At 42.2% G+C, this 144,179-nt stretch overlaps 1 protein-coding gene and 2 long non-coding RNA genes across 4 annotated transcripts; 2 read left to right on the forward strand and 1 right to left on the reverse strand.

Annotated features, from left to right (window-relative positions):
- The first annotated feature begins 1,042 nt into the window (after positions 1 to 1,042).
- On the forward strand, positions 1,043 to 19,370 carry LOC124099650 (uncharacterized). Its single transcript, XR_006854037.2, has 3 exons — positions 1,043 to 1,136; positions 3,370 to 3,443; positions 17,737 to 19,370. It is a non-coding gene; the product is annotated as an uncharacterized LOC124099650 (long non-coding RNA).
- Positions 19,371 to 26,296: 6,926 nt separating this feature from the next.
- On the reverse strand, positions 26,297 to 34,560 carry LOC124099651 (uncharacterized). The gene is made up of 3 exons (XR_006854038.2): positions 34,298 to 34,560; positions 33,932 to 34,116; positions 26,297 to 32,151 (listed from the first exon to the last, which is right to left on the reverse strand). It is a non-coding gene; the product is annotated as an uncharacterized LOC124099651 (long non-coding RNA).
- A 293-nt stretch (positions 34,561 to 34,853) lies between these two features.
- On the forward strand, positions 34,854 to 77,161 carry Ehf (ETS homologous factor). 2 transcript variants are annotated; one of them, XM_046455934.2, is made up of 9 exons: positions 34,854 to 35,031; positions 55,917 to 56,016; positions 60,223 to 60,468; positions 62,639 to 62,701; positions 65,028 to 65,096; positions 65,217 to 65,285; positions 70,960 to 71,019; positions 72,467 to 72,662; positions 72,766 to 77,161. In XM_046455934.2, the coding sequence occupies exons 2-9, from the start codon at positions 55,920 to 55,922 to the stop codon at positions 72,863 to 72,865; spliced, it is 900 nt and encodes a 299-aa protein (XP_046311890.1). In that variant the 5' UTR covers positions 34,854 to 35,031; positions 55,917 to 55,919; the 3' UTR covers positions 72,866 to 77,161. The 2 variants fall into 2 exon arrangements, with proteins under 2 accessions (XP_046311890.1, XP_046311884.1); XM_046455928.2 differs by lacking the exon at positions 34,854 to 35,031 and adding an exon at positions 44,036 to 44,625.
- The last annotated feature ends 67,018 nt before the right edge of the window (positions 77,162 to 144,179 follow it).

The raw sequence follows: 144,179 nt of genomic DNA on the forward strand, positions 1-144,179 counted from the left end.
AGGCATGACCATGGGTTGTTCACCCATCTGGCTTCCCCTTGGGCTGTGAGTTCTTCACCAACAGGGATGGCATTTTAAGTTCTCTCTCCCTAGCAGCCACTCTTGTCCCTTTGGTGCTCATTAAATAGTTCTGGAGGCTGTGGGAGTCCAAGATCAAGGCACCAGCATGATCTGCTCTTGGTTTACAGATGGCTACCTTCTTGCTGTGTCCTGAGGCATGGGGTTGGGGAGAAAGAGACAGTGCTTCTCTCTCTCTCTCTCTCTCTCTCTCTCTCTTATTATAAAAGAGATTTATATTCATCACAGAACATTTGGGAAAAAAAGTGATAAATTAAGAAAATAAATTCATTCTGGAATCGAATCATCTAAAGATAACTACTATTAAAATGTACGTATGCCCTGTGCTGTTTCCTTTCTAAACAAAATATTTTTCCTTATAAAACTTGACAATATAAAATTCAACTGTCTTTTTCTTTGTAATGATTTTTGTTCTTATCTAGAATTTTTTCTGAGTCATAAAGAATTCCCTGTATTTTCTTCTAAAATCTTTGTACATTTTGGCCCTGGGTGGTTAATAATTCACCTAGAATTGATTTTGGTGTGACATGCAGTAGGTATAAGTCCTATTCTATTTTTGAATGGAGATCCTGGAGTAACCAAACTATCTCTTCCCTACTACACTGCAGTTTCATTCTTTGTGGAAAACTCAAGTCCACAAATGGGTGGATCTCTTTCTGGTTAATCCTGTGTTCCACTGGTCTATCTGTATGTTGGACAGAAATGGACAGGCTATGCTTTCTTTTGGGTAACAGACAGCTTCAATATTTCAAGGATGAATAAATCAGAGTTATTTCTTTTTCGCACTAAGGTCACTGGGGATGTAGGAGATGCATCAAGACAACTGTCCTTCCCAAGGCGAGGTATCTGCCCCATGGGATGTTCTCCATCTGGAGAAGAGAGATTGGGAAATGGTCCATGAGGTTCTTATTGACTCACCCTGAAAACATCACCCATCATCCCCTTCCTCTTACAGCTCATTGGCCAGGACCAGAGTGCTCCACCCACCTGCAAAGGGATGTGATGTGTTGCCTGCCATGCGCCAGGAGGGGAGGTTACTCAGATATTGGAAAATACTGGTAATGTCTACCTCTATTTATCTCTCCCTGAATAAAAATGACAGTCTTAATTATAGCAGGTTAATAGGGAGACTCCACACCTGGAAGAACAAGTCCTTCAACTCTATGCTTCTTCTTTAAGAAGGTCTTGGCTGGTCTTGAACCTTGGGAATTTAAATTTTAGAAATCATTCAAGTCCTTTAAAATTTCTGTTGGGACTGCCATAACTCCATCTAAGGAGAATTGACATTTAAAATAGTGAGTTTCCCAATCCATTAATTTAAATCTATTAATAAAAAAAGAAAAAAAATCCAAAATGTATTCAATTACAACATACCATATGGTTGGTATGTTGTAATTTAATACATTTTTCTATATCGACTTTATATACAGCAACCTTGTGAAACTCTGCTAAATCCTACAAATCATCTGTAGCTTCCCATGTAGGTAATCACATAATCCACAACAATTCTATTTCTTCCTTTTTTCATCCTTGTGTCTTTATTTCTCTTTCTTGCCTTTACCCTTATGGGACAGGTAGATAGTGCTGAACAGGTGTGAACATTTTCACAGGGAACATTTTCAAGGTTTCACTTTAATATATTGGCCATCACAGATTTTATTGCAGATAACCTTCACCAGATTATTTATGTGCCTAGTTTTTAAGAATAAATAGATGTAGAATTTTAGCAAATGCTTTTTCCTGCATATGTTGAGATGGTACCTGATGTTCATAGACTTCCAATGGGGTTATGTCCTGGTAAATCCATTATAAGTTGAAAATAATGAGTCAAGAATGCATTAATGGATTGGGGATATAGCTCACTTGGTAGAATGCTTGCCTCACATGCACAAGGCCCTGGGTTCTGTCCTCAGCACCACACACACACACACACACACACAACACACATACATACACACACATCATAGCTTAGCGGCACAGAGTAACACACCATGTAGGTGGTTTCCGCTTGTGGTCCCAGGGCTGCCTGGGGCTGTGGCTCACTGCTGCTCTCCAGCATCTTGAGAGAGTATCATACTGCATATTACTACCCCAAGGAAAGATCAAAATGCAAAATTTTAAGTACAGTTTCCACTAAATGTGTATCACATTTACACCATTCTAAAGTAAAAAAAAAAAAAATCCTAAGTCAAAGCATTCATGTGATTTTGTTCCTTTGGTAAAATGGTGAATGGCACTGATATTTTTTGAAGTGGGGTATCGGGAATGAAACTTAGGGGCACTCGACCACTGAGCCACATCCCCAGTCCTATTTTGTATTTCATTTAGAGACAGGGTCTCACTGAGTTGCTTAGTGCCTCACTTTTGTTGAGGCTGGCTGTGAACTCGAGATCCTCCTGCCTCAGCCTCCCGAGCTGCTGGGATTACAGGCGTGTGCCATTGTGCGTGTTGGCACTGGTTTTTTGATGATGAAGCAGCCTTTATACCAGAATTTAAACTAACAGCCTGGAAACAGCCCAATTTGGACATGATGGGCTTGTCTTTTTATATATTGCTCATAATGTATTGACTCATAAGTATTTTGTTTACTCTTTTTGAACTTATATTCACCAGCAAAATTAGCCTGTGGTTTTCTTTCTTATGCTGTTCTTACTAGGCTTTGGTATTACTCTAGCTTCACAAAATAAAATGGGTAGTGTGCTCTCTTATTGTGTTTTCTGAAAGAGTTTGTGTAAGGTTAACATTAAATCTTGAACCATTAAAGAAAATTTGCTTGAAGCCAACAAACCTCCACATTTTAACAAGTTTATTTTTAACTAAAAATCCATCATTTTAATAGTTATAGGATTATTCAGATTTTCTATTTCTTCTTTTGTTAATTTTGGTTAGTAGGAGTTTGCCTATTTCATCTAATTTTGAAATTTGTTGACAGTTTCTTTGAACATTCTCTCCTACCTTGCTCACATCGGTGACACTAATGATATTCTTCTTTCATTACTAGCATTATCTGCACTTTCATCACTTTTTGTCTTGATCTGTCTTAGCAGAAGTTTATCAACTTTATCAGTCATTTCACGGAACCCAATTTTGACCAATTAAATCCTGTCCATTCTATTTTTTCTCTTTCTTAATAGTTTTTGCTTTTTTTTTGCTTGTTTCCTTCCCTAACTCTGGAATATTCTTTTGTTGTTCTTTTTCCTTCTCTTAGGACTCCTAAAACAAGTGAGTTTGCTCAATGCACATTTCATCTTTATATTTTCTGTCCTGTTGCCTCTCTCTGTTTTTCCCCAGGGAAGTCTCTTCTGACGGAGCAAAGTTGGCGAATTCTCCTCCACCTATGTTGGCTTCACTGTCCAAACCATCTGGTGAGTTTTTCATTTTTGTTGTTGGGGTTTAAAATGAAAGGATGCTAGAATTTCTGTTTGTTTCCTTTCTCAAGTGTCTGATGATTTTGTTTCAGCTCATTGCCGAAATCCTGTAAGTCAAGTGCATCCCTGAGCACAGTAGTGTCCCGTCTCTGTGTGAACATTATCCCTTTCATTCATCTTCCCAAGTTGCTGGGAGCAGGAGTGGCTACGAGAGGCAAAGATTCTCCCTTTCAGGCTCCTATAAAACTTACCCACGTTTCTTTTATGACATCAGTTATTTTCTTATCTCATTATTTAGATACTTTCCTCCTCGACAAGTCTAATGGTTTAGGGTTTATCAATGATAAATTCTCTGGCTCGGCCCTCTTTCTGTCTGTCATAGTACCCTTCAGAGTTCTGACTATGATATGGAAACATTATGAATAAGTGAATATCTATCTTCCTTCCCACCTTTCACTTATGTCTTTTGCCTCTTGATTTCTTCCCTAGCCGCCATTACTGCTGCCTCTGCATGGCTCCCTGTGTTCAAGGCACCAAGGTTTCCTTCCTGTTCCCAAATAAAGAAGGATAATGACCTCAAGGTCACTGCACTTGCTTTTCCTTCTGCCTGGAACATTCCTCCCCCAGTTATCCATCTGTTTTAATCTCTCATCTCGTCCACATCTTGTCTTCGGTGTGACTTCTACATAGAGATCTTCTCTAGCCACCTTTCCCATGACAGTGCTATTCCCTGTCCCCTCTGCCATTCTTTCACCTCACTCTGCCTTATTGTTCCTGTTCATCACTACATAACAATATACTATAAATGCCTTTGTTTGCTTATTATATGCATCTATCACTAGTTCATAAGTTCTTGGAGGGCAGGGACTTATTTTTTTGGTTTGCGGGGGTTTTTTGTTTGTTTTGTTGTTGTTGTTTTATTTAATTGATTTTATTTTTTAAATGCATGACAGCAGAATGCATTATTCTGTTTGTATATAAAGTATGTTCACACCAATTCATGTCTTCATACATGTACTTTGGATAATGATGTCCATCACATTCCACCATCATTGCTAACCCCCTGCCCCTTCCCTTCCCCTCCCAACCCTCTGTCCTATCTAGAGTTCATTTATTCCTCCCATGCTCTCAGACTCCTTATATCAGAGAAGACATTCGGCATTTGTTTTTTTGGGGATTTTCTAACTTCACTTAGCATTATCTTCTACAATGCCATCCATTTACCTGCAAATGCCATGATTTTATTCTCTTTTATTATTATGATCTCTGGTACCTTGAAGTGTGGATGGTTTGCAAATGGTGGACATTTAATGAGTGGATGGATTTTGGATGAATGTAGATGAATATTGGATGGATGGGTGGCTGGATGGAAGGATAGATGGATACTGAGCGGATGGATAGACAGGAGATTGATAGTATATGATGTATGAAAGAAGAAGTGTTAAGCTAGGTCCTGAGATAACTAAACTGTCCTGAGATCATTGATTTATATAAAATTAATTTCTCTCCATCCCTTTACAATTTAAAAAGCTATTATCATCTTTATTTTATTGATGAATGAGCTTTGGCTCAGAGAGATTATGTTAACATTCTCAAGGAGACACAGCTACTGAATGACTGATTTCGATTTAAACATAAGTCTGTGCTATGTTAAGCTGCCAGGTCAGCATCACATACCTGACAAATGCCTACTAAGACATGCATATAAAACTAAAACAGGCAGGCAGGGGGCCAAAAACTATTGGGAAGGGTAAGGAGAGAACACTGAACCCATGGGGTAGCATCCAGCACTCTCTTACGGGTTGCCGTCCTCTTTTGATCCCTCAAAGGATCAGTTTGATATGAGAATCCCCGAGCCTGCTCCTGCCTTAGTCAGCCTCTCTGGTTGTGGTTTGAAACAGCAGTGTCAGCAGAAAAATGATGACCAGATATATCGAGCAAAGTATCAGAGGGAAAAAAATAAAAAGCCGCTCAGGTGATGCAAGATCATTCAGATGTCAAGCGCTGTGATCACACACATGTTCGTTCATGCTATTAATTTTTTTTAACATTTCTGATAAGCCCAACAGATGGGCTGCTGCCCTCGGGACCTCTCTAGATGAATTGATGTAGGCTCAGACTTTCCAAAGCCAAGTTTCTGAGCCAAGTGCAGGGGAGGAAGAGCTTCCAAGAACCCTGGGAGAGAGAGAGAGAAGGACAATCAAAGGACTCCTGGAAGCTGCAGGTACCAGGATCCCATCCTGGAGGTTTGGAAGAGGGAATTAGAACAGCATTCACCTGGACCCTTTGCTGCTTCACTAAAGCTCCATTTAAGAGAAAGCAGGAAGGAAATGCTGAGCTCTCTGGAGAACAGAATGAGGATGCCCTACACAGAGCTAGTCTTGTGTACAATTGTCTCCAAGGTCATCTGGAGATGGAAATGGGCTTCATTATGGATTGGGTGATGGGACAGACAAGAGCCTGATTTCAGAGTCAAGCAGAACTTGACTGGAATTTGGGTCAGAGTGGAGTAACCTAGAGATAGTTATTTAATCTGAGTCTTTGACTTTGCCTCTGTAAAATGGGAATTATACTAACTATATCACAGCATTGCTTTAAAGAGTACAGTAATCATGTACTGTCAGTACCTCGGACTAGGCCCAGCACCTACTACGTGGTTCCCCGTACTGGGTTTGGAAGCTGGTCAGAAATCAGCTCCCTAGTCACCTTAGGATCTTTCCTTTTTGTGGGCACAGACAATGTTTTTCTGTTTCATGGAACAGTGGACCTCAAAATTTGTTTTCATAACAATCATCTGGGTTGCTAATTAAAATCACACCATCCAAATTTCCATTTCCCAGATCTTCTATTTCAGTAAATGATATTAGCGTCCAGAAATCCGTGTTTTTACCAGAATACCCACTACTGTGGACTGACGGTAGGTGTCCTCCCTCCTCAAATTCATATGTTACAATGCTAATGCCCAATGTGATGGTATTAGGAGCCTTTGGTTGGTAATCAGGTCATGAGACCCAATATCTTGTGCATGGGGAGTGCCTTTATACAAAGTCCCCTTACCCCTTTCACCCTGGGAAGACACATGCGAAGATGGCCATCTGTGAATGAGGAAGCTGGCTTTCTCCAGACACAGATTCTGCTGGTGCCTGCTAGTCTCTAGAACAGAAAGAAATTTCTGTTGTTTGTAAGCTTGGTTTAATAGCAGTCCAAATGGACTAAGGCACCTTCCCCAAGTCCTCTCAGGTAATTCTGACTTGAGCAATGCTGTCCTAGGATTTAAGAATACCAACAAAGCCTGGTTGACTCAAATGCAAAGTATTCTTTTAAAGACCAGAATAGAAATGAATACTCCCTCAAACTCTTTTGGGTGTGCCATTTGCATAGTTATAGCACCTTTTCATCAGGTGCAAATGAGACCCAAATGAATCTTTCCTGTGACCCAGGAAGAATGTCTTCTGGTGGTAAGGACTGAAGGCAGAGAGAAGAGTCTGAACAGCATAGGGAAATTAACACCGCCACAAGACACCTGGCTCCTGGCTCCTGCCCAGTAGCCAGCTGTGTGGCACTGGTATGTCACTTTAGCATCTATAGATCTGTTCCCTAGTCTGTAAAATGAGAGTGGTACTCCGTGGGCCCAGGGCAGAGAAGGAGCAGAGAATACCCAGCTTCTCACTCCTCCATCCGGTCTCCAGCTGGCACCGCCATTGGCTGAACCCAGGAGAGTGTTTCTCCTCTATGGAGCACAGTCCCCTCATGTGCAAGACAAGGATCAGAGGCTGGCGTAGTTTTCCCTTCGATTTCTCACTTCTTGGATTCTGTCCCTGCGGGGGTGTGCTGCCCAGTAAGTGAGCATCGCTTTTCAAGCCCACCTCTCTCTACAGCAGCCTCTGTATTAACCAGAACTCTCTCTGAACTGGCACTTGCAGCTCCTAAAATGCCTATGTGGCCTCTTCATACTCCCAAAACATTTTCACCAAAGAAGCATAACATTATGCTTAGAGACCATGTCCTAATGGCATGTAGATCATGGAGTTTTGAAGTCTTGAATAACACGTGCATGGTAGATATAATAGTTATGAAACTTGGGAAAGGTGATGACTATTTTTCTGGTGTTTAACTGAGTAAGGGTTAGGTAAAGGTTGGCTAAATTCCCTATAAATACTTACTTCCCTGGACAAGGAAACATAATATTGACTAAAGTTTCCGATAAAAAAACTTGGTTCAATGCCATTTCTTTTCTCATGAATCTTGGTCATTGTGAAGGCAGTGACCCAGATCTTTACAACCTTAACCTTTGGGACTTTTTTTTTTTAATTTTAAACTTTTGAATTGAGTCATTAAGTGCTTCTGAGGTATAGGATGGAGAAGGGTAGCCCTGTTAGTTCCGAAGCAAATTTCATTAACAAAGATTTGTGAGTGGAACTGCGTCCAGGCGGATCAGAAGAGTGTGTTCTGGGCTTCTTTCTCCTCAGATCCATTCTCTCCCCTTTCTCCTCTCCTGGCACTCATTTATCTCTCATCTGCTCTTTTTCCTTTCCATCTGATGCCTGAGGCTGCAGGACTTTCTCTGGCTCCCGTGTCCCACCAATCCAGGTAACTCAGGGTTCTCCACCTAGTGAGTGATGAGTAACCAGGGACCACATGAGATCTACCTAGTTTTGTAATCCAACTTGTCATCTAAGGTCAGAATGAGCCATCAGAGATGGTGTGACTCAAAGACCACAGGCACGGGCCTCCCACATTCTCATAAAAAGGTCCCATTCCTCAGATGCCTTCTCTGATTTAAGACTCAGGACTCTCTGAGGGTGGGGCCGGGAATTCTGCTTTCTAACTGTCTTCCCTGGTGATTCTCACACATGTTCACACACACACACACACACACACTCATGGGGATTTATTGAATGAAAAGTGAATGATAGAATGAATGAAGCCACCAGTGAAGATGCTGTCACAGTGTATTTCTCTCTGCTCCTGTTTAGGTTGCTTCCAGTTATTTATTTTAAAAACAATGATGCGATGGTGTGCACTGCCACCTTGTGATGTGATAGTTTCCCAGGGCTCATGTCTTGTCACGGATTTGCTGGTCATGGGCATTACGTCTTCCTCTTTCTTAACATTAACAACTCACTCTCCGACATGTTTGCATCAATTCACGCTCCTAAGCTAGCAGTGGGTAAGGATTCCCTCTTCAACGTGTGTCTTTGCTAATGTTTGTTACCATCAGGCCTTTTCATTTGGCCAGTTTAAATGACCTGGTAGTTTGTGTATTAGTTTGTGCTTCTCTGATTATGGGTGAGGTTGAACATCATTTTTATATATTTATGTATTTATTTAAGTACTGAGGATTGAACCCAAGGGTGCTTAACCACCAGCCCTTCTTAATATTTTATTTAGGGTCTCACTGAGTAGCTAAGTGCCTTGCTAAGTCACTGAGGCCGGCTTTAAACTCTTGATCTTCCTGCCTCAGCCTCCTGAGCCGCAGGGATTACAGGAATGTACTACCACCTGCCTGGCTGTTTTTATGTGTTTAATGATGCTTAGTCTTTTTTTTTTTTAGATTTCTTTTTTAGTTGTAGTTGGACACAATACCTTTATTCAATTTATTTTTCCATGTGGTGCTGAGGACTGAACCTGGTGCCTCATGTATACTAGGCAAGCACTCTACCACTGAACCACAACCCCAGCCCCACGATGCTTATTCTTATTGATTTTTCTCTTGTGCTTTTTCCTCTAGCAGTGAATTTGCATCATAAGAATATATTTCTTTCAACCTGGGACTTAAACCAATTAAGCTATTTTTATTTGAATGAAAGAAAATTGTGCAAATGTGTGCTTTCTGAATTTTGCTGGCATAAAAGTGGTTGCTCAGTCCTAGAAGACACAGTGGTATTTTGCAAACTGAAATGCAGATGGATGATCCTTAGAAAGATCCTGCTGTACCCCTGGAGATGCAAGGCCACACCTGCAAGTCAGGGGAACGCACCTGAAAGTCAGGGGAGCCCACCCAGCCCACTGTCTCTTCTCTTCTGGGTTCTGAGGCCGGATCTACCTGTTTTTTCTGAGTTTCTATGTGCTTTTCTATCTCTGGCTCTTCTTGGTGCTTACTTCATGACGGAGAGTCTTTGCCTCTCGTTCAGTCATGAGGTCTCCTGGGAGTTACTGGTAGTTACCCTTGGAAGCCACAAACATGGGGAAGTTACAAAGAGATGGCAAGTCCTTAGCCAATGGTATCATCAGAGACAAAGAAACACAACAAAGGAACTAGACACGCGTTGCCCAGGTCTCCCGGGGTCCCTTTCACTGGGGCTTTGGTCACACTTGTGAAAGTAATCAGTTCCCATCCCCCACCCTGCCCTCTGTGGATTCCCAGGTCTTGAATTTATCGTTCTTCTCTGTTATAAGGGAGCCTGTCCTCTGGCTCAAACCAGACACAAGAGTGGGAGTTATCAGCCCTCACAGGGAGACCAGGCTGGGATGTTTTCTGGCAGAGCCTTCTGGCTTGGTTTTTCCTATTCCTGTCTTGCGGTGACCACAAGGGGAGTATAGTTTCTAAATGCAGTCCTCCCTTTCCACTGTGACCTGTCCACCATCCTCCTAATGACTTGCTTTTCCTCAGGACCAGCCAAGAGCAGTGATGCTGTGGACAGAATAGAAAAGAGAGGCAGAGAAGACAGGTCTTCGGGGCCGAGCTCTGGGCAGCTCCATAGGAGAGGTGGAAGTGCAGGAGGGGGCAGCTGAGAGTCCTCAGGTCTTTGTGGAACAGTCTCTGGGTGGACTGTGATATAGCTGAGAAAGGCCTCCCTGTGGCCGAGGATCTTTTCTGCAGATCTCCTCCCTCCCCCACCACTGGGACTTTTTGCCCTGAAAAGCCATGGCTAACTGAGCTAAGTTTGTGTGGTTGGTCTTCTAATTCAGTCACTCAGCAAATATTTATTGAGTTCCTCTTATTGGCCAGATTCTGCACTGGATGGCATGAATGGGACCGGGGCGGTAGGTAGAAATAATACAGAGGAAACTTGTCTTCATTCCTGCTGTCATGTAGCAGGACATTAAGTGAGAAAGATGGACAAGCAAACTTGGATCCCTGCAGACGTAAATGTCCGGAACAGGATATGCTATGGGGGGATGAGGAGGGCAGGGAAAGTCAGCCTTGGATGCTCTAAGACAGGACAGCAGGCTGGATGGTCAGAGGCAACAGGGGCCAGAGGAAGCCTAGAGTATAGGGGTGGAGGGTTCATGATCAAATATTTTCCCTCTATTGAAAGTTTATCTAGAGCTGAGAAATAAAGTAGGAAAATGATCAAATATGGTACAAAGTGCTGGATAAAATGTTCTTCCTGTTTCTCTTTTCCTTTCTTCTTTCTCTTAAAAATTTTTCTTCTTTTTGCTTCCTACATGCTTTTCTGTGTCTAACTGGATTCCACCCCACCTCTCTTAGAGCAGGAGTTGAGCCAATGTGTTCTGTAAAGGTGTCAATATTTTCGGCTTCGCAGGCCAAAGTGTCCCTCCTACTGAATCCTGCTGTGGTACATGAGCAGCCACAGAGAATACATAAAACTTCGTTGGCTTTGCTCTGATATAACTTCAGCTGTGGGTACTGAAATCTGAATTTCATATAATTTTCACATTTGCTAATATTATTCCTGTTTTGATTTTCTTTCCAATCTCTTAAACATGTTTAAACAACAAAACAAGAACAAAAATAAAACAACACACACACACACACACATACACAAAACATTCTTAGATCACTGGTTGTACAAAAGCAGACAGCAATTGGATTTTTGTCCAAAGGCTGTGGTTTGCTGGTCCCCAAGTTACAGCAATAGTTTTTAAATTTTGAGGTTGGCAACCAAGACTCTGAGAATGCACGGAAAGCTGCACATTCATTCACTCATCCTACAGATGTTTTTGAGGTTTCCTTGCGCTCCAGGTGTTCTGGCTTGCTGCTGGAGCTACCTGAACAACACCAAGTCCTGCCCTCAGGGAGCTTGCATTCTATACACTAAATAAAGAGCCAGCAAAGTGAGTCACATTATGATGGGGTGCTGTGGGGAGGTGGGACTGGGAAGCTGGTGAGGTGGATTCAGCCTGAAAAGTCAGGGCAGGCCTCAGGGACAGTGACCCCTGGGACTAGATCCTGGAATGTGAATAGAGGGCAGGGGCAAGCTGGAGGTGTGCAGAGGGAATAGCAAGGGTGAAGGCCTCCTTCCTGAGCACCAGGACCCAGGACTGGACCCAAGGAGAAGGTGACGGAGGCAGGCAGGGTCTCCTGCATCCTGATAAAGGTTTGTCCCCCATTAAAAGCAATGAAACAAGCAGGAAGTGAGTAAAGAGGTCTGAGTCACTTTGGCTGAGTATAGAAACCCGTCTCCAGAAAAATGCATGTAGATACATGCCCCCAAACATTTTTCTTATGGTTGGTATTTTTTTACCTGTTCTTTTTATTTATACATGATAGTAGAATGTATTTTGGCAGATTATATATATGTAGAGTGTGACTTATTCTATTTAGGATCCTATTCTTGTGGTTGTACTTGACGTGGAGTTACCTTGGTCATATATACAAATACAAGGCCAAGAAAGTTATGACCGATTAATTCTATTGTCTTTCCTATTCTCCTCCCTCTCCCTTCCCTTCGTTTCCCTTTGTCTAATCCAATGGTTTTCTATTATTCCCCTTCCTGACCTTCCTTGTTTTGGGTTAGTGTCCACAAATCAGAGAGAACATTTGGCCTTTGGTGTTTGGGGATTGGCTTATTTCACTTAGCATGATTGTCTCTAGTTCCATCCATTTACTAGCAAATACCATCATTTCATTCTTCTTTATGGCTGAGTAATATTCTATTGTGTATATACACCATGTTTTCTTTATCCATTCATCTGTTGAAGAGCACCTAGGTTGGTTCCATAGCTTAGCTATTGTTAGTTGAGCTGCTATAAACACGGATGTGGCTGCGTCACATGTTTGTGGTGGGACTGTAAATTGGTGCAACCACTCTGGAAAGCAGTATGGAGATTCCTTAGAAACTTGGAATGAAACCACCATTTGACCCAGTTATCCCACTCCTCGATTTATACCCCAAGGATTTAAAAACAGCTTATTGGTTGGTAGTTTTAAGGATTCCTGGGTTTCCCTGAAAGTCCCTCACTGGAAGACCAAACTTCCTTGAGTTACAGAAAGTAAAAGACAGAAGAGCCCACACTGAGAGGAAATGGTCTTTGTGTCCCCTGGACAGTTCTGGATGATGCTTGCTTGGTTAGTCAGCTGCTTCCTCTGCAGAATGGCCCAGCTAGGCGGGGCTTGTAGGAGGGGTGGGAAGTGATTCCTTCAGACTTAGGAGCCTCTGTAAATGGAGCTCTAATCTGATGGAAGCCGCTCAGGGTCAGGTCTGTGCAGAAAGCTCTTGGGAGTGGGGTATCTCTCCCAGGTCCCTGTAGTTATTCCCATCCCCCCAAAACAGACATAGGAACCAGCTCCTGCACACATGGGTCCTTGGTGCCGATCCCAGCAACCTCTGTCAATCAGCACAGTGCCAAACCTCTCAGCCTTATATCAGATGGTGCTTGTGACCAGGGGCTGTGCCTCAGGTGTCCCCTCTCTTGTGGTGAGAACTGGACCCTGACTCAGGTTCTCCTGCTCCAACCCAGTGGCCACCTGGGGAGCTCGGGGGAGGCTGGGAAACTTTCAAAGAGCAGTTAATCACTAACTTGCTGCAGATAAGAGAATGAAACAATTGAGAAAATGCCCAACCCAGAGCTTAGTGCTTCCCTGCCCGCACATGCCAGGACCTGGCCCGCCCAGGGAAGCCTGGGATCACACTGAGATTGTTCGCTAGAGAGAGCGACCTGCAGTCTCTGGGGGGCTGATGGCCGCCGCTGTCCTTTTACCTCTCTGGCCATTTCTTTCAACTGAGTCTCGACTCCCAGGATGAACAGGGGCAGTTGCTTAGGCTGCTGAGACAGTTGCCCCTCATCTGTAAAAGTCAGGTACTGGAATCCAGCTTTTTCTATTTACTACTGCAGCTCTGTGTGGGACACAGAGAGCCCAGATAAATCAGACAGGGGGCCTGCCCGCACTGGGTTACAGTGGGAAGAAGCAGAGACAGACAGAAGGCCTACAGGATAAGATGGTGGAGGAGTAGACAGGCTGAGATCAAAGGAGAAGGGTTCAGTCCTACCTGGGCAGGTCAGGAAAGGGGCACCCAGCAGGTCATAATCACAGGGCTGCCAGGGTCAGGCTTTAGCCTAGGAGGTGCCTGTAAGTTATCTCCAATCCCACAACCCCCCTGCCTGGGAGGTATTAACCCCACTTTACCAGGAAAGAATCTGGTGGCTTGTTCAAGGCTACCCAGGTCCTAGTGCTGAAATCCAGCCCAGGTCTTTCTGACCTTAAAACCACCCAGCTTCCCTTCCCCTCTCCCATGGCTGCAGTTCTCAGTGGAGGGTGTTCCCTTCAGCCAAGACTTGGATTCTGGAGAAAACAAAAGTACTTGCCTTCCATTCAAGCTGCTGACAGCCATTCATGCCTGGGTATGAATGATGGTCAGTGGCAGAGAAAACGGAAAAAAAAAATAATCCACATGAGGCACCTGGTTCCCATTTTTTCTGAAGACCTCGACACCCTGATAACCCCAAAGGACTTGTAATTTATGACTTCTGAGAACTCCCCTTAAGTGCGCCTACCTTCTTTCTGATGGTATCTGCAGGACTTGGCAGAGTTACCTCCTGTCTCTTCAGGATCTTGGAGATAAAAACTGCCTCCTGAAAGCTCTGAGAAGCTTTTAGGAAAAATTGACAAAAAGATTGCCAGCTGGAATTCTGCCTCTGCTCTGCTCATGGTGGCAGGCAGCTGCAGCGTGGGGCACCCTGGGCTCTGTTGGCCATCCTGTTGGCATTTTTTGGGGGGAGGGGGTACGGGCTGTTCAAGGATGGTTTGAACCAAGACTAGCTAGATTCTAGAGAAGAATGGCACGTACCTCCTGGGCAGAGGTCCAGGACAGGGCAAGAAGGCTGCCTTACCATTTAGATAAGGAAGCCTCTCTTTCTGCCTCTAATAACAGTCAAATTTCAAATTCACATGTGCAAGTGAAACCAGGCAAAGTGCTCCATAGATCTTAACTCACTAATCCTGCACAGCAAGTTTAAGCAAAATGCTCAAGCCCACATGGCAAGAGAGGAGAGTTGGACTTTGAATCCACACATGTTGGCCCCGGGGTGCTGTACACGGTTCAGATGACGGTCTGGGACCAGGTATGGACCACTGGAAGCCTGCAAGCGATGCGGAATTCCCAGCCTGCCCCAAACTCCCTGAATCAGCATTTTTATTTTATCACGATCCTTTGGCGATGGATGGCCGTCACAGTTTGAGAAGCACTGCCACCTCCCCCCTCCCATTGCATGACACTGCTCAACTGGGGGGGGGGTAGTGCATTTTGTGCCCAAGCTATTGTGTTCATTCAATCAGCCAAATATCCCCAAGCTCCAGACATTGTGCTGGGCAGGTGACAGAGGCAAAGACAACTGTCTTCATGAGACTTCTGGCTGTGCCCTCCAGGAAGGCAGTGTGGGGAATGGGGCAAGGTGGTGCCAGCCAGGATGCTTGGATCCAAATCCTAGTGCCACCACCCTCTGGCTGTGAGAAGGAAGCTGAGTCATTGCATCTTCCTGGGTCTCGGGTTCCTCACCTGTGAAACAAAGCAGGTGATCCAGCACACAATGTGTTCCTTGAGCACGGTGGGCACCCAACAGGCATTCAAGGGGATCTGATGAAATAGAGGACCACTTAATAAGTGACCTGATCATCTTCCACAAGAAGCCCCCCCCTCCATTTCCAAGAGGAAAAAGGAAGCATGCTGGGGTGGGGGAGACAGAGGAGAATCTCTTCTGAAGGAGTGGGGCTTTCCCAGACCTCTTAATTATGGCACTGTTTTCCTCTGTCTGCTCAGTTTATTTTTCTTGGTAAACATCTGCCTTACATCTGTGGGTCACTCAGCAATTTGGCCATGCCTCCAGAAAGGGTTAAAATCAGAAAAGGATGGAGTGGGTGGTGGGAATGATCTAGAATCTTGGCCTCCAACCCTAGGACCTCATGTGATAAAGGGAAAGAGGGTAAATAAGATCTGGACATCGAGGATGGTTTTGTCTCCTCCTCCTTCTCGCTTTCCTCCTTCCTCTTCTCTTATCTCCAAACTACTTTGACCTCTCTGGTGACCAAGATCAATCCAATTGTACATCCATCATGATGAGTATGTTCTTTGTTCTTGCTCCAAGCGGGTCCCTGCCCTATGTGCTTTTGTTCCGTGTTATCACTGAATCTTTCAAACAATCTGATGGGGTGTAGTCACCATTGTTACCCCCACTTTACAGCTGAGACACTGAGGCTCAGAGCGGTGAGGCGCCTGAAGCCATTCAACCACTTCCTTGTGATGGAACCAGGATATGAATCCAGGTTTGTTCAATTCCATAGCCAATGTACTAAGCCACTGCACTCACCGCCTTGATGACCGTGGACTGTCACTTGGCCAAGGAGTAAGTCTATTGAGAAAGCAACTCCAACCAAGACCATAACAATAAGGCTAACATCTTGCTCCCTGCCGCAGTCTGGCTGGACACAAATCAAGAGCCACTGAAGCAGGAACAAACTTTATTTCCGAACTCCCGCAAACGATACGCATGCGGCCTTCTCCCGGGACACACCACACCAACCGGAAATCCCTCCTCCGGAACTTCCCCAACCAATGCGAATCCTCCAGGAATCCCGAGAGAACTCCAAAGTAGCCCGAGAACTCCAAAGCAGCAGGCCCAGGCGGACAGCAGGGGTCTAATATACAATTGAATACACAGCTTAACATAACCATCATCATCTCAATGGCTTGCTGTCGTCACCTCTCAACCACTCGTTCTGGCAAAAATGCCATGCGTCATCCGACTGGGCTGTGGCCCTCAACAGCTCCCCAAGGGGGACAAAACACAGCTTTCCTGGCCCACCTTTAAGTGACTATGACTCTGTCATAGTCAGCAAGCCGTTTTGGTATTTTGTTAAAGCCCCCAGGTGACTGGAGCTGAGTCTGCAGGGGACCCATCACCTTGGAGAGAACTGGGCTCCATGGGACTGGTCATTTCCTCTTTCCCAGTAGAAGGCCACTAGCTCCTGAGAATGAAGAGTCATTAACTTTGAGGGAGCTTCCTGTGAGTGATCTTTGCCCTCTGTGAAAGTGTGGAGATCAAGATAAGGGAGAAAAAGTGTGGGCAGCAGGAGGTTGGGCTCCACTTAGCTCTGAGGCTTCCCTCCTGGAGCAGGTACATTGAACCCTGAGTCCAGGGGTGGCAGGGGGAGGGAGGGTGACAGGTGTGGGATTAATTAAAGCATTAAGCAGTGAACCTTTGGGTCATCCTGCTGTGGTTCCTTAAAGCCCAAACTTTAGTTTGTCTGGTCTTCAGAGTTGCTCTTGGTGACTCCTAGCCTCACCACCCTGCTAAGCATTTCGGGTTTTGCTATGTGTACTATCTGTTCTATTAGCCTCACAAGTCTTTTTTTTTTTAAATCAAATATTAAAGTTCTAATGTTCTATAGCACAGTCGGGTGATGACAGTTCATGAGAATTCATTACACATGTCAAAATGAACCAGAAGAGAGGAGTCTGAAGGTCCCCAACACCAAGAAATGATAAATATTTCTTTTTTTTCACAAAAAATTAGGAATACTAATCACCCCGATTTGATCATTACACCTTGGACACATGTATTAAACTATCTACTCCATAAATATGCACGATTATTTTATGTCAATAAAAAAAAAGAATTTGCATGCATTTACAAAGTGACCATATCACTATCTCCAAAGGGAACTGAGGCTCACTGGCCCTACATGGACATGGACTGTTAACGAACAGGATAAAGCCCGAAAATGGAATTAATCTTCCATTGATCCAGCAGCTTGAGCTTTGGTGGAAAGGAGTTGTCAGAACGGTTGAGCCCTCCTTTGAGGTCTCTGAAGGACTGAAAAGTCATTGAAAATGGTACACATTTCTCACTCTATGACTCAATACTGTTTAACTTCAGGTCCACGGATATTCACTCACAGATACTAATAAATTCCACAGCAACAGATTGTAAGCTCCAGGGTGGCAAGGCATTTTTTTCTGTATTTTTGTAAAGATATGATGGCTCACTGCTATATTCCCAGACCCTGGATGGGTGCCTGTAAGGGAGCAGGTGCCTACGTGTATGTGGGAGATGTGGATCATGGGGCATATGGGTCTGACTATCCTATCTCTTATTTTCTTTGCAGACTGAGAAGCTAAATTTAAAACAGGAGGAGTGTCCAACTGCCCATCAAATGTCTTGGTCACTGCATTGGAACTCAGCCACTCAACTTAGGTCTAAGAATTCTACAGCCTGTTCTAGCCTCGGCTTCTTCTCCATCCTTGGATGTACAGGCTACCATGCTGTTGGAGGATCAGAAGAAATCATGGATGGGCAAGCACCCTAAATGCCCTGTGCACTTAGAAAAAGGTTGAATTGATTGTACACAGCACAGGAAATGCCTGATTTTGTTCCCATGACATTGTGCATGCTTCAGCTGCTCTGAGAGTTCCTCCAAAGCCTGACCCTAGAACATTTTCTTTGCCTACTTTTAAAAGCACACCTGCTTGCCGCTCTTATCATGGAGGGATCACTCTGACATTGTTGAGAACAGATTTTGTGTTCCACTTCTGTTGGGAAGGCAGACCCAGGAGGCTCTGTTTATTTTTAGCAGAACCATTATTAAACTGCTACTAATATTAACATCAATACTACTCCTACTAATAATACGAGGAAACACCCACTTTTGTGTGATTGAGCCAGGTTGCCCGGAGGCAGAGGAATGGATTCATTGACCTTTTGAGTCTGATCTCAGCCCTTTGGTTCTATTACCACCTTGTAAACCTGAGGGTGTTTTGTATTTACCCCTAAGGAGTTGTGGTTAGAATCTGCTAAAAATATCTCACGATGCACCTCCCAATGGTCATCGCCCTTTATAACATACCTGTTGTTCAAGACTTAAAGTTTCCTGGGTGGTGACAGAGAAGAACTGGCTGGAGGAAGGCTTTGGAATTTAAGTGACACTTGCCAAGCTGGTGAGGCTAAGTGCCATTCCAAAGTCTGATTCCTGCCGTCTGCCGTGGGGTTACTTCCATACCGTGCCATTCCCCATTCATTAAACACATAGTTACAGATTCCTAGAACGAGCCAGCCAAGGTGCTAATCTAGCCAGGAAGAGAGACAAGCAAACACCCACAATGCAATGTGGCAAGTGCTAGGGGGCGGAGAATCAAGAAGAGGGAAGGCGACGATTCAGCTGGGGACTGATTGGTGTCAAGAGATCCTATCAGGAAAGGCTCCCTGAAGGAAGCAGTGTTTGGGTTGAGATGAGAAGGATGAGTATCAGATAGACAGGGGGAGAAGGATTAATTGTGCTCTGGGTATGGACAGCATATGCAATGGTTTGGTGGCAGGCAGGGACAATGACCTGCCCATTTGGGTTACTGTGATATTATGAAATAAATAGCTTCATCCAGTTTCCTGGCATACAATTCTTAAAGTCCTTGGTATCTCCAAAGGGATGAATGTCTACAAGGACACTAATGGGTTGACTGATGGCTGGCCACTTCTAGTAGCCTTTAGGATGCAGGCTGGTCCATGGGAAAACCAACCATACACTCAAAGGATTTGCCCATACCTCTGAGGCGAGGAGGGAATTGGAAGTTGACCTGGTCACCAGTGGCTGATGATTTAATCAGTCATGCTTAAGTAATGAAGCCTCCATAAAACCCCCAAAAGGACAGAGTCCTGGGGATTCCAGGAAGGTGAACAAGAACTCACTCACATACCTGGAGAGTAGTGTATCCCAACTCCATGAAGATGCTTAAAACCCTTCCACAACTTTTCCTGTATAGCTCTTCATCTGGCTGTTCATTTTTATCCTTTTAAATATCTTTTCTAATAAACTCGTAAACCTAAGTAAGCTCTTTTTTTCTCTATGAGTTCTGTAAGCTACTCTAGCAAATTAGTCAAACCTCAAGGAGGGATTTAGGGATCCCAGGTGGTCAGTGTCAGGATTCACTAGAGGACACCCAGCTGGTATGTCCACTATAACATTGTTGACTTGGTGTGTGGTGAAACCCATGCCTTTGGCCACAGAAGGATTCCATGTTGTCAGTGTATAGTAGGAGAAACTGAATTTGTTTCATCTACACAGACACTAAAAGGAGGCATTATGTGGAAAGCCAGGTGAGAAATACCTGGAGAGGAGGCTGGGGAAATAAGCAGATGCCAGACCACAAAGGTTCTCCTGAATTGTGTTTTAGAGGCTGGGCTCCATTCCATAGGGCATGGGAGTCATTAGTAATCAGAGGAATATTTTGAAGTCCTCTGAGATCTCCTCTCTTCTACCTGTGGCTAAGGGGACAGCTCCATGAGACACTCTTGGGCAGAAATTCATGTGCCATACTTAGGACAGGATTGGGGTTTAGGCTTAGCTCACATACAGCTTACAGCAAGATGGTGACAAATAACTCATTTCTAAACAACATAGCTGACATGAGAAGGTGACACGTTAGAGTCTTGCTTCTCTGCTTTGCTGATGGCCTACAGATTTAATTAAAGAACAGGATGCCAAGCCTCTGGTGCCTTCCCAACCCTTCCTATTCTCTCTTCTCTACCACGCCCTTGACCTCCCCTTATCTCTCCACTCTTCTTCCTTCCACCTTCAGCATTGGTAGCTATGCCCAAGAATTCTGGTTTACATTTGTGCCAGAGAGAGATATAGGATTTTGGTCATGGAAGAAAATATTGCAAGTATCAGCTGAGGCAAGGGCTGAAAAGTTTCCTGGTACCGGAGATGGACCCCCTGGGCGTCCAGTCCTGGCTCCACCAGGCACCAGCCAAATGACATGGGACAGGACCCCCTTTTCTCTGAGTCTTTCTCTCTGAGCCTCTGCTTCCTCAACTCTAAATGGGGAAGTCTCATGGGGATGATATGAGATTTTTATGAGGTTTTATTTGTGAAATTGCTTTTTGAGCTGCAATTTTAGGTCCAATACATGTTTGTTTTGGATTTTGCATTGTTTTTCTGAAGAAATCTACCACCAAGTTAGCGAGGAAAGAAATTGAGAGAACTATTGTGTTGGGATTTTTTTTTTGTCATGTGAATATTCATGTCATAAAATCAAAACAAAGAATGCAAACTCTGTCCCCCGCCCCCCCCCCCCAATGCTAGATCCCACCTGCTAGGAGCAAATATTAATTGTTTGTTGCATATGCTTCTAGACAGGCATGAAATATGTGTATTTTTTAAGGAAATATATCCATAAGCTGTTCTTTTTAGTTTATTTTTCTTTCCATGGACATCTTTTAATATCATGGCATGTAAACCTGTCTTCTTGATATTACTTCATGGTATAGATGGACCATGATTTACTTAAGCCTTCTCCTATTGACAAACACTGAATTTATTTTCAACTTCTTTTCACATATTTTGTGACCTTTTTGTGCATATACCTATGGGAGAAATTTCTAGAAATGGAGTTGCTAAGTCAAAGGAGCTGAACATTTTATACTGTGATAGTTAAAACCAAATTGCTCTCCAAAAGATTGTGCAAAAATACCCTTTCACAAGCAAAGTGCCTGCCTCCCCGTCCTGACCCAACCATGGGGATTACCAGTTCTGTTGTGGTTTTTGAAACCACAGAGTCTTTCTCCTCCTTTGACTGGCTATTTGGACGCTGACCAACCCCACCTCACTGCTCCTCTGCCTGACCAGCCTGGTCCTCCATGACACCAGTATGGGCATCTGAGAAATGGTTTCCCAATCAATGGTTGGAAGCAGGCCACAGGGTGTTTGGAAAGCTGGCTTTAAAGATTAAATAGAACATCCACATTTCCAAAGGTAATGTTCAGAAGCAATGGGGTAATGTACTTTAAGCGCCCAGCATTGTATCTGATACAGGAAGTGATCATTATTGATTCTCTTATTATGAAAGGTTCTGACACTCAGATCTTGGTTTGGGTTGAAGGGATGGCAGGTATGAGGAGGCTGAGGTGGGAGTTTTAAGAAGTCTTTGTCATTGTTGAGCTGTAGCCAGATTCAAGTTCTGGTCACATGACTAGGTGTTAGGGGCCTTTGGTGTGGCATAATGCAAAATACCTGGTAACCAAATAGCAATTCCATGGAAAAAGCCCGTGACCTGGTGTTGTGAGCAGGTGAGGGAGTGGACACTGGGAAGGGGGACGGCCAGAGGGCAGAAGGTGAGAAGGGGCCTCTGCAGCCTCTGAAATCTAAACCAATGGGCCACTGGAAAGTTCTGAGGCCCAATTACTGACAACACAGGCCCCACCCGTGACATGTCTGGGATACTCCAAGAGTTAGGAACCTGAGACTGGGCTTGGTCCCCAGCCCAACTGGCTCCATTTTAAAACCATCGTTACAAGGTCTGGGTGTCAAGCCAAAAGGACCATGGGGAGAAGGTGGTGAACGGAAACTGCGTGGCCATGTGCTGGGGAAAGAGGAGGCAGAACTCAGGATCAAGAGATAAAATAAACGACCAAGTAGCCTTGGTCATTCACATGCATTATCTAATTTTGTCCCCTTAAGAACCCCTTAAGAGTGAGTGCTGCGAGGATCTGCACTTTAAAGAGGAGGAAGCTTCTGCTATAGTGAAATCAAGTCACTTGGCCAGTGTCATCCAGCCACAGGGGCCTAACCAAAACACAAATGTAGGCCCAACTGACTCCAAACCAAAATGGTGCATATGGCTTCTAGTTCAGCATGGAGGTTCAATGTGGAGGTTGAGGAAGGCATCATCCACTGCTGCGTAGGGGGGCGGTAGGTTTTCATTTTATATGTTGCTGGAAAATGAGTTATTTCTACCCTGTTGCAGGATGACATGAAGAACGAGGACTTCCACTGTGTCACTGACATTGTACAGCTGTGTATATTTGACAGGTCTCTCACACTCCCCATCCTATGTCCTCTCCCCACTTTTTTGAGAATATTGGGCTAGAGGGGGCCATGGAGGGAAAGGCAAGGAGCTTATGCAGTGTGGTAGGAGCAACGGGGGAGGCTTTTTGTTTTTAAGATCTAGTTGGGTCCCCAGTGCCTTGGTGGAGACTCTAGACCTCCTCGAAGTCTTTGAGGTTCTGATTTATTACCTTATAAACTAGACTGCCCTTGGCCTTAGTGTTGCTGCTCCAGCCTGTAATTATCTTTGCCACAAGTGGAGGCCTGGCTTTGTTCTGCAGTTAGATGCTCCTTTCTCGGTCCCTTTGGGTTCCTGAGTCACTCTCAAGCTCCCGTGTGCTCATCCAAACTGGTGAGTCATTTGCCATCATGTTGGAGGGCGATGCAGTTCCATTGGGAAGGAGGAGGTGCTGCCATGGAGAGGGTGCTCCCCAGAAGGGCCCCCCCACCTTCTTTGTAAAGAACAGTGGATAAGAATTGGGCTGCAGAGGATGCTGTGGCAGCAGACCAGTGAGCTGGGCTCACCCACTCACTCATGCTGTCTGATAGGTTCATAGTGCAGGTTCCAAGAGAGTGCACATGGATAAAGAGCAAGGATCTTGGCTCAGTCTTTGCTCTGCCACTTGACCGGAGGGATGACCTTGACCCAATCTTTAACTTCTCTGAACTTGGATTTTCTCAAATGGGATAAAAATAGTAACTGCATCACAGGACTTTTAAGAGGACTTGATAAAAGATGCAGGTGTAGTGCTCAGCAAACCATAAGCACTGAGAGTGAGGTGGTGGTGGTGGTGGTGGTGATGATGATGGGACCAAATTATACCCATTTTACAGATGGGAGAACTGAGCCTTAAGTTGTCCAGAGTGACATAGATGGTAAGTAGTAGACTTGGGAAGAGAACCCCAGTCTGTTTCCAAGTCAGAAACCCTTTCCTTTATCATACAGGAATGAGTCTGTATGTGGGTTTGTTGTGGACTGAGACACCATCTCAAACTACAATGGTAGGTTGTCCCAGAGGGGGTTCTACGTTTTTCTCCTCAGTCTGAAGCTGGAGAGCAAGATTAAGGAGCCTGTAAATATTTACTCAGCATTCCGGGAAACCCATCAGGGTTGCAGGCTAAGCCATCTCCCAGCAAGCAAGGGCTTGCCTGTTAATTCTCTTTCTTTCCAAGACTGATCAAATTGCTCAGTACATAGTAAAATGCCAATGTCCTTTTTCTTGGAGGGGAGAAAAGCTCTCAGCCCCTGCTGGGGAGAGGCTATTGCTTATGCACTGTTAGGTGGTAGCTAGGGGCAGAGGCTCTGAGGTCAAGCAGAACTGGTGTTCATCTGTCCTTCCCAGCAGTGTGACCTTGGGCAAGTTACTTAATTTCCCAGCCCCAGTTTCCTCATCCTTCAAAGAGGGGATTGTGGTGTTACATTATGGGGACTTTAGTTTCTGGCATAGAGTGAGCCCCTATTAGAAAAAAATGACAGAGTGGGATAGATTGAGGATTTGGTTTACAAGTACTTTGCAAGAAGGTCTCTTGGTGTCTGCTATTCAGAGACCCCTGGTGAGACCATGCCTTTTGTGGGTGATACTACTGTGCGTAGGCACCAAGACCCCAGCTCCTTGGCACATCAGCCTCTAAAGAAAGAGGTGCCTGCCTGGCCAGCGTTAACCAGTTCATAGGTTCTTTGATGCAGCCACAATATTCCCTTTTTACACTGCTCTCAGCCCATCTCCAGAGGTGCTAATCATTGCAGCCATTGACTTCACACTGGTGATCCCCTAAACATACATCATTCCTTATTCTTAGCAGCATTCCTGGGGGGAATCTCCATTTACAGATATCTCCACTTATAGATAATAGGGGCTCAGAGATATGGGGGAACTGCCCAAGGACATAGAGCCGTTGGAGCATGTCTGTGTGATATTTTTTTCTGGTTTGCATGAAAGCATAGCATTTCCTCGGATGTGGGGCATTTAGTGTTAAGACGGGAAAGGTCTTGTATGATTTGGCGTGGGAAGCTGAGACTTGGCAGTAGTTCTGGAAAAGGAATGGAGGTGGAAAAGAGAAGAGGAGATACAGAGAGGGGAATGGCAGGGTGAGATGGCTCTGAACTGTTATTGCAAAGACATCTGGGGCTTCTCCCAATCCTACCGGTGCTCCTGGGTATCCTCTTTTCTACAGGTACTAAGTGCTCAGTACCTTCTGTGGGTTTGATTCCTATGGGAATTAGAGTTGTCTGTGCCTGGAGGTGCCTCACCCTGAAATTTGAAGAGAGCTTTCATGGATCTCAAAGCAGCCACTGGGAATCATGAACTTGACCTCTGGCCCCTTCCTTCCATGTACCAACAGCATGACCTCTGGAAAGTCACCAAACCGATGACCTCATGTCAACCATCTTGTCTGCATTACCCGTCTCAGGGATATTGTGGGAGAACTAATGAGATGCTATAGAGGAAACAGTTTCTCAAGTACTAGAAACACACAAGGTCTGTGGGGGATGCTACTGTGTCTAGGGACCAGGGCCCCAGCTCTAGGATTTCAACCTCTGCCATGTGATTCAATTCAACAAGTCGGGTTGAATGCCCTGCTACTGGCTAGAGTTTTGTCAGACCTTTTGGGGATATGACCATGAAGAGGACTCTGTCTGCACAGATTAGCCACACTGGCTAGAAAAAGCTGCCCCACTTGGGCTGTCACCTCACGTCTTTGGAATCTATGTTCCAGGATGGCAGAAACTTTTCCTTATCTCCTGCCCAGCAGAGTTCCAGGTCCGTGGTAGAAGTTTCACAAACATTCATTAAATGTCAGATATTGAATGATTCCAAGTACAAACATAGGCCCTGGGAAATTTAAACTTGAAGGCAGTTGGGGAAAGCTGAATGGAAATGGCACCAGAAAATGGGTGGTGCCCATCTTTGTCCTGTCCATGTGGTGGGACTACAGGAAGCAGGGAAGCACAGCTTGCTTGTGTGGGAGTGGCTTGGGGCCACTGTGCCTGGGATGTGCCCTGTGAGCAGTATTAGAGACCAAGGGATGTAGGACTGGAAACCGGAGGCCACCAGGTGGTGGAGAGGGTGCATATGGCTCCCTTAGGCAGTTTGGACTGTCGGTCTCTAAACCATTTCCACCAAATTTCAGTCACTCTCATTTCCTTGTCACCATTTTTGCCATGTCTCTGCACTCATCAAATATTTACCTAATAATTTCCCTTAAGTTGACTTTTACTTTGCTGAATTTGTTTTCATATCAAAACCAAATAACTAAAATAACTGTTAAAATAAACATCATCATTTGCACTTAAGATCATCTTGCCTCTTACCTGAGGCAGGTGTCTTTCCCTCTGAGAAACATGGCTCCAGGGAACGGGGAACTAGCAGAAGTGTGTGTGTGTGTGTGTGTGTGTGTGTGTGTGAGATACCAGGGATTGAACCAGGTGTGCTTTACCACTGAGCTACATTTCCAGGCCATTTTTTTTTTTTTTTTTTTTTGAGACAAGGTCTTGCTAAGCTGTAGAGGTTGAACTTGAACTTGCAACTCTCCTGCCTTACCCTCCCAGATTGCTGGGATTACAGGTGTGTGCCACTGTGCCCAACTGACTAAGATTTTTTTTTTCATTAAGGAAATATTCTAGTTGCTTTTTTTTTCTGTTGTTGTTAATTTTTTTTTTATTTTAGAAGAAATGTAACATACATAAAATATCACTTTAAGTCTATTATTAGTAGACTTTATGTAGATTCTCATTGTTATGTAACCTTTAAAAAGATTGCACAAATTCACATTATAGTTGAACATAATGATGGGATTTCTTGTTACATATGTGTACATGCACACGATGTAACAATATAATTTGGCCAATGTCACTCCCAAACACTTCTGTCCACCTCCCCTCCCCTGTATCCATATTCCCTCTCTCTGTGCACTTGATTCTTCTAGGTACTCTTAAATGAAATTATACCACATTTGTTCTTATTTCACTTAGGATAACTTCAAGGTTTAACATTTTGTGGCATATGTCACAATTTCTCTTTTTTAAAGGGAAGAACGATATATATAATATATAATGTATTAAGGAGTTTTTAAATATATATTTTGGATATTAGCCCTTTATCAGTTGAACGGTTTGCAAATACCTTTTCCCAAACTATAATATATATCTCCCACATTTTGTTTATCAATTCACCTATCTATGGATACTTGAGTTGGTTCTGCCTTTTGGCTATTGTGAATAATCTGCTATGATTCTGGATGTACAAATATCTATTTGAGTCCCTTATTTCACAGATTTTGGGTATATACTCAGAAGTAGAACCTGTATCACGTGGCAATTCCACTTTTATGTTTTGAGGAATTGCTCTACTGTTTTCCATAGCCTCTCCATTTTACAATCTCAGCAGCAGTACACAGGTTTCCCATTTCTCCACATATTCTGCTACATCCTCACCAACACTTGTTATTTTCTGGTTTTTTAAATTATTATTTTATTTTTATATACACAAACAAACCCACCTGATGAGCATGGAGGGATATCTTATTATGTCTTAATTTAACTTTATTTTTAAATGAGAAATAATAGTTCTATATGCTTGTAGGGAAAGTATGGTGTTTTAATATTCTCACGCTATGTGGGATGATTAAGTCATTAATATATACATGACTTCACATACTTATATGTCATGGAAACATTTAAACTCTATCATTTCAGCAATTTTGAAATACACAATTCATTATTATTGGTTGTAGTTAATTACTACATGCAATCTCTCACTACCAATGTAATTCTCCTAACTGAAATTTTGTACACTTTGACTAACATTTTCCCCATTGCCCCAACTTTTTCAAAAATTCACAAGCCTGAGAAAATACAGAATGGGGTATGAGTGTATAAAATTTGGGTACAATTGTGTCTAACATGTTAAGACATTTTACCAAGGTGAGTTTTGGGGGGCATTTGAAAATTTCTCTCTGATCATCCAGATAAACCACACGGCAATTTCTCTGTCTCTCCTCTTTCCTTCTCCTTCTTACTTTATCCTCTTTCCCAGCACCTCTGCCCTCTGCCCAGTGTTTGCTGCCAACAACTCTAAGGCAGGGAGAGAGATCGTAGAGGAATGAGTGGGTCTCCTCCAAGTGGGCTGTGTGGTGACCCCTTGGGGTCTTGGTGCTTGGTATTAACGTCTCTACTTGGCAAGGTGCTGTGGCTTTCTAGGCTCGTCTTACCTGGTTGTTCAAAGAATGTTACCCCCAGCCAAGGCTCAAGTTCACAGAGCACTGGCCCGATCCCTAATAAGAAGCATATTTTCCCAGCTGTGCATTCAGTCCTCAAGTTAAGGTGACCTGCCAAGCTGGGGAAAAAAATGGATTAGCAAAAACCAGGTATTTGTCAAGCGCTCTGCTCCCCTACTCACAATTGTGAGATCCCAGATTGGACTCCCTGAGATTTTCTGCCCTGGTGGTCCTGGCAACTCCCGGAGAACCACGGACTGATGAATTTGAGGACTGTAAACCTGGAGTCGACTTGGAAGTGTTTTGGTGTTGACGGAGAGAGTCCACAGCAAGCGAGACATGGCTTTCTTTCACACTCACCCGGTCATGGTGACTTCTGCCCCTGGCCCTTCTTATTCCATTCTTCCCCAGAGCTCAAAGGCCTCCATCACAAGGAAGTGAGCAGAGGGTGGCTGGTCCCATGCACAGCAGGACTCTCCTCCCAAGAGAAGTTTTCAGATGTACTGATGATGCAGATTTGGGTTCAGTGTACGGGAGACTTCCTGTTTTCAGTTTTACTGTACACCCACCTACACAATATTTTTTGGTTCTCAGAATTTCAGAGCGATTAACCTCCAACCTTAAATCAGGACTCTCATAAAACTTTCCTGGGGCATTGTCATAAAAGAAACTGAGTCTCAAAATAGGACAATGTGATAGACTGTCCTTGTCCAGAAAGAGAGACTGACTAATTTCAAACCCTGAACTGACATGTGGTTGCTCAGAATAGGAGTGGGGAGAAAAATCAGAGATATGCTGTCCTAGAAGTAGGGAGATTTCACTTAGATATTCCCCAAATACGAAATTGTTCAGAAATAATTCCAAAGGCTTTCTTTCATAACATTCCACCGATGTGCAGGTGCATATGTTTTGAATGGACTGAATAGATAACTTATTTATGCAAATGAGTTTTTGCATAGTTCCAGTGGATGTGCCTGTCACCTCTCTGATATCACTTTCAGGAGGTTTCTAGATGCTTTCTTTCTCTCCAAGGGCATGGGTGGGTCCAGAATACCTAATTTCTATCTGGAAGGCATTTAGGGACAGCAGTCTGGTCGGTAACTCTGAGACATTCTAAATTGCTTATGAAGAATGAGAATGGAGAAAGTGATAGTGACCCCCAGCCCCAATTAGGCTTCACCTCGGCTCTCAACACCCATATTTCATGCTCTCCTCAATACTGCGGTTCTCTGCTCTGTTCCTGTATTTCTGGATCCAGATGTCTAAGGACTTCTCATGGGGTATTTAGCCTGCCCAGTGTCACTAAGCTTGTCGAGTGGCAGAGTGACCTTTATTTCAAAAGAGCCACATGACTTCCCAGACGTGAACAAGTCACAGCTTTTCCAGTGGGTTTCCCCTCAATTTTTATTCTGAACATTTAGCTTTTAAAATATTTGGTATTGACGGGAAGGTGCTGAAGACTGGCCTCTGAATAGCTAGACCTATTCGTGTATCTCATACTCACTTCAACCTTTCATTTTCACTCTTCTCAGGGATACTCTCATTTCCAGTGGTCTTCTAGAACTGATCTTGACTTTTCATGTCTAGAGAAGATATTTAAAATCCAGATCTCAGCAGACTGCTAAGCTTCACTTCTCTGGAGAGGGCTGTGGTTAAGAGATCTTGTTTTGGAGTGACATGGATGGGTCTGAGCTCCAGCTACTTGCTTCACTGAGTGGCTTTGCCAAGTTACCTTATCAAGTTTATGAGGCTCGGCTTCCTCATCTGCAAAGTAAGAATGGTAACAGTACCTTTCTGATGGAGTTTTGTGAGGATTAAATGAGGTAATGAAATCAGATTCTAGTCTAGTCACTGGAACATGATTAAAACCTAATAAATGTGAATATTCATGATTCTTTTCCTCCCCCCACCCCATACCCCATGCTTCTCCGGCTTCATCTCCACTTTTCCTTAGGATCATGGAGAGTTAACTATCTGATCCTCCATTCGTAGCTTCCTCTCTTGCTAAGGGGAACTTTTGGAATTTAAATTCCATACTTATTGGGGGGAACAGCAAGCATTTTCCAAGAGTTCACCAAGTGCCAGGCACCTTCTTAAGCTTTATGATTTCTCATTATCTTCCCAAGCAGCTCATCAAGAACCTTAATATTCCCACAAACAGATGGGGAAACGCACACCTGAAGTTGAACTAGGTATGTCCTAGTTTGCCAGACTCCAGAAACTATGTCTTTGTCACCACACCAATCTGCTTCTGAGAAATCTCCGTCACTTGAGTTTTTAAGGCTGAGGGGATAGGTGCTCAGACCCTGGTCTTCTGACACCACTGGTTCTACTAGGTATTTATTCACCTGGTAGGAAATTCTGTACATTTTTTACTTGGGTCTGAGATTTTGGTCCATCTTGGTCACTGAGTGAAAGAGACAGGTACTGAGAATTTTACCCAAGGTAGACTCCACTAAAATGTCCTCTTGGACAACAGGAACAAAATTTTCCTGTTTGTCATCCATGGAACAATGAAGGTGTCCACAAAATAAAAGTGGACGATGATAAATACAAAGCAGATGATCTCCTCTGCTGTCACCCACCCTTGGAGGTACTTGCTGATTTGGTAGATGTGAAGAGATATTCAGGAGACTGGATTTGTAAAGGGGACTCTGGTGGTCCATTGGCTTCAAGCAAGCACATAGTAGGGAGGGCTATGTAGCAGAGACAGAATGGATTCCTGTGAGCCCAGCAAAGGGGAGCCAAGCTGCCAGGGCATTAGCTGCCCTACATTAGCAGCAATTCTTTAATATGTTTCATCTTTTGGGGTTCCATAATAGTGGAAAAGGAATTCTTATGGCAAAATTTAATACACACACACACACACACCTGTAAATTGTACAACATTATGACCACAGTAAATAGCAATGCATTGTGACCTGAAAATTGCTAAGTGAGTAGTACCATTACCCAAAAAAATGGTGTCTGAGGTAATGCATTCATTAATTGGTTTGTTTTAGCCATTTTGCAATGTATACAGATATCAAAACAATATGTATTCCATATTATGGTATGATGTGTACCCTAAGTGTGTTTGTCAACAAAAAAGACTAATAACAAAGGGAGAAAACCCAACTGCTATAATTATAAGAAAGTCTTACCTAACCTACACAAAAATAAGACTCTGGCCACCAGAAGATGGTCTGGAAGTGGCCAACTGTCACCACTCTCTTAGACTGAGAATTGAGGTTTCTTGGCGATGGAAATACAATGGGGAAACTCCAAGTAGTTTGATCAAGAATCAAGGTGCTTATCCCAGAAGTAAAGTTGCCTTAAGTCAGAGAACCGTGGAAAGCTATTTATGAGGCAAGATAGGGGCAGAAAGATTAATAAGATACAGGTGAGGCAGAAGGAACGGCACAGACACAAGTCACCTTCTGCAAGAATGGAGTCGTCCTAAGAATAATTAAAAGATAAAGGGGGAGTTCAGGAATTTCATCTTCAGTGCTTAGGTAAGATTGGCAACATATTTAGATGCCTGAGGGTGTGTGTGTGTGTGTGTGTGTGTGTGTGTGATGTGCACAATCTGTCATTCTTTCCATCAACAGGGTTGTCCCCCGTCTCAGCAGTTAGAGTGTACATGCCATTGGCAGAGGGTTTTACTCAGCATGTGGGACTCAGATGTGACAACAAGCCTTGCTCAGAGTGTTCCACACAAATCTACTGGGACAGCTGTCAGCATGAGACCTTCCAAAGAGAGGGGAGGCGCTGCCTTCAGAGCCCAGGGAGCTTCTCCACAGAGGACAGGAATATCCCCTGGAAACTAATCTCATCCTAAATCAAAAGATTTTGCAAATATGGCCTTTAGAGGGGCTTAAGGTCTGAGGCAAGATGATATTTATTAACCTCAGTTCCTTATTTTACTATCTCCAGGTAATAAATGATATTCTACTCTATTTGACTCTTACCCCTGTAAGTTTCACAGGACCAGAGAGAGTTTCCTGTTCCTGTCAGGACTTTGTTAAGATTTCTGTGTGGGTCTCACATTTTGGAGATAGCTCTGAGTCTTTAGAAGGGGATGACAGACAGAAACACACACACACACACACACACGTTTTCAAAAACAAATATAGGGCCTCTAGTTAAAAGATGCTGGGTAAAGTAAGTGAGCATCCTCTTTCTTGCAAAGCAAGCTTGTACCTCTGTTGACCTTGTAACCACAACCTGCGTTGGCGTGAAGACTCAAGGCTCCTTAGGGCTTGCTTGATACATGTGGCTTAGAGAGATTCTTTGTATTGGCCTCGGTTTAGCAATGAAAGTCCCTGGGGTTCCTTAGTTCTGTAATGAAGATCTAATACCCAGTCTGACTGAACTCAGGGTCTCCAGGCCACTGCAACACTTTGGTTTGTTTTGCTTTGTCCTCTTTTCTCCGGGGAATCAGCATCAGGAATTGACTCTAAAGCTCTGTGCCTTGGCACAGACCTGAGACAGCAACCAGGGCTTCACCTACAGAGAAGACCAGGAAGATTTTAATGCTAAGTACTTGGGTCTCCAGACCTTTGCCTCTAGAGTTGGTTTTAGTTCCTAGTATTATCTGGATCTTGATTTGATCTCATTATTCTACTATCCCATGTCTTTATCAGAGAATTTTGGTAGCATAAAACAAATGATGGAACTCTCCAGTGATGATGAATGAGACTCTTGCCTGATTTCTCCCTGAGAACTTACAATGTGTCTGTATGAAGTATCTACTGTGTTTGATGTTTTCATGGTCTCAGTTTTGAACTTCGTATTCACGAGGGACTTACTTGATACATGTGAGACTTTTGCAGTAAGAATCCTCATCATCAATTCCAGTTTACAGTATTCTCAGCTAAAAACCAGGACATCTATCCCATCATGTCTGTCTGTCTGTCTGTCTATCTATCTGTCTAATTTGATGGCAGTGCTTCTTCTTCAAGTTGATCTTAGGGTAAAAGAATTCATACTCCAAAAGAGTTTCTTTAAATATATAAAATGCCTAAAAATCTGATTTTTTTTTCCGGGAAGGGGGAGGTACTGTTTTTCTTCTTGGAGGTTCAACCAAGTCCCGAGTAAATAAAAGAATCAATGCGTACTAAGTACCCACTAAGTACCAGACACATTGTTAGGTACTTCATATACACAAAAATTTACAAATACAGTGGCTTATGTGTATTTGATGATATCTCTCTGCCCCCTTCCCCATGATCTCCACCATCCAAATGAGTTTTCTCAGGAGTGCCTTAACGGAGTAGTCTTCCCATCTGGAATGATCAGAATGAGAGTGGATAAAGGAATGGGACATAACCGGACATCTTTAGCTGGGAATTAAAGGGCCTATAATTAAAGGTGGTTGGGATTGGGCCAGAGAGTCGCATCCTGTAGGAGTTCCATTTGAAGTTCACGACCTCAGGACCTCACACCACCTACCCACTACTCACCGCTGCTGGGCTGGCTCCCTTCAACCTCAGGTGAAAGTGTAAAGAAGGCCAAGTTTGCCTTCCTAGAGTCCTGCTGGCATTAATGCCCCCCCCCCCATCTCCCCGCTATCACTTGCCCTGTAGAGGGCGGAGCTCCTTCAAGCTGCTCCTGATTCATCTCTCAAGCAAAATTCCAGCAGGCTGTTCCCTCAGGGCTCTGCTCTCAGATCTGGAGCTGATAAACTAATTAGAGCTAATGTGATAATGGGCAATAATGACATTTACTGTTTTTATCAGGTGCAGGGCATACATCTGCCGGTTAACAGGGCCCTTGGCAAGGGCACTAGATGAACAGGAGGGAAGGATGGGAGGGTTTGGTGTGGGTTAAGAGGCAGAGGGGCTTTACTGGGCTGCCCAAAAGCACACCACCCAAACCTTCAAGACCTGCTTTAAGATCTGAGTTCCAACTCCCCCCAAGCCCCTGCCCCCGCCCCGCCCTGCTACTTATAAAACCCTCTGCATTCATGATGCACAAATAAATAAAACAAGCCCTCCTGCCTTAATAATACAATCACCGCTTGCTTTTTGTTCTCTTTCCAGTCAGCCTTTGGTCATAGGCAGAACTTTCATTTTTACATAGGAACTATTTGGTTTTGATCATAAAATCATTTTCTCATTGTCAAAACTCAATTCCCCTCTCTTCTCCCTCATAGGGGAGTCCCGGCAGCTCAAGAAAGCTGCTTGGATCCTTGGCTCATGCCCAGCCAGGCAGTGTCCAGGAAGACCCAAGAGAGAAAGTTAATGGTTAGGAGATGGTATTTTTCCTTGCCAGGGGATTTTCTCACCTGTACCAGGAGGAACATCCGTGAGCCAGGGAAGGAGCAGGCAACCCCTGATATGCCCTGGGCCCCAGGGCAGGGTTGCATGGGTAGTTGAAATCCACGGTCCTCCCCAACATTTTACCTCTTCTTGCCCAGACTGCATTGATTAATTTCCAATTTCAGTATCTTGGCCTTTACTTCTGGAGTACCTATGGGGAGTGTTAATAACAGTAGTCAGGGTCATGTGAGGTGTCCAGAGGAAGTGAGGAGCCAGATAATCCAGCAAATCAGCCCTTGCATTGTTGAGAGTTGACTGCTGGATCTGAACATTTCACAGGGGTTCCTCCTCCTCAGGAGCCTGCCTTTCCAGACGTCTTCTAAGGCTCTTACCTGGCTTTTCAAAGTCCATTGGAATTGCCAAGAGTCACTGTCAACGAGGCAGTTTGTGATGCTTGAAGGGAGACCTGGCTGGGAGCTCCTTTAGAACCTGGTACCTGTACAGCCAAGGTAAAGATCTTGATTCCAAAGCAGGGTAGACCAACTACAGATTAGAAAATGAGACAGATGCTAAAGGGGGCCCCCCGTGCCCCTTTCCCATCATCCCTGCCAGATTCTGACTTCTGCTCCCTTTGCCCTTATATGGTCTCCCTCCCTGAGGGTGTCTTTGGGGAGCACAGTACTTTTCACCTGAAACTACTTCTGAGCTGAAAAGAACAGTCACCACCAAATCAATTCCTCATCCATTAACAGGTTGTCTCTGTACTTGAGACACAGGCATAACCTGGTTAGACCTGTTTTGTTTGAACACTAACCTGTGAGTTGGCCAAATGCAAATGAGCCAATGTTTGTAATCCTTTATTTTATTTTTTTAAAGGGCTGGGTAGCCAATCACAAGAGGGGGAAGTGACTTAGGGAATTCCCGGTTGGTGGCTTATTGCTTAACATCCTACAAAATGATTTTAAATTATTGTCATATGCATTTATCTTCACTCTGATGAGGGCTCCGGCGTGATAACACCTGTGGTGGCCCATCCCCGTAGGAGCTGGAGAGATAGCTGCCTGCTGCCTCCCCTCCATTAGCCAGAGCTATTGGATTTCCCACCCAGAATCTTTAGGTAAATGAGGTAAGTCTTAATTTTTAAGCCTTCTTTTGAATCTGGAATTCAAACACCTGCGTGGAAAGAGAAGCCTGCCCGGATTCAGACAGAAGAAAATAAAGCAGGCGCTGCCGGCAGCTGGCAGGGGGTGAAGCTTGCTTTCCAGGGCATACCTCACTGGGTCTTGGTAGGATTTTATTTTCAGAGGAAGCTGGGCGACTTTGGATGTTATCTGTGAATTTCCTGCATTGTCTGGACTTCCAATCACCATGAATTTAAAAGCCCCCTGGCTTCCCTCTATCAGTGTGGCAAAGCCATGTCCCTGGGTCAGATTGTTCTGAAACCAACAGGCACAAAAAGATAGGTGGCTCTGATACAGCTCAGCAGAGAGCTGGTCGGTGAGGTAGCTATTGGGGTTCAGAGCACATGGTCTCCCTTTCTAGAGATGTCTTCTGCTGGTAATTTTTCTGACTCATGAACTATAAGGGAAGGTCGATTCCTCTGTAGTATCTCCCACTGTTGGACATGGCAAGGAAATTCACATCCACACTGGAAATATTGGTCAGGCAGCCAAGGTAGGCAGGGTCCTGAGGAGAGCTGAGCATTTAAAAATGACTCCATCCAGAAAAAAAATTTTAAAAAAAGGAAAATCAATTTAGGCAGAAGGCTTTACCATATCTCAAGGGGACAAACTAACCCTTTGTTCACTCCATAATGGGATCCTGAGACCAGACAGGCAGATGTGACTCAGCAGTGACAAACCCCTTGGGAACAGGGACTCTTTTGATTTTGTTTGGACAAGAAGGGTTGGCTTCAGCATGGACAGAACTGGGAACAGTAGGGAATTCATCTTGTGGGTCCATAACAGTACCCGGGCGGCAAAGTCACAGTTTTCAACAACCTTCTTTGTCAACTCTGCTTACTCCAAGTACTACTGTGTTTCTGAGGCCAAGTGCAAGGTCCCCTGAGCCCAGGTTCACAGGTGTCTCCGCTGATGTCTGCACTGACCTCAGTGGCAGGGGGAAGCCAGCGAGGGTTCAGATCTGAGAGCTTTCTGGTGGAAGGTCTAGGGCAGACTTTGATTTGTAGGTGTGGGTGTGAAGATGTGTCAGATAGTGACTTTCAATGTGCAAAAGGGAAGTTGGGGCTCACGGATGGCTGTGTGCTACCTCCACTGAGGTCAAGGGGAGAGTCAACTTCTAACAGGAGAGATGAAGGCATGTTATTGGGAAGAATTTCATGGTTAAGAGATGCTATCAGAACAGGAGATTTAGACGATGACTATAATAACTGCATTTGGAGCTTGAAGAAGGTCCTTCTTGACCTCTTTTTGTGACCTGAAATTCTGGGGCTGTGGTATAACTTTTCAATGCCACCTTCTTATAATATGGAGTGGGGTAGGACCCTGTAGTTTCCCCGTCAAAGGCTAATGGTATTTCAAAACCGTGGTGGAACACAAAAATGAGAGTCATTTTGAAATATAACCACACTTAAAAAATAATAAATATCCTATACACGATCCTTCTTAATTCCAAAATATTTTACAGAGTCATTTTAAGAAAGCAACCTCGAGGGAAAGAAACGGCTGTGCTTGGAGTTCTGTTGGGTTACCTTGAGATGGTGCTTGGTTAGGACGTTCATAAGGGAGATTGTGGGCAATCGGTGTGTTTGGGCAATCGGTGTGTTTGATCCGGGTCTCATTTATTTGAAAGCTCTCAATTTTATTTATTACTTTGTAGTAAACATTTACTATTGGTTAAATTCACATAAACTTTTTTTTTAGCTTTATTTATTTATTTCATTTCTTAACACATTACTGTATTGTCATTTCCAAATGGAAGTACTCTGGGCTTTCCCCCATCTCTGACAAGCCCTTCACTCACATGATTCCATGTTTGCAGGCATCGGAAAGTGCCCCCATTCATCAGCCAACTTTCCCTTGATCCTCTTTCAATATCTTTTTGACTCCTTAAGGGTCTGAGACTAGATGGAAATTGAAAGGTTAAACGGTGTTCACCACTGTACTCGCTAATGCCAGTTGGAAACTGGAAGGAGCTCATATTGAGGTCTCAGGTCAGAATGTGAGTGCTTTGGGTCAAAGTTCATTTCCAAGGAAGTGGAATTTAGCTTTCTGGAATCTAACAAAGTTTTATTTCCTTCTTATCTCCTCCACCTCTCCCTGAATTTGGGAACTTGCACTTGAGCACTGGATTGTGTTCATTAGACTCTGGCTTTTCCCAAAGCCCAGGGTAAGAGCCCTGTTTCATGTTGCAGTAGCAAGCACTGTCATTGAGGCTTGTACAGATCATTGAAGAGTTCCTGGATCTTCCCCCCAGAGTCCCCCCAGGTTCTTTCAAACAGATGTGATTTCGAACCACCTCTGGGAGAGGGGTGGAGTGGAAACCAAGAATCTGCTCACACCCTCGGGAAGCGATGCCACGGGTTTGAGGAAGCAGATATAAATTCAGTGACACCATTTTGCTGCCAGTTCAGCCAATTTCCCTGGTTCAGATTGCTCCCTGGTAGAGCTGAAGCGACAACCTTTTCTGTTGTGGGTGAGGCCCCGGTTGGGAGGCATCGGCTTGGTGTTTGGAGACCACACGTTCTCACCCTGCCTGTGTTACTGGGTAACTGAGCTAGTCGCGGTGGCTGTCAGCTCCGTAAACCGATTTTGTGGTGGGGATCAGCCTCCGAAGACAGAGGCAGGGGGCAGCCACATCTTGCCCAGGTTCTCTTAAATTTGTTTCTGAGTAACTGAAGGGAGAGGGTGGATAATTGGATTTATTTAACATTTTCATGTCTTTATTTTAATAAAATGAATTTTAAATAATATGAGTTGTTCTAAGAAGTGGGCAGTTGGGCTTTTATTAATCATTGTTAAGTTTCTTTAAATCAGATGGGGTTTTAAAGTGACAGATTGTTGAGCTGTGCGGGGACTCAGCGGTATGTATGGAGGGGGGGGGTTGGAATGCTCCTCACAGCACCTCGTCTTAGGATGGGACAGACTTTCCAGCCAAAGGGCATTGAGGCAAGGAAGCCAGGATGCTCAGGAGAAGACATTTCCATGGATCTTTTGGAGTTATCTGATAAAAACTTTGCTGGATTAGGGAAGGGTAAAAGATTTTTCTTTAAGAATCTTCCTTGAGAAAGGTCAGACTCCATTCCTGGAGCCCAGTGCGAGGAGAGCAGAAGGTGGGCAGTCAGGAGACCTGGCAAAGCTGTGTGGTCCACGGCAACACACTTCACCTCTCTGGGCTTTTAGTTTCCTCTTCTACACAAACCTGATCATCCTTAAGATGTATTTCAACCCTCTGATTCTGTGTTGTGACCAGGTGGGGGATCAGGCAGTGCTGCCTGGGCAGGGGTTGTTCAGTAGGATTGGCCTGGGTCTGAAAGCTGAGAAAGGGCAGGAGATGCCCTCCTAGGACAAGACAGGAAGGAAGATAAGCAGGTGCCCTAGTTGGCTTCCTTAGGGTCTTCTGAATCTTGGCTAAGGCACACAGCTGGCCGAGGTACTAAGACCAGACACTTGGAGCCTTTATTTGGGGTGTCAGTTCACACCCACATAAGATCCGGTCTTTCCCAGTTTGGTTCATGTGTCCAAAGCTGGTGAGAGTGTGCAAGGGGATGGAGCAGACGGCTGGTGACCACGGGGCAGAGCCAATGGACGTGATCGTTTTATGCCATCTTCCATAAAACACCAAGGCGTTCTCCTGAGAAGGGAGCACACAGGCCCCAGGGCCATCGGCTCTGTTTATGTGGGTCCTCATGAGCTCATGGGGTGGATTGCCTGCGAATTCCTGGGTAAATGAGACAGATGTGGATTAACTTCTATAGGAACACACCATGGGCAATCATAAGGACAATAAGACTGGCCCAGTCACTGGGAAGCCCCCTCCCCGGAGCCCCTGGTGATCCCAGAGGGCCTCAGCTCTGTATCGGGAGCAACAGGGCTTGCCACAGAGTCAAGCAGGGTGTCCAATTTAAAGAGGATCATAGGGTATTAATTGGCCTTGTTTTAAAAGAGACATCCTGTAAAACATTCCTTTGAACATGATTTCACTAGCACCTAACCATATTTTCTTTTCCATTTGCTGTCTGGGTCTGAGCCCCTTATTCTGGTTCATTGGATTCACAGTCTCTCTCCTCCAGCTTCCCCCTACAACCTGGCCCTCAGAACCTTCCTCACTTACTTTCTCAGAAGCATCTTAATTGTTGGTAAGGGCACTTGAATATCTGTTTAGGATATGACCAGTATGGGTGCATTCAAGACACGCTTTGTGATGAAACAAAGTCTAAAAATAAAAAGTACCTGTTATCATATTTGGTTGTTAGACTAATAGACCACCTCATTAACCACACTATTTTAACTTAAATGCTTATTTTTACTTTTGCATGACCTTGTCTAGATGTATACTGTCTTTGATGTTGTAATTGTGGTGAAGTTAAAATATCACATCTAAACTGGTGCATACCTATAATCCCAGCTACTTGAGAAATGGAGAAAGAAGAATCAAGTTCAAGGTCAGCCTTGACAACTTCGTGAGGCACTGTCTCAAAATAAAAAGAAAAAAAAAGAGTTGGGAATGTAACTCAGAGGTGGGGTACTTACCGAGTATATACAAGACTCTTGTTCAATCCCTATACAGAAAAAAAATATAAATTATATTCACCTTACTCTACATTATATTCACCTTACGTCTTCCTTACTCAACATCATAGACACAATAAGTGATCTTGGGGGCTGAGCCCTTAATGGCCCAACTGTGGATTTGATAAATTTCTGTCACTCCATTAGTTCTTTCTAGGTGTAATGCAAACTTCCTCCCAAACTTGTTTGAGCCTTTCTTGGAATAGGAGGTTCTTTCACTTTTTTGTATATGACAACAGAACTTGAAGAAAATGACCATCTTGTAGAGATTCTTCCAGGATCCCTCTTAGGAGCCTTAAATAACAATTCTCAGTAGAGCTGATGGCATGTTCTAGGGTATGAGGTGACCAGAGTGTGAAGGCCAAGAGCTATTTTCAGTTCTGTTTTTGTGGTGACTCCTGACAAAACTTGGGTCATCTTTTCAGGGTCTGAAAAGTTCAGCCTCTGTCTCAGCTTTGTCCACGTAGAAAGTCAGAGGGCACCCAGTCTCTGTTCTGCCATCTTGACTCCACTGGCCAGAGGCTGTAAGTTGCAGAACACCTGTGAAGAGCAGGCATGGTCTGCTGTGTGTCTGGAGGGGTGGGACGCTATGCCTCCTTGTAGCTTGAGAGCAGCTGAGAGGTGGTATCAAGAGCACCAGATTTAGAGTCAGAACCCCTGCGTTCAAATTTGACTCTGCCACTGGGTATTTGAGTGACTTTGGTTGACTTATGTAAGCATCTAAATTTCTTCATCTGGAAAATGGAGTTAACCGATTTCACAGGGCTATTGAAAGAATTCAATCAAACAAAGAATGTGAAAGTACCTGGAAAAATGCTTGTGAGTAAATAATTTCAGAATGGAAGTCAAGGAGAAATATTCAGTTTAAGCACTTGCAGTGAATCTCTTTGGGTAAGAGTAGATAAATTAAATTTAAATTCTGGGAATTTTTTTTTCTCCTGTATGATCAACTTTGGTTTTGTATTGTGATCTTGGGAAAGAAATGCTGTTGGTTATTACTTTTTTTTCTTCACCAGGGACAGCGAGCAGCAGGGAAATGTGATGATCATGGTAATGGGAACCCTTCAAGTCGAGTCTTGTTTTAAGCTGGTTGCAGACCACAACCCGTGGTGGTCCTGGGACCATGCAGAATGTTCCTAGCCCCATGTCTGCTCCAGGCAGCTCACATGACTAAGTGCAACTTTGTGTAACATTGTCCACCACTAAAATTCTTGTTTCCTCTCCAGACATCCACTAACCACGGCTGTAGAAAGCATTAACCTTGAGCATTTTGCCTGGATAGTGTAAGGTCTGCTTCTTAGTAAATTGTTCAAATGTTCTGACCATAGGGAAGTGGTTTCAAGCGACTGAGTTGAACAAGTAGTCCTTGCTGTTAGTAATATAGCCAGAGTTCCTAACCTGGCATCCAAGAGTTTCTCAGTGTCCATGGAGAGAATTCAGGACACCTATGAATTTGGATGTGAAAAACTAGATTACTAATTGCAATAACCTCTAATTAAAATTTGCTATTTTCTCTCAGTATAAATTTAGGCAAAATTCCACATTAGTATTAGTTGCAATTAGTTACCAAGAGAAATTACAAGCATTTTTCTGTTGCATTATACTTATAGCAGATTTATTAAAATATTGACGTTTGACATCTCATAGGTTATTAGATATATTCTTTTTTTTATTAATTCTTTGTATTTATCTATGACAGTGGAATGCATTACAATTCTTCTTACACATATGGAGTACAATTTTTCATATCTCTGGTTGTATACAAAGCATATTCACATCAATTTGTGTCTTCATACAAAAGAAGCCTATGCTACTATATTACATTTGTCTTAAAAAGTATTTGATAATTGAGGTAATTGAGAAAGGGCCTATAGATTGTAAGATGAGTTCATAGTACAAATAAAAGTCTTGGAAACCCTAATTTACAGCATTCTCTTGCATGGGGCTAATGAAGTAACTACTGAAGAGCATTAGCTGATCTTCTCTGTCATATGGGGAAATGTGTTCTTCCTGCTTCTGGGAAGTCTTGGGGTTGTGGAGGAACCTTGGCACAGAGAAGATGATAATAATAGTAGGAATGATTAGAAGAGCTAATATTGCTTGGCGCCTGCTGCCGGCCAGGTGGTTACTAGCATGTTCAGTGTCATATTTTGTTTTACTCCTCTCCCCCCTTCTGAGAAGGCAGGTCACGGAGCAGTCAGAGATAGAAGAGATGTCTCCAGCCACAGTGGTGATAGAGCCTTGGTACAGCAAAGGCTAGAGTCGGAGAGGGGTGCTTGACTTGCACAGCTAGGTAGACTCGGCTGTTATTGTCTTGGAAGTCCTAACAAGTTTCTAACATGGGGCTCTGCATTGTATTTCTGCTCTGAGTCCTGCATATGTAGCTGTTTGAATATGTGACAGTTGTGGGATTGTTTGATTGTTGACAGTTCCCGATGCTGGGAGTCTGCGAAGCTGCTGTGAAAAGCCCCCTGCACGTTCCTTCCTTGCCCATCTAACCAACCACCGGTGGAAAGCTGAGGCCCTTTGAGGAGGGAGAATTGGCTTTTGAATTGGTGAATTTTGCAGTTTTGTTTGAACTCCAAAGGTGTCTTCTGTAACAGCCAGGGGCCAAATCATAGGCTGGAGGGGATCTGATTCTTTGAATTACATTTCTGATTAGTGAGTTGCTGACCTTCCTGATGAGTGTTCATTTTTTATTATCCAGAGAGCTTGCTGTGTAGACCAGTAGGTTCAGAGAAGTTGCTTCTGTCTGTTCCCGAAGGAAAAACGAGAGTCGGGGTGCCTCGTCTCTCGTTCTTATGGAAAGGCACTAAAACAGAGACTGGCTTTCTTGCCTACTGACATTAATGATTATCTGAACAAGGAGAAGACCTTATTTTTGCTAAGAGGAGTCACTCTTAATTTGTGGGAAAATCCAGATGTTATTTGCTTCTTAAGCTGCAAAGAGGATAATGGAATAAGCCTTACATCGTCCCATCCATTTTTTTACAGCTAAATTTTCACAAACTGTTCCAAGGTCTGAAACAGGGCCTTGGGCATAGCACAGTGAGGGTGGAAGAGGGGGAGAACTTTGCTTGATTCCTTTCAGTGACAAAATGCAGGCTCCCTGAGTGACACTTTGTAGTCTCTCTCTGGTCTGTGTGGTGTTCCCAGCACAAGCCGATCTGCCCTCAGGACCTGTGTGCCATGCTTAGTTATCAAGTGCCTTCTAAAAGAGTCATAATCTCCCTAATTTTCAGCAGATTTTTTTTTTCCTCCTGCTGTTACTACTGCTCTTTTTTCATGACTAAAGTCTGAGGTGGCTGCCTGAAGCCACCTCATCCCTTGAGTCCACCTGGGGCTTTCACCAGAGGTTGGACTGAGGTTTTCTGATTTTTTTTCGATTTTGGTGCTGGGGATTGAACTTGTGCCTGCTATGCACATGCTCTAGTACCAAGCTGCATCCCAGGACCCCCAGACTGAAATTTTGATGGATGAGTTCAAAGGCTATGTTCAAATGTCCTTTGGTAGCATCTGGACTAATGTGCACTCAACAAAAACTTTTGTATTAGGGCACCAGGATGAACAGCATACCTTCTACTCACATGGAGGGAAAAAGTTATGAAAGCCCCCCTTAAAGGATCTTGACTGTCAAAAGTACAGGGTTCCAAGACACAACTTCTCCTCTTTAGCAATGGAAGGATCTATTTTCAAAGCTATAAAGAAGGATATTGCTTTTCCCACCTGTCCCCCAAACACTGAAAATATATCCAGTCCAAAATCAGGGGAGGGAAGGAACCTAGTGGTGGGAGGTGGGGAGAGACAGGGAAGCGCCGGGGAATGATCTTGGCCAAATTATATTGGTATATTTTGTGTTGTGTGCATGTACGAATGTGTATCAACAAATCCTATCAGTATGGATGACTATAAGACACCCATTTAAAAGTGTGGGCAAAAAAATACATCCAGTCCATTTACCAGATCTGTGTCTTGGGTGAGTTGTTTAACTTCTCTGTGCCTCCTCATCTGTAAAATGGGGACATTCGTGCATGATGTTTAGGGTTCTCCTGAGGATTGAGTGAGGTAATTCACGTAAAGCCTAGCTCAGTTCGTAGCAAAGGGTAAACAGCAAACAGGAACCACCTCCCTGTCATAGTTTTGTTGTTGTCTTGTAATTATACAGTTTGTGGGATTCCAGATCTGTGGCTGTGGATCTTCCCTTGACTTGAACAACCCAGTCTTTTCCTGGGAGGAAATTTGACTCTCAAAATGGTCAAATCAGTTGCCTTGTTCCATCCCACCCCTCCCTGGCTCTGATCCCCACCCCTGGCCTCTCTCCACCCTTCCCGCATTCCTGCACAGTTGGTCTTATTTATTTTTCAGTCAACTAAGGGTGTTGTTAAATCTTTTCTCTTTTTGTTGCCTGATTTGGTTCCAGGCACTCCACTCCCTGCCCTGCTCCTGACAAGAATGCTTGGGAGAGTTCAGCCAGCCATATCCCTCCCTTGTTGGATCACCCTGTTCTTAATGCTGCTGGAGAAGCTGCCTTCGGCGCCCTTTCCCCACGGCCGTGACACTCCCATTAATAAGCTAGTGGTCTGGTGGTAATGAAGGCCCCATGGCTGAGAGAAGTGAGTGGAAAGTGGTTTTCTGGGGGAACGTCGGAGATTGTTTCTGACTGCTGTCTTCTCCAGTTTAAAAAAAGAGATGTTCAGAAGCTTCCTCTGACTTTGCTTGTTGATGGCTGGGCGATGATGCCATTGCTCAATTGGTGTTGTTCACGATCTCCATTTGAGTGATTGGTTTGGCTCTTTGTGGCCCTTTTGGACCTTCGCTCATCATGTGATACTGACAAACTCATGAGAAATAGGAACACCACGATGCTTGGATTAGGACAGAAATCACCCCTCAAACTTCTCAGGCCGTTCCTCCTGGGACCTCAGATCCCCTGGTAGAACATGAGTGAGTCTATACAGCCTGCTTTTGAGGTAGGTGTGGGTACCTTTCTTCCTGAGATGAGAAAGCTATGTTCCAGGGACTGGTGGTTTTCAATGTATGCTCTTTGCCCAGGGTTGGACACAGGACATGTGTGAGAGAGGTTAGACTGACACCAAAGGAGGGGGGGGGTGGTACTGCTGAGTCTCCGCTTTGGGAGGTAACCGTGGACCACACCTACTCCCTAAAGCATATTGACTTTCGGAAGTCAACCATTTGGAAGAGCGTGGTTTGGGTTTCGATCACATCCCAGCAACCCCTTCTCTGCCCTTGTTAATCTGATCCGTGATCTGAGGCTGGGCTGGTTGGAGGCTGGCCATATCACTCTGCAGACCTTGGACACCCCTCAGTGCCCTCCTGGAACCAGCCAATGGAAAAGTACAAGGTCTTCTGACTTCTTGACCCTGCCAGCTCCTGCGGGCCTGTTTGATACCTCCTTTCATTCTGAGTGGGAGGATAGCATCCAAACTGAAAGCGCAGGTTTTTCTTTGGTTTTTTTAATAGGAAAAACAAATTGGCATGAATGCTCAGTAAAACCAGCTCAGGCTGTTTGGGCAGATGCCTTTCTTTGCTTTTTTTCTGTTTATTTTCCAACAAATCAATGCTTAACTGTGTTGTTATCAGAGCAGAGCAACAGGTGCAAAAAAATAACCCTGCTGCCAACTCAAATGAAAAGGTAGGGCTTCTACCCTCTGGGAGGTATTCAGAAGATAACAGAAGCCCCTGCCAGCAACCGAATTAACAGCTCTGTTGACGGTGGGTTTTGTGTTAACAACCTGCTCCTAACCCCCAGACACATAAACACACCATTGTCCTGGGACAAGACATCCAGCCACCCAGACAACCAACTGCTTTATGCTGCTCTGAGTGGAGATTGGTTTTGGCTGAGGTTGTTTTGTGAAACTCGCAAGTATCATGTGGTCTGCCAACTCCGCGTCTTAGCAAGGGCATTCTGTGAAGGCAAGGCCATGGGGTGGCTGCAGAGGAGAGGACCAGTCCTGCTTTTTAAACCTATCAAAATTCTTTGCAAGGTTGGTTAGGTCCACATGCCAGAGTGGGTGGCCCTGAGCTCTCTGCTCTGGCTGCATTTGTCCTCAGTTGGAGGTGGGGATGAGCTTGCACGGCTTTGGAAAGAGCTGCTATTGTTTTGGAAGTGTGTCCTTGCTAAAGGTCCATCAGGACGGGGCTGTGTCTGTGTTCTGTACACTATAGTCTCTCTAGCATCTAGCGTGATGCTGAGCATCTAGTAGACAGTTTATATATAGATGTGTGTATGTATATATATGTATACATATATATATGGATATTTATACACACACACACACACATATATATACACATATGTGTGTGTGTAAACTGGAGAGAAAAAATAAATATTTGTAATAGACAGACAGCATTTCTTAGGCATACTTTATGTCCTCTAAAGGCTGAGATGTCAATTTTCTTGGGTATGAGGCCCCTCATCCAAGTGGTTGAATAATTTTTTTAAAAGGAATAAGCTAATTTAATCAAACAAAACAAATTTATATTCATTAAATAATCTTTTGAAGGACTAAGGTGGGGGTTGGATGGGGCTGGGGTTAAGCCAACCAACCAGCCATGGGATTCTCTAGATGGAGGAATCATCATAGAAATCCTTTATGAACACTGTTCTGGGCCAGGTTGTGTATTCCGCCTTGAGAGGTGCATATCTGTGAGTAATCAAACATTTCTGAATTTAACAGTTTGGGGGTACTGACCATTAGGAACTTTTTATTCTAAACGGACAAATAATACCATGATAGGTTCTCCACAGGTGGATGGGGGCTGGAATTCTCCTAATTGAATCTTTTGTCTCTGACTATATAAGGATTTTCTTGTGTTGATGGACATTTCCTTCAACTAACTCCCGGAGTTAGTTATCTTGAGATGGGAAATTGAGGGGAAGCAAGTGAACAAACCTACGGGTCCCAAATTGTCAACTCGGACGGAGACTGCTCAAGAATTTTTTTAAGGCAGGTTCTTGGAAATGTGGACTCTGATTCTTAGGTCTGGGGTGGAACCCTAGAAAGCTTCAAGCTTAGCCCTTCCTTAGGTGGTGATGGTTCAGTGGCCTGTGGACCTAACCAAGAAATAGGTATGTGGCCTCTTTAGCCAAGTAGAAAGAAAACATCACACAAATCATCCACGATGCTTCCATCTCCACATCTGTGCCTTAATCAAGACCCACAAAGACCCACAGGTGTAATAAGAAAGGAAGCCTGTGGTTTTGCTATGTCGTCTTTATATTATGGTCACTTGCTTTTAGAATAGTATAGCTCCTGCTTCAACTGCTGCTGCCCTGGTCTTAGTATAGGAAAATAGGCCACACCCACGCCAGGTAAGAAAGCAGGATTGAAATCTTTCTCATGTCTCCCAACCCTGTGTCTGTGTCAAACTTTTAAAATTCCAATCTAACTCGAGTGCAAGAGAGATTTCTTTACCCTCCTTGGCATCCATAGATCTTCAGGGGCCAATGGTGATCTTTAGAGGCGTTGGGACCCACAGAATACATGCAAACTGAAAGTGGACGTGCCTTCTTGGTAGAAGGACAGGGCCATCGCTTCTTTTGAGGTCTCACAAGGCTCTGTGACCTTTTCAGATTCAAAGCTTGTCCTATTCTCAGTTGTCCTATCTGAACAGGATTGATAAGCAGATGATTGAAAGCAATCTTGTCTTTTGATCAATTTGGTGCCTGCCGCTGTCAGAAGGTTTCGTTTTGTCTGGTTCTGGCACCAAGAAGGATAAAGATCAGCGTATTATGCATGTTTCCGAATGGCTCACAGTTAATAAGGTGTACCTATAATGGATCCAGACCCGTCAACCCAGAATTGCATTATTGATCCTGAAAATGCTCAAAACCCCAAGAATCATATGTCCAATGTTGCCCCTGGGAACATGAAATGTCTTTCAAAACACATTATGAAGGTAGAAAATGACCTGTGATGCAATCCCAAAGGAACAAATGCATTCCCCAAGCTTGATTCATATTTTGATTCATTTGTAAAAGCACAATTATTGCCGGTGTTATATTCAGTTACATTTCCCACGTTCAAGAATTTTCTCTTCTCTTACTTGGGAGAGTCCTTTGAAATGACAGTCATATTGAAACAGGAAGTTAGTAAGCTGTTGCAACACCCTTAGGACAAATGCTGTGAATTCACCTGCCAGGAACTTTGATAAAGGACTGAGAATGGTGTGGATGTCACCATTATAGCAAAAGTAATTATTTAAAAGGCCTAATTGCTCTTCTGGCTTGAGGAGGAAAAACGTCCCATAGCAGCTAGTTCTGTGGCAGTTTGGAGACAAGGAAGAAGGCATGTGGTGGTCTCTGCTCAGTCCCCTGGCGGGGGAGGAGGGATGCAGACACCAACTCTACTCAGTTCTATCTGTGACACTGGTTCCCAGTGCACTTCACTCTTGCAGTAGGAGAAGACTGTGCTCTTTGGCCTGAGGTCTAATCCAGGTACAGCCCAAATAGCTATGGACCAGTTTATTTCTCAAATATAAAATTAAAATAACTTCATGGAATCATAGGGGGAGCATGTGCATGGTATATATATGTATGTGTTTATATGTATCGTGTGTGTGTGTGTGTGTATTTGGATATAAGCTTGATAAAGATGTGACTAACAGTTCAGAGAGATGCTGTGACCACAGATAAAATGGGAGTGGTGATCAGGATGAGTTGAAGACAGTTTTTTTCCTCTCCACTGGAAAAATCACACTCTTCTCAGCAGAGTAGGTAAGTCCCCAGGGTTTGTTGCTGGATAGTCTAAGTTTGAATTCTCTGCTAGCTCCAGTTCTTGCTAAGCTGTGTGATCTTTTTAAATTTTTTTTCATTGTTAATGGACCTTTACTTTATTTATATGCAGGGCTGAGGATCAAACACAGTGCCTCACACATTGCTAGTCAAGCACTCTATCACTAAGTCACAACCCCACCCCTAAACAGTGTGATCTTGATTAAGTTACCTAAACTCTCTGATCCTCAGAAAGGCCATCTGTTAAATGACATAACATCTCACAAAGTTATTGCGAGCATTGCATGAGATAATGTGTTTTAAAATCATTGGCACAGAACTGATACATTGTAAGTGTTCAATAAGCCTTATTATTATTTTGACGCTATTCAATTAAGCCTTATTATTTTCAGAGTCTCAGTAGTTCCACCACCGAGCAAAAGAAATCCCTTCTTTCAGCTGAGTGGACCCAAGGTCGGGGCTGCATTGCTTTCTGCTGGGAGGCTCTCTGTATATTTCAGAAGAGAGGGCAGCGAGCAGTTGTTGGTCTGGTTATGAGTCCCGATGCCTGGCAAAGCCACCTAGGTTTGAGATCCAAGGCTCCAACCCCTGTCAGAGTCTCAGGAGTGTCTCCTTTGCATTGCTTTTCTATCACTATTAACTCAAATCACAGACTCTACTCTGTGGAGCAACTGAGCATTCCTTATGAGAACGGCCCCTGTAGGAAAGAGTCGTCTTGGTCACACTGCTGGGCTCGCGTTGCAGAGGGACCGCTCTGCCTAGCTTTCCCTGTACCTGCACACCAGCCATAGTGTGTGGGAATGCAAAGCCTGTGGTTACCTGGAGCCCGGGGATGCATGCTCTCCCACGGCTCTTGGGAGCCTCAGGCATGGTGGGTCTGGTGAGAGGAAGGGGAGTAGGAGGGATAGCTTCATTCCCTTTGGCAAGAACTGTGCCCAGAGGGGAATATCCTGGATTCTGTGAGCAGGGCCCAGGACCTGCTGTTCATAGTTTGATCATAATGGTGCATCCACAGCACTACCCCCAGAATGGGAGATGGAAGGGCAGGAGAGCTGGTCCTTGTTTGACTGTGCCAGGCAGCTGGGATTGCAGAATGCTGTGCAGATGAGGGAAGTTTGAAGTTTGGCTTGAAATGAACTTGGCCTTCAGTCTTCTCCTTGGAGGCTCAAAGACATAATAACAGCAGCAATGATTAATATTACTATAAACACCAGCTAGCATTTATCAAGTACTTACTATGTTCAAGTGTCAAATGTTTTTCCAAGCACCTTACAGCTATCATTTCATTTTTGTTTCTCAGCAACCCCATTTCAAATCATAATCATTTTGTAAATGATTTTGTAACTTCTAAAGAAGTTAAATAACTTGTCCAAACTTGCCCTAATTAGCAAATTGGCAAAGCCAGGGTTTGAACTGTGGCTGCCCGACCCCAGAACCCAGAATTCCTCAGCCATTACACTCTCCTGCCTCTGAAGAGTCTACTCCTACTCCAAAAGTGTCCCCAAAGCCAAGCTTTGAAACTCTGGGGCATATCTTAACCTAAGAGCGAACATTGATTCAGCACTTGCCACACAAGAGGTAAGGTGCTGAGTGCTTTATAAACATTCCATTCACTTCCATGTTGTTCCGTTTTTGGTCCTATGGGGAAACTGAGGCTGTAGGCAGGATACAGCTTCTCCAAGGTTGGTGCAGCCGTTGAGGTGCAGCACCACATTTTCAACCCTTGCTTTCAGCCTCATGGCTGCTTAGAGTTGTCCTTGAGGCAAACAGCAATGGGGAGGCTGAGTTGGAGCCTCCTGACACCCTCCATATGTCCTGGAGGCTCAGATCTCTGTGGTGCTGTCTCTGTCTCTATGCTTTATCCTCTCCTGTGGGCAAATTTGCCACTGACCAGCAGCAAAACTTGAGATGCTTTGAAACTTTAGGACCAAGCCAAGTGCTTCGTTCATCACCCTCCTCCCCACTCTGGCCCAGCTGATGTGTGCCGGTGGCCCAGCTGATGTATGCCAGTGGCCTGGCTGATGTGTGCCGGTGGCCTGGCTGATGCTCCTCTGGGAGGGAAGCAAGTCTTTGATGAAAGCCTGAAGAGCAGTGGGCTCGCGGGGGGGGGGCTGCGGTTGTCTCTGTGGTGACTGGCACAGGAGTGGTCCAAGTCCTTAGGGCACTGGGGAGCTGATGGGCACTCGAAACCATGGATTCAAAAAGTGAGGGGTGAGGGGTATCTTTCCCACCAGACTCAGGCTGTGGCTACTCAGTGTGACACGTTTTCTTGCACAAAAGTCAGTCTTGGATTGGTCAAGACCTGGTGGCCCGTATTTTGAAGGGGAGCTTGTGGCTCATCATTTGGGTGGGGGAGTCACTGCATATGGTTGGATAGGTCCTGGCTGGAAGCCTGACACCAAGTGCTTGTCTGTGACTTTCTCTGTCGGGTAGCATGTCTGGCTTCTCCTCTTCAAACAGAGTGCAGACTTCTGTCCCCTGTACTGTCACTCTGTGAACTTCTGCACAAATGGATAAAGTTTTGGGCAAATATGAAAGTCTGGACCATGCATGATTATGTCTACCTATGATGTGGGTAGAGGGGAAAGAATAATGAAAAGAATCCCTGGATAATCCTCATTCGATTCGGCTCTTTGGTTTTGAATAAAATTTAGTTTATTTATGTGCGATCATTAATACCCAACTAATAATTTATACTCTATTTCTAGAATACATACTACCTGGGGATCGACAGAGGTCGATACCCAGTATATTTTCTGAAACCTCCACTGGTTAGGCAATCGCTCTCCGTGCACCAGGCACCAGGCTGTGTGCGGACTCTAAGGCCTTGTTTAATCCTCAGCAAGTCTCCGTGGCAGGGACTAATGCCTTCTGTTTCCAGGAGAGGAAATAGCAGCTTAGGAAGGCTACGAGTCAGCCCAAGGCGGCCACATCATAAGAGCAAAGCCCAAGGTGTCTGCCTCCATTGACTTGGGTTTTAATCCCTGTTCTCAACCTGGGGTGGTTTTTCTCCAGGGGACATCTGGGGAGAGAGGTGCTACTGGCATGTAGTGGGTATGGGCTGTGGATGCTGCTGAGCACCCCATGATGCACCCACCTCCAGAGCAAAAGACTTCCCATCCCCAACTGCCCTCCCATGTTTACTGAGCCTCCCATGTTACAACAGCCAAGATATGAGACCAACGGAGCTATCCATTGATGGATGAATGGATGAGGAAAATGTGGTTTATATCCATGATGGAAGGCTATTCAGCCAGAAAAAAAGAATGAAAAGTCCTGTCGTTTGTGGCAATGTGGATGGAACTGGAGGATATTGTTTTAAGTGAGATAAGCCAGGCAAATACTCCATGTTCTCAGTCAGTTGTGGAAGCTAAAGATGTAGAGCAGGATGGTGGTCACGGGAGGCTGGGAAGGTAGGGAGATGAGGGACTCGAGAAGAGAAACACCCACATGCAGTTAGCTAGGAGGAACTTGCCCTAGTGTTTTGAAGCACAGGGGGGTAAAATGGAAATACTAATTATCCTGATTTGATCATTACACATTGTGTACATGTATTAAATTATTATATTATATGTACCCCACACACAGGTACGAATGTTCTGTGTTAATTAAAAAAATTTTTTAAAGAATAATTGAGTCTCCAATTTTACTCGTGGAGACATTGAGAAACTCGGCTTTTAACCACTTCCTGGCATGGGTGAGGGTCCCCCCAGTCCCCGGCTTCCCCCTTCTGATTGAGGATGGAGAGAAATGGGTCCTTCCCCAGCTCCCTGGTGATATGCAGGAGCACTTGTTCTTCCTTAGGCTCTGAATTAAGGACCCAGTCCTAAAAGAAGGAGGATATGTTAAAGGAGCACTGTGAGAAAAGGGACTTTTATTGGGGACCAGGCTCTGGACTTTAAACCCACTCTATTATTTATCCTTCGAAACAACCCTTAGCCTTAAAGGAAATCAGCGTTACCACCCCTCATCTTCCTCTCTTTAAATCTGTGAGGAAACTGAGGCTCAGAAAGGTTAACATGCTTGGGTCACATGGCTGCAAGATGGCACCTGGATGGGTCTCTTGGATTCCAGGCCCCACTGTACATACTTGATCCATCTGTTAGGGAAATAAGGAAAGCTATGCTGATGGTAAAGTGGGGACCTGAAAATAGAGCATTAAATAACCCTCCTGCTTTTTAATGAAGAGGGTTGCCTTTTATATCCCATAAGGTTCTCACTGCACACCATAGAAAGTCTGGAGTGGTATATAGGGTGAGGGGGTGTTGGGGATAATGGGACTTTTTTTTTTTACAGTTCTCAAGGAACATTTATTGTCCATGATCTCATTTGATCTCCTCAACCGTCCTGGGAGGCTGTTGGAGGACACATGTCCTCATTTTATACCTGGAAAAACTGGCCCTTGGAGGGGGGTAAGACTGGGCCAGGGTCCTCAGTGGAACCAGCCCACCCTGAGGGCGCTCCCTGCAGTTCCTTGCTCGGTTGCAGATGCTGACCTTCTTTGCTCACAAGCCTGGGGGAGCTCAAGTGAACCCTGACTCACTAAGGGTTAAGCCACATAAACTCTTTTATGAGTGGTAACCATTTAAAGTGCCCTGTAAAACAGGGCCCCTCACCACGCTGCTGCTTTCCCTTGGAAAGTGGGGCTGGCATGGAGCAGGGTCTGTGCCCACAGGTCAGGTCAGCCTTGGGGGTGGGGGTGGCAACAGGGCGGCTCTGACCCTATAGTTCTGAAGGCTTTTCTGTGAGGTAGGTGTAGTTCTGGATGCTTCCAGAAGCTTATGGTGAGAAATGCCACCTACTCTGAAGACAGGAGCCTGTGGGCATCAGGCTAGAAGCTGAGAACTGACTTGAGACACTTAGTAATTCTTTTTTTTTTTTTTTCTAATTACCTGACAAGTTCTCTACATAACCAGCTTGTGTGCTTGTCTGGTTACATTTTGAATATGTTCTCACTTTTTTTCAAGCAGGAAAAGTGAGGATCAGAAGGTTTTGGGCTAGACAGATTGGAACACAGGGTCATCTGTAGTTAGCAGGGACCTGGATTCTAAGCCTGCATCTCCTGACTCTGTAGCTGTTGCCGGGGTGCTTTGCCCCCTATACAGCCTGCCTTCTGCTGGTTAGGAAGCAGTGAATATACCCTGAGCTGGCTGAGGACGTGGCTCACAGATGACCTGGGCAGGTCTTGCTCCTGCTGAAATGGCCACTTGGAAACGGCCCTGCAGGTGAATCCTCATGAAAGAATTTCAGGGAAGTCTCCCCCCACCTGGAAGGCCAGTGGATCCCTGCAAATGGGCGGGGCTGGGAGCTCTGGCTCTTTCAGGGTTAAACAGTAACCTTTCCGCTGCTTGTGGTTGAGCAAATGCTGCCAAGGAGTAAGCCCAGCCTTGAGCAAACAACAGCCAGGGCCCTGTGCCCTTCCCTCCCTCCCCCCAGCCACCCCTTCTGGGGACTTGAAGGTTTTCTTTTGCCTTGAAGTCCCCAGACTGATTTTTTCACCTTTAGGGCAATTGGTCTAGAAAGTGGGGTGAGAAAATGCCCAGTTATTGTAAAAAATAAAAAAGAAAAAAAAAAAAAGAAAAAGAAAGAGGAAGGTTTGGCCTGAGTTGGTTTTCCTTCTCTGAAGGTGAGCATCAAAGAGTTTTCTAGAAAGAACTTAAGAATTGGTATAGTCATCTTATTGAAATTTCCAGATGGGGAAACAGGCCCAGCGTTGTTTCTGGTTCAGGTTATCCAGAGAGGTAGTGACTCTCCGCATCATAACACCTGTCCTACTTAATAGTGGCCTACTTCTGTGCCAAGTGCTTGAGGTACAGAAACTCATTTGTTCTCCAACCAATGTCCAGGTTAGATAGAATCATCTGCACTTTACCTATGAGGAAACTGGGGTTCAGGGAAGTTAGGAAATTTGTGTGAAGTAGTGCTAATATGAGCTAGTAGGAGGGAGAGGTGGAATCAACTCCACATATCCTGGGTTGACTCAAAACTCTTCTCAGACATAGAAGCCAGCTCCCCTGTCGTCTTCCCACCCCGTGGTCCCTTTGAATTACAATACCCATCATTCCTGGCTTATCTTTCTGTCTCCACCTTCCACTTAGGCTGGATTCAAGCCTAATTATTTATCAAGTAACAAAGATGATGATGCTAATAATCCTCACAAGTGTTTGCGTGCAGCCTAGTTCAACCCTTAATCAATGCTCTGTCCCTGGTGCCTAGGACAGTGAGTGCCCAGCTCTTCACTGATTTGATAAATATTTGTTGAATCAATGAATACATGAACACATCTTTCTGCTTTGTCCAGGCCCCTTTTCTACCCTCCCCCCCACCCCCGAAGGCCCTACATCAAAGCAGAGGAGTGAAGTTCAATTGGGGCCTGGGGATGGCAAGGCTAGAATGACCCTGGGTCCACAACTCCAATCTGAGGATGCAAAGTTTCCCCCAAACCATCAGAAACATTTCCATGATGTGAAGTAATCAACTCCTGTCCCCACCTCAACGTTTTCTAAAGAGCAAGTGACTTTTACAGCCTCTGGGAGTGCTCAATAACTTTCTGGAAACAGCCTGCTCTTCCTTTGAATTATTGCACACACCCTGGGGCTTTGGTCTGTGATGGGGAGGGTGCCCAACTTTGGGGCAGGGATGTCACAAATGCAGGACAATTGAAGGCAATATTTTTAAAGTATAAAATTCTTACATGGTTTAAAGGCCCATGGAGGAAAACTCTTTTCCTGGGTCCTTTAACTGAGAAAATGAGTCCATGGGCTTAGGAAGTCACCCTGAGGTCGGCTTGAAAGCCTATTGAATTCTCCAGATCTCTAACAGGAGAAGAGCAAGTCAGAACTTCTACCAGAGAGAAGGGAAAAAAAATAATGTTCTTTACCAGAAATGGGCTGTACCTATTAGATAAACCAAATGATTTCCGATATTATCTCAAAGGCAAAATATTTAAGGATCTCTACTAAAATATGACGGAGGCCCTTGGACCTCAGCAGGTATCTGTACTAAGGCAATGAACATTTCTGGGTCTCCAGGTGCAGGCTGCTTAGGTGTGTGGGGACCTGCGAATGTCCGGTTGCAGACAGAGTTCCTGCATAGGTGCTGGGTCTGAAATTTCACCGATTGAAATTCAGCTTTAAATAAAATCTCTTAAGGCTCTTTTGGAGCATTTTCACTCTTAAAAAAAAAAAAACAAAAAACCTTGGATGCTGTCCAGACTTGCCCTGGGAGCAGGTATTGCTTTTCCTCCTGTTTCATTCCTGATCAGAGATTATTCATTTATGAATGGGTGGCTGTAAAAACTTGCCTCATGCATATGAAAATTGAACCTGGAAATTTTTAATTGCCATGAGTTTTGCTTTTACGGAAAGGGCTGTGGCAGTGGGTGGGAGGACACATTCTTTCCTTTTTTTTCTTTTTCTTCCTAAATTAACTCTCTGATCTGCACCCTCCAATGACATTTGTCCAAGAGTCACTGTCTGAATGGGCTCTCTGCTCCCCTTACAGATCATGATTCTGGAAGGAAGTGGTGTAATGAATCTCAACCCCAGCAATAGCCTCCTCCACCAGCAGCCGGCCTGGACAGACAGCTACCCCACGTGCAATGGTAAGGGGCCATGTGGGTTTGGGGGTCACTGCTCAAGGGCATTCTCCTTTTGCTTGAATCCCCCAACCTGATATTTGAAAACTGCAGATTTCCTTCAGCAGAGGCCATGGGGAACAGAAGGAATGGAGAAAACCCTTTCTGTGTGTGATGTATTGGGGATGGAATCCAGGCCCTTCTGCATGCTAAGCTTGCACTCTCCCATCCCCAGCCCTGAGAAAACTCTTAATACTGCAGTTCTCTGTAGGTTCTCAGAGCTCCAGAGAAAAGCGCATTTGAGATATTCCACTGTCTCCTCCCAGAATGCAGGGTTCCAGGTTGGCAGCCTGGCAGTGATGGTGCTAGAAGAACTGCCCAAAGGGAAGACTCCTTGTTGAAGTTCAACAGTGTTTGGTTGGGATAGCAAGATAGGAAGGGGGAAGTGTGTGTGTGTGTAGTGGGAGAAGCATGGAGGTCAGGGATGAGGGGATTATAGCGGTTTGTCTTTTAGTTCACCTTCCAGTCGCCTTGCTGATTAAGGGGAGAGAAATTGCTTAGGAACCAGGTGCCCTCCTTTAGTGATTTAGTCTAGCACACATTGATTGACAGAGGGAGAACCTGATGGTTAGGCTGGTAGAGGGTGTGGTGGTCAAGCCTGTGGCTTACGGTGGAATCTGGACAGAACATACCTGCTGAATGAAAGACCTCACATCCTGCAGTACGGGCGTTCAGTTGAGGCAGGCCATGGGGCAGCCAGAGGTGCTGGACTTATGAGGCTCTGGGGCTTAACCCACCCCATACCTGTTGCTAATCTCCCCACCAGAGGCTCTGCGGCTGGTTTGCCTTGGAACATGGACAGAGCCTGTCCGTAAAGCGTAGTCTGAGAAGCGGGAGTGGGAAGGTAATGGGGAGGGAGTGACAGTCTCTCAGAAGCAGCTGGTCCATGTGGAGCTCCACCTCTTTTAATTTGGAATCCCAGCCAAACATGTTAGAAAGCACCAACAGGTGTCCTTCTGGTTTGATGGCTAGTCCCACCAAACTGCTGCCTTTCCTGGCAGTGATACTTTTTTCTGTTGCAGGTTTTAGATCCCCTGTGGGGACCTGGAAGAAAGGTCCCAAATATGACATCTCCAGGTCCCTGGATCCTTGATTAGGACAGAATGTCCTCCCGTTTGCTTGGGAGAAAACTGGAGCAATGTTTGAACAGGGTGTAGAATTTGGGGATTGCTTTTTATTTCTTAAGCTCCAGAGACTCCAAGGAGCATTGAAAGAGAGAGGAAGAAGGAGACAGCTGAGTGACAGGGAAGATCAGAACTCAATGGATTTTCAGTTTTTCTCCTGAAATTCAGGAATCTGATGAATTCTCTGGTTGTCTATGTATCTTCCCAGACAACTTCAGACAAAATTCTTGGATTCTCTCAAGTTTGAACAGGATGCAATGTTAGCCTTCTTCTTTACACTAGACCCTATTAAGTTTGCAGAAGAGATTATTCCAGGTCTGTCACTTGGTGATGGAAAATTGTTGCTTTTGTTGGCAAATCCAATCCTGTGCTGTGAGAGCCACACAATTATTTTAGGGGGAAAAAAAAAGGTCATATGTTTAGAGAGCTACAAAAAATATATATCCTATCCTTAAACAACTGAGTTTGTGAGACACCAAAATAATTGGGGAACAAGGAAACATCTGGTCTAAATTCTCTGTTTTTGTACATTTGGGAAGAGTTCTATATAACCAAATTTTTGGACTAGAATTTTTCCCATCTTCACTCTTACCCCCATGGTTGGCCTCCTGTTTAGGGCCCAAGCTGAGGGTCTAGCTCTGCATTTGTTTGGCTGTGAAACATGAGGAGTGAAGCTCATCTTGGAGGTGGCAGATATTACCAATGTTAGTTACCTTGTGCCCTAAATGATCTTGACCTTCTGCTCTTGTTGCTTCAGAGATCAGAAAACAAAGGGTGAATTCTGAGCAGGATGAGAAAAAGTGGGATTGAGTTGGAACATTCCCCCTTTGGTTTGTCCTCTGGGGGGTGCTGGGGGTAGGCCATGGTTGTTACAGAGATCAAGCCTTTTGGAGCACTGTGTCACCTTGTCATTACACAGACCAGCACCAGCAGCAGCAGCATGGGGAAGTTTGTTAAGATGCAGAAACTCAGGCCTTACCCCAGATCGACTGAATGAGAATCTGCATTTGAGCAGAGTTCCCCATGATTCGTGATCACATTAAATTTTGAGAAGGGCCAGGTGCAGTGGCCCACACCTGTAATCCCAACAGCTGGGGAGGCTGAGGCAGGAGGATCCTGAGTTCAAAGCCAGTCTCAGCAAAAGTGAGGTGCTAAGCAACTCAGTGAGACTCTGTCTATAAACAAAATACAATAAGACTGGGGATATGGCTCAGTGGCCAAGTGTCCTGAGTTCAGTACCAAAAAAAAAAAAAAAGTGAGAAGGATTGATCCACATGGCTTTGAAGGAACAGTTAGAGGCAGTTTCTTTACAAATGCATTTTTCTTTATTAGTTCATGTCTTGAGTTCGTGTCATTGTCAGTTGGATTTCCCCTTCTTCAGATTAGAGAGATATAATAGCATCTGTCCCTGGCTGCTGCCCTTCCTTGCTTTTCTTGAAAGAGATAGCCTCCTCTTTGCCTCCATTTTCAAGAGGACCATACAATCTCTCAGCCCTGTAACATGGCCCCAGAGCTGGCTCTCTGTTCTCCAACCCCCAAAAACTTTGGGTCAACTACGTGATGTTCTCTTAAGTGAGCAGGACAGAGTCACATACCTAGATGTTTAGCACATGACAGGCTCAGCCATATTTATTGACCTGAATGAACTTCACTGCTTCACTGTATCTGGACTAGTCATCTTTACCTATACCTGACAATGCTTCCAATTCCTACATTATTTCTTCTTCTGGCAAAAATCCCACTGAATAAATATATAGTGAACATTTTCTATGGAAAGGGGTCTGAGGCAGTTTTCATAGGAGATATGAATTGGGGAGAGCAGAGTTCATGACCTTCGGCGTACAGTTTACAAAGAGGACTAAGACAGAACTTAGAGAACTATGAAGAAGAGCAGAACATGACAAATGCCATTTAGCGAAACACCAAGCATGTCTCCTGGAGGCCCAGAGGACAGTGAGCCCCTGATGCAAGTTGCAGGGACACTGATGGCTTTGTGGGTGATCAGAGTTTCAAAGATGGGAATCCAACAGGAATAAGAGTAGAATGCAAAGGGGACTGAGAGAATGGTACAGAAAAAAAATGAGAGTCAAAGGTCTCTTGAAAAGTAGTGAAGATCCTCAATGCCTGGCTTGCTAGTTTTATACCTAAGTACGGTGGAAACTGGAGGTAATTGAGGGTAACTGAGCAGGGAAGTAACATGACAGCAGCTACTGTAACCAGTGTGAGGCAATAAAGATGTCAGCACATTAGCAGATAAATGATGGGGACCACTTGTGGGAGAAGCAAAGGCATCATAGAGAAAAGAACCTTAACTTCTAGCTTCATTGATGGTTTAAAATGGTCTGGGGTTGGAGGTGTATTTGTACATGCCTGTATGAATGTATGCAAGAGAAAAAAGGTGGGGGGACTATAGTTGACCCTCTAAATCTGAGGGTTCTGCATTTGCAGATTCAACTAACCTTAGATTAAAAGTGTGTCTTTACTGCATATATACAGACTTGTCTTCTCCTCGTTTCCTAGGGAACATGCTATAACAATTATTTATGTAGTATTTATGTTGTATGATGGATTCTAAGTAATCTAGAGATGACTTAAAATATGTGGGAGGAATTGTGTAGGTCATCTGCAAATATCATAGCATTTTATATGAGGGATTGGAGTATCCATTAGGAGCCCTGGCACCAATTTCCCAGGGATACAGAGAGACAAAAGTGTGTGGATAATAAGCTAATAAGTTGCTGAAACTATAGCAATGTTTAAACTTTTGTAGCATTTTTGGGGGTGGGTGGGGAGTGAGCTCAGAGCATTTGAGGTCTCATATTCTTATCTACATGAAGTCACAGAGGCTAAATGATCGCCCCGCCACAGTTGGGAAGAACCACATTTTGCAAGCCTCCTGTGCAGAACCCATTGCATGTTCCGACGCCCTTGCTGATGCACAAGGGCTTGGGTCATGTTCCCAAGACATCTGCCAGCCAGCATCCCTGTGTCTGAGCCTGTGCCCTGGAGCAACCAGGGGCCACTCACAGGGCCACCTCTTGTTTTTCAGTATCCAGTGGGTTTTTCGGAGGCCAGTGGCATGAAATCCATCCTCAGTACTGGACCAAGTACCAGGTGTGGGAGTGGCTTCAGCACCTGCTGGACACCAACCAGCTGGATGCCAGTTGCATCCCGTTCCAGGAGTTCGACATCAATGGAGAGCACCTCTGCAGCATGAGCTTGCAGGAGTTCACCCGGGCGGCGGGCACCGCGGGGCAGCTGCTCTACAGCAACCTGCAGCATCTCAAGTGGAATGGTGACTACCCCTCTTCCTACCCTGCTGGGAGGCAGCTGGGAAGCGCAGGGGCTCCGCGGCTGGCTGGGTTCTTGTGGAGACAACAAAGCATGGTCTCACCTCCAAACTGTCATTTCCCAAGACAGGAAATTAGACGGGAGGTGAGAGGACAGGAGTGAAGCCTAGGGTACAAATCATGTCTAATCCCTTCTAAACATGATGTAATTTAATTCTCTCCTTATATTAATTTTCAGGGAGACAAGGGTTGGCTGGGTGCTCATGGAATACTTACTACCCCTAGACAAACTTTTCTTTTACCTTTTTTTAACAGAGGTCAGCAGTTTAGTTACCAACTATTTGCTTGTTAAAGATGATCACGATTACTTAACAAACCAAGAAATAAAAACCCTTTTACTTGAGTTCTTAAAATAGGGGCCTAGAATAGTAAGAAGATATATGAAATGAGATCTGCATGTTTGGGAGGAGAGAAGTTTCACTGTATTTCAGCAGATTCTTAAAAATTCTGTAACATAAAAGAAAAAAAAGAATGAAAAAAAGTTAGAATGAATTATTTCTGCAATGATGCTGCCCTACAGCCTCAAGTGTCTCTCCCAATGTCATCTTGCACACCGAGAGGCCACCACTCCAAAAGCTACCCACTGGTGGTGGCTTGTCCACACATGCATATTCTACACTGACTTGTAAGACCCAGCAGGACAGACAACTCCTCTTGCAGAATGCTTTGACACTGGCATGAAGTTCTTCTAATAGTGGCTGTAAAAAACCAGCCCCTCTGAGAACTGGGACATGTTGCATTGATTACTAAAAGCTAGTGATCTGGCCCGTCCACACGGGAAAGAGTACTTATGTCTTAGGAGAACCTGTATTTGCAAGTTATTAGGGCTCAGGAAATGTGAGTTCCAGAACTTGAGGCAGAGGCAGACCCTGACAGCTGCCATCCACACTGAGCGCAGCCCGAGTCCAGCTGTGCGGCTGGCAGCTGGGGCGGCCATTGCGGATGACCTCATCCCGGGCCCCGGCACTCCCTTCTTCTCACCCACCTCATGGCGCTGGTTGCTCATGTTTCTTTTACTAGAATCAAACCAAACAAGGCTCTATAAATAACCCCCAGGAGTCTTCAGAAAGAGCAGGCTTATAATTGAAGAATTAAAAATATTTACCTCCCCACCTCCAATTAAGTCCACTCCTTTAAAGCTTTGCTCTGATTGAAGCCTGAGGCAGGGAGACCTGGGAGGTGTTGTGGCCACCTTTGACCTTCCGTCTTTGACCTTCTGTGACTTGCTTGGTCTCCCACAGGCTGCTGTCACTTCTGAGAGCCTAATGGACAGATGTCTCCCCCTTGTTTTGTTGTTTGCTTTTTTGCAGATGTTTTACTTACATTTATTGAGTATTTATTTATATTAGGCACTCATCGAGTGACCTTAGGACAAACTAAATATTGTAGCCATATTTTAGATGGGAAATCTGAAGGTCAGAGAAGTTAGAGGCTTGACCTGTACTCCTGAGATAGTCACAATCTATCTGGAGAGGAGAAAAATTCTAGATTCACCTGCATGTATGTGTGCTTTTATATACCGTATAGCATGAGAGGGGTTTCAAACAAACACAGGACTAGGTGGTGGGCCCCACTTGTCCACATGCTGGAGGCATAAACAAGGGAAAATTCACTGCATTTTATCCAGATGAATTGAAGAATCAAGCTGGTTAAATCAAAATGACTTGATCTATATTCTCCTTTCCGTTTCATGTCATATCTTAGTATGGGAAAATATCTTAGAGGTCATCGATGGACTCTATCTAGTAAAATTCCCTAAATTCATGATGAGAAACCTGAGACCAAAAGAAGTGAATGCCTTCCACCTGGGAATGGAAAAACTGGTCTTGTGACTTCTGAAATTCTAGGTCCACCATACTAGATGTCTTCTCTCTACAATGCCAAATAATTCAATTAGATAATGGGTTACCTAGGCTGATGATTTATGGGGCTAGGGACAGACTCCAGACTGGAGTATGTAGAGGCCGAGAGGGAAGCCCCCTACCATGAGCAAACCTAGGTGGTCAGGCAGGAAAACGGCAGAAGCTCTTCAGAGAAGCCAGCCTGTCCTTATTTAAGCATCAAGTTTTGGCTTCATCTGGGTCCCCTCTGACTTTCGCATTCTGTCCTTCACAGGCCAGTGCAGCAGTGACCTGTTCCAGTCCACACACAATGTCATTGTCAAGACTGAACAGACCGGTGAGTGGTAGGAGATTCCGGGAGCCAAGTTGGCTAGACAAAGCCCTGGGAAGAAAAATGGGGAGGGAACACCGGAGAGAGTGTGGGAGGAGGTGTAGGCAGGAGACCCAGAGAAGCCACTTTCCTGCCTGTCTCCAGTGGACCACCTTTCCAGGAGCCTCATATCCGTGCCCTGGGACCAGCGATCACCCACGCTTTCTGGGCCTCCTTTCTGCCCAGACTTCTCTGCTTCCTTCTGCAGGTCAGCCTGGTAGCTGGGAGAGGGCAGATTCTAAGATGGGCTTCCTCCCCAGAAAAAGAGTAAGGGGATTAGACTTGGAAAGTTCAGAAAAGCAAGGTGAGGAAAGAGGAAGGGTCAATGTCTCCTCTTCTCCCCCTCCTCCCTAAATGGGAGTCTGTTCACCAGGAAGGGTTGGAGGGGATGCTGAGTTGGCATTGTGGTTAGTGTAGTTTCTGGCCCTAGGGAGCTTCCCTGGGGACGGCCAAAGGCACTGTGGAGCCCACCTCCTGCCTTAACGACATTTTCACAGGAGAGATGCCCTGGGCTCTGAGCAGAGTCTACAGTCCTCTAATATCCATGTTCATTTTGGTCCCCTTTCCTCTGTCCTAAATCTCTCTCCCAGAGCTTTCCCCACAGTCTGCCACCATGATAAAACAGTGCAGGTGCCACTGCTCCCAGGTCACTCCCTATGTCCACATCAGGGAGATTGCGAGCCACGTGGGCTGACCAAGTTTGACACAGGCCTCCCTGAGGGTTGCGTGCTAGTCACCAAGGACAGAATTTGACCTGGGGGTGATTTGTGAGTCACTTGGCACCAAAATTAGCCCATGCAGTTATTTACTCTTTTATAAGGGGACTGGTCTACCATTATTAAAGAAAAAAAACAATAGCTGCTAAGCATGTTAATTAGGCCTCCTTAGCCCCGCCCTCTCTCTACAGACTGGGGGAGGGGTTCCCGAATGGTCTGTGCTTTATAGGTCTGCCCTAGCCCCAGAGATGACGCAGGGCGTGGCTAAGAAGATCCCTTGCAAATGCACTTGACCCTACTGATGACCCCTCTAGAGGAGACAGGGTATATTGGAGACGTCCCAAGAACTTGGCCACCCCTCCCTGGCCACCCAGCCATTCTTGTGCTGCCAGTTCAGAAAAGCTGAGCTGAAGGGTGGAGAAGGTCCACCCTGGGAGGAGGGGATGAGAGGCTCCTGGAGGGGCCAACACCCCCAAACCTCTTTGGTTCAGTTTGTTTTCAGAGACAACAACAGGTGTATGAGGTGACCCAACAAGGAGAGAGGGTGTAACCCCAAGAGATTGGGCTTGGGGTGCCCAAACACGTAGCTATTAGTTCAAACACCAGCTAAATCCCTATGTCGTAAACAGGAGGACTTAGCCGGTGAGTCAGGTTTTATACCATTTATGCTATAAAAACAAAATGAAACTCGGCCAGTGGCTTACCACCCCAGCCCTACAACTCAGAACCTGGCCAGGAGGGGAGTGGAGGGCAGCCTGCAAATGCAGGGAAAGGAAATCAGGAAACTTGGGTGGGTGGGGAGAATAAGGGGAAGAATCTTGACCAACTTCGAAAGGGAATGCTTGTGTTGAAGACCAGCCTGGTTATGGGGGCTGGGTGGGAGCTGGGCTTCATCTGGGGCAAGGAGAGGAGAGTTTCCTTCGAATAGGAACTCTGGAGAATATTCGGAGAGAGATGCGCTTCCCTGGCGTGCAGGAGAAGGACAGGTTGCTGGGCAGCCCTTCTTCTTCTTTTTTTTTAAACATCATGTCACCACTTAAGCTAACTGGAGAGACCTAAAGGAAGTCAGTTGACACCTAATGTGAAGGGGATTCTCTCTGGATTTTAGTCATGAAGAGACCCTGATAAGGCTGATCAGACCTTTACTGAAAGACACATTCACCCAGGAAGATATCCACAGGAAAAAATGAGCTCACTGCTCACTTATTATACATTTATTTGTCCCGAACCAGGCTTTCCCTCCTCCCCAGGGTAAAAATATTCTGGGGATTATATAGTAGAGTGTAAGACTAAGCCAGGGGAGGCTGGAAATAGTCTAAGGAAATCAGAGCGTTGGTCAAGGACAGGTGTGGATCACATGGAGGGCACCCTAGCAAGGCTGTTCACATATGGCGCCCGATGAACTGTGGGATGGCATCATTTAAAAAGCGATGTGTAGCTGAAGCACACTGTTGCCTTTTTCTTGGGGGGATACCCTTCTTCCCATGCCTCTCTGAAGGGCAGTGACTTGGAAGGGGCAGGTTCTTCACCCTGGGAATAAGGGTTGTTGATCTTCCCCCATTTTCTATTCTTTCTAGACCCTTCCATCATGAACACTTGGAAAGAAGAAAACTATTTATACGACACCAACTATGGTAGCACAGTAGGTAACTAACTCCCCAACACGGAAGGCCCTTTGACATTCTTAGTTTGATGGTCCAGTGGCCACACGCTGTGGTGTTGTAAGAAGGGGGGTATTAATGCCCTTTATTTTTTCATTGCTGCAGACTTGTTGGACAGCAAAACTTTCTGCAGGGCCCAGATCTCCATGACAACCACTGGTCACCTTCCTGTTGGTAAGTTCTCCTGACATCGGAGGCTGGACATGCAAGTGCTAACAGAGAATTAGTGAGAATGACCAACATCCTCCATTTCCACTTTGCTGGAGTCTTGCTCGTGAAAAGGCTGAGAAAGGAATTGAGTGGGCTTTTATAAAGGCAGATCTGCTTTTGAGGCAATTTGCATGCATTGAAGAGGACCAGTAGGGATTCCTATAGGAAAAATGTTTGTCTTCCGTGACACCAGTCACTCATATGACAACAAAAGTTGTTCATGCTTTCCTCCATTTTTAACATAAATCTGCTCTTGGGATATATCTGATAAAATTATTTATATTTATGAGAGAGAAGGCTATGATTAATTCTCAACTACATTTGAACATTTGTTTCAAACTGCAGCTGGCTTTAGGGGAAGAATATCTAACCAAGGAATCCAGAGTCCTTTGAATTTGTGGTGGTGGTCTCTGTGTGGAGGAGTAGGCATTGGAAATTTCCAGAATCCCAATGATCATGCGTTTTTCTCAGTTTTTTAGTTTCACCCTGCAGTTCTCTGTGATATGTCAGAGCCCTGTCAATTATGTTCACATTGGTTGCATTTGGTTAAGATTGGATGCAATGGGGTTTATCCATGTCTCCTAGACAAGGTATACCAAGTGAGAGGGTTGGCATGTGGGGATTCTGGAAGAAGGGCTTTCAGATGACAACCCCCCCCCCCCCCCCACATATAGGTACATTAGCATGTACAGAGTATGAATCAGTTGAACAAAAGATATTTTGCTGTCCCTTGACCTGGGGACAAGCTTCTGCATATCTTTGGGTCTATAAAATATAGAGTGTGGACATCAGTTGCAAGATAAGTGCCCTCCTGCAAGAATTGAATTTGGGTTAACTTCATGACTGGGATTTAGTTGCTTTGTGAAAGAAAGCATGAAATTAAACAACAAACCTTACTCTTTTTTTCCCCCTTCTTTTGTTGAGTGTGTATTTTTGAGAACTGAAATAACGAAAGCTTTTGGTCTGAGGTTTTGTTCGGGTCAAACCCCTTGAGTGAGACAGGGCCGGGAGCCAGTATAAATGCTTCTGGAATTGAGGTTGAGAATTGAAGCCAATTCATTTCTCTACTTCCTCTCCCTCCAACAGCCCTTAGTATTATGTGTCACTGGAAGTTATTTGTTGAAATTAGGAAGTCAGAGCAAACACGGGAAGGCGGGCAGCGCATGTGCCACTCTGGAGGAGCAGCCCGTGGGGGTGCAGTCTCTGTGGCAATCGCTGCCACCCAGTCAAGACTAAGGGCTTCAGGCTGAGGACACCACCCCAGTCACCCTTGGGTTTCCTCTCAAACTTCCCGAGGTGGCACCTTCCACGTCCTTCCGGTTGGGTCTTTGACTTATGGCAAGAGATTCCAACTAAGAATAAAGTTGAACCAACCACTTTCCACGCCTCAGGGGTTGTCAGGTCGCAGGGCTTCTGGGAAACCTGAGAGCCACAATCTCAGCTCTGCTGCCTCGCAGCCCCGTCCTCCTTCCCCTTTTGTGACTCTGCTCTCTGCTTCTAGAACCTCAGAGCCAAAGGGGCTGGGGGCCAGTTTGTGTTTGCACTTTTGCCGTGACAGGAAATGTGCCACCTCTTGAGCCACCTGTTATATTTTTGGATACTTCTTCTTAAAACGGGTTTTATGAATCTGCTCTCCCTCACCTCCCTGATCCCTGTCCCCAGCCCTGCCCCCCCACCTATTCTGCTGTTATAATAGGCTAGACAGTGAGATGAACAGACAAAAACCTCTCTCCGAATTGCTACCTAAAGAATCCATTCAGTGTCTGCAGCTGGCACTCTTAGGAAGAATAGCCCTCCAAGTAGGTTATTAAGCCCAATTTTGCACAGATCAGTTCTTTCAGAAGAGTTTGGTCTCTGCTGGATGGATCCAGAACCGCCCCCCCACCAACCCTAAGACCTCTGCCATGGGCAGAGTCTGTATCTTTCCAGCTGCCATGCAATCCAGTGCAGCTACAGATCTCTCTGCGTCTGAATGCAAGTCACCAGCTGAGCCAAGGCGAGGCTCCCTGTAAACTGATGGCCTCTGTGATAAAGGCAGGTGGGGAAGCAAGCAGGCTTTGTTTTGATTTCTGTGTCATCTGCCATTTCATAAAATGGCCGCCGCCAGTGTTCTGATCCGCCCGATAATCCTGCAGCCAGCCATGCCAACCCGGGCTTGATGTGTTTATCTACTGACTTGTCGAGCCTGGAGCTAGGGTGGCATGGTCTATTAGAACGCTGAAATTTGTATATCCCGTAAAGAAATGGCTCACCGCTGAATCATATGCAAATACCCCTAATCTCTGCTTCTTGCGAAGCAGCGAAGCTCAAGTCATGTTCTCACACTGGCATCATAAACGGGTGGCTGGTGGCTGCCCCTGCCTGGACCCGACGGACCTTGCCCCGGAGTGCCTGGGAGGGGAGCCGAGAGAAAGCCAGGCTGGACAGCCTCCCCAGAGCAAGCCATTATTTTATTACCGTGAATCACTTAACCACATGGCTAACTTCAAAGGCCTTGACTTTTATTTTGCGCCACTGGGGAGGACCCAGGGGGAGAGGCTGGTGGTATGGAGGAGGTACATCAAACGATCGGGGTGCTGAGGTGGCTCAGAGATCTCCCCCATGGCCCCTGCATATTGGAACAGCAAGAGGGGACTGGAAGAAATTCGATTTTTCTTTTGCCTTGGGCTGCTTATTCCTCCCTGTGAGTCCAGAATGACCTCGAAGGCTTCGTGTCAGTCATCCCTGTGAGGAAGGGAACAATTTTATTAGTTTTTGTTTGTTTCTTTTTTAATCTTTTCTAAGCTGGATGGAGGCCTAGCCTGGGTACATGGCTGACATCTCCAACAGAAAAATTTCCTCGTGGTTTATCTCACCTGGGGCTTTTTAATCTAGAGTCCACAAACTCTGAAGAGGGCCACAGACCTCTGAAATGATTGACCAAATTCCATAACTGTACACGTATGTGCGTATTTTTTTTCTTTTTTTTTCCTGAGGAGAGTGTCCAGGGTTTTCTTCCTATTCACGGAGGTAACTCAGGCCTGAGTAATTGATTGGGCGTCAGGTCGTAACTCACAGTGATTGAGGAGAGTACAAGGAGAGACACTTGGGTTTTTCTGGGTTCAACCCTGGCTCTGAAATAATAGCCTTGCATCCCTCCTGGATGCCATTTGAAAGAGAGCTCTGCTTGTGGCCTGTTGGGTAAATGCCACTCTTTGTCTACAGGACAACGTGGCCCTGTCAGAGTGATGTATCACTTGGAAACCGGGGTGGGTGCCAGACCTGTTGAATGTTGTCACATCCTGATGGGATGTTGCAACCTGGCCCTGCAGCCTGCAGGGAGGGAGAGTGAAGTCTCCTGTGTTTCCCGAGAATTGATCTTTCTCGATTTCAGAGAAACCCAAGTCAGGTGCAGACCCTCCTGGGGACAACACCTGGAGAGAGGTTCTCAACCACAGTGAGAAGGTTTTCTTCTTCTCCACTTTTATTCGATCCATGTTCTCTGTCCTGCCCTGGATTTTGGAGAACCTGCTAGGAACACTGGGTCCTCACAACCCGGGTGATCAGATAGATGGATGGGCCTGTGCCCTGGGAAATATGGAATCCCTAGATTGGAATTATATTCTCAACTAATAGAGGCGTTATAAAAGTGAATCTGACTCTTGGCAGGATAGACTTTGAGAAATCTGTTGTGTGCCAAAGTAGGTTGTCATCTGTGGAAATGGCTCAGAACAGAGCTTATAAGTAAAACCTCTGGATTCAATCTGTTGTGTTCACAGCCTGACTCCGCTTTCAGGCTGTGTGACTACACACACGTCATTTGAACTCTCTGTTTCTCAGAGCCTCCATAGCTGTAAATTCTGGACTAGGATAGTGCCTCACAGGGTACTCATAATAGTACTCAGAGTTACTGTAAGAATCACCTAAAGTGATTCATATAACTTAGTACAGTGACAGTGACAGGTACAAAGAAAGTACCCCCAAAACAGTATCCATTGTCTTTTTAACCATTCTAATTAGGAGCTAGTCTGGGTCCATGAACTCTTTTTGAATACTGGACCACTTTTTTTGTACCAGGGATTATACCCACGAACGCTTAACCACTGAGTCACATCTCCATCCCTTTTCGTTTTCAATTTAGAGACAGGGTCTCACTGAGTTGCTTAGGGCTTTGCTAAATTGCTGAGTCTGGGTAATCCTCCTGCCTCAGCCTCCTGAGCTGCTGGGATTACAGGCGTGCACCATGGCACCCAGCAAACACTAGACTACCCTTGACAAAAAAAAAGAATGCTATGGACTCCTTTCCTTTATGTGCAGTTTTAGTCCAGAATGACCTCGAAGGCTTCATGTGGGTCAGTGAACCCTAGGTTAGGAAGCCCAGATGAAATATGCACTGAAGAGACTTTTCTGGCCGAGGAGTGACTTGTGTTTAGGTCCCTTTGTTTGTCTGTCTGTCTTTGTCTGTCAGTCTGTCTCTGTCTTTTTCATACACAGGCACACAGCTTGAGTGTTTGTTTTTCACTTTCTTTTTAATTGACATAATGGTTGAACATACTTCTGGGGTACCATACGCTAATTTGATGCCTGTGCACAAGGTACAATATCAAATCGGGGTAAGCAGCATTTCCTTCTCCTTAAACTTTTCTCGTTGCTTGGTGTTTGGAAACATCACACCTTTCTCTTCGAGTTCTTTACAAAGTATGTCGTCAATTGCTGTGGACTGTAGTCAGCCCCCTGTGCTGGGGGGGGGGAGAGGCACAGGAACTGTACCCTCCTCCCTGACTACGTCTTGCTCCCTGTCTGTCCTGGTCCTTGTCCTTCCCACTTCCTAGACCCTGGTGGTCAATATTCTACCCTCTGCCTCCCACGTTCTACATATGACAGAGAACGTGCAATATTGGCTGTTTTATTTATTTTTCTAAGAATTTTTACTTCATAGATCCGCCTCTGCCTCCTCCTCTTTGGTGACAATTGAAGAGTTGCCATAATGAGTCACTGGTTAAACTAACCTGTGTTTCCCTAGTCCACGGTGGCCCTCTGTACTGAGTTCAGGCCACTCAATGGCCCCTTTGTCAGGGTGATTAAAATGTAACTTTGCACGCCAAAAAAAATGGCACTCCTCTAGCTTAAAAGCCATTTTTCTTTGTTAGGAATGTTTACATTTTTGTATGATGTGAAAAAAAAAAATCTTTCTAGTGACCTAAATCTATTTTCTCTCAGAGCAAAGTTCTTAAAAAGTCCTAAAAAGTCACTAATGACTGGGAACTCGGCTCCTGCAGCTCTCCTCCTTGCTCTCGGCTACACTGTCTTCCTTCTTTGTGCACATCAGCCTCAGGACTTTTGCACTTACTGTACTCGTCCATGGAAGGCTCCTCCACAAGCTCTGGGCACCTCCCTCGGGTTTCTTTACCAGAAAGGTTTTCTCCTTGATATGAAAGTACAAATGATTCCCACCTCCATGCTTCTAGCCCAATTTTTTACCCTGCATCATTTTTCTCTATAGTGTTTATCATCTGTTTCACTAGCTACCATATAATCAAACAGTGCAAGTCTTGCAGGAGGTGCTCAATCAGTACTGGTTCAATGAGTACAGGCATGAATGAAAAGGATAACTGGAGACACAGGTAAACTAAAAAGCTCTCGTTTTTCTCCCGAGCAGACTCGCCTGACATGAAGAAGGAGCCAGAGCACCCTACAAAGTCCCACACCAAGAAGCACAGTGAGTGCTGGCCTGTCTCTTGGCCCTTCCCTTCTCGTTGCACTAACCAGAAGCCACTAGGTCTTAGCAAACATTGCCTCCACCCGCTGTCTCCGGGTCTTCACCTCCAGCTGGGCTGAGAGAGAAAACGGAGACACCACTTACTGGCTAAGTACTCTCAGTGCAGTGCTCCTCAAAGTGGGGCCTGCGGCCATTTCCAGTTTATTCTAAAACTGTATTCATGGAATAAGAACTTCTTGCAGGCAAGAGGTTAGCCATGTCCCTCCCTCCCTGGAAAAGATGAGGAGAGATGGCTGAGAGGTAGCCTCCTTCTCTGGCTGGATGCTGACACTCGCCCTCGTGGAGTTATTGTTCGAAGAGAAGAGGCTGATTATTCAGGAGACTTAACACTGCTCTTTGGAATTGGATTTCCCCCAATCACAAAACCTTATGAACACAGTGAGCTATCAGAGACACAGAACTGAGGGGGGCTTAGGGAGAAAAGAACACCATAGAATCTTTTTTTACAAGGAATCGCTGTCTCTTTACCATTTGCTATTCCAGGCCATGCCATAAGAATGGTCTTACGTGGTCCCTCCAATGGCACACTGGAGGGAGGTGTCACAAATCCAGCGGGAGGAAAACTGAATTTGGTTGCTCATCTCCTTTCAGTAGCTGCTTCATTTTCAAGAGCCCTTCCCCCACTCCTGTATATATATTGTTATATTCAATTTTGTATTTTGTGAAAAATACCTAACATATTCCCCCACCCCAGTATATTCTAAGAGTTAAAATTCTGGAGCCTTCTCTGCTTTGCATTTGGCTGCAGCACAGTTCCTGGGGTGGAGCTATTTAATTGGAAGAGGTACTAGGTAAGAGGTTGAAGTCACTCTCTGGGGAAGAAGTGACTAGCTGAAGTGAAGGCCAAGCCATCTGTGCAAAACTGGAAGAAACTCCCCCAGCCAAGGAGACCTAACACCTATTTCTTAGCCTTGGCTTTGCCCATAGTTGACTGTGTGACCTTGGTCAACTCACTTAAATTTTCTGTGCCTCAGTTTCCCAATTTGTAACTAAAAATGTGCTCATTGTTCATTTTTTTTTGCAGGGGGAGGGTATCAAGGATTGAACTCCTGGGCACTCGACCACTGAGCCACATCCCCAGCCCTTTTTTTATATTTTATTAGAGACACTGAGTTGCTAAGGGCCTCGCTAAGTTGCTGAGGCTGGCTTTGAATTTACAGTCCTCCTGCCTCAGCCTCCCAAGTCACTGGGATTATAGGCATGCGCCCCATACCCAGCTCATTGTTCATTTTTTATGTCCAGTATTTGGTGGTGGGGTGACCCTTCCTCCCCAGGAGCATTGAGTCTCTCCTGCTTAAAAGAGGAAGTGGGACTCAGTGCTCCTTCTGCTGTCCTTGTGCTGTGATGTCCCTGAGGCCATTCCTCAGCCCCCTTCTCTCCTCCCCAGACCCCAGAGGAACTCACTTATGGGAATTCATTCGCGACATCCTCCTGAATCCAGACAAGAACCCGGGGTTGATTAAGTGGGAAGACCGGTCTGAGGGCATCTTCAGGTTCTTGAAATCAGAGGCCGTGGCTCAGCTCTGGGGCAAAAAGAAGAACAACAGCAGCATGACCTACGAGAAGCTCAGCCGGGCCATGAGGTGAGGAGTTGCCTGTCTCCCAAATTGATGGGGCCACGGGACCCATTCCCTCCCCGACAGCCTTAGTCTGAATGGCTGCCTCATGGGGTGTCCTTGGTTACAGATACTACTACAAGAGAGAAATTCTGGAACGGGTGGACGGACGAAGGCTGGTATATAAATTTGGGAAGAATGCTCGTGGTTGGAGAGAAAATGAAAACTGAGCATCGGCCCCCAAGCACAATCCAAAACACACGGAATGACTCATAGCCAGCCAAGGACTCCTGGACGTAAATATTTCAAAGACTATTTTTCTCTGATATTTATGTACCACGAGTGGAAAAAAAAAAATATATATATATATCTACTTCGAACGGGAAGAAGGAACACTACGGTTGATAAAAGATTATTTTGTTACTTTGAAGTATGTCCTATATGGGGAACCAACGTACACAGTTTTCTGTGAAATACGACGCTGTATGTGGTTGTGATTTCTTTTTGCCTCTATTGTGAAGTTCTTTCCTGCCACGAGAATAACAAGGGGTGTAGCCTTGCGCTTCTTGCTGAGAGAAAGAAAAATCAAAGGGCATTAAATGTTTTCAGGTGTGTGCAAAATGATTTAGGTAAAAGATGAGGAGTCTTCCACACATCAGCATCTACAGGACCTTGCCAAGAGAGGTGGATATGGCTGTCAGGATGAAGTCCAGGGTCTCAGAAGGACAGGATAAACCAGAAGGATGCCAGGAAGTTTAACCTGTTAGGGCCCAGTGAGCAGAGATTGGAGACTCCCAAAATCCAGGGTGGGCTGCAATCACTTAGGATCACCTGACTTGGAATGTCTCTGGGCAAGAAGAATAATGGTGAAGGGTTTTATACTCATTCAGGAATGATTTACCTATTCCCCCTTTCCCTCAGATGGTTGGTGAAGAAATGTCAATTGCTACATCTGTTCACTTCTAGTTACTTAAGAGAGAGAGGCAAGTCTTGGTTATTTTTATTCTTGATGATTAAAAATAGAAAAATGGGAAAAAGGAGGTGTTGGTAGGAAAATGACTAAGGCGTTTGCTCTTGGGTCTCTGTAGTTCTCAATTGGCACAGTTAACATTTCAGGCGGGATCATGCTTTGTGAGAAGGGCTCTCCTGTGCGTTGCAAGATGTATAGAAGAATTCCTTACCTCTACCCCATAGATACCAATAGCAGTCCTCAGCTATGACAACTCAAAATGTCCCCAGACATCACCAGATGTCCCCCAGAGGAACACATTGACCCCCTCATTGAGAACCACTGATTTAGCCAGCCAAGATGAAGACGGTGATTTATTCTCAGAACAAAAAGATTTGTTAAGTTCTTTTAGTTCCTAAAATGAAAGCAAGTCTCTAAAATTAACTTATCTTTATGTTTTAAACTGTTAGGGATAAGGAATTGAAATATTGAGAGGAATTTCTTTTCAGAACTCCAGATGAGAGCCAAAGTCAGATGAATAAAATGTCATAATGCAGGAAAAGCTATAATACTACACCCGTGCACTGGAATTTTAAAGCAGAGTAAAAAATTATAATGCAAAAGGAAATGTGTGTGTGTGTGTGTGTGTGTGTGTGTGTGTGTGTGTGAAAAAGAGAAAGAGAGAGAGAGATCTTTAGGGAAAGCCCTCTTTGTAGGCATCTTTCTTATAATCTTTCTTATTTGGGATCATCTCTTTCCTGTCTCCTCTGAACTCATCCCAAAGTGAAAGGATTATTGCATAGATTTGCATTCACAGAAATGTTTTAAAAGAAAAAGAGAGGAAGAATGGAAGAGATAAACATAAAGTGCAGCTCAGGAGCAAGGAGTTGGAAACGACTTCCATCAAGGGATTATTCTGGAATACTTGAAGATAGATTTTGGATCATGCAAGCTGGGAGGGATATGAGTCTGTAGGTACCTTGAAAATGGATCAGAACCAGATTCTTTTTGCAATTTTTCTTTTTGACCCCCTCATGCCCTTGACTTTCTCCTCTGCTCTGCCTCTATCATGAGCAATGGGACAGGAATGAAGATATGCATCTATAGGAGTGACCTTTAGCAACAAATAGAGCCCCTGTCATTGTGTCCTTCCTGACCAGGGAGCTGAGAAGTTCATACCGAAGGGTTGCTAAGTGCTTATAATGTATTCAAAGATCTAGATGTAAGAAGAATTAATATCCTAATTATAATGAGGACCATTAAGCATGGTGACCTTGGAACACCCTTGAGTGACCTTCTGAAGGGACAACCGAGTTCATTTCATTTCTGCCTGACTTGGTCACCTGTACAAAGGTTTTACTTTGTGTTACAAGTGAAAGTTACTGAAGGGGCTGAGAAAAATAATAATGGAACAGCAAGGACCTTGACTGTGCAACCCGATCTTACTGCACAAAAGACACACCTTGTTTTTCAAGGCTGAAGAACCACGGGGCCTTCCCAGCATTTGACTATAAATTGCACAGAATGAATTAGACATCCGGGTTTTTGAAGTGGTGTAATACATTAATATTTGTGTGTCTGTGCATGTCTGAATTGTGTGGAATTATTAGGGGCATCTGCCAATTCTCTCTGCTATTCCTTTCCTGGCTTTGCTCCTCATTGAAGGTGTCTAGATCCCTCTCTGAGTTCATCCTTCCTCATATCTGTAAATTCCTCCCAATGGGCTTTGGTTCTTTGTGCGACTTTTCCATTAAAGAGCAATCTTTGTCTGGGGAGTAGCAACTGGAGCAGTTCTGCAGATAAATAGCAGATTGTGTTATTTGTCGAAAGTGACAGTTTCTTGGCACCCAGTGCCTGTCTAAATAGGCTGAAGTATTAAGTTCTCGGCATATCGCTATTGTCTCAGCTTGACTTTGCTGCCTTTTCTATGTGCTGTTCGTGACTTGGAGAACTTAAGGTAACCGAGTCCTGCCAATTTGGGGTGTGAACAGAGTATTTCCCACTGTAATGTTGAAAGATACAGCCAAGTCCTGTAGAGAAGCTCCCCTTTCTTTGGGGGCCAAGCAGCTTCTCACTGGAGGAGCTCATCTGTGATGGATGTCCACCTGGGCACTAAACATGGTCTCTTGGAACCCTCTGTAAGCCAAGGGCTCTAGCCCTCTCAGTAGGTATTAAGTCAGGCAATACACTGCTTAGTCTTCCCAAGACTTAGATCATCCTAGGCGCCTCTTTGACTTGATAAAACTTGAGCAAGGCCGGTGGCTCTCAGGGACATCCCACAGCATCTTGAAAGTGCCACCTGAGAAAAGCAGATCCAGGTTATGAGCCTTCCTTTGCATACACTGGTTTTTGTCTTGCTAGACTGTAAGCTCTTTGAGGGCAGGGACAAAGTCTCATCACTATTGTTTTCCTGGTACCTGGCAAGAAACAGGTAGACAATTAATACTTGCTGGATGAATGAGCGAACGTCTTCTGGAAGATTCCTTCGATGGGGAGGCCCGATCTTTAATTGGGACATGAATAATTTCTTCACTGGAATAAGAACATGGCAGCCAAATCTTCGAGGACATATTATCTATGATGAACAATTTACTGTGACACTCCTTACTTTGCTTTCTCACCTGGGCTGAAATGAAACCCAAGCAGGTTTTTTTAGTCCCACCAGTCAACATATGTTGGCTGAGGATTCTGTTGCCTTCCTTGGAGCTGTGAGACCTATCTGGTTCAAGACGCCAGTAAATGAATCCTTGACCTATTTTAACCCATGAAGATTATGAATGTGTTTATATGATGTCAGTGGCTATTTAAGCGTAAAACAGTTTTAAGTTTTAGTATTTGGGGGTTGGTTTTTATTCTATTTTATTTTTTTTCTTTTGGAAAAAAAATACCAAGGGATCTTTTGATAAGGTTAGTAATGCCTATTAGATATTAGTTTTGCAAGCGTGTTGTTTTTCAGTTACAGAAAACATAAGAAAAGGTAAAACAGAGGGAAAAGCAATTATATCATTCTTCTATAGTTAAAAAACAAGCATTTGTTGAGCTCCTACTATGTGCACAGTGTGGAACCCTATGTGAGGAGCTTGCCTGATTATATTTGCTATGATAGTTTCTTGACATGTAGCTGTTTGAGGAATCCTTACTGTTATGAATGAAACAGTGTCATGGTGATCACAGTATCAGAGCTGAATTATGCTCAGCTTTGGGTCTCAGGATTCAGTTTCTGGGATAAGAGATAAAGCCTTTTAAGAAGAAAAAAATCCGTTGAAACTGTGTCTTATAAAATTGGAATACGCAGGCCTTCACATGTTTAGCTGAATTGGGATTAATCTGTCTGTAGCTATCTGCATAATTCATGCTTTTCTTGCCATCTGCCTTCTGGGTTGACATTTTTTTTTTAAACAACCGTACTGCCACTATTGTTTTAAAAATCAGAACTCCTTCCCTTTAAACTGCGTTAAATTCAAACTGAGTGTTTCTGTTCTATGAGAGAATTACTGTTTTTCAACATGTGGATTTGTTTTTGTTTGTTCATTTGATGGGTCCCAGAAAACACTAATAAAAGCCACAGAGACCAGTCTGTAAATGTGTTCTTTGTTCTTCAACAGGGCCACCCCCAACCAGGCTTAGAGAAAACGGACCTGGTCTGTAGGAGCAGAACACACACAGCTTATTCACTCACTCGATAAGCCCTTATTAAGCATCTCCTAGGTGCCAGACACCATCCTAGGCACTGAGCTATGGCAGAAAATGAGAGACAAAAATACTTGGCTCTCATGCTGTTTGCTTTATGGGGTAGAAACAGATAAGAAAAAAAAATGCTAACAAAGTAGCATATCAAATGTGGAGTAAAAACACGTAAAGCAAGGAAGGACAGAGAGTGTGGAGCATGTTGGGGTGTATTGCAGTTTAGGTATGATGAAGGGGGAAACATTCAGTAAAGGACTGAAGGATGTGTGGGAAAAGCCTTGCAGATAACTGGAGAAGTGATCTATGCAAGTGCAAAGGTCCTGGGGTGTGTTTGTGTGTGTGCCTGTCCATTCCAAGGAATAGCAAGAAAGTCTGTTTGCCTGAGCAGACTTGCAATAGTAGGAATTGAGACACTTTGATATCAGACCACATAGAACTTGGAGGTCCTTATGGAAGTGCGAATTTTTCCTTGTACAAGATGAGAGGCCTTAAAGGAATGACACACTCCAACTTTTGGTTCCAAAGTTTCCATCTAGCTGTTGTGTTGAGAATGGATTGCAGGAAAGCATAGGCCACTGGGTTGATGTTTTCAGTAAAGGATGAACAAAGTGGGGCTGAAAAGATCACTCTCCCATCCAGGTTTCTAATACAATATTAAATTTGTTCTAGGCAGCAAATGAGTTCTGCCTGTTCATTATGCATTTCTCCCTGGGCCCAGAAAGTCTGTCATTTAGTCACTTCACTTTATAAATAAAAATAATAACAGCTAACCATTGAGGGAAAATTCAAGAACTGCTATGTATACCTTATACGTGTTTTTAAATTTAATCCTCATGAAAGCCTGTGATACACAGATAGAGTCAATATTTTTCAAATTATGGAAATGAAGTTCAGAAAGATTAAGTGACTTTCCCAAGGTCACACAGCTAGTAATAAGTAGTAGATGGTCTTGGATACTCAGGTCCTTCTTCTTCCACCCCTGAAGTACACATGCAGACACACACATTTCTATGATTAAATATGTTGGAGAGGGCTGGGGATGTGGCTCAAGCGGTAGCAGCTCGTCTGCCATGCGTGCGTCCCGGGTTCGATCCTCAGCACCACATACAAACAAAGATGTTGTGTCTGCCAAAAGCTAAAAAATAAATATTAAAAAAAAATTCTCTCTCTCCTCTCTCTAAAAAAAAAAAAAATATGTTGGAGAAATACTAAGCTGAACAGTGTTTTCCAGAGCTACATGCTGTAGAAATTCTCAGAGTCTTTACTATGATGCCATACATTGTGAATCTACAAGGGAAGGGAAAATGTGTACTGAAGTTCCCAAGCATGATGATGATGAGCTTCCCATCAAAGACCTCAAGAAACCCACACTGCTTAGAACACACAGGGAGAGATAACAACCTTTAGAGATAAGTTCTCAGACAGGAGAGGCAGTATTTGCATGTTGATGTTACTCCAGCCTGTCAAACTTGGCCAACTTTGGATATGTGCCATTTTTTCCTTCTGTGGGTAGAAATCCTCTCACTGACCGACCTGGGCATTATTGATTTGTGTTGCTGCATGTCTTTGTGATAACAAGAACTTGCAAAGTGACAGGAATCAATAAACCCTCCTGAATTTTCACTCTTTGGAATATTCAAAACTCTAGGCCACATGTGACTCAGCTTAAAATAGTTAAAATTGTGTCAATTAAATATGCCTTTATCACATGGGCCACTGATCACGTGCTGAGTACTTATCACTAGTGGTTACCGTACTGGACGGGACAGATGCAGAATATCTCCATCGCTGGAGAAGATTCTGTTGGTCCACGCTGCTCTGGGATCTGACCTGGGGTGGTGGGGTTGGGCGGGCTGGGGAATGAGGCGAGTGACCAACAGTGAGATGAGTTCTAGGGAACCTTAGGAACCAAAGGTGCTGGAGATTCTAGAGAACAACAATAAAAAAAGGATCTGAAGCAAATAGCCTTGTGTTTGCTGAACGAGTGACAGAATTTTCCAGTATGGACACGTTTGATGCTGTCAGCAGAGGCTCAGAGGGGGGAGGATTTGATTATTCCTATCTCCGAACCCCACATACTCAGCACAATTGTAAGCGGGCATCCTAAAGATGTGGCTTTCTGGTTGGGAATGTTGGCATTGAGGAGGGGTCACTGCAATAGGAAAAGAAATGAAAAGTCCCCCCGAAAAGAACAGCTGCCACTAAGCGGCCCTTCTACCACTTCATTTCCTCTTTTCAATAGAGACTCTGGTAGCGTAGCTTTAGGCTCTCTCTTGCCTTGCAAGTCAGCTCTCCTCCATTAGCTAGCACAGTCTGCCCGTCCATATCACTGTGACAGTGCCCTATGGGACGTCACAGTCAAACTCGTTCCTGCCCCAGGGACTTTGCTTCAGTATCTCCCTCCTCCTGCAATGCATCTTTTGATCTTTTCATCTTCCCCTGGCTGGCTCCTTCTAGGTCTCCATTCAAAAAGTCACCTCCCCTAATCAAAGGAGCTTCAGCAGCCCACCTACCCCCAAATCGCCTCCTATGACATAATACTTTTAATCTTCTCAGAAATTACAGCACCTGAAACGAGATCTTGACTTTATTAATTCGCTTTTATTGTGCTTATTTTTCCTTCCAGGACATAAGCTCTCGGGGAGTAGGGGCCTGGCCTTGCACGTTCACCCACAGAGTCCCAGAACCAGGATGCGCCAGATGTATGCACCTGGCTCTGTCAATATTTGTTGAACAAATAAAGGACCTTCTTATTTTCCGATTCCAAGTCCTTTCTTCTGACTTCCTGAGTTTTGACCCTGCTGATTCGCTCCCCCGGTTCTTTTGGAAAAGATCTTCCTTGTTTTCTGCAACAGTGAAATTCTTGCTCTTCTCCTTTCCCGAGAACTCATTCTTCACTCCTTACTCTTCTCATCCACCAAACCTTGGGTATTCCGTGAGGTTGGATCCCCAGACCTCTTCTCTCTTCACATTCCGTCTTTCAGAGCTTAGCCTCGAGAAAGCCCAGCCTCAGAGGCTTCGTCATGGGGTGAGGGAGGCACAGGATGTTTTCTTTCTGGTCCTGGCTTCAGTTCTAAGTGTTGTGGACATGTCACTGTAATTTCTCATTCCTTATTTTCTTCTTCATTGAATGGAGAGATACCTCTCCTTCCCAGTGGTGGTGGGAACCAAGAAAACAGATGCTAACATCTGGTCATTTTATTAATGATGAACGGTTGGTTATTCATACAGACATTGTGCTAAATGTTTGGCTTTCATATTTTATTTTAATCCTTATTCTAATCCCTTGATAAAAGTTCCACTGTAATTTCCATTTTATAGATGAGGAAACTGAGGCCCACAGAGGTGAAGCTCTTGCCTGATTTCCTTCTAGAACCTCTCCCCTGGTCGACAGCAGAGTTCAAGTCTTAATCATGATGCTTTATGGTCTCTCTTTGAAAGCATTGTGAAAATAATTGCACATGGAACAAAGGAAAGGACTTATTTCAGGATGTATGACCCATAGGGGAGTACTTTGAGTGTCCAGCCAGGGCATGCAATAGATTTAGCCAACTTGGTGTCTTCGAGTCATTGACCCCACATTAAAGTCATGCATGACCATTCTAGCTAGAGACGGAGATTCGAAGAAAAGTTGGTGTCTCACTTGCCTTAAAATCATGACCCCAAAGATGCTTAGACGGAACAACCAGTTGGCACAAACTCCTGTGCGAAAAGTCAGGCTGGGGGTCACCGAGCCTCTTAGCCAAGAAAGGAAGCCAGTTCACAAATGTTTTCCAATCAAATGTGAACCTTCATGGTCACGTCCCATCCTCCTACCACGTCCCCACAATCACAGGGTCAGTGCATTGCAACGTGGAGACAGCCACAGGGAAGCTCCTCCCCCCGTCCCCACCCCTGGCCTCCATAGTGATGCTGTGAAACCCTTTTCTGCTGATTCTCTTTATCTAGCTGACATCACCTCCCCTCTGAGTCACAGGCAGTGAGGCTGCACATCCTAGATGTCGGTGGAAGAGCAGATGTGTGACCAGAAGGTCCAAGTTGGAGCTGCTAAGAAATAACAAATGCAGAGTCAGAAGCCCTAGAGAGTGTGCGCTCCGGCAAGGGATCCTGTAATCCTCTGCCCTTTGTCCATCTCCCTCGTCTGCTTCTTTGCGTGTGTGTGCATGTACGTGCGCGTGTGTGCACCTGAGTGTGGGTGGCTCCCCTGCTCTCTCTTGTTCAGAATCCCTGTTTCTCTCCTTCCCAGACCCTCCTTCCTCTTGCTCACCAATCCCCTTCAGAGTCCTCTCCAAACCTGTCTTTCCAGGTGCCGAAAGACAGAGCCAAAGAAAGGACGGTCCAGGACCAGGAATGGTGCCACCTCTCTGAAAGTCTTAGAGGTGACAATAACAAATGGTATTTACCTAAGCGTTATTAACACATCTACTGTTCTCCTTCACTGTTTAGTCACGTCACTCAACACTAATGGACTTTTCCAATGGCAAACAGAGAGAGGAGGAAAACAAACAGGGCATTCACACCAGCCGGAGTCGGTGATCCCTGCCGGAGCCGTGAAAACAGAAGCCGTTTCTTAAGTTTGACCCGGGGACACGTCTCACCTGCCTGGGGATGCGCGGGACTCTGGGCCACGCTGGAGTCTCCACTGAAGCTCCTTGGAGGGGGAAGCAAGAGGGAAGGACACGGTTTCATGATGTGAGGAAAAAAAGTGCTTCACTTACTCAATAACATGCCGAATTTCAACTTATTTCATACTTAATTTTCATTCTTATTTCAACTACTTACTGATGACAAGCAGGGTGACAGGCACTGCATGACCAAAGCCCAGGAAATCCCATGAGAATGGAAGAGAGGTCAGTGGAGGAGAGGAAGGGGACTTGGGGAGGGATGGGAGAAAGAAGGAACAGTGGAATGAATCTGCCCAAACTCTCCTAAGGACATGTACGAACATATGACAGTGGATTTCACCTTTATACATAGCCAATGCACCCTGATTAAAAAGAAATAAATAAAAAAGACCAGTGGAGTAGAGGAAAAGGAACAGGGAGAGGGAGGATGGGAGGGGAAGGGGAAGTTCAGGGACTGAATAGGAGCAAATTATATTCCGTGCTTGTATAATTGTGCCAAATAAACCCCAATATTACATATAAGTATAATACACTAATAAAAAATACTTTTTTAAAAGTGGCTGGCCCAAGTTTACCCAGTATCCCAGTGTCAGAGCCCACCTGACTTCCAGATCTACCCCACCACTCTGTCTCTGTTGGCAACCATTAATTCCTTGGGAAGGAGATATCTTTCAATCACCAGGCCTGGAAAGCAGGTTAACCGAGTAAAATGCACTAGACTTTGAGTTGGAACAATCCCCCTTCCAATTCTCATATCTTTGCTTCTATACAGGGTGACCCTAGGCAACTGGACCTTTCTAAACCTCCACTTCCTAATGAGCCAGCAGAGAGTTCTAAGTTGGAGCTTCTAGTTTGTCAGGGAGATAAACAACTAACAGATGTTACACTGCAGTGTGATCAAGAACAAGGGACTGCAGGGAGACAGGACACCAGCCCCCGGGTTCCAGTCAGGGCCCCAACACTAACTAGCCACAGGCCCTTAGGCAAGGTTCTCAAACTCTCTTACCTTCGTTTCTTCACCTGCAAATCAACAGGTTGGACTAGATGATCTTTGAGGTCATTCCAAATAGCAAGTTCCAGGAATTTATGAAAATAAGTTTGACTCTAGTCCAACATTCATTTAAATTTTTTTCCATTCAGCTAAACTATTGAGAAATCACTTCCCTCATCTCCCTGGGATGGATTAGGGAACTAAGGTGAACACTGAGTTGTTCTCTGGTGAGATTGTAGATGGTGGAGGTGAGAGGGGAGTGGAAACAAAATCAGCAGAGCCTGGATCCCTGGATATATGCAGTCAGTTCCAGGGGAAGCTGCTCTTTTGAATCTGAAGATTGCATCTCCCAAGGGTAGAGCTGCTCCCCAGGGTCATGGTTCACAGGTAACGTTGATGGTTGATATTTATTTGGTATTTACTTTGCGTCAGACAGAACACTGCACATTTCCTGTATGATTTCATTTAACTCCATGAGAAAGGTGCTGTCGTTACGACTGTCTTTCCATTGGGACAAGGACGCTGAGGTTCAGGATGATTATACCCTTTTCCCAGATGGCCGACTCAGCTGATGAACTCAGCTCCCAGGAACTGCCCTACCTTTTACATGAGTGCTCACAGAAGCACTATCTGTGGTTTGAATGGCCAAGTGATGACTCTTCTTTCTTTGAGTCTACTTTCTTAGAAACAGGAAATTGAGTTTTGCCCAAAACAAAAATAAACATGTCCCTGTGACGTCGAGTATAATTTGAAATTCAAAACTCATGAGGGATGTTGCCTTTCCCTGATTCTGAAGAGTCCAGCCTCAGCAATGCTGGTGATAGAACCGAGACTCCCATGAGCCCCTGCAGCAGGACTCCATGACGGGCACCCAGGTCACCTCGGTCTCAGAGGGCTTGTGCCAGGATGCAGTGTAAGGATACAGGATTCCAGAGAGAGGAAGGGTCATCTCCAGTCCTGACAAGGGCTTCCCCAGAGTAAGGATTTAATTGTCATTGGAGAAGGGAAAGTATTTTCATTTCTGTTCTGATGACTTTTAAAAAGTGATGTCTAATCATTATTTGAAAAAAAAAAACTTAAGAAATATAGAAAGACACAAAGAAAGCTTAAAAAACACCCCAAATCCCATCACTTACAATAATCTTTACATATATTTTTTGACACTTTATCAGACTTCTTGAATAATAAAAGGATAGATGGATTGAGAGCTGGGAACTGGGGACATGGGGAGATATAATGAAAGCAAGACTTCACCGTAAAACTTTACATCTGAACCATACCAATGTTATTACTTATTAAATAAAAAGAATAATATATAGACACATTGATAGAAATAATCTTACAAAAATACAGTCTTTAGTCAGAATTTAAGAACAATTCAATTTGACTTGAACTCAATTTGAAGAAAAATAAATGGAGGAAATCATTAAATTCAAATATACTTTTCTTTAATATAAAGTATATTAGTTTAAAGAAGAAACCTTTACATTCATTAAAATAAATATTGATGGGGCTGGGGATGTGGCTCAAGCGGTAGCGTGCTCGCCTGGCATGCGTGCGGCCCGGGTTCGATCCTCAGCACCACATACAAACAAAGATGTTGTGTCCGCCGAAAACTAAAAAATAAATATTAAAAATTCTCTCTCTCTCTCTCTCTCTCTCTCTCTCTCTCCCCCTCCCTCTCTCACTCTATCTTTAAAAAAAAAATTAAATAAATAAATAAAATAAATATTGACATGGGAGTAAATACTTTTGAAAACCACATGTTTTCATTTAGACTGGATTGACTCATTGCTGCAAAAGATGATAACATTAACTCTTGTGTTGTTTTTTTTTTTTCCATTTCTCTTCTACTTAGCAATCAGGGTTTGAGTCCTTTTATTTTTTATGTTGCTGAGGTTTAAAGATTACTCTTTTTCTTTACAAAATCCCAAAGTAGTTTAGTCTTTGATGTAAATTGAACTGTGTTCAATGTTTAGCACTGTTTTTTTTTTTTTGTTGTTGTTGTTGTTGGTTGTCCTATCTTCTAGATTCCCTTGTTGCTTGGCTGGATTCCCTGATGTACTGAATTCCTGTTGATTACAGTCTTCTATTCTAATAGTCTCAGTTTCCATCGGGAATTCACATAACTCTGAGAAAACTAGCTTTTCCTTCAACCCCAGCCATGTATCATATGGCCATGCTAAGCAAATCCCAGTATTCTACGTCCTTGGTGAGGGTGTTCATATGACCCAGGATGGTGCAATCAGAATGAACCTCAGCACTTCTTGCTAGGAACGTTCAGACAGAAGTCTCTTCCTCAAGATTGTATGGTATGAGGATTTGAATCCTGGGAGTTGTAGTAGTAATGCAACTATTTTTTTTTTCCTTCCATAAGGGAAGTTAGCCTGAGGATAAAGTCAACACACACAGCGAGGACAGAATAAATCAAATTTCAGAGAACAACTGCTGCATCCCTGATGATATCGTGAACACCTGGACCAAGTTGCACCTGAACTTGAAGCACTCCCTGTTTCTAGGTTTTTCAGTTAGAGAAGTCAATGCATCCTTACTTTAGATAGCATGAGTTCTGTGTTGCTTGCAAAATAAGGAGCACTAGTTAATGCAGTTGTGAAGGTACCTGATGACAGGGGGTTATGGAAAGCGTATTCTTGTAGAGAAAATATCATGAACAAAGCCTCAGAGGCCACAGAACCAAGGGCATGTGATGTAGTTTTTAGGAGTTTAACGTTTTTCTCATGTTACGTGGGGCCTTATTCGTGTTTAGCAGGAATAGAACATTATGGTAATAGCTCATCTATGATAGTTTAAGTCACTTCCCTACAGAAGTATTTTACCAGGGGCTAGGAAAATTCATGGGAGCCAAGAGGAACCCTGAGGAGAGTTGGGAGATGAGGGAGGAGCTTATCCTGGCAAATAGATGAAGGTTATTTTATTCTCTGGTAGAACGTTTTAAGGCATTGGGTCTCAAGCTGTCCTGGGACAAATGGAGACAGAATTCTGAGTAAGAGAAACCTGAAATCGTACTAATGAAGGCAACTGCTTTTTATTTGAATTCTGACTGCAGTTTTCTGTCTATGGGATAAAGACCTCTTCTGCAATCTCCTGAAAGGGTCCAGTTTTCAGGAGCCACCAGCCCCTGATGTGGAAGAAGCAATGTGCCAGGGCAAGACTTGGGTGACCTTTAAACGATCTCTACTAACCTCAAGCTCCCGTACAGAGGGGAACTTTACAGTAGTCTTTGGGAATGTAACTGAGGAAATGTCATCAATAGCCTCTGACTCTCTGACAGGCAGTGTATTACAGTATTGAATTATTTGGCTTCAGGACCAGATTGCATGAGTCTGAATCTTGGCTCAATCGTAATTCCAAAATCACCTCTAACCTGTGCAATAACCATGTGGTGTTAGGATTTGCATTTTACAGATAAATAAAGGAGGTTCAGAATACTTTTGATCTTATCAAATTTATACAGTTACTTAGTATCAGGATAGGGTTTAAACCAAATAGACCTACTTTTACCCCTGAGCTACCTTTTATCATTTCTGTTGTGAGCTGTTTCCCATAAGCTCACTGTTGCAGGGTGACCTTTTTTTTTTTTTTTTTTTAAATCTGGTTTTTCCAGAGCAAGGTTCAGGGAATCTGAAAGTTTGGGTTATGTCTCAAGTAAGAAGAAGTAGAAGAAATCATCTCTGGGCTCCCTATTTTATGCCTCTATTTGTTCTATTCCATGTGTTGTTCCCAACATAACCCACATAGTACACAGTTCTGGCTATGCCATCTCTGACCTTCAAAATATTCCAGTTATCTTAAGGGTCAAACTCTTCAACTGTTTTTCAAACTCTTCTACTGTATTTCCCATTCTTACATTTCATAAAAATAAATAAGTAGTAGTCCCATAAAATCAAAACACTCTTGGAATTTTAAAGAGTACTATAGAATTCTACTATAAGGGAAACCAGCAACAATATAGTACCTCCTAGCAAAACAACAAAAAACGTTTGAAAGTATTGAGAGTTGCTAAGGCAATCAGGACTTGAACAGACAAGATCCCAAGGAACAGGGAATCATGCAGAAACGGGAGGGCTGTCATTTAAAAAAATCTCAGGTTATTTTTCCATTTTGAATTTTTGAATAAAGGGCAGGAGACAGCTACTAAAAGGTTGAGAAACCTGTGAAGATTTTGATAGACTGAAGAAAGAAAAATAAGATGTTTGAAGGGTCAGAATACTGGTGAGAAGAGAGGGCTACATAATGGATCCCAATAGCACATCAGATTTCTCACCCTTAATATTTGACAAATTCTGAAGATGCTTGGGGTAGGAGACTGATAAATTTGGATTCTGTGAAACAGAATGAAATTTTTGGTCATTGCAATGCCAAAGGAGCAAGAACGGAGCCAGAGGGAATTGTGTTAGGTGAAATAAGTCAGGCACAGAAAGACAGGAGCACGTGTTCTCACTAAAACAAACAAACAAACAAACAAACAAACAAACAAAAAACCCAAAAAACAAACAAACAAACAAACAAACAAAAAACCCAACAAACAAACAAACAAACAAAAAACCAAAAACAAAAAACCTTTTTAGCTGAAAAAGTTAATCTTATAGAAGAAGAGAGTAGAATATTGGTCAGTAAAGACTAGGAAGGATAGGGACAAAGGGGCTAGAAGCTCAATAGTAATTAACAAAACATAGTTGGATAGATTTTTGTTGCTGCTAATGACAGGATTTCAAAGGCTGGAAAACATTCTATTGTACCTATATTTTCCAAATTTTTAAAATTCATTCATTGGTGAATGCATACCTTAGTTGGTTCCATGTCTTGACTTTTGTGAATAACGCTACAATAAACATGGGAGTACAGGTATGTGTTTGATATGTTGATTTCTCTATTTTTGCTCTTGTTGCCTCTATTTTTAGGATTCTATCTGAAAAATTAATTACCCAGGTCAATTTCATGGAATCCCCCTATATTTTTTTTCCTAGTAATTTTAAAGTTTCAGGTCTTAAATTTACATCAATCCATTTTTAGTTGACCATAACTTTATGGGAGACCTTCAGCCAGACCCACCTGCAAGAACAGTTCTCATTCTCCTGATGCTCAGAAACTGTGTGAGAAAATAAATGTTTGTTATTTCAAGATTCTGAGTGTTGGGATAATAAGTTACGTAGTAATATATACTAACATGCTCAGTACAGGTACTCAATAAACATCAGTGGAATAAGTTAGTACATCTGTGCTTGGTTTCTTATGTTAATTCAAGATATTAAGTAATTTTCCCAAGATCCCACACCTGCCAGTGAACCACCTTCTGCCTTCCTAATTACGATGCCTCTGAGGAATTTCTCCTTCTCACATCCTGCCCTCAGCCAGATGGGCAAGAGGGTTAACCTCTGAGGTCCTGGACTTGGGTCGGTCCCTCCCTACCCATCGTGACTAGGCCTGTTTTCAAGAGATAATAATCCTGGCCGTATCATGGAAGCCAGGGAACATTTATTTTCCTGTTGGGTCTGTCTTATCTACACATTTCAATACATTAACTAAGAAAGCTTTTATCTGAGCCCAGGAGGAAAATGTCATTTTAAAATTGTTGCAGTGTGATCATCTTACTTCTTTCCGGAGAGTCAGTTCAGGGCTGTAGGGATGTAGTTTTCATGTTATCCTGTGATAGCAGGAATAGAAACATCAAGGTAGAGGTTGATAATGAATCTCAGGGTCAAACCAGATCCCAGAAGATGATCTATGCTCTGAGCTGTTGAGACCTGAGATAAAGCCTGACTCATGTGAACACGCTTTAGTGCTTATCTTGCTGTGATTATAACCAGGAAAGGGCTTCCCAGCATCCAGGATGTCACATGTCATGTTGCTACATTACTATAATGTCCCTCACTGGGAAGAGTTTCAAACTTTCTCTCTGCCCCCACCCACTGTGTGTGTGTGTGTGTGTGTGTGTGTGTGATTGCTATGTGCTCTGGACTTCAGGCAGGTACTAGGTCACATTTCTTGTTCAATCCCACTACCACACACTTCTGGGCATATAGTCAATGTTGAATGAATGTAAAGATGTGCATTTTTCAGCTTCTGTGATTATATGATTATTTTAAGATTTACTTTTTTAAAAAAATAGTTATTTTTTACTTTAGTTTTAGGTAGACACAATATCTTCATTTTATTTTTATGTGGTGCTGAGGATTGAACCCAGTGCCTCACGTATGCTAGGCAAGTGCTCTGTCTCTGAGCCACAACCAAAGCCCAAGATTTACTTTTCTTACTCATTTTAACACTTAAAAGTCTCTTCCTCCTTCCACAAAACAGAACAAATCACAAAAACAAGACCAAACTACAAAAGCAAAACAAAAACTCAGGCTGATTAGCTAATAACCAATAGTCATTCACTTTCTTCTTCGTGTCATCTACTGTCTGAAGTTATTTTCATCTATTATTGCAATTTTTTTTCCTTCTCGAGTTCAGATCAGAGGCCCATTCTTTCAGAAAGGCTGCCTTCCTTCCCCAAAGCACACGCTCCAAAAAGAGCAGAGATGAAATTTGAACCTGGGTCTAATTTCCCAGCCCCATGCACTTTCCACTGCCCATACTGTGTCCATTCACCTGCTGGTAGCGTGGTCCTCTGGTCTCCAGCTCCATGGCCAGCCCAAGGAGAACCTCATTGTTATACAGAATACATATATGATGTTGTAATGAGAAAAAGAAAAAAAAAGTGTGTCACATTAGATTGGATAGAGAGAAAGGATGGGAGAGGAGGGGAGGAGTAGGGAGGATAGGAAGGGCAGCAGAATAGAATAGACAATATGATTGATGTATGTACATTCCATGTATGTATTATATGTCAAAATACATTCTGCTGTCATGTATGACTAAAAAAAAAATAAAAATAAATCGTATGGTTAAAAAAAAAAAAGAAGTCATGCAGATGTCCGGCCTCCTCAGTAAAGGAGTAGCCCTGGGCTGTCCATTTATTATCAACAGAATGGTTCCACTTTCTTGGCTTTACATTTTGGGCTTTCCTATAAAATTTCATTTGAACAAAGTGTTCCAGAGGAAAACCAAACCAAATCCAACTGGAACAAATGAAGGAGTCCGCTGATATTGATGACTGGGTAACCTCGTGGGTCCCTACTATGAAATCCCACTCCAGTTACTTCCTCTCTGAGCCATTTCCTTCAGCCTCAGGCTCCTGGAAATGGAGAGTGAGCACAGAGTCAGACCTCCTTTAGTACAATACAGCAGCACTTCTTTCCAGCCAGGCTCAGTTTCAGGGTTTGGACTCTCCGTGAGATAATGAGGGGGAGGGGAAACCCAGGCAGTATAAAACTGAGAGGACTCAGCATATTGCAGTCTTGCTAACACCAGGGTGGGCCAGTCTATTCCAGTGGTTGAAAGTCAAGGCTCTTGACTCAGAGAGACTAGGTAGGTCATGTTCCAACTTTGACTGCATGCTAGATTTTTCATTGGGGTAAATTCCTCTATTTTTCTAAGCCTCAGCACCCTCACTGGATAGAGACCATAGTAAAGACCATCTCATAAAGTTGCTACAAAGATGCAATGAAACCAGTGGCTACCATTTTTTGAGCACTTACTACCAGCATGTGGTCTGCTGAGGTTGTATAGACATTGTCTAAGTGCACTTTGACATCAGCCCACTCAGGGGGTATACTTGACCTTGACGGCATGCATAAAAAGGGATCAGTGAGTTGGAGTGACCATTATTACTATAGCTGTTACAGTGACATGTGTTGGGTCAGCTGTGCTGGGTACTCCAGTGAGTGCCCACAAGCAATGATGCTAGGCTGAAACTCCCCCCTCTGCTGCCTTCACCTGAGTCTCTGGCCACAGAGACTTAGCACCCCTCCCTGGTGCTAAGGAGTTTCTTAATGAGTTCTTCCTGTTGAGTTTTCTTCTCTCCTGGCCTGAAGAACTTGTGCTGCCCTCCTTGGCCCCTGTCTGAGCCAGCCTCCCTGACCTCAGCTGGCATTAGTGGGTAAGAAGGTAAAAAGAATCTTTCAGAAACTGCATTCGATTTCAAATCAGAAAACTAGAATAAGTTTTCAGACAAAGAAGGGATGGCTGTCATTTGCTATCGACATGGGAAAACTTTAGGGAATCATTGTGCCTCTTTCAGCCTAAAGTTCCATATCTGAAATAAGTGGGTAGAAAGAGTGTCTACTGAGCACTTACTACAGATCAGGAGATGCATAGAAATTGTCTCCATTGTTCATTTCTACACCTTATAATTATTGTCACCATTTTACAGATGACAAAAATGAAAGCTCACGGAGGTTGAGAGACTTACCCAAGATCTCACTGCCAGTAAAGGACAGAAGCAGAACTTGAAGACAGGATTCTGAAGCCAGGTCCTATGTCTCTCCCATCTTATCCTACCAATAATCCCAAAGGCTACCTTTTGACTGCCTCTTATTTCTTCCTCCGGCTATATAGAAGCTGTGTGCTTGTATATAGATTGTGTATCTCCTTTTTTTCTTTGGTCTCTTAATAGATAAACATCTTTTGCAAACTGCTCACACACTGGGGACAGATGCCCACTACTTTTCTTGGAGTTTCAAGGCTATAATACTTCCAACAGCATGCAACTTACCTACCTACCTTTTGCAGGTAATTGAAGTCACTCAAGCCTCTGCTTAGCTCCTGACACGACTTCTCTGAATCTTTAAGCCTAAACAGAAATGGTAGCTTTGGTCCCTATAAACAAACAGAATGACACCATTGCATGACCCACCCATCACTCATTTCTAGTGGCTTTCCAAAGCAAGGGCATGACATGGTACTGACCACCTCTTTTGTCTCCCTGGACCCTGGGAAAATTAGTTCACATGTCAGCCACCTATGCTGATGGGGTAGATTAAGGAAGTGAAGAGTGAAGTCTAGAGTGAGGGGATTCAGTGCTGCATGCCTGTAATTCCAGCGACTTGGGAGGCTGAGATGGATTGCAAGTTCAAAGCCAGCCTTATGGGGCACCAAGCAACTCAGTAGACTGTCTCTAAATAAAACACAAAAAAGGGCTGAGGATGTGGCTCAGTGGTTAAGCACTCTTGGTTTCAATCTTTGGTAAACAATAAAATAAAATAAAATAAAATAATTCATAAAAGTGATCAAGATGCTTTTTATAATTATAATTAATATTATAGAGAAGCTATGAAACTAGAAAAAATAAAAATAAGTAAAAGAAAGCATTCATAGTTTCACTCTCCATATATATATATGTATGTGTGTGTGTGTGTGTGTATGTATGTGTGAACATACATATTAATATTTTGGTATAGAGTTGTCCATTGGTATTCATGGAGAATTGATTCCAGGAACCCCCTCAGATACTCAAATCCTTGGAATCTTCAGTCTTTTATATAATACAGCATGCTATTTTCATATGGCCATAAGCATCTCCTCTTGTATTCTTTAAATCATCTCTGGATTGCTTATGCTACCTAATACAGTGGAAATGCTATGTACAGAGTTGTAAGACTTTTTTGTTTATGGAATAATGACCAGAAAAAGTAGATTTTCTTCTATATATTTTAAAAAATTGTTTTTTAGTTGTTGATGGACCTTTCTTTTATTCATTTATTTATATGCAGAGAATCAAACCCAATGCCTCACACATGCAAGGCAAGTGCTCTACACTGAGCCATCACTGCAGCGCCCCTCTCTATATTTTTGATCTGCTATTGAATCTGCAAATGTGTAACCCAGGGATACAGAGAGCCAACTGTGTTTCTTCCTGCATTTTTCCTATGCATTAATTTAAAAACAAAACATAATTAAGATTGAATTACAGTACACTTTATGTGCTAGATCACATGCTAAACACTTTGCACTTGCTATCTCATTTAATCTCCACATAAATGAGTAGCTTCCATTACTGTTTTTATAGTACCAAAGCTGACACTGAGGCTAAGAGAGGTTAGTTCACCTATTGACAGCCACACAGTTAAACATGTAAAGGTTGAGATATAAACTTAGTTTTATCAGGCTATTGAACATGTATTACTGTTTTCAAAGAACAGCATTGAGGTATAATTTAATTGACAGTATTTTTCCTTACTTAATGATGCATGAGATATGAAGCATCTTACAATTAATGACATCTTAGCGTAGATGAAATTTAGCCACATTATACGAGGATTACTCATTATACATCTACAAATATCTATGTCCTCAGTCCATCTTCAAAAAAAATTGTTATCTTTTTCTCTATACCTGACTTGCTAGTGTCAGCAACAAATAGTCTGAATTTCCGATGGATTGGTAGAGTTGTAGAATCTGTTAATTAGACATTCTGTAATGCAGATGAGACTGAAAGCCGGAGATGCCAGCTCACACCACTCACCAGTAAGGAACCGAGCTCTGCTCCTGGACCTGCCTTCCCGTTCAGACACATTGTCCCCTCCTTGATGCTCCAAATCTTCTTCTTTAACATGATTTTTCAGGAATATATAGCATTCCTTCAAACAGTCAAAAATGTTTGACTTGAGTGTTCCCTACTTATGGGCCATTTCTGTTATTTCAATGCTTTTACCATGCTTAGTGAGATAGAATCAGGCATTAGAAGATGATGGAAACTCTAGAGATGAGGGTGAAAAAACAATGAGAAATTGTTCACTTTTTCTTGGTCCTATGTTCCTCTACAGGTGGTCATAAAACCTAGAAATGTAGGCAAATATCCGTAATAGATGTTTTGTTGCTATTATACACAATAGATGACACATTCACCGTGTTATCCTTTATCATCATAGTTCAAAGTGCTGATGAAGATTGCAAAGTGCTGATGAAGAACGCATACTTGTAATACATTTCCTTAAGCTCCTATTTATACATGCATGATGTGTTGCATCAGATAATTTGTGCCTAGATTTTCCTTGAATAAACTGTGTTGCTAAGATACCTCCAGAAGCGAATGCCTGTAATCCCAGTGGCTCAGGAGGCTGAGGCAGGAGGATCAAGAGTTCAAAGCCAGCCTCAGCAACTTAGGGAGGTCCTAAGCAACTCAGTGTGACCCTGTCTCTAAATAAAATATATTTTTTAAAAACAGGACTGAGGTTATGGCTCAGGGCTCAGTGGTTTGTGGCTCAGTGGTTAAGAGCCCCTGGGTTCAATCCCTGGAACCAAAAACAAAGCAAAAGAATACCTCTAGGGCTGGGGATATGGCTTAGTTGGTAGAGTGCTCGCCTCGCATGCACAAGGACCTGAGTTCAATTCCCAGCACCATAAAAAAAAATGGATACCTCTAAAAGAAGAAATCTGAGGAGTTCAGTATCAATAGAAAAGATGCTGGTCACTATATTATGGTGTTTGCCACAGTCTGTCTGACTTACTAGCAGCATCTGTATATTAAATGTCTCTTCTTTGCCAGAAACCACATGAACTCCTTACTTATAGTATCTTCTTCTCTGTGGAGCAATGGACTCTTAGAGGGAAAGAATATACTCAGTTGCAGATTTGATCACAGTTTATGAACTATAATTGGTTCTGGTTCCTAAGGGAGTCCTTTTCATTTTACTTATTTGCTGTCCTTATTTTCATGCCCACTCCCACTGCCCATGTCCCCCATGGACAACCATTCTCAGATAACGAGTGGGTTTGTTGTGGTGGCTCACATTTAGATCTTTTTGAATACATGTTGTTTGAATATGCTTTGTTGTAATTATAGGCAAATTGCATTTGGTTGCATGTCTTTTTTTTTTTTAACTTTTACTTCTAAGTAGAACATTTTTGAAGATCTCTTCGTATTACTTTATTTGCACCAAATTCTTCTTATTGTTGCATAAAAGCCAAGGTGTCTCCTGCTATGTGTCTCTTTCCTTTCCTCCTGACAAACACGCTGCTTGCCTCCAGTGCTCTGCCACCACTAAACGCACTGCAGCAAGCACTTTTGTATGTGGTCTCTTGTGCGGTTGGGTAAAGAACTCCCTGGGACTGCATACATAGGATTCTATTATGGGTCTAGACTCACACTCACGGTGCATGAAGGTTCTTGTGACTCCTTAATCTCACCAACATTTCCATTGTCCAGGTTTTTTTTGTTTTGTTTTCTTTTTCTTCCTTTCTTTCTTCCTTCCTTCCTTCCTTCCTTCCTTCCTTCCTTCCTTCCTTCCTTCCTTCCTTCCTTCCTTTCTTTTTTTTTGTACCAGGGATTGAACCCAGGGATGCTTAACTACTGAGCCACATCCCCAGCAGCCCTTAGGACCTGGTTAAGTTGCTGAACTTGTCTTTGAACTTTGAGGCAATCCTCCTACCTCAGCTTCCCAAACCACTTGGATTACATGCATGGGCCACGGTGCTTGGCTCATTTCGATCACTACCAGCCCAATAGGAAGATACCACTTTGTTTTAAATTGCTTTTCTCTACCACATGGTGACTATTGCTAGCAAAAATGTACTGTACACTTGAAAACGGCAGAGCATAGATTTTAAATGTTCTCAACAAATTGAATAAATAGTAAATATATCTGGGGATGCACAATAATTTGCTCAATTTAGCCACTTTCCCTATGCATGCAGTTTTTAGAACATCGTGTTATACACCATGAATACATACAAATTTATTTGCCATTTAAAAACTAAATTAAAAATTAAAGGCTTAGGCTGAGATTGTGGCTCAGTGACAGAGACCTTGCCTCACACATATGAGGCACTGGGTTCAATCCTCAGCACCACATAAAAAGAAATGAATAAAAGAAAGGTATTGGGTCCATCTACAACTACAAAAATATTTTTTTAAAAATTAAAGGCTTGGTGTAGATCAGGGGTGAAGTGTTTGTCTAGCATTCACAGTGACCTGGGTTTGATCGCAGGTACCGCAGAAAGAAAGGTAGAATGAAAAGAAGGAAGAAAGGAAGGAAATTAAAAGTAGTTTTCCTCTGATTACTGATAATTTTGAGTTTTTCATATACCAAATAATTTTGTGTTTCCTTTTCTGTAAATCATCTTTCCAACCTCTGTCCATTTCTCTATTGAGGGGTATTGTAGTAAATTTTCTCGACTATTTTAGATGCCGGTTTTAGAGATGGCAAGTGTCTTTGCTGAAGGCTTCTCTCCCCTTTATCTTCAGTGCTGTCATTTATCCGTTATTTTTTGTATGCCCTTCAATGAAAAAAACTCTGTCATTTTGTTATAGTTACATGATTTTCATTCTTTTGCCATAGGTTCTATGCTGGGGAAGTTTTATTAACTCCTTCCTGCACCAATTCAGAGCTCACATGGTAGTCTACATTTTCTTTTATTTGTTTAATAGTGTAACTGCTCATATTTTGGTACTTCATCCGTCTAGAATATTCCCTTGTTTATGGAGTTAGATAGGGATCTAATTTTCTTCATATCAGTCAGTTTTCTAGTTTACCAATATTACTTAAATCACAAGTGTCTTTCTCCAAGAATCTATGGTGAGTCTACTTATCTGTTTCTGCCTGACGCCAATTTCTCTCCCATTGACAGATTTGTCTATTTCTGAACCAATACCATACTTACCATAATTGATCTTCTAGAACATCTTAAAATGAATGCTGTGTTGGTCATTCGTGAGCCAATATAAATTTCAGATGATCGACTTCCTCAAAAACAATCCACCTGGAATTTTAATTGGGATTCCATTAATTGTACACCTGGAGCACAAGAGGATTTTGTCTGTTGGTGACCTTGTGACCCTTGGCAACGGGCCAGATGTGGCACCCTGCATTAGAAGAAGGGTTGGTGATGCCAGCACATCTGGTGAAGCCAGCACTTCAAGGCACTCCTCGGGCTCCTGGAAATCTCTGCCGATAGGGATGACTCATGGTTTCATCCTGAAAAGTGCTGATCTTGTTGGTTTCAGAAATGATGGCATGGCTGGGCAGGGACTTTCAGGTGGAAGCGCTGCTGACGGTGCCCCCTGGAGCAACACCTCTCACTGCTCTTGAGGTGGCGAAATAGCCAGAAACTGGTTCCCATCCAAACCCTGGAAACTAACATGGATGAGCTCATGCCTACGCATGCCGAGACCTTTATAAGATTGTTATCCTCACAATTCGGAAAAGTCACTTTCTCACCAAATATTCTAAGCGATTGATGAAGAAAGAAAGGTGTCCCATTGTGTTAACTCTTATTGTTTGCTCTTCCTAAAGAAGTATGTGCTACACCCCAACAAACCACACACTCACACGCTCACCCTTGCACATGCTACTCTGATGAAGAAAAATCTCAATTGTTTCACATTTAAAAAATTGGCTTTCAGAATAACAAAGACGAAAAAGGAGAAGACATTCTCAAACAAATAATAGCAAAATAAATCCACATGCCCAGAAATGATCAGAGTGAAAGCCTTGATTTTGCTTTTCTTTTTGGGTTTTTGAAAATAATTGTGACATATTATATACATATTTATTAAATACATACATATATAAATATATACTTATGAAAAATATATAAATACATATATATTTTATATGTATATATGTATATACATATATATTATATATATATATATATATATATAAAATTGTGAGAAATTATATGGAGTTTTCTTTCCTTTTGAGAAACAAAGGGTAACTTGACAGATGCAGGTGGCAACCACAGGGTCCCCAGCCCTCATCCTGTTCTCTTGCTTCTCTTCTGAGAGATAACTAGTGTCATGAACTATCATGCTTGCTTTTATACTTCTACTACATATGCACCTCAAAACTGAAAATAGCAAACTTTTGGGCCTTTTAAGACTTTATATGGTTGTATAAAGGCTGGTCGTATCATTTCTGAGATCAGTTCTATTAGTACAGATACATGCCACTCTCTTGCCAATTTTATGTATATAAAATACATGAATATTCAACTATATACAAAATCACAATTTATCCATTTCTATTGATAGATAGTGAGATGATTTTCATTTTTTTTGCCCCAATCAGAAAGTTGCCATACAAGAAAAAACAAATGGGATGTAATCAAACAGAAAAGCTTCTTCTCAGCAAATAAATAAATGAAAATTTAAAAAAAAATTAAAAACAACAACAATAAAAAACAATCAGTGAGGTGAATAGAGAGCCTACAGAATGGGAGCAAATTTTTACCACACACACATCAGATAGAGCACTAATCTCTAGGGTATACAAATAACTCAAAAAATTTAACACCAAAAAAACAAATAACTCACTCAATAAATGGGCTAAGGAAATGAACAGACAACTCTCATAAGAAGATATACAATCTATCAACAAATATATGAAAAAATGTTCAACGTCTCTAGAAATTACAGAAATTCAAATCAAAACTACTATAAGATTTCATCTCACTCCATTCAGAATGGCAGCTATTAAGAATATAAGCAACAGTAAGTGTTGGTGAGTATGTGGGGAAAGAGGCACACTCATACATTGCTGGTGGGACTGCAAATTGGTGCAATCAACCTGGAAAGCAGTAGGGAGTTTCCTTAGAAAACTTGGAATGGAACCACCATTTGACCCAGCTATCCCACTCCTTGGTTTATACCCAAAGGACTTAAAAACAGCATACTGTAGTAAGACAGCCACATCAGTGTTTATAGCAACACAACTCACAATAGCTAAATTGTGGAACCAACCTACATGTACTTCAATAGATCAAGTAATAAAGAAACTGTGGTATATGTACATAATGGAATATTACTGAGCATTAAAAGAGAATAAAATCATGGTATTTCCAGGTAAATTGATGGAGTTAGAGAAAACATGCTAAGTGAAGTAATGCCTTCCCCCCAAATCCAAAAGCCAAATGTTTTCTCTGATAAGTGGATGCTGATCTATAATGGGGATGGGGGGTGAGCATGGGAGGCATGGAGGGACTTTGGATAGGGCAAAGGGTAGGGAGGAGAAGGGAGGGGAAATGGGGTACGAAAGTGGTGGAGTGAGATGGATATCATTACCCTAGGTACATGCATGAAGCCACGAATGGTGTGAACTCTACTTTGTGTACAACCAAAGAAATGATAAATTGTGCTCCTTTTGTGTACTATAAATCAAAATGCATTCTGCTGTTGTGTATAACAAATTAGAACAAATAAATTAATTAATCAATCAAAAAAAAGAAAACTGCCATAAATATTTATGCACATGTTTTCTTGAACACACGTGTTCAAGTTTCTCCAGGGCACTATTCTGGAGAATCTGAACATCTTTGGAGTTCCTGCATAATACCAAATTGTTTTCCAAGGGGTAGATTCAATGTACTCTCCCTCACCAGCATTCGTCAATATTACCATAGATTCCATGTCCTCACTGGCACTTGATGTTTTCATAATTTTGAATTTTTATGAATATGGTGGATGTAAAATGGTATCTAATTACTGTTACAATTTGCATATTATGAATATTAATGAGGTTGGGTACATTTCCACTTCATGTGAATATTCTACTCATAATCTTGTTCTATTATTCATGGAGTTGATTTTTTTTCTCATTAATGTATAGAAAATTTTTTTATAATCTGCATATGAACCTGTATGGTTACATAATTTGCAAGTATCTATACTCAGTACCTAGCTTGTCTTATGTTCTACAGAAGGTGATAATTTTAGTGCATTAGATTGGTTTATTTGTTTATCTTTTCTTTTATGGCTTATGTCACATAGATAATTATATATATATATATATATATATATATATATATATATATATATATACAAACATACATACATACACACACACACACACAGGTACTAGGCACACACACACACACACACACAGGTACTAGGGATTGAACCCAGGGGCACTTAACCATTGAGTCACATCCCCAAGACTTTTATTTTGAGACAGGGTTTCACTAATTTACTGAGGCTGGCTTTGAACTTGCAATCTCCTGTCTCAGCCTCCTGAGCCGCTAGGATTATAGGCATGTGCCACCATGCCTGGCTTAAATACGAATATTTTCTATGCTTAGGTTATAAATACATTCTTGCTAATTATGAAATTTTATAGATTTTGCTTTTCACATTTAGATTTTTAATTCATCCAGAATATTTTTGTGTATGGTGTGAGATAGGGAGTCATTTTCAATTTCTTCTTTTCACATATACAATCAACTGTCCTAGCAACATTTATTAAATAATCCATTCTTCTGTTCTTCTTGATGACACCATCTATAGTATATTTCACAATGGGACTAGATCTGTTTTCTTCTGAAGTGTCTCACCAAGTTGCCTAGGCTGGCCTTGGGCCTTCAGTTCCCTGCCTCAGCCTCCCAGGTAGTTGGGATTACAGGCATACATTTTTGGGTCTGTTCCTGTGTCAGTTGCTCATTTTATAAATTATCTATCTTTTTTCTTCTATCCTTAATCCTTTGCTCTTTTGTATGATTTCTAGGATCAAATTGTGAAATTGAATGAAAACCTTACCAGAAGTGGTTTTTTTTTGAATGACAGTGATTTTTTTTAAATTAATTTGGGGATAATTGACAATTTTATGATTTTGTGCTTCTTCTATGTAACTATGGGGAATATCTGCATTTATTTAGGTCTCTTTTCACCTTTGATTAATGTTTCACAATTTTTATCATGAAGGCTTTTCATACTTGTTAGCTCTATTCCTAAATGCTGTGCAACTTTTATAGCTCTATAAATGGGATTTTCCTGTAGCATTTTCTAATTGCTATTACTTAGTTATGAGTAAACTGGTTTTTGATATGTTAGCCTAATGTTCAATAGTCTTGCTGAATTGTTATTAGTTTTAACAATTTTTTAAAAAAAACTTTTATGTTTTCCATGTAATTCAGTCGTATCTTTTTCTTTCTCTCTTTTTTTTTGAGAAGTTCAAGTCACAGCATATCTCCAAAGAGCGCTTTTAAAAATTTTTTTATTTGTTCTTTTTAGTTTTACATGACTATAGAATGTATTTTGGCATATTATACATACATGGATACATGGAATATAACTTATTCTAATTAGGATCCTATTCTGGTGGTTGTACATGAAGCATAGTTCATGTACACTGTTCTCAGTGTAGTTTTGATTTGCATTTTTCTAAAAACACTTCTGGTAGGGTTTTCATTCAATTTCACAATTTGATCCTAGAAATCATACGAAAGAGCAACAGTTTAGCTATTGTGAATTGAGCTGCTATAAACATTGTCATGGCTGCATCACTTAGTATGCTGATTTTAAGTCCTTTGGTTATATGCCAAGGAATGGGATAATTGGGACAAGTGGTGGTTCCATTCCAAGTTTTCTAAGGAATCTCCATACTGCTTTCCACAATGATTGTGCCAATTTGCAGTCCCACCAGCAATGTTTGAGTGTATCTTTCTTCTCACATCCTCACCAACATTTATTGTTACTTGTATTCTTTAAAATTGCCTTTCTGACTGGAGTGAGATGTTCTCAGTGTAGTTTTGATTTGCATTTTTCTAATTGCTATAGTTGTTGAATATTTTTTTCATATATTGAAGAAAACATAGCCTCTTTAACATATGGTTTTGGGAAAACTGGAAATCCATATGTAGTAGAATGAAATTGAACCCCTGTCTCTCACCCTACACAAAACTTAAGTGGATCAAGGATCTAGGCTTTACACCAGAGACCCTGCAATTACTAGAAGAAAGGGTAGACCTAAATCTCCAACATGTCTACTTAGGAACAAACTTCTTCAATGAGGCTCCTAAAGCACAAGAAGTAGAATCAAGAATCAATAAGACAGATGGTATCAAATTAAAAAGCTTCTTCACTGCAAAGGAAACAATCAAGAAAGTGAACAAAGAGCCTACAGAATGGGAGAAAATGTTTGTCACCTGCACCCCAGATAGAGCATTAATCTCCAGGATTATAAAGAACTCAAAAAACTTAACACCAAAAAACTTAACACCAAAAAAAAAAACCCCACAAATAACCCAATCAATAAATGGGCAAAGGAATTGAAGAGGAACTTCACAGAAGAAATAAAAATGGTCAAAATTTATATGAAAAAATGTTCAGTCATATCTTCTGAAAATAAGAACAGATTTGTCTTCAATTTTAAAGAAATCTTTAGCAAGAAAATGAAGCAGGAGGCATCACGATACCAGAGCTTAAACTATACTGAAGAGCTATAGTAACAAAAACGTCATGGTATTAGCACCAAAATAGACATGTAGACCAATGGCACAGACTAGAAGACACAGAGACAAACTCACACAAATACAATTATCTCATACTAGACAAAGTGCCAAAAACATTCATTGAAGAAAAGATAGCCTATTCAACAAATGGTGCTGGAAAAACTGGAAATCCATATGTAGCAAAATGAAATCAAACTTCTCTCACCCTGCACAAAAACCAGTCAAAGTGGATCAAAGACTTAGGCACTAGAACAGAGACCCTGTGCCTAATAGAAGAAAAAGTAAGCCCAAATCTTCACCAAGTCAGCCTAGGATCTGACTTCCTTAACAAGATCCCTAAAGCACAAGAAGTGAAATCAAGATTCAATAAATGGGATGGATTCAAACTAAAAAGCTTTTTCTTAGCAAAGGAAACAATCACTAATGTGAGGAGAGAGTCTACAGATTGGAAGAAAATCTTTACCACAGGCACCTCTGATAAAGCACTAATCTGTAGGTTATATAAAGAACTCAAAAAACTCCACACCAAAACAACAAATAACCCAATCAATAAATGGCTAAGGAACTGAACAGACACTTCACAGAAGAAGAAATAAAACCGATCAACAAATAAATGAAAAAATGTTCAATATTTCTAGCAATTAGAGAAATACAAATCAAAACTACTAAGATTGCATCTCAGTTCAGTCAGAATGGCAATCATCAAGAATACAGGCAACAATAAATGTTGGTGAGGATGTGGGGAAAAAGGTACACTCATACATTGCTGATGGAACTGCAAATTGGTACAACCACTATGGAGCAATATGGGGACTCCTCAGAAAACTTGGAATGGAACTACCATTTGACCCAGCTATCCTACTCCTCAGTTTGTACCCAAAGGACTTAAAAGCAGCATACTACAGTGATGCAGCCACATCAATGTTTATAGCAGCTCAATTTACAATTACTAACCTATGGAACCAACCTAGGTGTCCTTCAATAGGTGAATGGATAAAGAAAATGTGGAATATATATTCAATGGAATATTACTCAGCTTTAAAGAAGAATGAAATTTTGGCATTTGCTGGTAAATGGATGGAGTTGGAGAATATAACGCTAAGTGAAATAAGCCAATCCCCAAAAAACCAAAGGCTGAATGTTCTCTCTAATATGAGGATGCTAATTCACAATAAGCAGGGGTCACTAGAGAAGAATAGAGATACTTTAGATTAGGTAGAGGGAAGTGAAGGGAGGGTAAGGGAGGGGAGGAGATGTGGGAATAGGAAGGACAGTAGAACTAAATAGACATTTTACTTTATGTTTATATATGACTGCATGACCAATGTGATTCTAGAACATGTACACTCAGAAAAATGAGAAATTATATCCCATCTATGTCTGATATATCAAAGTGCATAAATGTATTGTACTGTCATGTATATCTAATTAAAACAAATTAAAAATTAAAAATAAACATTAAATCAAAATTATGAAATAAAAAGATTTTTATAGTAGGTCAGTTTTCAGAGTTGAAAAAAAAATCTCTAAATTTTCCTCCAAATTTTGCATTAGCTGTAGTAAACAGGTTTTAATATTATAAATCTTTGGAATCATTTGTTTAGATTCATTTGGTAATTTCCATTGTAATTCAAGATTGAATTGATGATTTACTTTGAATTCCTTTTTTTAAGGAGCTAAATATAATTAAAAAAATTTCCTTAAATATCAGTTTATTATCAGAGAACATGACTGATATAATATTGATTCTTTGTAAGTTTTTGAATCTTCACTAGGGACACATTGTGTGGTCACTTTTTGTAATCATGTATACTGAAAATTATAAATATATATATTTTATATTTATACCAATATATATTTAGATATAAAAGATACATGTTTATTTATATTACTATAAGTTAACAAATATATGTATATAAGCTTTGTTAGGTGGAAATTTTTATAGATTGGTATATAGAACTAAGTTATAAGAACAGATTTTAGTATTTGAATTCACCATATTTTATATATTTATAGGATTATGCTAAATATAATGATTATGACTTGGCCAACTTCTTTTTATAATTAGATCATTGCTTTACATAGATTGAAGATTAATTGGTAAGTGCAAATAAATTCATAATTTGTGTTTTTATAGTATATTATTTACACTATACAAAACAAAAATTTCATTATATAATGTACAATTGTATTTTCTTTCTTTATTTTTTGGTACCAGCAATTGAACCCAGAGCCACTTAACTACTGAGCCACACATCCCCAGCCCTTTCTTATATTTTATTTTGAGACAGGATCTTGCTGAGTTGCTTAGGGCCTCACTAAGTTGCTGAAGCTGAATTTGAACTCATGATACTCCTGCAACAGCCTCCCAACAGCCCCCTGAGCAACTGGAATTATAGGCATGCATCACCACACCTGGCATGTAATTATACAATTTGGTCCCAATACTTTTTTCCTGTAAATCTTATGTAGGTTTATGATATTGTGAAGATAGGTTTCTCTTGGCTAATATTTGAAAACTATAACTTTTTAAGTGCTCTTTTTCATTGTTATTTGTTGTTTTGCTTGTTTCCTGTAAATGGTACATAGCTGTAAAAAAAAATTAAAAAAACAAAAGCTAAAACCAAAAAAACAAAACAAAACAAAAACAAAAACAAACCCGTGATGATCTGTTCTTTCAGGGTCAATAAATCCATTTATCTCACTTCTGAGTATACTTGCATTTGAACCTCTCTGTGTTCCCCTGGGCCACATTTCCCCCCTCTTTATTCCTACCCTCCTTCCTTTTGTATGATTGACATATTATATATTCCATTGTTTTCCCTTGCTTGTCTGGAAGCAATAAATTGTTTTTTATTCTTTTAATGTTTATTCTTTCATGTTTAATATACATACTAAATTAATTATCTTTGTCTAAATTTTACAGGAGTATTTATGATCCCAAAATATTAGTGACTCAAACAACAAAGATTTATTCCTTGCTGAGATTACATGTCCGTCATGGATTGGTTACATCTCTGCTTCCTGTTGCTGTTGTTAAGCTAGGTTAGAATTCCAGAGTTAGCACATAAAAATACAGAATTCTCAGTTCAGTTTGAATTTCAGTTAAACCATGAATATCTTAATGTAAATATGTCACAAATATTGCACAAGACATATTTATATTAAAATTACTTAGTTATCAAAATCCAAATTTAACAGATGTCTTGCATTTAACTGGGTATCTGGCAACTCTAATCTGAACATAGCTGGAATAGAGATCACGGTAAAGTACTACTGGCTTTGAAAGCTTTCATTCGGATGAAACACAATTTATTCCATTTATATTTCAAATGTCCAAGCTTAATGATAATCATGCTGTGGTTTAGATCATAAGTGTCCTCCAAGGGCCCATGAGCTTGGTATCAGCCTGTGAAGCTATTGGGGATGGTGGAACCTTTAAGAGGTGGGGCCTAGTGGAAGGAAGTTAGGTAATTGGAGGCATGCCCTTAAAGGGGATATTGGGACCCTGGCACCTTCCTCTCTTTCTCTTTGCTTCCTGATTGCCATGAGGTCAGCAGCTTTCCTCCACCACACACTTCCCATCATGATGTTCTGCCTCATCACAGGGCCAAAAACAATGGAGCAAAATGACTATGAACTGAAACCTCTGAAACTGTGGGCCAGAATAAATACTTCCTCCATTCGAATTGTTTATTTCAGGCATTTTGTCACAGCAATGGAAAGCTGACTAGCACACATTAGAAGTAGTATTATTATAAAGAAAAGGTAACTTCAAAAGAGGCAGAAAATATGCTGCAGAGCTTTGTAACTTGCCTCATATACATAAACACATTTAAGAAAATATAGTCCAAAGTTAGTCAACACATCGAACACCCTCCTTTTCATATACGCAAATTGCAACTTAAAACATGTTAAAATTGTCCATGTATATTTTTCATCTTCTCTGTGTTGTCTGAAGTTTTAATTTTCCCCTTTAAAATATGAACCCCATATCTTGGGGTTCACTTTCCTTACTAAAATATACCCTTCGATATTTTTTTTTAGAGTCTGTGAAGTAATTTCTCTTGATACTGTAGTTTTTTTTAAGAAGTCTTTTTTTTACCCTCACTCTTGAAAAAAATGGGTATAAATCTTAATTGACAGGTATTTTACATCATTAATTTGAAGAAATTATTATTTCTGGGAACTGAGATTGCTAAAGAGATTATTGCCATAAATATTAGTCATTTCTTAGCAGGCAGCCTGTGGGCATTTTTTTCCAATAGCTTTTCATATCACTTCCCTTTATTATTACGAAATTTTACCACATTTTGTCTAAATACAGATCTTTATTTATCTGTTTGATATTCAGACTGCACTTCAAATCTGAGGATTTAGCTTCTTCTTGAATTCTAGAAAATTCTCAGGTATATTTTTTTCCCCTTCAAATATCACTTTTCCACCTTTACTTCTTTTCTTTCCTGGAGATCTTATTAGATGAATTTTTGGAGCCTTGACAATTAAACCTTTATGTTTCTTTGTTGCTGTCTTAATTCCACCACCACATCTTTGTCTACGCTGTGTTTTGGGTAAATTTGCCAGGACAACATTGCAATTCACAAATTCTCTTTTCATTTAATTTAAAGTGAGTCCTATGTTTCTGCATTTCTTTCCATTGTGATTGTGTTTTCATATCCAATATTTATCACTATTTCTTTTTCATCCTCCTACTCTTCTTGGTTCACTTACATTTTTGTTACCTAAGTTTTTACTCTTCCTTGTTTCTCCATTTGAGGATCTGGAGATTTATTTGAAAGTATTTATCAAATTGCTGCACAACATTAAGTTCATTTCAAATCAATCTGAGTCAATAAATTATATTTTATCTAGAGATCAATTTAATCTTATCTCTAATACTGTCTTACAATTTATAGCATTCTCACTGGTTGCTCTATAATTTGTTATTATAGTCTTAAAAGTCTTTCCTACTGTTTTTGTGTGACTGTCATAGAATTTGTTTGTAATAAGCCCCACAACACACTGTTATTATTTTGATTTAAACACTTTTTTTTAAAGAGAGAGAGAGAATTTTTAATATTTATTTTTTTATTTTTTTTAGTTCTCGGCAGACACAACATCTTTGTTTGTATGTGGTGCTGAGGATCGAACCAGGGCTGCACGCATGCCAGGCGAGCGCACTACCGCTTGAGCCACATCCCCAGCCCTATTTAAACACTTTTTTAACAAAATTTTAAAAAATGAGAGAAAACATTTTATTTGCCTGCTTATTTATAATTTCCAATTCTCTTTATTCCCTATTTTAGACCCACATTTCCTTCTGGCTTTAGTGTTCATGAATTTGAAAGACTTCCTTTATGAATTATTATAGTGCAAATGTAATGGCAGTTTTAAAATTTCACTTAATGATTTATTTTTTGATTGGTACATTATAGTTGTACATGAAAGTGAAATTAATTGTGATATGTTCACACATGCACATGTCACAGTCGGTTAATTTCATTCCATTGTTCCTTCCTTTCCACTCTCCTCCTTCCTCCTTGTTCCACTCTCTCTATTCTACTGTTCTCCTTCTACTTTCATGAGAGGCTCCGCTTTTAAAAAATTCCTGTTTCTTTCTAGCTTCTGCATATAAAATAAAACATTTGACCCTGGACTTCTAGGTCTGGCTTATTTCACTTACATAATGTTCTCTAGTTCTACCCATTAACCAGCAAATGATATCATTTCATTTTCCTTTATGATTAAATAAAACTCCATTGTTCATATACGCCACATTTTTTTAATCCATTCATCTGTTGGGCTGGTTCCATAACTTGGCTCTTGTGAATTATGCTGCTGTAAACATTGATGTGCCTCTATCATGATAGTATGTTGATTTTATTTCTTTGGGGTAAATATCAAGGAGTGGGACAGCTGGGTCATACGGTGGCTGTATTCCTGGTCTTTTCAAGAATCTCCATAGTGATTTATAAAGCAGTTGTATTTTTTCAGTCCCATTGGCAATTTATACATGGACCTTTCCCTCTACATCCACACCAGTACTTATTCGTGTTTTTTACAATAACCATTCTAACTAGAGTGAGATGAAATCTCAGTATGGATTTTATTTGCATTTCTCTGATTTCGAAGGACGTTGAGCGTTTTTTTCATATAGTTGTGGCCATTTGCATTTGTTCTTTTAAGAATTATCTATTTGGTTAATTTGGTCTTTTGTCAGTTGGGTTATGTAGGTTTTAATCTGATTTAATTATCTATTTATTTTTTTAGTTCTCTCTGTACTCTGGTTGTTAAGCGCCTGACAGAGTAGCTGGAGAAGATCTTCTCCCATCCTGTAGTTTCTCTCTTCACACTCTTGTTTCCTTGTAAGGAGAATAAATTCATTCAGTCCTGATTTGACTGAAACATACTTACTTCACTTTCACATGTAAAACTTGTTTATATTGGTCACAGAATTTTACGTTGACAAAATGATTTCAGAAATTAAAAGCACTATTTCATTGTCTGCTAACTTGTAAGTTCCCATCAGAAGATTACTACTATTCCTGTTATTGGTGTATGATACGTGTATTTCTTTGGGTAATTTTAAGAGTTTCCAAGTCATCTTTAGTTTTCAGTGATTTGTTTGTAACACGTTTTTATATTGCTTTGTTTGTACTTGTCTTTCTGGTTCTCATTGAAGTTTTTTGATCATGGGACTTAGACATTTGTAAATATTTTGGCCACATTTCTTAAAAAACACTTTAACCTTTTCTCTGATTTCTTTATAACACTCCGAATACTTAAATGTTAGACCACTTAAAATATTAAGTAAATATGACGTATTAAGGAGAATTTTAATTCTTTTTAGTCTTTTCTTTATGTGTGATTCATTTTGGATAATTTCAATTGCCACACCTAGTTCTCTAATATTTCCTTCTGAAATATCTAATCTACTCTTAATATTATCCAATGAATCTTTCATTGCAGATAGTGTTTTTAATGTCTAAAATTCTCATTTGATTGTTTAAAAATATTTTACATTTCTGTATTTACTGTTTTATGTTTTTCTTTAAATATTTTAACTTTTACTAGTAATAGTGGCTTTATTTCTTTTCTGCTAATTATATCACTTTTGTCATTCATGGGTCTGTTTTTTTCTCCTGGTTGTGGATCACATTATCCTGTTTTGTCATAATGTCTAAGAAATTTTTGGTTTGATATTGGGTATTATGATACATACGTTCTTAAATGCATGGATTTTTTTGTTTTCTTTTAAAAAGTAAGATGTGTTCTGATAAGAAGTAATACTCCTTGTCATTCAGTGGGATCATTTCTAGCCTTGGTTTTAAGCTTATTATGGTAGGTTTTACTTTAAGGATAGTTTGATTTCAAGTCAGTTGTAGCCTCACTAAAAAGCTGTCTTTACTGAGTATCCTCCGTGATTAATGATCACTAATAAGTTGGAGTTATTTTAGGGTATTTACTGAATATACTAAGTGATCAATGAGGGCTCTCCACTCTGGCTGGAGTTGGAAACTTTATCATACCTATGAAAGCTCTGGGAACCGTTCTGCTCATAGATTCTTAGTCACTCTTTGCCTTATGTCTTGGAGTTTAACCCTATGATGTGAATTCTAGTGTTCATGAAATATTCAAGAGGACACCTATTTATATTTTTGAGGCTCCTTTCCCATATAACTCTTCTCTTCATAACTCCAATCAGTAATTTCTAGCCACCTCAGTTCTATAGAATGCCAATATCAAGAATACATCAAGACCCCTGCACTCCCCTGGAATTCCATCTTCCTGCTTGTGGTCTAGAATGTCTACCAAGAAAGAAATATGCAACACTCATAGGCACCATTTTTGGCTTCCCTTCTCTCAGGTAGCACAGTTATTCACTGCCTATGATAAAACAAATCGGTAACCAATGGTTTCATATGTTTTGTACAGTTTGCTAGTAATTTGCACCGAGAGGAAATTATTCAGTGTCTCAGTATAAATCTTATGTACTTTGTTTTGAAAAGTTGGTAATACAGAAGGTTTTCAATTTGCTGTTTTTTCCAATTTGCTATTTTGAAGGAGACTCGGGTGAGTAGAGTGATGGATGAAAAGAATGAATGGATAGGAAGCTACATGTACAGAAGAGGTGGCTATATGGATGAGTATCCAGGTACACAAGTGCCTGTTCACTATCATGTACTTTCTCTTGGTCCTTTTTCAGAGTATACACTAATCTCATAGAGTCAACAATTTGGCTCACACACAGCTTTGAGAAAGCCACGTGTGCTCTTCTTTATCCACAATTCTCATGAAACCAATTCTGATGGATACTGTGACTGGATGTGTGTGTGTCAGTTTTCTATCACTGTGACAAAATACTCACAGAAAGCAACTTAAAGAAGAAAAGGTTTACTTGGCTCCTGGTTTCAGGGATTTCAGCCCATGATCACTTGGCCCTGTCATTTGGACCTACAGTGAGGCAAAGAGCATGGAGGAGAGCCTGTGGTGAAGCAAAGCTGCTCACTTTGTGGTAGTCAGGAAACAGAGCTTGGTTTTATAACAAAGTCCCTCCCCTGAACCCCGCTGAGCTGTGAAACCACCAGTGGGTTTGCTCATTCATGAGGTCAGAGTTCTCATGTTCAATCATCTCTCAAAGGCTCCACTTCTGAAACTGCTGCACCCAGGAGCTTTTGGGGGCATTTAAGATACAAACCATAACAATGGGTAAATCACAAAAGAGCAAGAGTGGGCTTTCAGACCCTCCTTTAAAGCCATCCAAAGGAGGTAGTACTGGAGGATTAGAGTGATATGCTGTTTTCAAGTACAGGGGAAAACTATTTATCTATCTATACATATGTACACACACATACAGAGAGAGAGAGAGAGATGAAATTTCAGCTAGTTGTCAACATTCAAAATTAGAGATATTTTACATTTAAAAAATCTGGTTCCAGATTCTCCTCAATCATGAGACCTGGCCACTCTCCCATATGGCAGCTTTTATGGCAGTAGAATAGTGACTCCTTCCTCCAAACAAACCCATGATCTCCGTATTCCACAGTCCCCACCCCGTCTTTTCGTCATCTGTGTTATCTCTTCGACTGCTTGGTATTTGAGTTTGAGATCGCTAATCTAAAGATTAAACACAGAACTTACTGATAAAGATAGCAAAATAAAGCCACATCAGAAGACTATCCTCCTGCAACTACCTAGCAAAATGAATAAAAGGAACTTTAAATGAAGCAAGACAAGTTTTTTTTTGTTACACACACACACACACACACAAAGAGTATATGATGCCACTTCAAAAGACTAGAACAAAAAAAGAAGGAGAAAATTATGAGTCAGTTTAGTATCATCCTTAGTCTCACCCTAGAAAACTGATGCTGGAGAAAAGAATGTGAGCAGACAATTTCCTGAGGGTTTTCATGATGAGCCCCTCATTTAGAGTGAGGCAAAATGAGACCATGGTAAGGCAGCTGAGGGAAAGTAATGTGAAATACCAAGAAAGAAGCAGGTCCTGCCTGTCTCTGCAGAATCTCAAGACATGGTGGAAAGCAGGTAAGTTCATGAGCAGTGGCCATCTTGCAAGATCCCACACTGAGCTGAGAGAATGTTTGATTATCTCGAACACATATAGTGAACACATATAGTGAACAGACACACACACACACACACACACACACATACACACTGCATATTAGAAAAGAAGATTAAAGCTGTTTACATTTCAGATGAAAAACTGCAGAGGAAATCCTGAGAAATCTATTATGACCATTGATAACTGATATGTGAAGTTAGCAAATTTGTAAGGTACAAGGTTAATATACAAAAATTACTTGTATTTTATGCTGCAGTCTGGCTGGGCACAAATCATGAGCCACTCAAGCAGGAACAAACTTTATTTCTGAACTCCACCAGCACACTCCACACAAGCTCCCCGGGAACTCTCCTGAACACCACAACGCTCCTCCAGGAACCACCAACCGGAACTCCCTCCTCCGGCACTTCCCCAACCAATGCGAACTCTCCAGGAATCCCCAGGAGAACTCCAAAGTAGCGAGAGAACTCCAAAGTAGCAGGCCAAGACAGATAGTAATGGCTCGCCTCTCAACCAATACTGTTGGCAAAATGCCAGGGGCCATTCCGACTCGGCTGTGGCTCTCAGCAATTTTATACATTAAAATCAAATAATTGGTCCTTGATCCACTTTGAGTTTTGTGCATGGTGAGAGATAGGGGCTTAATTTCACTTTGCTGCATATGGATTTCCAGTTTTCCCAGCACCATTTGTTGAAAAGGCTGTCTTTTCTCCAATATATGTTTTTGGTGTCTTTGTCGAGTATGAGATAACTGTATTTATCTGGGTTTGTCTTGTGTCCTCTATTCTGTATCATTGGTCTACAAGTCTATTTTGGTGCCAACACAATGACGTTTTTGTTACTATTGCTCTGTAGTATAGTTTAATGTCTGGTATTGTGATGCCTCCTGCTTCACTCTTCTTGCTATGGATTGCTTTGGCTATTCTGGGTCTCTTATTTTTCCAGATGAATTTCATGACTGCTTTTTCTATTTCTGTGAGGAATGTCATTGGGATTTTAACTGAAATTGCATCAAGTCTGTATAGTGCTTTTGGTAGTATGGTCATTTTGACAATATTAATTCTGCTTATCCAAGAACAAGGAAGATCTTTCCATCTTTGGAGGTCTTCTTTAATTTCTTTATTTAGTGTTCTGTAGTTTTCATTGTGAAAGTTTTTCACTTCTTTTGTTGATTCCCAACTATTTTTATTTATTTATTTTTTTAAAGCTATTGTAAATGAGGTAGTTTTCCTAGTTTCTCTTTCAAAGGATCTGTCACTGATGTACAGAAATGCATTTGATATGTGGGTGTTGATTTTATATCCTGCTATGTTGATGAATTCATTTATTAGTTCTATAAGTTTTCCGGTGAAATTTTTTGCATTCTCTAAGTATAGAATCATGTCATCAGCAAATAGTGATAGTTTGAGTTCTTCTTTTCCTATCCGTATCCCTTTACTTTCTTTCATCTGTCTAATTGTTCTGGCTAGAGTTTCAAGGACTATGTTAAATAGAAGTGGTTAAATAGGGCATTCCTGTCTTATTCCAGTTTTTATAGGGAATGCTTTCAATTTTTCTCCATTTAGAGTGATGTTGACCTTGGGCTTAGCATAGAGTGCTTTGACAATGTTGAGATATGTTCCAAATTAGACCAGAGACCCTGCACCTAATAGAAGAAAAAGTAGGTTCAAATCTTCATCATGTCAGATTAGGCCCTGACTTCTTTAACAAGACTCCTATAATGCAAGAAATAAAATCAAGAATCAATAAATGAGAGATTCAAACTGAAAAGCTTCTCAACAAAAGAAAAATTCAATCAGTGAGGTGAAGAGAGAGTCTACATAATGGGAACAAATTTTTATCACACACACGTCAGGTAAAGCACTAATCTCAAGGATATATAAAGAACTCAAAAAACTTAATACCAAATAAAATAAAATAAAATAAAATAAACCCCAATCAATAAATGGGCTAAGGAACTGAACAGACCATTCTCAGAAGATGATATACAATGGAACAACAAATATATGAAAAAATGTTCAACATTTCTAGAAATTAGAGAAATGCAAATCAAAACTACTCTAAGATTTCATCTCACTCCAGTCAGAATGGCATTTATTAAGAATACAAGCAATAATAAGTGTTGGTGAGGATGTGGGGGAAAAGGCACACTCTTACATTGCTGGTGGGACTGCAAATTGGTGCAACCAGTATGGAAAGCAGTATGAAGATTCCTCAGAAAACTTGGAATTAAACCACAATTTGACTCAGCTATCCCACGCCATGTCAATGTTTATTAGCAGCACAGTTTACAGTAGCTAAATTGTGGAACCAGCCTAGATGCCCTTTAATAGATGAATGGATAAAGAAACTATGGTACTTATACACAATGGAATATTACTCAGCATTAAAAAAGAATAAAATCATGGCTTTTGCAGGTAAACGGATGGAATTGGAGAATATCATACTAAGTGAAGTAAGCCAATCCCCAAAATCCAAAGGACAAATGTTTTCTCTGATAAGTAGATGCTGATCCATAATGGGGATCGGGGTGGGGGTGCATGGGAGGAATGGGGGAACTTTGGATAGGATAAAGGGGAGGGAAGGGAAGTGAAGGGAAGGGAGGGGAATAGGGGTAGGAAAAATGGTGGAAGGAGATGGACATCATTACCCTAGGTACATGTATGAAGACATGAATGGTGTGACTCTACTTTGTGTACAACCAGAGTAATGAAAAGTTGTGCTCCATATGTGCACTACAAATCGAAATGCATTCTGCTGCCATGTATAACAAATTAGAACAAATAATTTATTAATTTAAAAAATGTATAAAGCAAAAAAATCAAAGAATTGGAGAATACAAGTTTAAAAACAAGGTCATGAATGATAGCAGTAATCACAAAATTCTTATAATTAAATTGAAAAAAAGCTGTGTAAATCCTCTCCACTGAAAACCCCACACACTGCTGAGAGAAATCAAAGAAAAGTAAGGGGAAGAATATAGACCATTAATAGTTTGGAAAATTCTGCTACTAAGATTTAATCTTCTCCAAACTAATCTGTACATTGCATGCAATCCCAGTTGAGTCTGAGTAGGCATTTTTTGGTTGTAGGTTTGTTTTGGGTAAAAATTCACAAGGTAACTCTAAATATGTACAGAGAATGCAAATGATTTGGAATGTCCAAAACAACAATACAAGAGATCAACCTTGCAAGGACAAACTCAAAGTTAGAAGACTTCTTGAAAAGCTACAGTAATTAAGACTAGTGGTATGGATAAGGATTGGATTAATTTCCTGGGGCTATATAACAAAAAGTAGCATAAATTGGTTGGTTTAAAACACCAGAAATTTAATACCTCATGGTTCCAGAGGCTGGAAGTCTGAAATCAAAGTGCCCATAGGGCCATGCTGCCTCTAACGGCGCTCATGGAGTATCTTTCTTACCGCTTCCAACCTGCTTTTGGTGGTTGTCAGCAACTCTGGTGTCCCTTGGCTTGTAGCTGCATCACTCCGATACCTGCCTATCATCACAGAGCTTCGGTTAGCTTGCTGTGTCTTCACACACCATCTTCTCTATAAGGATACCAATTGTTTTGGATTAACAAGTATGGCATCACCTTTCTTAGTTGTATCTTCAAGGACTCTTTTCAATAAGTCACATTTTGAAGTGCTGGGGGATTAAGGTTATGACTCTAATATGCCATTTTGGGGACTACAATTCAAACTATAACAAGAATCAACAAATTGATCAATGGTACAAAATAGAGAGCCCCAAAGTAGACTTCCAATTATATAGTTGTCCTATTTTTCAATGAAGGTACTAAAGCAATACAATTTCTATCAAGAAAGAACCTCCTACTAAACACATGGTACTGGAATAACTAGATTATCATGTGAACCCTCATACAAGAATGTTCATAGCAAATTTATTCATAATAGCTAAATATTAGTGATAGACCAAGTATCTGCCAATAGGAGAATGAACTAAGAAATTGAACTGAAAACATACTATAAAATACTACAATGTTTTGAACAACCAATAAAAAAAAATTAAAAAAAAATACTACATCCTTATTACTTTGCTATAAAAAGAAGCAAAACATTGCTACATGTAAGAATATGGGTGAATTGCAAAAGGATGTTGTATGAAAGAAGCCTTATATAAGAGAGCACAAATTGTATTACTCCAGTTAATGAACCTCTAAAATAGGCAAAATTACTGGAGAGGATGTGGAGAGAAAGGAATATTTTGACACTGTTGGTTGAATTGTAAATAGTACAACCACTATGAAAATCAGTATGGAGGCTCTTCAAAAGACTGGGCATGGGACCACCATATGACCCAGCTATACCACTCCTCAGTATTTACCTTAAAGAGCTAAAGTCATCTTACTATAGTGATACATGCACACACCCATATTATAACCGTTTATAATTCACAATAGCCAAACTATGGAACCAACTTAGATGCCCTTCAACAGATGAATGGATAAAGAAAATGTGGTATATACACCCAATGGAATATTACTCAGCCTTCAAGAAGAATGAAATTATGGCATTTACAAGTAAATGGATGGAGCTGGAGAATACCATGCTAAATGAAATAAGCCAATCCCAAAATACCAAAGGCTGAATGTTTTCTCTAATATGAGGATGCTAATTCACTATAAGGAGATGGGGGCTAGGGAAGAATAGAGGTACTTTGGGTTGACAGAGCAAGTAAAGAGAGGGAAGGGGATACAGGGATAGGAAGGACAATAGAATAAGTTGGACATTATTACCGTATGTGCATATATGATTACACAACTAGTGTGACTCTACATCATGTACAGCTAGAAAAGTAAGCAGTTATACTTTGTTTATATGATGTGTCAAAATGCATTCTACTGTCATGTATGACTAAAGAAAACAAATTAAAAATGTATTCTACTGTTATGTATAACTAATTAGAACAAATAAATTTTAAAAAAGAAAAAAAGGTTAATATAGCAAGAAAAAAAAAGAGTTTGGACATTTCATTGTATGTAACTTTTACTTCCACGGGAAAATACTATAAATAAATGCATCTCTAGGTCATGATAAGCATGCTAAAAATAATTTGAGGAACGTGGACAGTTATTTTTAATTTTGACCTTGAAATGTGTCAAAAAATAAGAGGGATTGATGGACGAAAGTAAATATAAATGGATACTCTAATGGTATAATCCAATATTTGAATATATGAATATCTACTGTCAAATTATTTCTCCTTTCTGTACATTGAAACTCACCTGATGGCATATGTTGTCCTAGGCACAAGTTATTCATTCAATAAATCTTTATTAAATGTCTACTGTATGCCAAGTACCCTTCAGGAAACCAGTAACAGAGCAATGAGTGAAATAAACGAAATCCTTCCCCAGGTGGAGCTAGCATTTTAGTTGGGGAGAGACAGATAATAAGCTGATTTTTGAAACAAAAATATACAACAAGTCAGATAGTGACAATGATTATTGGGGGAATCAAGCAAGGAGAAGGGAAAGAGCTGCGGAGAAGGGTGGTTCATGCAGGTGTGGAGGCTACTGGTTTACATCGACTTTCCGGGAAGGTCTTGGTGATAGAGTGACATCTCAGCAGCACCCTGCAGGGAGTGGAGAAGCCACAATGGGACTCTCTAGATGTGTTCAGACAGAAGGAGGCTGGTTTGACAGGAGCAGGGGAGGAGAGGCAGAGGGACAGTAGGGATGAAGGCAGAGGAGGGGCAGGGCCAGTTCCACAGTTCTGGAGGCCATTGTGAACTTTCACTCTGAATGACATACGAAGCCCTATTTTGAGCAGAGGAGTGACATAATGTAAGGTTTTAAAGGCTGACTTCTGGCAGCTCTGTAGACAAAAGACAGGTGCTGGAGGGAATGAGGAAATGGGGAGTCCAGGGGCAGACATGAGGTCTGCCTGGGGCTACTGCGGTAATACTAGGAAGAGGATGGTGGTGTGAACCAGGAGGGTCTTCAGGGAAGGTGGTGATGGATGATCAGGCACGTAATCAGATTCTGGATATGTACTGAAGGTAAAAATGTCACAATTTGTTGCTGGATATGGGAAAAATTGGAGTGAAGGGTGATAAGGATTTTAGCCTGAGAAAATGAAAGGAGGGAGTTATCAGATGAGGAAGATCTGAGGACAGCTTCAGAGGAAAATCAAGGAGCTCAGGTTTGGACATGAATGAGACGGATGCCTATTATTCGTTCAAGTGGAGACAGTAAGTGGGTCACTCAGAGAAATGTGAGCTGCTGATACATACTTGGTAGTTAGCATATGATGATAAGGACAGTTATAAAACTAGATGAGACCGTTTGAAGGATCATTGAAAATACAAGAGAAGCCTAAGGAGGAAGTCCTAGTTGCTCAGCCTTTGCAAGGGCGAGGTTGATCTGCAAGAACCAGGAAAGAGATCAGAAGAGAAATTGGCAAATGTGATAATCGAGGGGAGATGGCTTCATGTGGAAAGGCTGGTCATGCATGTCTAGTACTATTGCTGGAGTGAGGATGGGAACTGAGCACAGATTTACTAACATGGTGGTGACTGGTGACCTTGATACGAGACAGCAGCCAGAGAGAGAGAGAGAGAGAGAGAGAGAGAGAGAGCAGAAAGAGAGAATCAGGGACAGTGTAGGCTCTGCTGTAAAGAAGATCATGGGCTAGAGACTGAAGAGGGACATGGGTCCAGGAAACAGAGGTAGACAATAGGTTTGAAACTGATGGCAGAGTCCAGGAGAGGGCAGATTTGGTAATGTGGAAGAGGGGAGTCCTTGAGAGGTGAGGGTGGAGGCCTAACGTGTGAAATGGAGGACACACACACAGCCTCCTGTGAGAACACGGAAGTTCATCACTGGGAACAAAAAGAAAGTCAAGGTTGGTTCAGACCAAGATGGCTGGAGGGGGTGGGAACACGTGGAAGCTCCCCTCCAAACACTTCTCTTTGTGAAGCAGGAAGGAAGATCATGAGCTGAGAGTGAGGGTGAGCTAAGAATGCATGAGAAGAGGCCTCTTCCCAGAGCTCAAATCTAGGGGGAAAAAAGACACCGACAGTTACTTCCATGTCGAGTAGGAAAATGGAGATTTCAACAAAGTACTCTGGGAACATCGAAGTGGGAGTGATAACTGTGCTGTCACTTGACCAAGTCTTCATGTAGGGACAACATTTTCTAGGCAGTGAAGAGTATCCTAGAAAAAAAAGAAATGGCATGAGAAAAGGTTCTTTTTCTCCCAGGTCAATAAGGGCATCTAATTTAATTGAATTTTTTTTTGTTGCAACATTATAAATATACCTAATAGTGAGTAGGATTCATTAGGTCATATTGGTACCTGTGCGTCATGTAACACGATCAGTCTCAACCCCCAGGACCTTCCCTTTCCCTTCCTTCCTCCTACCCCTGATCAGCTTGTTCTACTCTTCTCATCTCTCTTCCACGATTATTTCAATTCATGCATCATAATCACACACACAGACAGAGAAACAAGATTGATTTTAGTGTATTCATACATGGATATAACCTAATCGGATACTTCCCCATACCCTTCCCTCTCCCTGCCTCTCTATTCCTTTCCTCTCTTCCATTGGCCTCCCTTCTATTTTCATGAGGTCCCTTCCTCCCCTATTTTATTCCTTCTCTTTCTCTCTCTAGCTTCCACATATGGGGGGAAAAAATCAAGTCTTCACTTTGTGAGTCTGAACTTATTTCATTTAGCATGATGTTCTCCAGTTGCATCCAATTACCACCAATTAACATAATTTCATTTTTCTTTAAGACTGAATAAAATTCTGTGTGTGTATATATTACATGTGTGTGTGTGTGTGTGTGTGTAAAACATTTTATTTATCCATTGGTCTGTTGATGGGAACTTAGGCTCATCCCACAACTTGGCTCTGTAAATTGCTATAAACATTGGTAAGCATACATCTCTGTGATATGCTGATCTTAGTTTTTTGTTTTGTTTTGTTTGCATAAATACTAAGAAGTGGGATAGCTGGGTCATACGCTAGTTCCACAACTAGTCTCCACATTGCTTTCCAAAATGATTGTACTAATTTTGAGTTCCACCAACAAGATGTAAGTGGACCTTTTTCCTCACATCCTTGCCACCCTTGACCATTGTTTATGCTCTTGATGACTGCCATTCTAATTGTAGTGAGATGAAATCTCAGTGTAGTTTGGATGTGTATTCCTCAGGATGTTGAACATATTTGCATATATTTGTTGTCCATTTGTAGTTCTTCTTTTGAGAGAGGTCTGTTTAGTTCATTTGGTTGGGTTATTTGGGGATTCTTGGGGGGTTGTTAAGTTTTTGAATTTTAAATGTATTCTGGATATTAATTCCCTGTCTGAAGAGTAGCAGGCAAAGATCTTCTTACATTCTGTAGGTTCTCTCTTCACACCCTTGTTTCCTTTGTTGTGCAGAAGCTTTTTAAATTTGATGCTGTCCCTCTTGACTGATTCTTGGTTTTATTTCTTTTTATTTTATTTTATTTTATTATTTTTTGTATCTGTTTTTTTTATTAGTTGCTCATGACAATACAATGTTCTTGACATATCATACGGTTTTATTTCTTAAGCTTTAGAAATCTTGCTAAGGAAGTTGGTGCCTGTGCCAATGTGTTGGGGTGCTCACTCTGGTTTCTTCTACTGGTTGCAGTGTGTCTGGTCTTTGATCCACTTTGAGTTAATAAGGATATTTTAAACAACACTGTAATGATAATCCTGGTAGCAAAATCTTTATTCCTATTCTTAGTTATTTTCTTAGGATAACTTTCTAAAAGTGGAATTTCTGGGTTAAAGACCTTGCCACTTTTTTGGCTTTTGATATATTCAGAAAGACCTCTGGATTTTATTTGTATTTATTTATTTATTTTTAATTTTTTATTGTTGGTTGTTCAAAACATTACATAGTTCTTGACATATCATATTTCACACTTTGATTCAAGTGGGTTATGAACTCCCATTTTTACCCCGTATACAGATTGCAGAATCATATCAGTTACACATCCATTAATTTACATGTTGCCATACTAGTGTCTGTTGTATTCTTCTGCCTTTCCTATCCTCTACTATCCCCCCTCCCCTCTTCTCTCTCTACCCCCTCTACTGTCATTCATTTCTCCCCCTTGTATTATTTTTCTCTTTCCCCTCACTTCCTCTTGTATGTAATTTTGTATAACCTTGAGGGTCTCCTTCCATTTCCATGCAATTTCCCTTCTCTCTCCCTTTCCCTCCCACCTCTCATCCCTGTTTAATGTTAATCTTCTTCTCATGCTCTTCGTCCCTACTCTGTTCCCAGTTACTCTCCTTATATCAAAGAAGACATTTGGCATTTGTTTTTAGGGATTGGCTAGCTTCACTTAGCATAATCTGCTCTAATGCCATCCATTTCCCTGCAAATTCTATGATTTTGTCATTTTTTAATGCAGAGTAATACTCCATTGTGTATAAATGCCACATTTTTTTTATCCATTCGTCTATTGAAGGGCATCTAGGTTGGTTCCACAGTCTTGCTATTGTGAATTGTGCTGCTATGAACATCGATGTAGCAGTGTCCCTGTAGTATGCTCTTTTTAGGTCTTTAGGGAATAGACCGAGAAGGGGAATAGCTGGGTCAAATGGTGGTTCCATTCCCAGCTTTCCAAGAAATCTCCATACTGCTTTCCAAATTGGCTGCAACAATTTGCAGTCCCATCAGCAATGTACAAGTGTACCCTTTTCCCCACATCCTCGCCAGCACTTGTTGTTGTTTGACTTCATAATGGCTGCCAATCTTACTGGAGTGAGACGGTATCTTAGGGTGGTTTTGATTTGCATTTCTCTGACTGCTAGAGATGGTGAGCATTTTTTCATGTACTTGTTGATTGATTGTATGTCCTCCTCTGAGAAGTGTCTGTTCAGGTCCTTGGCCCATTTGTTGATTGGGTTGTTTGTTCTCTTATTGTCTAATTTTTTGAGTTCTTTGTATACTCTGGATATTAGGGCTCTATCTGAAGTGTGAGGAGTAAAGATTTGTTCCCAGGATGTAGGCTCCCTATTTACCTCTCTTATTGTTTCTTTTGCTGAGAAAAAACTTTTTAGTTTGAGTAAGTCCCATTTGTTGATTCTAGTTATTAACTTTTGTGCTATGGGTGTCCTATTGAGGAATTTGGAGCCCGACCCCACAGTATGTAGATCGTAGCCAACTTTTTCTTCTATCAGACAGTGTGTCTCTGATTTGATATCAAGCTCCTTGATCCATTTTGAATTCACTTTTGTGCATGGCGAGAGAAAGGGATTCAGTTTCATTTTGTTGCATATGGATTTCCAGTTTTCCCAGCACCATTTGTTGAAGATGCTATCCTTCCTCCATTGCATGCTTTTAGCCCCTTTATCAAATATAAGGTAGTTGTAGTTTTGTGGATTGGTTTCTGTGTCCTCTATTCTGTACCATTGGTCCACCCGCCTGTTTTGGTACCAGTACCATGCTGTTTTTGTTACTATTGCTCTGTAGTATAGTTTGAAGTCTGGTATCGCTATACCTCCAGATTCACACTTCCTGCTTAGCATTGTTTTTGCTACTCTGGGTCTTTTATTTTTCCATATGAATTTCATGATTGCTTTCTCTATTTCTATAAGAAATGCCGTTGGGATTTTGATTGGCATTGCATTAAACCTATAGAGAACTTTTGGTAATATCGCCATTTTGATGATGTTAGTTCTGCCTATCCATGAACAGGGTATATTTTTCCATCTTCTAAGATCTTCTTCTATTTCTCTCTTTAGGGTTCTGTAGATTTCATTGTATAAGTCTTTCACCTCTTTTGTTAGGTTGATTCCCAAGTATTTTATTTTTTTGAGGATGTTGTGAATGGAGTGGTTGTCCTCATTTCCATTTCAGAGGATTTGTCGCTGATATACAGGAATGCCTTTGATCTGTGCGTGTTGATTTTATAGCCTGCCACTTTGCTGAATTCATTTATTAGCTCTAATAGTTTCTTTGTAGACCCTTTTGGGTCTGCTAGGTATAGAATCATATCATCTGCAAATAGTGATAATTTAAGTTCTTCTTTTCCTATTTTTGTGCCTTTAATTTCTTTCATCTGTCTAATTGCTCTGGCCAGTGTTTCGAGAACTATGTGAACAGAAGTGGTGAGAGAGGGCATCCCTGTCTTGTTCCAGATTTTAGAGGGAATGCCTTCAATTTTTCTCCATTCAGAATGATGCTAGCCTGAGGCTTAGCATAGATTGCTTTTACAATATTGAGGTATGTTCCTGTTATCCCTAGTTTTTCTAGAGTTTTGAACATAAAGGGATGCTGTACTTTGTCGAATGCTTTTTCCGCGTCTATCGAGATGATCATATGGTTCTTATTTTTAAGTCTATTGATGTGGTGAATAACATTTATTGATTTCCGTATATTGAACCAGCCTTGCATCCCAGGGATGAATCCTACTTGATCATGGTGCACAATTTTTTTGATATGTTTTTGTATCCGATTCGCCAGAATTTTATTGAGGATTTTTGCATCTAGGTTCATTAGAGATATTGGTCTGTAGTTTTCTTTCTTTGAATTGTCTTTGTCTGGTTTAGGTATCAGGGTGATGTTGGCCTCGTAGAATGAATTTGGAAGTTCTCCCTCTTTTTCTATTTCCTGAAGTAGCTTGAAAAGTATTGGTATTAGTTCCTCTTTAAAGGTTTTGTAAAACTCTGCTGTATACCCATCTGGTCCTGGGCTTTTCTTAGTTGGTAGTCTTTTGATGGTTTCTTCTATTTCCTCAATTGATATTGGTCTATTTAGGTTGTCTATATCCTCCTGACTCAATCTGGGCAGATCATATGACTTAAGAAATTTATCGATGCCTTCACTATCTTCTAATTTATTGGAGTATAAGGATTCAAAATAATTTCTGATTATCTTCTGTATTTCTGAAGTGTCTGTTGTGATATTGCCTTTTTCATCCTGTATGAGAGTAATCTGAGTACTCTCTCTTCTTCTCTTCGTTAGCATGGCTAAGGGTCTGTCGATTTTATTTATTTTTTCAAAGAACCAACTTTTAGTTTTGTCAATTTTTTCAATTGTTTCTTTTGTTTCGATTTCATTAATTTCAGCTCTGATTTTAATTATTTCTTGCCTTCTACTTCTTTTGCTGTTGTTTTGCTCTTCTTTTTCTAGGATTTTGAGATGAAGTATGAGATCATTTATTTGTTGGTTTTTTCTTTTTTTAAGGAATGAACTCCAAGCAATGAATTTTCCTCTTAGAACTGCTTTCAATGTGTCCCATAGATTCTGATATGTTGTGTCTGTGTTTTCATTTATCTCTAAGAATTTTTTAATTTCCTCCTTGATGTCTTCTATAACCCATTGATCATTCAGTAACCTATTGTTCATTCTCCAAGTGATGCATGATTTTTTTCTTCCTTCTTTTATCGTTGATTTTCAGTTTCATTCCATTATGATCAGATAAGATGCATGGTATTATCTCTACTCCTTTATATTGTCTAAGAGTTGCCCTATGACATAATATATGATCTATTTTTGAGAAGGATCCATGTGCTGCTGAGAAAAAAGTGTAACTGCTTGATGTTGGGTAGTATATTCTATATATGTCAATTAAGTCTAGGTTACTAATTGTGTTATTGAGTTCTATAGTTTCCTTATTCAACTTTTGTTTGGAAGATCTGTCCATTGGTGAGAGAGGTGTGTTGAAGTCTCCCATGATTATTGTATGGTGGTCTATTAGACTCTTGAACTTGAGAAGAGTTTGTTTCATGAACATAGCTGCACCATTGTTAGGGGCATATATATTTATGATTGTTATGTCTTGTTGGTGTATGGTTCCCTTGAGCAGTATGTAGTGTCCCTCTTTATCCCTTTTGATTAACTTGGGCTTGAAATCTATTTTATTTGATATGAGTAGGGACACACCTGCTTGTTTCCGAAGTCCATATGAGTGATATGATTTTTCCCAACCTTTCACCTTCAGCCTATGTATGTCTTTTCCTATCAAATGCGTCTCCTGTAGGCAGCATATTGCTGGGTCTTGTTTTGTGATCCATTCTAATAGCCTGTGTCTCTTGATTGGTGAGTTTAAGCCATTAACATTTAGGGTTATTATTGAGATATGGGTTGTTCTTCCAGCCATATTTGTTTATTTATGTTACTTAACATGGTTTGTTTTCCTCTTTGATTATTTTTCCCCCCTTTACTGTCCTACCTCCCACTGTTGGTTTTCTTTGTTATTTTCCATTTCCTCTTCTTGTAATGTTTTGCCGAGGATGTTTTGAAGAGATGGTTTTCTAGCTGCAAATTCTTTTAACTTTTGTTTATCGTAGAAGGTTTTAATTTCATCTTCCATCCTGAAGCTTAATTTCGCTGGATACACAATTCTTGGTTGGAACCCATTTTCTTTCAGTGTTTGAAATATGTTATTCCAGGATCTTCTAGCTTTCAGAGTCTGTGTTGAAAGATTAGCTGTTATCCTGATTGGCTTACCCCTAAATGTAATCTGCTTCCTTTCTCTTGTAGCTTTTAAAATTCTCTCCTTATTCTGTATGTTGGGCATCTTCATTATAATGTGTCTAGGTGTGGATCTCTTATGATTTTGCACATTCGGCGTCCTGTAGGCTTCTAGGATTTGGGATTCTGTCTCATTCTTCAAGTCTGGGAAGTTTTCTCCTATTATTTCATTGAATAGATTGCTCATTCCTTTGGTTTGGACCTCTATACCTTCCTGTATCCCAATGACTCTTAAGTTTGGTCTCTTTATGGTATCCCATATTTCTTGGATGTTCTGCTCATGGTTTCTTAACAGTCTTGCTGAGCTGTCTATGTTCTTTTCAAGTTGAAATACTTTGTCTTCATTGTCTGATGTTCTATCTTCTAAGTGTTCTACTCTGCTGGTAGTATTCTCCATTGAGTTTTTAACTTGGTTTATTGCTTCCTGCATTTCTAGGATTTCTGTTTGTTTGTTTTTTATAACCTCTATCTCCCTGTATAGTTGATCTTTTGCTGCCTGGATTTGTTTGTGTAATTCATCGTCGAAGTGATCTTTCATTGTCTGATTTTGCTGTCTAATGTCTTCCCTGATAGTCCAGATCATCTGAAGCATGTATATCCTGAATTCTTTATCTGACATTCCATCTGCTGCAGCTGTTACCTCTTCTAAAGTTGAGTTGACCTGCATTGCTTGTGGTCCTTTCTTTCCTTGTCTTTTCATATTGCTTGCGTTTCTTTCTGCTTGGTGAAACTGTTGTGTTTTTGAAAAATTTTTCCCCCTATATATTTATATTGCTCTTGTATAGTTGAAAAGTCTCCCTTGCAGGGTTGGGCGGCGGTCTGCCTACCTTGCAGGCGCGGGCGGCGGCTCTGCTCTGCCCCTACTCCAATTGGGGTGACGTGTGTACCATGCTGGCAGGCCACCGGGCCTGATCTGCCGGTCGGTTGCAGATCTGCCGGTCGGTTGCAGGTCTGCCTAACTTGCAGGCGCGGGCGGCGGCTCTGCTCTGCCCCTCCTCCAATTGGTGTGACTTGTCTACCACACCCGCGGACCGCTGGGCCTGTTCCGGGCGCGGGCGAAGGCTCTGCTCTGCTCCTACTCCAATTGGGGTGACGTGCCTACCACCCCGGCCGGCCGCTGGGCCTGTTCCACCGGTTGGTCGCAGGTCTGCCTACCTTGCGGGAACGGGCGGCGGCTCTGCTCTGCCCCTACTCCAAATGGGGTGATGTGTCTGTCGCGCCGGCAGGCCACTGGGCCCGTTCCTCTGGTCGGTCGCAGGTCTGCCTACCTTGCAGGCGCAGGCGGCGGCTCTGCCCTGCCCCTACTCCAATTGGGGTTACGTGACTACCACACCGGCGGGCCGCTGGGCCTGATCCGGGCGCAGGCAAAGGCTCTGCTCTACCCCTACTCCAGTTGGGGTGATGTGTGTACCACACTGGCAGGCCGCTGGGCCTGGTCCGCCGGTCTGTTGCAGGCCTGCCTACCTTGCAGGCGCAGGCGGCGGCTCTGCCCTGCCCCTCCTACCATGCCCGCGGACCACTGGTCCTGTTCTGCCGGTCGGTCTCAGGTCTGCCTACCTTGTGGGCGCGGGTGGCGGCTCTGCTCTGCCCCTACTCCAATTGGGGTCACGCTGGTGGGCCGCTGGTCCTGTTCCGGGCGCGGGCGGTGGCTCTGCTCTGCCCCTCTGGCTTGATGATAAAGTGAGAGAGACTCGGGTGTTTGTGACTCACTTTCTTTACCAGGAGACCAACTGTTTCTGTCGCCGCTGGTATCGATGAAGTTCTCTCCTCTGCCGCTTTCTGATGACATCAGATCTCTGCCATGTTGGTATCCCATGCGAATGGCAGCATTTCGTTCCCTTTGCCGGGTGACCAAAGCAACGGGTGAGTCCTGACCGGCCCTCACAAGCCCCATCTCAGTCCTGTTGCCACTGCCTATGAAGGCTCGGTTGGTATTTACCTCCACAGTATTCAGCAGGACCCGGACTGAGAAGCAGTTTCCGCGGATTCTTTAGCCCTGGGCCAGAGCAGTTCCGGGAGCTGGATTTCGGCCGCTCCGTGCTCAGTGTATGTTCTGATAGGAGCAGGCTCCCAGAAGCAGTTTCCGCAGGTTAATTAGCACTGAGCCTGAGTAAGTTGTCTGCGAGCCGCAGGCGAATGGCAGCCTGAAATTACCTGTTCTATGGCTGAATGAGATGCGATCAGTCGAAAACAGGGATGGTGAAGTCAGCTCTCCAAGATGGTGGCCGCTGGCTTCCTCTGTGGTCTGACCGGTCAAGACCTCTGGATTTTATAATTGGAAATTTCATGAATTATTATATAAAAGTTTTGAAAATAAATTAATTTGATCAATAAGGGGTAGGGGATATTGTGGGATCTATCAGATAAGTCTACAGAGGAACAAGATAGTTAAGAATTTTAATTTTAAAGTATTTCCAATGATTTTGGATTTCATATTATGTGTCAAAGAAAGTAATCTCTTCGTACTATTAGGGACAATTTGGAAGATGAGGCAAATTCTGGGAGACAATATTGCTAGGTCTGAACCCCACTGACCATAAATCACCTGGGATTGGGATCACTATTTAGAAGAGAAGATGACTTTTCTCCACCAGGACAACACAGCTACCCTATCTATATATCTTCAGATGTTTTAAGACATGTTGGTCTTGGTTTTAGAATCATGAAGTATTGGAAGCTTGAAGTATTCTATTGTCACTTGCACTGCTACAAACACTGGTACCCATACATTACTATGGTATGTATACCAATGTTGTTACCTCTGTTTAGTACACAAAGACCTCTAGTCCTTCCCAGGATAGTGCCCTTAGATCCAGGTAAGAAGGGTTCCTGATTAGGACCTTTAATTCAGAAGATCCTTTGGCCTTTCTGTAGCTATGACCCCCCCTATAAAGTGAAAGTTCCATGGGACCAAAGAAGGAACTTGCCTGAAGCCCATATCCTTCCTTCAAGACCCTGATTCTAGATATAGTGATTTTCTGCTCATATGGTCTTGAACCTGCTCACAGACCTGCAGAAACCTCTCCCTAGGTCTGTGTTCCTGAGGATGGAGTGGACCTCTGGAAGAGGTGGCCAAGAAGCACTGATTTTTGAGAGTTGAGATGGAACTTGGATGTATGAGCTGGAATATCCCCATATTTGTGTGTGTATAGGATGAAGCTGAGGATAGGAAGAGAAGAAAAAGTGTTCCCAGAGAATAGCAGGACTGGTTCTTCCATTGTGTTGCAAGGTACTAGAGAATTCCAAATTGTAATCGAATCTTCCATGTTGTTTTCAAGGTCTATTGTTGTCAAGGTGGTGTATGGAACATATTTCATTTAATAGTATTAGATGAGATTTACTTACAAATATAAATATTTAGAATTATGGTATATAGCCCTTCATTTTAACTCTTGCTTGGAGCATACCTGAGTATCCTCCTACCCCAGACTCCTTGTCCTGAGACCTTCCATGGGGCAGATAGTCTTTGAAATCTATTCCCTATGGCAAGAGAAGGGAAGCAGTTAATCATACCACAGTGACTCTGTGCCCGCAGATCTCAACAGTTGTTGTTATCCAAAGTGGCCACGTCAAGTTGTGCAGTCCAGGGAATTTTACTTCATGCCAAACGAGTGGGTTGACAGTGCTAAGGAAGTTTAAAAAGGGTCTTGGCTATCTGTCCAAAACCCTGTGAACTTGTGGTTTGGCATGGCTGATTTTTCAAAAACTATGCTCCTGGTAAACCAGTTTGAAGTTTTCTCTGACGTCATTGCGGTTTCTGGTCTGGCACAATTTGGTTGTAACTTTGCCACACGAGTAAACTGTGGCCAAACTGAGATTCTACATGGCAGAGGTGTATCAAGTTGAACAAAATATATCCCCCTTGCCCTTAGATAGCTCTCTCTCACACACACAATTGAACGGTGAGATAAATGCTATAATGGAAATACAAAGGGCAGTGACTTCCAAACCAAGGGAGACTCCACAGATAAAACCTTTGGGAAAGACATGGGATCTTGACATTTTGACAGACAGAAGTGAGGGGGATAGGAGAGTGATAAAGACAAGTCAGAATGGAGGAACAGTTGAGCCCAGGCATCACTGTGGAGCTGCTCAGGGAAGGACCATTGTACCAATGCTGTTGTTGCAAAGTGAGAGCAAAGAGGGCGTGAATTCCCCTGCTCTTTCTTGCTTCAGGGCCTTCCTGTAACTATTCCATTTCCTTGCCCAGGTGGACACAATAGTTTGCTTAGTGGGATTTCTTTCTCTCCTTTGTAACAGTTATCACAATGTAATTAAATAATTCATGATATAATTACTTGTTAACATTTGCATATGTATTTGCATATGTATATATATATATATATATACATTTATGTGTGTATATATACATTTGTGCATATATATATATATATATATATATATATATATATATATTCCATGAAGACCAAGATCACAATTATTTTGTTCATGGAGATATTCCTATTACTCAGCATGGAGTTTTGTACATGATAAGCATTCAAAGAACACTTGGATGATGAATTAGAGTATGAATGAATGACTTAATAACATATGCATTAATTAATGAGTCTTTAATTGATTGATAAGGCTGTAAGAGTAGGTCGAAGTTAGAATGTAAAGATGCCTGATTGACCTCCTAATGAGTTTGAACTTCATTTGGCAAACAATGATGTTTTATTCATTTCTTTATTCAACCTCAAATAAATATCCACTTAAGTATTTATTTTGTGTCAGGCACAGTGTTAAATCCCAAACATAAAATGATAATTAGAATACTCTGCCAGGATCTTGCAGAATAGTAGGAGGAAGCAGATAAGCAAATAACTATAATAAAATTGTGGGAGATCTTAAGTAGAGATAGATTCCACGTATGTGAGGACACAGACAAAGCACTAATCTATTCTGCTCTTGGAGAGAGTGGGACAATGAGCGTCCCAGTAGAGATGACATCTCATGTAAAGTTGACGAGTATTTTCCAGGTAGGGAAAAAGGAGCAAAAAAAAAAAAAAAACAAAAAACAAAAAAACAAATTTCTATTTTCAACTCCATAGAAGCCTGACAGTATAAAAAAATTCTTCAGAAAAGAAGAAAACCAGATGGAAAAAAATAATGCTGGATAAACTATAAAGTAAAACTTTAAGCAACATAGCTAATATTGCAGGCAAAGGAGGAAACCCCTTGGATGGTAAGCCCAAAGTTAAACACAAACCCACAGGGAGAAGGGAATCACTAAGTCTGGCAGCTTCTCCAAAATCCATATTCTAGATTTGTGTGTGTGTGTGTGTGTGTGTTTGACTGACGGTGGGGTGAGGGCATGGTGGTGGTCCAGGGATTGAACTTAGGGACACTCAACCACCAAGCCATATCCTCAGCCCTTTTTTGTATTTTATTTAGAGACAGAGCTTCACTGAGTTGCTTAGTGTCTTGCTGTAGCTGAGGCTGGCTTTGAACTCGAGATCCTCCTGCCTCAGCCTCCAAAGCGACTGGGATTACAGGTGTGCACCACGGCGCCAGGCTGTGTGTTTGTTTTTTGATAGTCTCACTTGTAACAAATGAAGACAACACACGTGAACTTGAGAATGCTCAGAGTGGGGAATCAGAATAGAGATTCTCACATGAAATTAAAACCCCGAGAGGGCCATAGTGTCTGGGAAAAGAAGAGATACCCATAAAGTCTGGCAACGGGAAGATGTCCCTCAGGTGTGGCTCAGGTTGGAGGGAAAAGCTATTTTCCCCAAGAGTTCATCTCTACATGAAAGTCCTCCTTGCAGCTGGATTCAAATTTGCCCTGCCTCCATGATGCAAAATTCCTCAACCAAACATCAGAAGTGGTTCCTGAGTTAGTTCAAGTAACTGGCAGGAGGAGCAATCTTTAACCTTCTCTGGTAAATTTCCATAGAAAACCAACTGGAAAGAATACTTCAGGTGACGTTTTAATGATCACACAAGTAGAATCACAATAAACATGAGAGAACAAGCCCACAAACCCTGATGATACTTGACTCACAGATACAGAATAAAAATTAAACATGAAAATTTCAATGAAAGAATATGACCACCCAGATTTAGATAATAATCAGGTTGAACTTCTAGAAATGAGAAATGCAGTCATGGAACTCAAAATCCTTACGGAAATTAAAATCTTCCAGCTAAGGAGTTAATGGTTTAACTTGAAGATGGATCTGAAGAAATTACCCAGATGGAGCATTCAGAGATGAAGACATAGAAAATGTAAAGGAATTATTAAGAAACGTAGGACAAAAGGGAGAAACTGGGTAGATGATACACTGAGAAAAGCTTAGCCAGTGTCCCACCAGATAAAGTTAAAGAGAAGAATAGATTAGAAGAAAGAAATTGAGATATATACTATTATAACAATTTTCTGGATTTTTAAGAAATATGCCAATTAGATTTGGAAATCAAGAGCAAAACGAGCATCAAGAAACTCAACAGTTAAAAGCATTGTAGTGGATGGCACAGCACCCAGGAAGAAGAGGAAACTCAGGTAATTTATAAAGACAGGTGGTCTACAAAACATTAAGCTGGGATTAAATTTCTGAAAAGTAATGATGGAAGAGAAAAATACAAGGAATGGCTTTTAAGTACTAACAGGAAATAAATATCAACCTTGACTTAGATACTCAGCAAAACTGAGTTCAAGAACATGACTGAGAGATTGAGAATGAGGACAGGAGGAGATATAATGTATCATCTCTGGAAATCGTCTGAAGGTCATAGAGCAAATAAGGAGACATTATTTCAATAAATTGATTTACTAAATCTCAAAAAAAATGGTGAGAAGATGTGGTACTTTATTTATGACTAGCTGCCTCCCCATCCTGAACTCAGAGTAATGGAAGGGTGTGGTTTGGTCAGGATGACAGGTTTGCCTCTCCCCTGTCAAGAGCCACATTGGGTAGGCAGAATATGCTTCTCCCTATCCATCCCTCCAACAATGCCCATGTTCTCTATTCTTCCAAATCTGTGAATATTGTTGCCTTTCATGGCAAAAGGGATTTTTCACATGTGATTAAATTAAGGAGAGCTCTAGATGAGGGATGATCCTGGATTATCTGGGTGAATCCAATGTAAATAGAACATTTTTACACTGATCAACTCATTAAAACTGAAATTTGTTCACCAAAGGGCATTATGGAATGAGAGTCATTTTATAACTAAAAATCAGGATAAAATACATGTTATACATACATCCTAAAACTAATTTGTATCCAGAGTCTTTAATATACAAAGAATGACTAGAAACCAATAAAAGAAGATAATCCAAAACATAAACAGCTGGAGCTATGAATAGATATTTCACTAAAGAGGTACCATAAATGGCCAATGAGCTACAGAAAGTTTCCCAACCTGATTAGTTACCAGGAATGCAATGAAAACCACAGTGAGATATGATTTCACACTACTAAAAAAACCCAAAAACTTTCACAATGCCAGGTACTGGCTAGGAAATAGAGCAATAGAAACTGACCCATGCACAGGTGGTGGTGTAAATTGACCCACTTTACCCAGTACAGTCAAAAAAGAAACAAGAGATCCTACTTCCAGGTTTATAAATACACAGAAACTCTTGCTTATGGGCTTCAAGAACACATGAATAAAATTATTTATGGGTAAATGTGGCTTCTAAGAGTCTAGGACTTATACAAATGGGAATTGGAAGCTAGCTTTTCTTAAAAAAAAAAGAAAACACCTCTTTACAGATTTGTGTTTTGATGATCGTCAACAATGCCTTTTCCATGGGTTTTATTTTTTTAATTTGCTCTTTTTTAATTATACATGACTGTAGAGTCTTCCTTGACGTATTTCTACAAACATGGAGTTCATCTTATTCCAATTGGGATCCTAGCCTTGTGGGCGTACGCGATGTTGAGATTCATGGTGGTGTACTCCATATTACGTACCTAAGAAAGTTATGTCAGATTCATTCTACTGAATTTCCTGTTCCTAACCACCCTCCCTTCCCGTCATTCCCCTTTTTCTAATCCACTGAACTTCTATTCTTCACCTCCCCGACATGGGTTTTAAATACAGGCAAATCTCGGTGGAATCCTGGCATATCCATTTACCAGCAGCATGTCCCTTGGCCTGTTTATACCCTCAAATCTATGACCTTTGTCTCCATAGACTGAGAATATAAGCCTCATTTTTAGGCTGTGTGAGAAGTAAGCATATTATCTGCAAAACACCGGTATTAACAATGCTCCATAAATGCCAAATGTTATTACTGCTCCATTGAACAGTGTAGACAGTGACCCGTTATGAACAGAAGAAAGAAGAAAGTGGCCATCTACTTACTCCAGTGTCTCTGTTACTCTTCAAGAAGAGGAAAGATAAAACCTTTAGAGCTGGCAAATTCAAATGAGAAAAGAATATTCCATGCAGTAAAATGTAGGATGGGTATGAGGTCATGGTAAAAAGAGCACAAGACTGAGAGATTCAGGATCAGCCTCTGACACCTGCCTCCACCTCATGTTGGACCTGCAACATTGGGCGAGTCGTTTCAATTCTCTAGGTCTCCGTTTATTCTATGTAAAAAGGAAATAATAATGTTCCAGGCTGCTGTGAGTATTAGGAGAGAAAACACACAAAAAAACTATAATCTTCAAAAAGCCATACAAAAGTCTTAATAGTTAAAGAGTTTTGATTTTATTTTTCACCCTCCTCTTCACAAAATACCCTGCCTGTGCCTTTTTGGCACCCAATATTGTGTTGTTGGTTCTACGGCTCCCATTTCCTTGAGTTCTCCTTCATATTCATCAAAAGTTACCCATCCCAGAAAACTTGGAATGGAACCACCATTTGACCCAGCTATCCCACTCCTCGGTTTATACCCAAAGGACTTAAAATCAGTATCCTACAGTGACACAGCCACATCAATGTTTATAGCAGTTCAACTCACAACAGCTAAACTATGGAACCAGCCTAGGTGCCCTTCAAAAGATGAATGGATAAAAAAAATGTGGTATAAATGCATAATGAACTATTACTCAGCCTTAAAGAAGAATGAAATTATGGCATTTGCAGGTAAATGGATGGAACTGGAGAATATTATGCTAAGTGAAATAAGCCAATCCCCAAAAACCAAAGGCCAAATATTTTCTCTCATATGGATGTTAATTCATAATAAGGTGGTGGGAGGGATAGGGAAGAATAGAGGTACTTTGGATTAGACAGAGGGGAGTGAAAGAAGGGGAGGGGTTATGGGGGTAGGAAGGATAGTAAAGTGAATTGGACATTATTGCTCTACGTGCATATAGGATTACATTACTGGTGAGATTCTACATCATGTACAACAAGAAGAATGAGAAGTTATACTCCCTTTATATATGCTGTGTCAAAATGCATTCTACGGTCATGTATAACTAATTAGAACAAATAAAAAAAGTTAGCCATTCCAGATCCCATATCCCCAGGATCTTGCTAGAGAACTGGCTGATCTGATGGACTGATATCCTCATCTACCCATGGATAATCATGGATTTGCCTGCTGTACCCCATCTTGTTTTTATGTTGATTATTATGTCTGCATGTTAAGGATGAATCTTTAATGCTTATCCTCAAAGTTAACCACAGTTAACCACAGTTAATCCCCTAGTGAAAGTACTGACAACTGCTCCCCCTTTTAGGTACTATGGAGGACTATTGGGTGACAGCTACTGGGTTGAACAAAGGTTTTCCTGAATGACATCCTGGAAGCATCTGGAGTAACAGAAATATCATCCAAACAGCATTTAAGGGTGCATATAAATCTCAATCTTGGCACTCTCCCTGGGAGGAGAAAACAGGGACGGAGTTGGTGACTCCCAGTGTTGTAGAGGAAAAATATGGCACCCAGAAGGTTAAGCAACCTGCTGGCCCAAGGTTTCACACTGTCCACTGGCTGAGTTTGGCCAAGACTTTCTTGTGCTCCTTCTTTCCTACCTGATCTTTAAAGCACTAGTTCACTCCTACCATCTGGACCACCCAAGAAAGTACAATAGGAGTCAACGCAGGTCAGTTCTTCTTTAATGTTTGTGTTCCAATTCCTAGGGAAAATTGGCAGGTAGTGCCAGCCAGCAGCCCAGAAAACCCCATCAAAGATGCTGCTCCTTATTATATATCCTAAAACACGCCCCACAGGTTGGTTCCTCAGGATGCTGAATGACCCAGCTTCCCAGCGGAGAGCAAGCCATGAGGGGTGGACCCGTGTCCCTTTCCCTCCTTGTTCTCTTTTTCCACAGCTCTTGAGGTTTCCCCCATCTCAAGCGAGGGAGAGCTGCCTCTTTCTACCTGCAACTTTAGAAACCCTAATTAGCCCGTCCTCCTAATGACTTAGTAATCACGCCTCGCATCTCAACAGGCCTCAAGTTTTCAGGCTCCCTCACAGTCATTAATTAATTCTGCACCCGACTGCCTGGAGCTGTAGGTCACCTTGATCACCTTTGGGGTGTGGCTGAGTCACCAAGATAGGCCAGGGAGCTGCCTAAGTTCACCCAGCAGCTTCTGCAGCCCAGTCACCCCACCAGCCGGGGGTTATCAAGATTGTAAAGTCAAGCCTGTCCTCGGCACCTTCCTCCTGAGGATCCAGGGCTCCCACAGCCTTGCATCCCATTCTACCTGCCATGGATAAAGCCTGCCATCCAAACTCACATGTCCTGGCGCCCTAAGGGCCAGGTAGACAGCAGGAGGGAGTCCAATACAGTAATTGGCATTAATGTATGCCTGATTAACATGTCTCCATTTATTTCTCCTGGAGTATGTGCATTTTAACAGGGGGTCTTTTGCAACTGCACAACTTGAACCCACAAGGATGACATTTTAATGGTAGAATTCTAGGCATTTGTCACCATCGGCACATGAGCATTAGCAGTGGGGTCTTTGGGGAGGAGTTCTGCACATTACCGTGCAGGTCATGTGATCTTGAACATGTTGCTGGGTCTCCCCTCATGCCCCTTGTCTTATTCACCCTCTAAGAGCTGGAGAGAAGCAGAGAACTTGGATGCAGGTGCAGCAAAAGAATTAAGAGCCAAAAGTTGGTTCTCCCTTGATTAATTTTGTCTGAATCCATATTCCCTCAGACAATGGAACTGTGTGCCAAGCCCACCTTTGCCCTGATGTGATTTGGGCTGGCCAGTTCATGGTACCATATTTGAGATCCATAAGCACATGACTCATAGCAGCTCAGCATGCACAGATGATCAGAGTGCACATGGGTACATATGTATGCCTGCGTGTGAAGCAGAGGAGCAAAGGTGACCACATGGAATGAATCCTGCCCAAGCCACTCTAGCTGGGAGACCTGTGGGAATCCAGTGAATGAAGTCTGATAAAGTGCAGATGGATGACAAGGAAAGTCTAATTTTATTTTCTCAAGGACACATTCTAATGAAGGGCTCAGAAGGCACAGGGATGTAGTGCCTAATCCCAAAGTCTTTACAAGGGTTTAAGAGAAACCTGGATGACTTGTTATTTGTGCTTGAGCTGTTGTTATTTAAAATAGGTTAGGATTGGAAATAAAAAGACACAGTCTGGAGGTCTCCAGGACTTGGGAAAGTCATCTTGAATAGTTGCTACTGTGTGGCTGCTCCTTATCTATCCAAAGGGGAGTTTAGGAGCAATTAATCTGGGTGGAAACAATCAGCCACAAATCAGTTTAGCTGATGCAGTGAGAAGATTCTGGAACAAACCGTCTTATCTTGGACTTTTCTCAGTAATGTGCTTAAGTACTTGGTGAAGATTTTCAAGGTAAAATCTCCTATGAAAAATTTGCTTTCTGTCCTTTTTGTTCACCTTTTCAAATTCTGAATTCACCTCTTACAAGTTGTGTGGGTTGGGCAAATAATAATTCTCTGAGCCTCAGTTTTTTCACCTGTAATAATTTGGCAGAGTTTCAGTGATGCTTAAGCGAGATAATAATTATGGTTGTTGTTTATGATAATGATAATTGTTAACATGTGTTGAATACTTACTATATGCCAGTTTATGTTTATGTTACTATTTTGCAAGTAACTTGTGAGAGATAGAGCAGGAAACTAGGACTGGGGTAGAGGGGTGAGATAACTTATGCCTAATAAATACTCGTTTTCTCAAGCGAGTATGTGCAATGCAATTCCATTTGGGTTAAACTGAAAAGAATTTGTGTGGAAATAAAATGAAAAGGACATTACAAAATATTAATTATGGTTTTATCTAGGAGGTGGGTCTGTACATGAACTTAATTGTTTTTCCTGTGTAGTAATCTGTATTTTCTAAAATGACTACTTATTACTTTGGTGGTACAAAAAAAATTATAGTGGGTGGAGGGTGTTGGTAGAGAGGTGAAGGCATTGCTCCCACCTGCCTCTGGCCTCTACTGGGGCCATCCCTGTTCTGATCACTTAGGGCTCTGCTAACCCTATAGCTCTACAGAGAAAATCCAGAATTGGACACTTCCTGGTTAATTCTGATGTGTTTTCCCCATTTCATTTGCTCTTCAGCTTAGGATGATTAAAAAAAAGTGTATGAAAAGTATATCAAAATCAGTAATTTAGCAAAACATCTTTGCTTTATTTATTTACACATATATGCGTATACATATTTGTACCCTTCTCCCACTCCTCTGAAGGCAAATTCTGAATGTGTGAGACATCAATGTGTATTTTTAGGGCTCAGAATTTGTAGACTGGTAAGTGAAGGCCCAGATAGAGCAAACTCACTGACTTGTATCTGTTAAAACATCTTGGGATTGAAGAGAGGGTGGCCCAGACACCCTCTCAGGAGAAGAGAACATGATTTTGTTTGAGCACTAATCTTGGTCTAGACCTGTGTCCCCTACATCTAAACACAATGCCAAGGCAAGTTCAAGACAGGCAGAGGAAGGAATTTTGTACTAAACCAGGCCAACCTCTCCCGTTCAGGGTTTCTGATTGTGGGACACTCATGGAATCCCTGGGGTTGACGTTGGAGGGTCAGCAAGCTGGCAGAATTCTCCCACAGTCCACCTGTCTGATCCTCCAGGATTCTGTTCCCTCATTGCTCGTGATCCCATCTCAGACCAGAAAGGCTGGTAATAATCGTAACTGCATTCTCAGGTAAATTTTTAGCACTTTCCATGTGGCCTCAATGAAGCTTCCCAACATCCCATGAGACAGGTGCCGCTGTCAGCCCCCTCACTTGGCAGTGAGACTCACAGAGGGTAAGTGACTTGCCTGTAGTCACGCTGCTGAGTGGCAGAGCCAAGACTCAAACCCAAGTCTGTCTGACTCCATGGCCTCCACCCTCTTAAAGTCTCTAGGGACAAGCTACCTCATCAAACACACCCAGTCAACCCACCTCTGCCCCCTGTCCTGTCTCATGTCCCCCAGACCCCCTAAGCCCACTGCAGGCCCCAGATGGGGACTCATTGTCCTCTCGGGCACCAACATGTGATCCCATTTCCCCTTCTTGCTTCTCTGAGTTTATTTATCCATCTGTCCCAGACCAAGTCTCCCCTGGCCTTCCCAGGCTCAGTCACAATGAATGGTGAATAGATATGTAAGTAAATAAGTGAAACTTATACAGGTATAGATGACATAAGCATGTTATATTTTTATATCTACATATGTACATATCATTTTTAAGTAAAGCAGGATAATGGTGCCATTCCCCCAAAGGTTTCTGTGCCCTAATCCCTGGAACCCAAAACTATGTGGCCTTCCTTAACGAAAGGGATTGTGCAGAGGTGGCTTAAGAACCTGGAGGTGAGGACATTATCCTGGGTGATCCAGGGTCTGAATCCGATCTCTGAGCCTTTAAAAGTAGAAGGGGAAGACAGAAGAGTGGGCCGGGAGATGTGACAGAAGAACTTGAGCCACCACTACTGACTTGGGGAAGGAGGAGGCTGCTTTAGGGACTGAGAACAGGAATTAATCATTTTACTACAATCTGTAGGTCTGAATCCCGACATAGGTCTCAATGCACTGAAATCAGGGTGCTGGCTCACTGGTGCCCTTTCTCAAGGACTAGAACCCTCTGGTCCAGATTGCTGATGGGATTCAATTCCTCAAGGTCACAGCACCGAGGTCACGTTTTTCCATTCCTAGCATTGCGTTAAGTCAGCTCTATTGCCTGAGTAATCAATGTGCACAGTACCAACTCAGGAGCACAGCGGGAGGGTTGGTGGAGCCCTTCACAGGTATCTGGGCTCTCACTCCTACCAAGCACACAAGAAAGCTGTACTTCTCGGTGCACTTAAACTTGGATGTGGCTGGCTATGTGCCCTGCTTTGGCCAAGAGCTATGAATACATGCTTTCTGTCTCTCTTTTCTCTCCAGTATGCTGCCCAGTGATGTTCGAGATGCTGGAGATCTGGAAGTTTGCATCTCCTGGGGATTATGCTGTGCAGAACCTGCTATCTGATTGTAGAATGGTCCACTAGAGAAAATGAAGAGTCTTCTTTTTGTTTAAGCATCTCAGATTTTGAGGTGGTTACCACTGCTTAATTTTGCCCATCTGCCTTTCAGGTTCTAAAATTCTTTGGGGGAGGGAAACAAGGCATATGCAGAGTTGCACTAGAGAGTAAGTGATCCCATTGACTGGTGGGCACGTGTTGAGCTCCAAATTCCTATGTGGTGCTGGGAAAATTGTTGAGCTCAATTTCTTCCTTTGAAAAATGAAGGTGATAACATCAAGCCCGTAGAATAGCGAGGACTGGGAAAGGCTAGCTCGAATCTGGAGCACAGTAGGCAAACCAGACTGCAGGGAAGTCAGTGTCTCATTCAGAGAACGGGCAGTTAGTTTGGGGCAGGTGGCGCAAACCTGGGTATGGCCTCACCTAAGCTCTGAGCTGACTGGAGAGCAGATGAAATGCAGCTCAACCCTATAGGGCAGTTTCCAGAACCTGCCTTACAGAAGGGCTTCTTCTACTGGATCAGCATCTTTGTAAGGTTTCTGATGAGAGATGACCTCCCTGTGACCTCCAGGTTTGATGCTTGGATGCTTCTTGCAAGCACAGAGCAAGCCCTGACTCACCAACCTATGTGGGCGGCTGGGACCCTTGTGGCTGCAGCCAAGACTTAATCTCCTCACCACCTGCAGTCAGGTCTGCTCAAGCCTGTGTTGCAGAGAGCCAGAAACCATATTCTGATGGAGCGAGGAGCCGCGCACCTTGGGGAAGCCTCCTTTAAAGATTCACCATTGCTCATGGAAGCCCTTCCTTTCTTCTTTATCCTAGGCACTACTTCTTTATTGTTTTTTCTTATTACAAAGGCAAGATAGGACTGTTATGAAAGATACAGATAAGCATGTATATAAATAAACAAACCCAGATTCTACCAACCCAGAGATAACTCCTCTTAATGCCTTGGTGTTTTTCCTATCTGATATTTTTTCTGAATATATAGGCATGTGCCTACATATGTCCATACACATACACATGTACAAAAATAATATGTAACATATTATAAACATCTTTCTACATCAGTGAATACATTTCTATCACATAATCACATATCACAAACGGACTTGTCTTCTCTTGAATGAGGGCACTGCCCAAATTTTTCATCAGGAAGTTATTTAGGCAATGTTCACGTTTTGATTATACAGTAGTATTCCAGCATCACTCTATCTTTTCTCAGATCTTCCACCAGCTCATCATTTCTAGCAGTAATAGCTCATGTTTCATTAGTTCCTTGGACTAAATTCCCACAGCAGTGTTGTAGGGTTAGAAAGGAAAAATGTTTTTAGGGTAGCAATCCTTACTTTTGGTTGAATTCGTCTTGTGGAATTTTACTGATAGATAATGAAACACATCTCTGAGAACCGAAGCAGTGGTGAGTGTCATGTCTTAATGCCACCGAGTCCCTAGCACAGGGTAGTGTTCCAGTTAGTCATACTAAAGGGGTTTTGCACTCCTCGATTCAGCAGCAACAATAACAACAGTGATGATGAAGATTGTTGTTGTTGCTTTGCTCTGACCTTCTGTATTCCTGTCCCGCTTTGAGAGCCCCCACAGATGCTCTCACAAGCCGGGAGGGTGTCATTTTCCGGGAGCTCTGTTCGCTGTTCATGGAGCAGAACAGTTCTGGTACATTCTCTAAGTAGGTGAGGCTGAGCTTTACCTGACCCCTCAGAGCCCCTCGACGCTAGACAATAGGTCTTCTATCCTGCCTGCCCAGTGACACCTGCAAGAATCTGGTGTTCATTGTCATGCCCTTTTCTTGGCAGGCTCATCTATTGAGTTTGGCTTCTGCTGACTAAAATAAGGGAAGCTGACCTAGTAGAGGCGAGAGCAGCTTGAAAGAAAAGTCTTAGTGCTGCCATATGGCCCGAGGGCTCCAGGTGAGCCTGTCCAAGTAAATATATATATATGTATATATTAATCATCCCAAATCAAAACAAGTCCCAGCACTGGGCACTGAACATGGCACATAGTACGGGCATTCTGCAAGTATCTGTTAAGTAAAAAGAGGGATGGCAGGTGAAGGAGGGTGTGAGTTATCTCTGGCCTTATCTCACTGTAGAAGGCTGTCCTGCACCCACAGCCGGTATGTCTCCAGGAAGACTTTCACAAGAGAGATGGAGGAGCACGCTTCGTATGCAAGGTTAAATACACACCTATTCTTCAACTCTTGGACAGACAAAGCCCCAAATGCGTGGGTGTAACAAGTGCTGTGGAGTTTCTAATAGAGAAGTTTGACCAGTCAAATACAAACGAAGTGTGAGCATATAATAAAAATATTTTCAGGTACACATGGTCTCACAAAGGTCACTTCCATGACTGAAGTGGAACAGATTATATTCCATGCTTGTCTGATTATGTCCACATGAACCCCAATGCTATGTATGACTATAATGCACTAAGCAAAGAAGAGGCAATTTGAAGATGGAAATACAATGTAAAGCTATGACTAGAGAACTAGGAGGAGGAGGAAGAAAAACAAACATCAAGTGAGGTCACTTTCCAATGGGCAGCCTTTCCTGGGAAAATACCAGAAGTTGCTTTTCGCTAAAGAAGAAAAAAGGTGGGGGGGGGCAGGGGGAGATTGGGGTGAAATAAACCAAATCATAGAATCCAGGATCCAGGGATCTATCTAACTCTGAAGAGGACTCAGGAAATTCTTAGGATGGTGACAAAAGTTAAGACCAGAATAATAGCACAGTGGGCCCCCAGAGCCACCAGCCCACATCGTAGGAGAAAGACCCAGGGCCTTCAGGAGAACACTCCCCAAGAAAAAAATGGCTTTGTCGTCACTGGGAGTCCTAGAGCCCGGTGTGAGGCTGTGGGAAATGAATTAACTGTAGGCACACAGGGCCCTGTGGCTGTGGCTCAGTGGCAGAGCTTTTGCCTATCATGTGTGAAGCGCTGGGTTCGATTCTCAGCACCGAATATAAACAAACAAATAAAATAAAGGTCCATTAACAACTAAAAAAAAATTGTGCATTTAAAACTCTATCATACCATTGAACTTCGTTAAAAAAAAATTAGGCACCCAACACCAAGAAAAGGAAAAATGAGACAACTGTTAACTGCTGGGAAAATATACAGTAAAGAAAATATAAACACTGCATGTCATTTGGTTCATCTGTGAACAATATTTTCACATATGTTCGTGTGAACTGAATTAACAAAATTTTATACAGTTTCATGTGAGTGAAAAGGGAAGGGGCAGCTTGTGAGAGGCTACAGGAAGAACCAAAGAGAGGGGATATGAAGAGCTAAATCCTTATCCTCCACTATGGGAAGTCAAGAGACAAGCGTCAAGATTGAAAAGTCAAGATCTAGCAGTATGGCCGGGAGCGGAAGTGCACGCTTGTAATCTCAGCAACTCAGGAGGCTGAGGCCAGAGGATTGTGAGTTCAAAGCCAGCCTCAGCAACTTAGCAAGTCCCTAAGCAACTGAGTGAGACCCTGTCCCTAAATAAAATATAAAAAAGGGCTGGGGATGTGGCTCAGTGTTTAAGTACCCCTGGGTGCAATCCCTGGCACAAAAATCCCCAAAGCAAAACAAAACAAAAACTACCATTAGGAACATGTTATTTAAAGATAAAGAGGTAAATCCAAATAAATAGCTTAAAGGTTAAAAGTTGTTGTCTTTTGCGGGACTGGCTTAAGAGCAGGAAAAATAGAGCAAGGACTACTATTTTTTAGATGAGACTTTGACTCTTTAGAACTATGTACATATATTATTTTTAATTACATTAATCCCCCAAGTACTGGAGGTTGGGCAGGTGAAGCATAGATACCCAGTTCTTCTCTTGGGGTCTTGATAGCTAAGTCAGTATTCACTCTTTTAAAAAAAATCATTCCCTGGACATTGCTTCAGGGACAGTCACAAAGAGAAAGGGGATCACCAAGGGGGGCTCTTGGACACTTGCATTTATTTTATGTGTTGGAGTTCCTGGTGAGATTTCATTTGAGTGAAAGGGCTGTGTTTGTTTTTAAGTGTGAAAGCGTAGCCTAGACATAACTTTTTAGGGATTAGATTTCTCTTAGGAGCACAGTGGCCAGTGTACCAGCCAGGGGCTTCCTATGAGGTGCAAGGCAACATTCATGCTGAAGAAGCATCCCTCTCCCACCACCGTAGCCTCAGAAAGAAGAGATCTGCAATGCCCTGTCTACCTCTTTTTGTTTAGTCCCTGCTGGGACCAAAGACCTGGTCTATGAGTTTAGAATCTGGGAGCAGGGTATGATGCTAGGGAGAGCTCAAGCAACAAACGGACCTCTGTAGCCCTGAACTCACAGTCTTAGCCTTAATATCTCCCTGTTCTGCCCCTCTGAACCAATCCACTGTGAACACAACCCCAGGCCACGTCCATGCTACAAGTCATCTTTAGCAATGAAGGTGAGCAGGCCTAAGGCCTTTACGAGTGGGCAGACACTGCTTTAAGTATTCCCTGGTGGATTATCTCCTTTAACCATCAGAGCACTAAAGGTACTACTGTTCCTCTTTGCATTTTATAGATGAGGAATCGGAGGCACAGAGATGGTGAGTAACAGGCCCAGAGTCACAGAGCTAGTGCGTGCAAGGTAAGGATTTGAACATAAGCAGCCTGTGTCCAGCGCTCACACTCTACAGCCTGCCTTTCCTGTCCCCCTCCGCTACCCACACCTGACTGCACCTTTTCCTTAAATGAGTCCTGAAACCCCTTCCTGGAGGCTCTCATGGAGGTATTCTATGCCCTTTTCAT

Source organism: Marmota monax, unplaced genomic scaffold, assembly GCF_021218885.2.
Source record: "Marmota monax isolate L192 unplaced genomic scaffold, Marmota_monax_Labrador192_F-V1.1 WCK01_AAM20220418_F8-fsc00047, whole genome shotgun sequence".
NCBI classification, from domain to species: Eukaryota; Metazoa; Chordata; class Mammalia; order Rodentia; family Sciuridae; genus Marmota; species Marmota monax.

Excerpts from the sequence above, each read along its gene's own strand:
- Ehf (XM_046455928.2), top strand. The coding sequence starts at position 44,596 with ATGAGTGAGTCTATACAGCCTGCTTTTGAG. Across the intron at positions 65,286-70,959 it reads CACTGGTCACCTTCCTGTTG|ACTCGCCTGACATGAAGAAG; the intron begins GTAAGTTCTCCT and ends TCTCCCGAGCAG. Across the intron at positions 72,663-72,765 it reads AAGCTCAGCCGGGCCATGAG|ATACTACTACAAGAGAGAAA; the intron begins GTGAGGAGTTGC and ends CCTTGGTTACAG.